The sequence below is a fragment of the Nelumbo lutea genome, chromosome 5 (assembly GCF_056320005.1).
Source record: "Nelumbo lutea isolate HS-2025 chromosome 5, American lotus-T2T, whole genome shotgun sequence".
Lineage (NCBI taxonomy): Eukaryota > Viridiplantae > Streptophyta > Magnoliopsida > Proteales > Nelumbonaceae > Nelumbo > Nelumbo lutea.
Genome location: NC_142688.1, coordinates 61,391,336 through 61,535,514, shown reverse-complemented (window position 1 = coordinate 61,535,514; position 144,179 = coordinate 61,391,336). Strand labels below are relative to the sequence as shown.

Sequence of the window (144,179 nt, the reverse complement as noted above, 5' to 3'; positions counted from 1 at the left end):
CCGTGGGGTGGCCGCCCCGCTGGAAACCTAGGGCATCGCCACATACACCATTTGCGGGCTTCGCCAGCCAAACGCCTTATCGGACCTTACCGGGCTGACCCCTCAACGTCCGGTGAAAGCGGCCGAAGTGTGAGTCAGCCACCGAGAACCCTCCAACCTCCTAGCCAAAGGGAGAACGAATCAATACGGTCTTGCAACCAATGCCAAAGCCAAGGACACACCACTGCCGACAAGAAACACCACCTCCACCTTGCACCTTGGACCTCTGAGACTACCTCAACGACTGACAGGACAAAAGAAATCGAAGAGACTAGGACGAAGCTGAGATACCCATCGGCCAACAGATCGCCAACCTACAAGCATAGCTCAGTGCGGTGAAGGACAAAATTCAGCAAATCAAGGAGAGCCAAGGTGACACATCAGCAAGTTAGTATCCCTCCAACAAGATGGATGCCTTCACCACCGCCATCACCTCAAAGCCTCTTCCGCATCACTTCAAAGCTCCCATATTGGAGACTTATGATGGCACCTCAGACCTAGACGAACATATGGATAGTTTTTGAGCACTCATGCTCCTGTACGGATATTTCGACACATTGATGTGTCGAATTTTCCAAGCGACCTTCAAGTGGGCAGCTCAACATTGGTTCTCTGGACTCCTGTCTTGCTCCATCAACTCCTGGGACCAATTCGCCACTTGCCCACTTTATCAGCAACTGATGATGCCAAAAGAGCATAGCCTCACTCATGGCTGTTCGACAGTGACACGGCGAGAGCCTACGGTCTTACATCAACCGCTTCAAGAAAGAAGAACTTGAGGTTTGCGACCTCAACCCCATGGTCTCCATTCATGCAACAATCCAAGGCCTCATCCCCGAGTCAGCCCTTAAGTGCTTTGTCACCAAGACATTGTCCAAAACCAAGGTGAAATTTTTGAAAAAGGTGCAGAAGTACATCACCGTCGAGGAAGCCTCGGCCGGCAAGCACCGAGATGGAGAGACCGAGCATGACCATGGCAGCCACTAACATGAAGACAATTGCAGTGACGATAGCAACGTGAAGCCGCCAGCCTCATCCTACGACTAGTACACGCCACTCAACGACACCCAAGTGCACATCCTCATGAAAATAGGAAGGAGGGAGTATATGAAGTGGCCTGGGAAGAGAAAGAGGAACCCCAAGAGGGGTGACCCGACAAAATACTACATGTTTCACCGTGGCGCCATCCATGACACCGAGGACTGTTATGACCTCTAGGACGAGATCGAGTCCCTCTTCCCTCGTGGATATCTGAACTAGTATGTTGACACCGATTTCATCACTTCACCTTGGTAGTAGTGGTTGTAATCAGTCACTTATCATCAACACCTCAACCTTGGGCATGCCCGCAGGCCGAACCATGTAACCACAAGAGCTCAGCCTCGGCCAACCATGTAAACATTTTGTAATAAAGCAAGTTTCTCTCACCTCGCTTTAAACTCTCAGCGTGTATATTTTGGTCTCAACCGAGCGACCTTCCGCAGCATACAACCTTTTCCAAGGTTACACGCTCGGAGTAGACCTCGGTCCAAGGTACACGATCCTTGGAGGTCATATACCAAGTCGCCAGGCCCCTCAACTTGGTCGATCGGTTGGTCGTGGCATACAAACTTCACCAAGGTTATATGTCCGGACTGAACGTTGACCCAAGGCATATGACCCTCTAGAGACCACACACCCTTAGACAACCAACAGGCCATGGCATACAACTTTCACCAAGGTTAAACGCCTGGACTAGACATCGGCCCGAGGCATATGGTCCGCTGGAGGTCACATGCCTGCTCACCCCTTTTGATAGGGCATCTAACGGACCTCGGTCGCAGTTGATGGGGTGGCCCTTGATTTTGGCCTTGGCCTTGGAAAGACCCTCCAAGCAAGCGAGTTCTCATCCAGTCTCAAGGGCTAGCATCAGCCCTCAGCTTAGATGGGTAGTCAAAATAGACATAATAAAGGGAACAACGCTATCTCGCTAAGACTAGGGTGGTCAGCGGCGCCGACCAGGCTCCATGCATCCTCAGTCATTAATGGGTTTACGCGCCTGTCCCCCATGGGATGGGTAGCCAGGAGAGCTATGGCGTATGCCTCCCTTTCCTTCTCGCTAAGGAAGGAGGCCCCGTGCTTACGGCGGTGAAGCTCGGCCTCGGCCTTACCCACCTAGGTGCTTGAGAAGATGGTTATTGAGTGATGGAATCTTTGGAACTTGCAACCTCTCGAACGGGGGCACCAACCCCTACACAAAAGAAATGCAACTGCAGCAAAGGCACAAGATACGCAAAAATTCTGCACCTAGCAAATAGAGGCTTCGAACCTTGGCAACCTTTTCAGCTGCCACGGACCCCTCCTGGCCGAGGAAACCTCTCGGCCAACCTAGCCGACAACCCTTTTGGCTGAGGTACCCACCCGACACCTATCCACCAAACGGACCCTCACCCAGTGCCTTCTCCAATAGAAAATCTCTGGTGTTCAGCGACATCCTCCTACCAAGGTGAGTGAAGCCGAAGCCAGCAAACACCAAAGCTTCCTCCACCACTAGGAGCTTAGCTTAGCTCCCCACCAGACTGACCTGAACGACCAGCCCTCTGCATCGAATGCAAGGGAACACCATCGCCATCTTGCGTACGATCACGACCCGATGCCCACCTTGGGCACAGCCCAGGCCTTTAATGCCAAGACCCATAATGCATGCAAACAACACCCAATACCAGAATTCACCTCATGCACGGCCACGACACATCCACTCGTCATCTACACCTCATGCGGTGGTGACCAGCCAGAAACCAACGTCTGGCCCACACACAGACTCATCAGCTCATCTAAAGCACATGACTAGGGGATATGTGCACCTCGTACCCGTAGAAAATACAGTACTAAGTTGTCTGAAACCGTGGCTAGTGCCTCTGTGCTCTTCACCCCTCCACAACCTTCCCAAGGAGTAGGGTCATCACAGTAGCTAGCAAAATCCCCTTGGAGCCGAGGACAACGTTTACACGCTCAGAGGTTAGACTACCTCCACTAAGGTCTCAGTCGTAGCCGACGTCTCCACGCTCCCAAGCCAGACTATCCCTAGTAACTCCGAAATAGGGACAAGCACCTCCATGCCCAAAAACCGCTCTCACCAACCTAGCTATAGCTAGGATCCTTGCCAAAGAAGGCCACTCAGTGCCTCCTACTAAGAACAACATTCTCTTCAGTCGAAGCTGAGGTCCTCAGCTAAGACCTCCACTACGGCCTCGAGAGTGGGGGGCAAATGTTGTAGGCTCTTTAGGCAAGCCTTCAGCGGGTCAACAAGTGGCCAAGGGCTGAGCCAATCAGCATGTCTAGCAGGGCAGATGTTAGCACCTAGCACGGAACGAATGGCGTGACCCCACACGGCAAGCTCGGATCACTGCCCTGTCAGGGCCGATTCACATCCTAACAATTCACATGCGTCCACCTACAGGTGATCTCAAGTATAAATAGGGCATGACTCCCCAAGGTAAGCCCAATTCTCTCATTCTCTCCAAACCCTCTTGCTCTCCACCTTTTTGGAGACATTGTCCGAGCTCCTCGGAGCCCGTCCACCATATTTTCTACGCCTTCACTAACTTGACCATCGGAGTCCTCGCCTTGGGTTATCACCTAGGGACTTTGATGTTCCCTCTCTCACAGGTACTCGGCCTCAACCGACCTCAGAAAACTTTGGCCGACCTCGAGCAAACCTTGCTAGCCTTTGGCCACAACCCACTCCGAGCCCCTCTAAGCCTTGGCCTCAGCACCCCTCAAATCCATCTACCAACCAGCCCATTCATGAAGCAAAATCAATTTATTGTGTTGTCCTCAGCCAATCCGAGCATCAACAGGGGGGTTAAAGCCTAAAGGGAGGGGGATACCTCGTTGCATAACCCTATGAGGCAAAAATTAAATATCTATCTATAGCATATTATATATCGCTAAAAGCCACCTCAACAGCCCTTTCCTTCTCCCGTTCCCTTCTCTCATCTCTCCTTAAATCTCTCTCCTTTTTCCCTTACCCCTTCCTAGCTCTCTCATTTACACACTCTCTCTCTCTCTCTCCTTCCTTCTTTTCCCCTTCTTAGCCCTCTCATATAGCCACATCAGCATCCCTTTCTTTGTAGGTAATTAACCATAACTGACCTCTCCCTAGATAAGGCACCAATCCCTATCTTTTACTTTTATGAGCGTTTTCACACATGTCGTTTCCCTACCGCCCAATCCAAAACCACTAGATATTTTTTTATAGTGGAACTCATTATAATTGTTGGAAGGGAATTTTTTGAAACCAGAGAAGTAGGCAAGGATATCACAATCAATGGCAATGAACTTAATGAGAGTGGGGGAGAAGGTAAAAGGCACCCAAGTAATTAAATGATACCCATCTCCTATATGGGTGAATCACATTCCCCCCTAAGGGGAAAGTTATTGTTGATGCTCAGATTGGCCAAGGTTAACACTGTCAATTCACTCCTTAGCCGAGGTGAGGCTGGGGGGTCCAAAGCCCAAACTCCGAGGTCCAAGGTCCAAGGAATAGAGGTCGAGGTCCATAGGAAGAGGTGCCTGAAGACTTGTGAGCAGATCCTATGAGGAGGAAAGGCTCAGAGGCCTCGTGCAGGAACCCAAGGTGAGGACTCCGATGGTCAAATTAGTAGGGACATGCAAGGTGGATGAGGTCCGAGGTGACAAGCACCCAGACGAGGCCACAGGAGAATAGGAGATCTCAAAGACTAGTGAGAGAGCTTGAGTTCCAAATCCTTTACTTGGAGGGAGTCACCTCCTATTTATACTTGAGGTCGCTTGGGGGCTACAGAGCCCGGATGGTCGAGATGGATTTCATAGGCAGGGAGCGATACCATCCGAGGTCACCTGGGGGCTGCTCGCCGAATTTGAGCACACACGTGCCCTGATTGGTCCCAACCTGAAGCGTGCCCTTGGACACATGTAGGGCCATAGTTGGATGAGCCAAACGTGCTTACATCATTTGCCTCTCACTCCCGAGGCCATGGTGGAGATCTAGGGTGAGGGCCTCGGCTTCAACCGAAGGGAGTGTGTCAATGGTGTTGAGTGGTGTTGTGATGTAGCCTGTGGTGTCGTCATCTTGTCTTCCCCCCCCCCCCCTTAGGGTGTGCCATGGGGGTTTTGGGCCAATGGGTTTTGGTGGGTCAGCAGGTTTCAGCGGGTCAGCAGGTTTCGATGGGTCAGTCGGGTAGTTCGCTTGGTGTCGTTTTGTCTTCTTGAGGTGAGAGACACGTGTTGGTTTACAGACGGGGCCATGGAGGCGATTGAATCGAGTGCGGAATGGGTTGTCCATTCTTCTACAAATAGGGACCTTAGTCGCCACTTTCCCCCACATTTTCTCCTAAGTGCTTTCACTTTCAAGACCCTTGCTTCCCTGAGCCCTCGGCTTTATCTCTCGTCTTTAGAAATCTTCGTCTTCATTTCCATCCTAGGTAAACATCTCACCATGTCTTACTCTGATTCTGGCCCAAAATGCAATGAACTTCTAGACCACTCGGGGGCAAGCTCATTCCGAACCCCTTCGCCTATCAGCTCCAACTGAGACTTATCGATTGCCAAGATCCCAACCCCAAAGAGAGGATTGCCCCTAGTGACTTTGAGTAAGGCTGAAGGAGTGAAGGCTCTCCCCGTGAGAACACCAGATCTGTGACACTAGGGAGGCCTAGGGATCCCCCTGGTGGTTTAGGGGGAACTGATTCCTAAGTGGAGCCCAAGGACATTGGCTGATTATGCCACCCAAGATTTGCATATACAGCGTTTACCGCGCTCGGAGCATGCCAGTATCTTAGACGCCGACCAGGTGAAGTCCCTAGCTAGGAGGTACTACATCCCTCAGTCCTATAAGTTGAGGCTCCCTGACACTGGTGACCGATCGTGGATGCTAGAGGAGGGGATATATGTATCTATTAGCATTTCCTTGAGTTTGTCCTCAGGTTCCCCCTTCATTTATTGATCTCCGAGCTATTGAAGTGGTATGGGATCACTCTTAGCCAGTTAGCCCCAAATGCCCTTAGGACCATTGTCGCCATGGTGGTGGTGGCTCGATTTCAAGACGTGGACCTGACGTCGAAGGTGTTCCAAGCCCTTTTCATGACGAGGGCACATACTACTGAGGATGGCATGTATTACTTCTATCCTCAAAGAGGCCGACCTGTAGGCAACCCATCGTCCATCCACAATTAGAAGAGCAAATTCTTCTTTATCTCCTGTCTTGAGGGTTGGTCTTTCAAGTCAAGCTGGGGGGAGATCTACTTGTCTTCCAAGAAGCTGAAGCCAATGCTTTAGGACGATGAAGCTACTGTGGTAACCCATCTTCTTTTGTTGGGAACGCTTCGGTCCAAGCCCCTAGTGGAGACCAAGCTCCCTTTGGTTTTTGTTGTGCTCATCTCTGCTTTCCTCGATAGGAGAAGTCCGTGCCAGCTATTTGACATGTCAACTTTCACTCTACTTGGTACTGAGTCTTTGCTCCTTCTTGCAGAGATGCCACTGGACGCTAAGCACATGCTACTAGAGAGTGCTCTGGCGAGGAAAAAGACTCCGGGAGAGGGTCCATTAGGGCAGACACCAAGGAGGCTAGCCAAAGGGGTGTCTACATGTGTGGAGAGAGGTGACCCACCGAGAGGATGTCTCAACTACAGGCCCCCACTAGTGGAGGGAGTGACAGAGGGAAGAGACCAATGGATGGAGGTCGGCCAAAGGAGACCGGCAGGAAGAGGCCAGCCGAGGCACCGAGTACGCCCTCAGCGAAGAAACTGGCACATAAGGACCGTCCTTCCAAAGGCGCGAATGAAGGAAGGACATTCCCGTTACTCTGAGGAGGTCTTCGACCAAGGGGCTCACAACCGAGCCTTCATCCAAAGTGGAACGGGTATTTTGACCAAAGTGGAACATTTGCGAGGGCGACTCCATCGATGTCGAGGGGGTTAACCGAGCTCTGGTGAAGGGGATGATCCCTAGGGGAATCATCTTGGCATGATGCAGATAGACCCCCTCCACATCCAGGATCGGGGGCTGGACTTCCTGGCCAAGGTAAGTTTTAGCTAACTCTTAATTTGTTTTTCTACTTGTTTTCATTTGCTTGACTGACAGAGGTTCTCATCGCAGGTCTATTAACATTACATTGGCCTGGGAGATCGTGTCAACCTCCTCCTTGACCGCATGGGCCGGGCTGAGGAGAAGAACGAGCAGCTCGTAGTGCGAGTTGCCTCGGTGGAAATCAGCCGAGATGACACCCTCAAGGCCCTAGCAGACGAAAGGTAGCTCCGGGAGATGCTGGAGGACAATTTGAAGGCGGAGTAGGCTCGCATTACCCAGCTTCGGGAGCACTTGAAGAAAATAGACTTGGAGCGAGTTCATCTTGATGGGGTCGCGTTGGAGGCCAACAAATGTGCTACGGAGGCCAAGGCTTGGGCACCAGAGGCTGAGGCCCGAGCAATGAAAATCGAGGCCAACTTCTAGGACGCCATCCTTGCTTGGAACCAGATGCCAAAATACTAGAAGTGTCTGGCAGACTATGCAGCCAAAGCCTACTTGGAGGGGATCGAGAATACCAAGAAGGCATTGCTAAAGTTGGTCGCAGTGTTCCATGTGGATGACTTGGTGGTGCTCCCCAACACCCTTCCTCCTAAGGGCGCTTACAAGGACCCTACTAATGCTATTGTTGTCGAGGATCTAGCTATCCCTCCAACCGAGGGTGGTGCACAAGCAGTCTGATCTCCTTAAGTGCTTCAACTTTTTTGTTTTTTGCTTGTAAATGGGCTTGGCCTCCCCATCAAAGGCCAAGGCTTTTTGTAACTGTTGAATCATTGAATACTTAATGAAATATACTTTTTGCATACCTTTTGCCTTCATGTATCTCCCTTTCTTTTATCGAGGGGTCTATGCCCCCTTTCAAGAGGTCACAAGTTGCATAAGTTGTAATACGAAGTGGCTCATTACTTAGTTCCTCGCTTTAGGAAGTTAGAGAACGCTGGCCGAGGCCGATCTGAGGAAGTTAGAGAGCATTGGTCTAGGCGGCTGTCGTCAGCTCTCTAGGCTTTTATCCTTCAAGGATGGACTAAGAGAGGCCAAGGTGAACCACCGATGTAGTCATTGTATTCTTGGTTTACCACACTAAGTGTTGTGGAGCTGAGGTGGCCAAATAGCCTCCAAGGTGTTCAGGGCAAAGGGCCGAGCTGGCTCGATGCCACCGAGGTGCTCACGGCGAAGAGTAGGTATTGGTTGATTTAGCCGACTTTTATAAGGGTGCCATGGGGGCGGTCCTTCGGGTGGCCAAAGTTATTGAGGCATAATTAGTCGAGGACATCATGCCCTTCTCGCTTGGCAATGAGCTTTAATGTTTATTTGTTGTGGGTTGAGAATGCTGGTCGGTGTTTGTAGCCGAGGCCCCTATTCATCCCTATCTCAAATGTGAAGGCTAGGTGGACATTTTAGTTCATGAAAAGCCGTGCATCCCGACCACAGTCCAGTCCAAGCGTAGGGCTTCAAAGGAGGTTGTACACGTCAGTCAGGCATGTGGTTGAGGGGTCCTAGCCATTTAACAACTTTTACACCAGAAGATTGAACCAAGGTGAGAAACTTTGTAGTAGTATTCATTGTTCAGCCAATAGGAGTTACATTCATTGATAGTACATTCGGAGATTCTCTGAGTTCCATGTTCGAGGGACAGGTCTACCACCGAGGTGTTCGAGCCAAAAGGTACCAGGGCCAATGACTTCTTTAATTTTGTAGGGACCCTCCCAGTTAGGGACGAGCTTGCATACACCGGGCTCGGGCACCATGACCTTTTTGAGGATGAGGTATCTTTCTCGGTAGTGTCTTTCTTTCACCCTTGAGTTGTAGTAGCGAGCTATTCTCTGTTGGTAGGCTACTACTCTTATTTGCGCCTACTCTCGGATTTCTTCTAGTAGGTCCAAGTTCATTCTAAGCTCTTCGTTGTTCTTGGCTTCATTGTACACTTCATTTGGAGCATCGACTTGTCGATCTCTGCTAGTTGTCTGAGGTGTCACCTGATATGCCCACAGGACACTGTTCAGTTCGTTTGTCCATAGGCCTTTGGCTCTATCAAGTCTTGTCTTCAGCCCTTCTAGGATAGTTCAGTTGGTGACCTCGGCTAAGTTGTTTGTTTGGGGGTAGCCTACCTAGGTGTATAGCTACATAATGTCAAGGGAGGCGCACCATTCTTGGAACCTCGCATCATCGAATTGCTTCATGTTGTCTGTGATTAGCATGTGAGGGAGGCTGAAGCGACAGGTGATGTTTCTCCAAAAGAAACTTTAGATCACCTAAGTTGTAATGGTGGCTAGGGGCTCTTCTTTGACCCACTTGGTGAAGTAGTCGATTGCGACGATGAGGTACTTTTTGTTTCATGTTGCTTGAAGGAAGAGTCCGAGGAGGTCCATGCCCCACTTTGCGAAGGGACAGGGGCTACTGAGGGCTTATAGGGTTGTGGACGGCCGATGGGAGATGTTAAAGTGTCTTTGGCACCTGTCACATTTTCGTACCAGCTCGGTCGTGTCTTTTTGAACTATCGGCCAGAAGTATCCCTACCTTAGTTCTTTTTCATACAAAGCTCTGCCTCTGAGGTGGTTGTCGTAGATGCCTTTGTGGATCTCTTGGAGCACACACTCGCCCTCCTCCTGACGGAGGTATCGGAGGTAGGGTAATGATCTCCAGTACAGCTTCCCTTCGAGCAGGGCGTAGTGCACAGCCTGCCTTCGTACTCGCTTGGCCTTGTTGCTATCTTCTTCCAGCTGCTCTATCATGAGGAACATGATATGGGATCCATCCATGATGGCTCGGCCTGTACTAGAAGCACTTAGGCTTCTTTGATGGACGGCTGGGCTAGCTTCTCTACACAAATTGTGCAGCTGAGGGCCAAGCCCAATGTGCTTGCTAACTTGGATAGGGTGTCGGCTCTCATGTTCTTGACCTTGGTACCTACTATAGGGAAAAGTGCTAGAAGTGGCGGGTTATTTCTTGCACTTTGGCGAGGTACTTAGCCATGCTCTATTCTCTAGCCTTGTACTCGCCGTTCACTTGATTCACCACCAGTTGGGGTTCACTAAAGACATCAATGTGTTATGAGCTGAGGTCCATGGCGAGCAATAGTCCGACGAGGAGAGCTTCGTATTCAGCTTTGTTGTTGGATGCCGAGAAGTCAAACCTCAGCTCGTACTCTACTTTGATGTTGTCTGGGGTGAGGAGTATGAGCCTGGCTCCACTTCCTTTGGAGTTGGATGATCCGTCAACAAAGAGCTTCCAGGTGGGCCAGGCTTCCTTTCGTACTCTACGAAAGGTGCAATCTGTCACGAAGTCCACCAAGGCCTGGGCTGGTACTGAAGGTCAAACTCAGATAGCTTGATATCCCACTTAGTCAATCGTCCCGAGGTCTCAGGCTTAGTTAGGATGGGTTTGAAAGGTTGGTTAGTCAGGATTGTGATTGTGTAGGCTTGGAAATATGGTCTGAGCTTCTTGGCTGAGACCACTAAGGCAAAGGCTAACTTCACCTCAGGATACCGGGTCTCGGCATCGCAGAGGACCTTGCTGGCGTAGTAGATCATTCTTTTCATTCCATCCTCTTTGATTAGTACCGAGTTGACGGCCTCGTCCCTAGCTAATAAGTATAGATACAAGATGTCTCCTGGTAGGGGCCAAGTGAGGAAGGGAGGCGAGGTGAAGTATTGCTTTAATTCTTCGAAGGCGAGCTGAAATTCTTTAGTCCATTCGAAATCTTTTAGCTTCTTAATGGCTCGGAAGAAAGGAAGGCAACAGTCGGCCGACTTCAACATGAAGCGGCTGAGGGTGGCCACTTGGCCAATCAGCCATCGAGTCTCCTTGACCGAAAAGGTGGTGCCATGTCTAGTATGGCTTGGATATTTTCTGGGTTGGCCTCTATGCCTCACTAGGTGACAACGAAGCCTAAAAACTTGTCTGGCGTGACTCTAAAGGCGAACTTGCTGGGGTTAAGCTTCATGTTGTGCCTCTGCAAGGTGCCAAAGGTCTCGGCTAGGTCCGAGGTGTAGTGCTTGGCCTTTGGGCTCTTCACCACCATGTCATCCACATAGGCTTCAAAATTTCTCCCCATCTGGTCCTTGAAGACTTTGTTGACGAGGCACTGGTAGGTGGCCCCAACATTCTTGAGGCTGAAGGGCATGACTCTATAGCAATACGTATCATGCTCGGTGATGAACGAGGTCTTCTCCTCGTCATCGAGGTGCATCTTTATCTAATTGTATCTAGAGAAAGAATCCATGAAACTAAGTATCTTATACCTTGTGATGGAGTCGATGAGGTGATCTATCCTCGGCAAAAGAAAACTATCTTTGGGGCAGGCTCGGCTGAGGTCTATGAAGTCAATACAAATCCGCTACTTCTTGTTAGCTTTCTTTACCATGACCACATTTGACAACTAGTTAAGGTAATGTACCTCTCGGATGAAGCCCGCGTCAAGTAGCTTGTCAACTTCCTCTCCTATGGCCTTCTAACACTCCAATGCAAAGTTCCTCTTTCTCTACCGAACTGGCCTAGAGCTTGGATCTACGTTCAGCCTATGATAATGACCAAAGGGTCAATTCCAGGCATGTTAGTGGCAGACCAAGCAAAGACATCAGTATTGGTTCTGAGGAAACTTACCAGTTTGGATAGGCTTCCCAAGGGAAGGTTGGACCCAATGCGGACTGTCTTCTCGGGCTTGGGTTCAACCTCATCTAGGGGAATCGAGACGAAGTCCTCAGTCGACTGGCCTTGGCTCGTTGGTTCCTCCCTCAGGTCAAGACCCTCTAGTGGCAGGGCTTCTTTGTTCTTGCCTTTTAGTGCTACCACATAGCATTGACGAATTGCTTGTTGATCCCCCTGAATGACTCCGACGCCGTGCCCAATGGGAAATTTGAGGGCGAGGTGGTAGGAAGAAATGGCATCCTTGAGTGCTTGGAGGGTTGGCCTCCCAATGATGGCGTTGTAGGGGGAGTCGATCCTCACGACCAGGAACTCATTCATCCTCGTCACTTGTCGAGGCTTTGTCCCTACTGTTACAGGTAGGGTGATTCTTCCTTTTGGCCTAACCATGTTTCCGGAGAAGCGATGAGTGGAACATCGGCCAGCTGAAGGTGCTCGGGCGCCAGCTTCATCTTCTTGAAAGCTTCATGGAAGAGGATGTCAGCCGAAGAGCCACTATCCACCAGGATCCTCTTCACATGAAGTTTACTATGACGGCCAAGATCACGAGCGCGTCATCATGGGAGACTATGACCCCCTTCAAATCCTCATCCGTGAAGGAGAGGGCTTCTTCCTACTTCGGCTTCTTGGGAGTTGGCCCCTGGATGTTTAGCTGCCTAGGTTGAGGTTGAGGCTTCACTCGAGGCCAAGCCCCTGACTATGACGTCGATGACGCTGATGTTGCTGCGGGTGTTGTTGTTGCTGATGGGAGGACGAGGCCCTGGCCTCTCTAGCAACATACTACTTGAGGTGGCCATGAAGGATGAGGGACTCAATCTCATTTTTCAAATAGTAGCAGACCTCAGTGTCATGGCCAATACCATGGTGGTACTTGGGTTTCCGCTCTTAGGGTTCCTCTTCATCTTCTTTGGCCACTTCACGTACTCCTCCTTTCCAACTTGTTCAGGATCTATGTGCGGGTGGAGTTGAGTGGCGTGTACTGACTGTAAGCCAAGCCCGAGGCTGCTGGCTTCTTGTCCTTGTTGTTGTTATTGTTGCGGTGGTCTCCATTCCTTCTCTTCTTCTTTGGGCCTCCGTGGGGGCAGTCGGCCTCTCCTTACTGACGATCGTCGGGCGAGGCCTCCTCGGCAGCGATGTACTTTTTTGCATTCTTGAGGAATTTTTCCTTAGACTTTGGTGGGGTCTTGGCAACCAAGCACTTGAGAGCCAAACCGAGGAGGAGGTCGTTAATGGCGACGTGCATGGAGACCATAAGATCGAGGTCTCAGACATCGTTCTTCCTTCTTGAAGTGGTTGATATAGGACTACAGACTCTCGCCGTGCTTCTGCTTGATGGACATCAAGGTGACAATGCTCTTCTAAAATCACCTACTACTAATGAAGTGAGCGAGGAAAAGGTTGGCGAATTGTTCCCATGAACTGATGGATCGAGGATGGAGACCGGAAAACTAGCGCCAAGCTGCCCCTTGGAGGTTGCCTGGAATGTTTGGCACATCAGGGCATCAGAGTGCCCATAGATGAGCATGAGCGCCTTGAAACTTTCTAGGTGGTCATAAGGGTCAGTCGTCCCATCATACATTTCCAACATTGAGGCTTTGAAGTGTGGGGGTAGGGGCTCGGAGATGATGTCTAAGGCGAATGCGTCTATCCTTCTAGAAGGGTGGCTCTAACTAGCCAAGGCTTCAACTTGGCTCTCTCTAACTTGGTGGAGTCCGTCCTTGATGGCTCCAAGCTGGGCTTGCAAGTCCGCAATCCATGGATCGAGGGGGGCCTATGCCCTGTTCTGGTCCTCACAGACTCGGTGGGGTTGGCCTAGATCCCAGAATACTCGGATGCAGGGCCGTGTTCATTCCTTTTGGCTCATCAGTTGTTTAGGAGGTCTCAGAGGTCCAAGAACTATGGGGGAGAGGTGCAATGTCGGCCCTTCGCCCTTGAGAGGGGGCTGTAATGGCCCGAGTGCATGCCCTCGTCTTGGGGGTTCTCTTTTTGGTGGCGGTGATGCTAATCAGAGTCTCAACCTTCATCGCGAGACTGTGTTGGTTCCTCCCCCCTTCGACTGGGGGGTCTTGAGGTTCTCTGTTGTTGGCTAGCGCCAACTGCTACCAGATTCAGAAGGGTCGACCCGGGGGAGGTTGGTAGGGCCAAGGGATAGCGGGTCCGCGAACTCGCGCTCACCCTAGTGACCCAAGATCCCGGCGGGGCAGCTGCCCTGGGAGTGGCCTCCTGCCTAGGGGTATGCCTCGTCCACTTGTCAGGCAAGGTGGTCCAGCCTGTCAAGGACTGGTTGGAGTTGTTCTGCTATGACCAGGTTTTGGGCGTTCCTGGTGTTCCTCACCATGTCGGCTGAGGCTTAGGAGTTTATTCTTTTAGTTTTAGGTTAATTGGAGAGAATTCTTAGTGATGCTCCCACAGATGGCACCAATTATTGATGCTCAGATTGGTCGTAGTCAACACTATCAATTCACTCCCTAGCCGAGGTGAGGCTGGGGGGTCCAAAGCCTGAAGTTTGAGGTCCAAGGTCCACGGGGCGAGGTGCCTGAAGATTTGCAAGAAAATCTAGCAATGAGGAAAGGGTCAGAGGCCTTGGGCAGGAACCCGAGGTGAGGACTCTGATGGTCAAGCTAGTAGTGAGGTGTAAGGTGGATGAGGTCCAAGGTGACAAGCACCCAGACGAGGCCACAAGAGAATAAGAGATCTCAAAGACTAGTGTGAGAGCTTGAGTTCCAGATCCTTTACCTGGAGGGAGTCACCTCCTATTTATACTTGAGGTCGCTTGGGGGCTGTAGAGCCCGGGCGGTCGAGATGGAGTCCGTACACGGGGAGTGTGGCCATCCGAGGCTGCGAGGTGACCCCGTACCATTAGTTTCGCAAAGCTCACCGAATTTGGGCACGCGCACCCTGATTGCTCCAAACCTGAAGCGTACCCTTGGACATGTGTAGGGCCGTGGTTGGATGAGCCAAACGTGCCTACATCAGTTACCAACACTTGAATGGGACAAAAATGCCCTTTCTAATATTTGATTTTTATGGCTAAAATGTTCATTACCTTATTTAAATGGGAAATAAAATAACATGGATAAATGCACTTACCCGAATAAGTATTTTCTAGGAAACACTTACCCAGATAAGTCTTTCTTGAGAAACACTCTCCCAGATAAGTGCATTTACCCGAATAAATAACCTACCAAAAAAATAATCTTTTGTATTAAACCAACTAAATTAGGCTTTTTTTTAAGCATCAAAGCATCCATTAATTAGGAAGGTCACGTACATGAACAAATGCTTCAAATGGAGCAAGGTAACTTCACTAGACAGTGAACAACCTTATTAAAATTGCTGCTAACATGCCCGAAGTTGCAGACTAGGGAGGAAGATGTTAAACTCCTGCAATCAACAATGATTTTTCTTTCCTCCAAGGTGGATTACCATCCACTAACAAGAGTTTTAATGAGGGATAATCAATCACTCTCTATAAAGATACTGTGGAGTCCTAATTCAACACTAAAACACAAGGCATAAAGACATGTTAGAGCTAAGGGTGTCAATGGACCAGTTTTGGATTGGACCCCGTCTAGTTCAAAAATCAATTTGAATGGATTGGACGGATCAACAAGACGTATTGGATTAGATCAATCCGGTCCAAAATACTTATTAGATTGGATTAGATCTTGTTCGTCTGTAACAAATTTATATTAGATTGGATTGAATTAAGCCAATATCTGGTCCATTAATATAAGATAAGAATATATTTGTTAATGGGCCGGGTTTGAGTTGAAACCAATTTAAATCAAAATGAATTTGAATAGATTGGACGATCTAAACATTGATATGGACTGATCCAAATTGGTCCAAAACATTCATTGCATTGAATTGGACCTGATCCATTTATAATGGACTAAAAATGGACTGGATCGGATTGGACCAAATCCAGTCCAATTGACACCCCTAGTTAGAGCTTCAGATTCTTTAGCTGTGCAAGGTGGGAGGCGAACTGCTCTTCCATAAACATACCCCTGCTATTCTTGCAATTATTCCCAATGTTTTAAAAAACGACCTAGAACCGGAACTGTTCTGGCCACCAGTTTTTGAGTTGACACTTCGACTGTTTGGTTCAAATGAATGGCCCATTTTGACAAAAAATTAAAATTTTAAAAAATAATAATTAAAATAAAAAACAGAAAAACCACTGAACAAATTGAAAGTTCAACCACCTAGGTCAATGGGTAGTTGACCGATTCAATGGTTTTTGATGAGGAACCAAGTCTGGGATAAAACAGAACTAATTGCTTAGATGATTTCCAGGCCAAATGATTTGACCATCCGGGTCACAACAGTTCAAAACCATGATCTTTTTTCTATGCCAAAATTGAAGCCTGATGTAGCATTGCCAACATTAATTTTCAGCACAGGGTCCGAAAGGGGATATCCAACGAGTGACGGTTTCTTACTTTTAGGAAGAGCGACATGAGAGATAGAGGCATAGAGCTATTAAGGCTTAGTTTGCAAGGGGTACAAATACAAATATGTAGAGTGCAAAACCTTATATTTTGTATTATTTTGTATATATTTATATTGTACATATTTGTATTTGCACTCTATCCAAACTGAGCCTAAGTATTGCAAGGGATTCAACTTCAGAGAAATCAAGTTGCATTTTGTTTTTATATATGCTTTTTAAATCTTAATTCCAACACTTGGATTAATGCTCCTGATATAATACTGAGTTGGCGTGAGGGGAAAAAAAACTAGTCTAATAAAAATTAATAATTTGGTTTGGTAATTTTGGAATTTTAATTTTCGTAATATTGGTTATTATTTTTGGTAATTTTGATTATTAAGTATGGTACATTATTTTTGTTTTTTTGTAAATTTTGTCATTAATTTTGAAGTCGTTGTAATTTATTTTTATTTAATTAATTTATTGATAATTACTAGAAATTATCAATAAGATATCCTAAAAATTAACAAAATTTACTCTAATTTACAATTATTAGAAACTAATGCAAATTATTGTTATTTAATTAATATATACTGTTATCTACTTTGATATTTTCAATTTCATTTATTGTAAATCAAAAGTTAATAATTTACTAAAAAATAATTTAAGTAAATTATTATTGATTTCTTTTTAAATTTAATTAAAAATATATTTTGGGTTTTGGAAAATTATAAATTTAATAGAACTAAATAATTTTCGAAATTTATTAAACAAAAAATTTGACAATTTTGGGATGCAGGTTAATTCTTTTGCTATTTGCGTGGATCCTTCTTTGGCAAGTCCAACAAAAGTAAAAAAAAAAAAAAAAAAGAATTAAAATAATAGAAAAGAAGGGGGATGTAAGAAAAATAAAAAATGAGTAAGGGAAAAAGGTTTTCCTTACTTTTACAATTGCAGTATTTGGTAACACTGTGATAGAATGTTTTTGTCCTTTCTGAGAACAGAAAAGCAATGTTTTAAAAAGTGACCTTTTTTTGGCCATTGGTTTCTGGGTTGATGGTCTGATAATTCGGGTTCGTACGAATGGCTTATTCTAACAAATAAATAAAAAAATAAAAAAATAATAATTAAAAATAAAAAGGTCAAAATTATTAAACAAACAGATTGTTAATTTTTTTAATAGTTTTTTATCAAAATCAAGTTTAGAGTAAAACGAAACCAGTTGACTAGATAATTTTCCAATCAAACGGTCCAAACATTCAGATCAATAACAGTTCGAAAACGTTGCAGAAAAGAGAACCATTTTCATTATGCGTATTTAATTGGTTATTTATCAAATTACCAATCTAAAAGGCTTGTCAAATATAATCAGATCGGACCAATCACTTGACCGTTAGACAGACAATTTCAGTGGTTCCCCTCGCCCTGGTTAAACCAGTTTGATTTGCCTCATCCGGCTTGGTCCAGCTTATGATCCAGTCATCTATATCTAATAAAAAAGTGAATGAATAAAGCAGATTTTTCATTTTTCCACCGGAAACGCCCTATCATTTCACTTTAGAAAGAAAGAAGGTGGGACTATCGGCTGGTGTACGGTCATATCACCTACGTTATCACGTGAAGCTTAAGATTCTCACTCACAGACGTGACATGACTTTTCCACCGCTTGCAGGAGCCGTTAATTTTCTCTCTTCTCTCGTTTTTTTTTTAAAGAAAAATCTAAGGTTTAAAACATAGGTATTGTATCCGATATCTCAAATATGGATACATTTTGAAAAAATATAGATACGAAAATAATATAGAAAAGTACTTGATATGTTAAATAATTGTATATATATATTTGTATTATATATAAAAGTGGATGAAAAATAAAAATTTTAATTTAAAATTATTTTTTATATTTTATTATTTGATAAAGGGTATAAAAGTCATTTTATTATAATATAGGTTTAAAATATCGATACACCTGAACCGATCAAAACTCCAATACACCCTCTATAAGGGCGTATCAGGAAGCTCCCGATACGATACATATCGGTCGATATGTATTGATACTTTGAACCTTGATTACAACTTTAATGGTTACTAAAATGCTCATATTTGTATATTTAGTCCATATTTAATTGTAAGGGTTGAAAATGTAACTTCAATTATTAATTTACACGTCATTTAGTCCCTCTCATTAAGTTTTATACATAAGGTATTAACTCCCATTTTCTCTTATTAAATCCTATATTTAAGTTATTTTTCACTAATAAATGCTACTAATTAGATTTATGCTGATATTTTTAATAATATAAACCCATATATGTTAAAACTGACTCAAAAAACAAAACCACTCTTTATCCAAGTGGTGGCTAAGCAATTCAACCATCCGAATCAAATTGATCAACCTATGAAGTCATAGTTAGATAATAAAATTTTTTAAATAAAAATAAATATAGAAATTTACAATAATATAAAAAATTAGACAAATTTATGATATTTTTATTAATTAAATTAAAAAATAAGTGCAATAAACAAGAATTACTTTTATTGATAATGAAAATGAAATACATAATTTAGAATTAACCAAAAACGAAATTACATTACTGTTCGACAAAGATCATAGTTCAATTTATGAGTCAAATGTGTTAACATTTAATGTCATAAATAAATAAATAAATTAATAAAATATAAAAATACAAAAATTTTGCAAAAAAAAATTCAAGCACATGTATAACATCACATAATTATAATATTAAACAAAAAGTAAGTGTGACATAGTAGAATTATTTTTATACAAAAAAATATATAGAAAAAATTGAACATGTCTATAATTCTATATTTACACTACTATTACAAATATGTGTAAAATTGTGAAATTTTCTTTTGATTAAAATACTCATTTTTCAATTTAGTTTCTAATTAGTTGTAGGATTTACATTGTAAATTGAACTATTATTTTTCACCTCATTTAATTCTCTCTATTTAAAACTTACTGTTTTTGATAAAGAACAAAAAAATGATACACTGAAAAGATAAAACATAACAAAATACTTGAAACTTTACAACTCGATCTGATCATCATCTAGTGAATTTAAAACTTGTATAAATACAAGAGAAATAGACAATTTAATAGGTTATATGAAGAGAAACATTACACTTAACAATGACTCTAGAACATGTGCAAATGATACAATAATTATCATTATATTTCATTTTTTATTAATTTTTTGAAAAAATTATTTTATAATTTTAAGTTTTTATTAATTTTTTTGGGAAAATTAAATGTTAAATTATTCATTTTAGTTTTTATAATTATAATTTTCTATTTTCTATCAATATTTTTGGGGAAATTTATATATTTAGTATTTTTATATAATAACTTTAAATTTCAAATAATAAATATGTTTTCATTTTTAACATATAATTATGTGTAAAATAAAATATATAAATCATTTAAGGTGATAAAATATATTATTTTTATAACATTTAGGGAAAATTAAATCTTAAATATTTATTTCATTTTTTATAATTATAACTTTTAAATTTCATTAAAGTTTAAAAACAATTCAAAAGTAGTCAATATATAGTTTCATCAAGTTAGGCATAGATATGCTTCAACATTAATATGTATTGTGGTATCGAATTGTATATATCCACCAATGCGATGTGATATGGCCCGATATAAAGACGTATCGTGCCAATATGCACAACTTGTGGAATATATATGCAATCATGATGTATCCCATAACCATGACCATGATATGGATACGATACACGGGCAATGAAATATATATTAGCCAATAGCCACTTAACTCTTCATTCTTCAAGTATATATACTATAATAACTAAAACTAGTGAAGTACTATGTACTAAGTATGGGGAAATTCACCCCTTACAGTTTGATTTTCAACTTCTAGTCTTATTAAGTTTTCTAATTAAATGGACTTTTTGAATTTTTTTTTTACTTAAATTGATAGATAAAGTAATAAATAACATCATAAGTTTATGTCTAATGGTTTCAAGTGTTGAAACTTGAAGGAAGGTTAGTGTAAAGGTCGGGGGAGTTTTAAGTAATTATAATTTAGTCATTTTCTCACCACTTTCTCCATTATATTGATATTTTAAGTAACTTATTTAATTAGTCATTTTTATTTTAATCAGATTTTAATTGTTTCCCCTAACTTATGACCACCAAAGTATCTTTTAATTATATAGTAAAATTTGATATGAAGCATATAACATTAAAATAAGCATACATTATATTGGAGAAATAGCATTTTTTGAATTAAACGCTATAAAACATTTTTAACTAAAAAACTAAATTCAGCATAAATGAAAACATGAAATGCATAATATAAAAATTCTAGAATCAAAACATAGGGTTAGAGAAACTTACTTCTTTAGGATTGCAAGCAAAACAAACTCATGCAGTGGTCTATAAAACAAAGAGAATCTGTATAAAAAGATTATTATATAATAAATTAAAATGAAATTTTTACTAATTGCGCAATACTAATGTAATATAACTATCAAATGTTACTAATATGTTTTTATCTTTTATGCAAGTAAAAATCTATTACAGTAAAAAAGGTACCATTATGTTTTGTTATAAAGTAGTCATAAATATAATTTATCATTAACATTTTATTAATAATATAAACCAAGGGATTATTTAGTCATTTACTAATTGTTTAATCTTTTTAATGTGCTTCATTTTTTAATAATTGTTTAATCCCTTTTATTAATTATGTAACCTTTTTATTTCTTTTATCAATTTATTAATTCTTTAACATAATTAATAATTATTTAATAATTCTATTACTTTGCTAATTATTTCATTTGTTCATTTTATTAATTATTTAATCATTTAAACTAATTGTTTAACTAATTTTTTTATTTATTTTAAATTTATTAATATTTACTTATACCAATCAAAGGGTTGGTAAATTTACCCATAGTCAATAATTAGTACATGACTATTAATTCATCATTTGAATTGATATGGACATGTTTACCCCATACTTATTGTAAAACATGTTTGATATTTACCTCTTAACTCATTGTAAGAACATGTCTTCCAAATACCAAACATAATTAATTTAAATCTATAATGGATAGATGATTATGGGTTGGAATATTAGGGGTGCATGTTGGGTGGATTGGGCTGGGTTTATGATCAACCTAGGCCCAACCCTAAAATTTGGGCTTAAGGCTCAATAATCCAGGTCAAGCTCGAGTTTTCCAACCTAAAATGGCTCACATTGTAATTTGATGCACTCGGGTTAGGTTTGGGCTCGGGCTAGGCTCAAGTTAGTCAATGAACCCACTCTAAAACTATACATATATGTATATTTATGCAAATATGTATACATATATTTATGCGTATATGTAAATATGTATGCAAAATTTAAAAAGTACAAATAGCCTCAAGAATGTTTATGTAATATTTTTAGGACAAAATTTACCCCTCTATATTTAAAATTATTGATAAAAAATGAGGGCAAATCGGGTAACTGATTATTGAAAATGGTATAGGTCTCCTGAAGCTAATTAGTAACTACAGTGATTAAGAACTTTTTGTTGGATTTTAATCTTATTAGAGATTAAACCTAATGGATTGGTCAATTATATGAAAAAATACACTTGCATATATATTTTGAAAAATAGCTTTTCTTTTATTAAAATCACTTTTTAACTTGTCCCACATTGGAAAATTACAAGAATAGTTTTGGGTTTTTTAATAGGAGTTGATTTACACATTACACTCCTTAGATATAAAAATGAGAGTATAGAGGCTTGCTACTGCGCAACGCATGTGCATGCGTGTGTGTGGCACAATGAGGCGCTTTAGAGGCTTACTTTGTTCACACTTCGCGTGGCTCGCAAAGGGCGGCTTTGGCTTTTGGTGCAAGGCACATCAACGGTCACGATTTGATAAGGTGTGATCAAGAGGCATCATTCAATGTTAACAGTCATTAACTGTTAAATACCTTTTAACAAAAAATTGTGATTGTTCAAGGAGTCTTTTCTGAACCGGCACCTTCCTCTACTCCATGATTCTTTAGAATTTATTTAAGGAGCGTGAACCAAGCATTTGCACACAAATTTTGAAAATTACTTTCTCTCTCTCTCTCTCTCAATCCGGTTTATTATTGTCTCATAAAATGTTTCTTCGGAGACTTTTCAACTTTGATGGTTGCAAATTCTCGCCCAAGGCTTTGTTGTATCTTGGGAATGGATTTGCCTATAACTCAATAGAAAACTCAATGGAACTGAGTGAGAGAAAATAACGTTCTAAAGATAATGTCTTCAGACACGCCTCAGAACTTCTCCTCTAAGTTAGGAATGGCAACGGGGCGGGGGTCATATTCCCCGTCCTCGACCCCGATTATGAAATTAACCCCCGTTGGGGATAAAGTTTGTCCTCCATCCCTGATCCCTGATGGGGATGGGTTCCCCACGGGGACCTGAATCCCCATTTTTTTTTGAATAACAACATTTATTTGAAAAATAAATTTACTTAAAATAAATAAAAATTTTAAATTATAAATAATTTTTTAAATATGTGATATATATAATATAAATAATATATATAATATAAATAATATAATAATATATATACATAATCTGGGGCGGGGGCAGGGCAGGGACCTCAATCCCCATCCCCGACCTCGACCCTGTTTAGGGATTCCTATTAATTCCCCTCCCTGTCCCCGCCTCGCCAAAACAATCTCCATCCCCGACCCCATTGGGTTGGAGAAGTCGGGTCCCCATCAGGGATAGAGAAAATTGCCATCCCTACTCTAAGTTTTAGTGACCCCATTTACCAACACTTTTAAATGGATAAGGTGTTTGGGAGAAATATTTAGAACAACCATTTGATATAAAAAAATCAGTAAGTTAGAAAAGAGCACTACGTCTAAAGTATATATTTCTGAGTAGAATGCTTCAATGACTAAAAAGTTGCTTGGATTCAACGCCCTAAGGGCGGTTTCACCGGAAGGAAGAAATTCATTAAAAGATGTACGAAAGTTCATACATAACAGAAAAAGAATTTCTTCCTGAAAGAAAAAAAAAATTAAAAACAAACATGAGTTTGTGATCTTTTTATTTTTAAGTTTTAACCATTAAATTAACTTTGGATGAAAACAAACGTGGATGGGTATTTAATTAACTGTATTTAATGGGTTTGTGGTATATTTTAATAGGTCCCACCATTTAAAAATAGATGTGATATAGGTATTTAATTAACTATGAAAAAAACATAAAGTTAAAGAGCTGTCTTTGAGAATGTTTGGAAGTGAAATTACTCACTTCTTAAATATTATTTCATGAAAAAATGGCGTTTCAGCCATTTCTTTGATGGATAGAAATTATAGTCGAAGCAGTGCTTTTAAAATTAGATCAGACCGGATGATTAGACCAGAAAAACTGAAAACTAATCATCCGACTGATTTTGTTTCACTTTAAAATCGTTTTTTTGGCCAAAAACTATTAATTTGGTCAATAAACAGCTAACCCGGGCGATCAAACTGTTAAATTATTGATAAAGACAATAATTTTTGACTGTTTTTTTTATCATTTTATTAGAGCAGACCATTCATTCAAATTGGATGGTCAGACCGTTCACCCGGAACCGGACCAGAACAGTTACCTGTCCGGTCCGATTTTAAAAACCTTGCGTCGAAGAGGTTCTGAATAATAATAATAATCCATATTCCTATGGCATTACTCAGCTCTAATTTCCTAATCATCACATCTAGACAATGTTCTATTTGACCATTCTATAAATCCTTAATTTCCAAGTCCAAGCATCTAGAATCCAGAGTCTAATTCTTATCTTTTCACTCAAACAACAATAACATAAGCACTACCTAAACCCTTGTAGAAGTCAAAGAAAAAGAAAAAAAAAAAAACAGGAAAAACCCTAAACTATTGCCATCTCGATTGACTTTTGGGTTTTGGCCCGTGCAGACCCGAATCTCTCACTCATTGGTGAGGCCCGAAGTGGATGGTTAATCGGGCTCAACTTACAACCCGTGAAGCCCCAGGTCCAGCCCATTTCATTACCTCCCTCAATTACGCCATGTGTAGGCACAGCTAATGGGCATGCTAGGTGTTATTCTCCCATGTTTTTTTGTCCTTTTATTCCATTTCCTTCAAAGTCTAATCCAGCTTACCTGTACTGACCATTTGCACCACTTCTAGCTTGTTTGACTCCGGATTCATACACACTCTGCCTACGTTTATTCACAACACATTACCTCCGTGAATTAGGAACATCTCCCCTTGAAAAGTTTTTTTATATATGGCTGCGATATTATGTGGAAAGACGTGGGCAGAATTTGTGTGAATAAGAGATCTGGACTCAGTTTGTAACGTTGGTCGAGAGAATCGTGGGTCGGCACTACTCGCTTTTGGGCCCCAAACATCCCCTACCAACGGCAACTGCCAGTTCGTTTTATTCCTTTCTTCGTTCCTCGGGGACCACCCAAACTGAACCCACCTAACCTAACGCCGTTAATATTCCGTCAACGATACCACCAACCCTCCCGACCGCAGGCGCAGTTTTCTAATCCCTTCTTGATAACTTGACGGCGACAAAGACGGCAGCGGTTCCAGGTCAAGAAAGCTGACGTGTGCAAGCTCCTGTAATCAGTGGCTGTGATTGATCTAGGATTACGATCTGAATGGATTTAAGTCTCACTTTCACATTTTAAGTAAAATCCTAGCCGTCGAATTTGGGGACTTCCAAGGTGAAACAGTTCACGAAATACGCTATCGAAGTGGCAAAGCTGTGAAGCGTGGTGAACAAATTTCGAACGTTACCTTGGTTGCCACTTGCAAGTAACGACAAAGCTGCGTAATTAATTTAACTAATAAATTTAAAATTTGGATTTTTTGAAAATTTTCTGGAAGGAATACAAAGACGAGACGAGACGAGACACTCAAAAAACATTAGCTTTTTCTTTACTGCAATATAGTGGGACCCACAAACAGAGGAACAAGTGGGGGCCACAGGAAGCAGAGAGAACAGGGAGAGCCGCTCTTACGTGCCGATGCAGTGAACGGGGAGTGCGACCGGCAGCGGTGACGACTGACGACACCGCTGAAACGGCAATGGTTAGAGCCCAGAGGCGTGGGTCCCGCCAGGAGGATTAGTACGAGCTGGCTGACAGACTGGTCCCTTCCATATACAACGCAAATTTGCAACGTCTCCACAAAACCCTTCGTTTTTAAGCCCCTCTCTTTTCCCTTCTCTGACCCCAATATCACAATTCACAAACCTCCCTCTTTCCTCTCTTTCCTCTCTTTCCTCTCTGCTCGGTCGCTCGGTTGCTCGCTCTACAAGTATTTGGTGGTGATGGCTGAAGTAGCTGAAACGAAGGCACACGCGGAGGAGGTGGTGGGGGAGAAGACGACAATAGAGAAGGAGGCACCGCCGGCGCCGGAAGTAGCGGAGGCGGTGAAGACTGCGGCGGTGGTTGAAGAGGTTGTCGAGGCCGAGAAAGCGAAACCTGCTGAGGAGGTGACGGTTACTGAATCGGTTTCGTTCAAGGAGGAGAGCAACGTGGTTGCCGATCTTCCCGAGAATGAAAAGAAAGCTCTGGAGGAGTTCAAGCAACTCATCCAGCAAGCCCTCGAGAAGCACGAGTTTACTTCTCCGCCTCCCCCGCCGGCGCCAGTGAAGGAAGAAGAAAAGAAGGAAGAGCAAAAGAACGAAGAAACTAAAGACGAAGGGAAGCCGGCGGAAGAGAAGGCTGTTTGTGCTGAGGAGGTAGCTCCGGCGGATCCAGCAGAAGAGAAACCGGCTGAAACTACTGAACCTCCGAAGGTGGAAACGGAACCGGAACCAACAAAGGAGGCAAAAGCGGACGAGAAGACTGAAACTGTGTTGGTTGTTGAGGTGGTCGAGACAGTCACGGCTACCGTCGATGATGAAGGCGCTAAGACTGTTGAAGCCATCGAAGAGACCGTCGTGGCGATCTCCTCTTCTTCTGCTCCGGAGGAGCCAGCGGAAGCCGAAAAAGCAGCCGAAGAAGCCCCTGCTGCCCCGGCTGAACCAGAGAAGAAAGAGGAAGAAGTTGCTGCCGCGCCACTTCCACCACCCGAGGAAGCCTTCATCTGGGGGATTCCGCTGCTCAAGGACGAGAGGAGCGATGTGATCCTTCTGAAATTCTTGCGAGCTCGAGATTTCAAGGTCAAGGACGCCTTCACCATGATCAAGAACGCGGTTCGTTGGAGGGAGGAGTTCGGCATCGAAGCCCTCCTGGAAGAAGACCTAGGTAACGATTTCGACAAGGCGGTTTTCATGCACGGAGTCGGCAAGGATGATCACCCAGTCTGCTACAACGTCTACCAGAAGACCTTCTCCGAAGAGGAGAAGCGCAAAAATTTCCTCCGATGGAGGATTCAGTTCCTTGAGAAGAGCATCAGAAAGCTTGATTTCAGTCCCAACGGCATCAACACCATCATTCAAGTTAACGACCTCAAGAACTTGGTCGTGCCCGGACTTCTGGAACTCCGTCACGCCCTCTACCTGCTCCAGGATAACTATCCAGAGTTCCTCGCCAAACAGGTTAATCCTTGTTCTTCTTCTCTTCTCTGACTGTTGATGATGATAATACATGATAAGAGCTCGATTTAGTTGGTTTTGATTATTTTTTTCTGATGGTTTTGATTTGGGGATGTTTTAGATTCTGATCAACGTTCCATGGTGGTACCTCGCAATCAATCGGATGATTAGTCCTTTCCTCACCCAGAGGACCAGGAGCAAGTTCGTATATGCTGGGCCATCGAAATCTACTGAGACTCTCTTCAAGTTAGTCAAGTTTCTGTTTTTATTTCCTCATTGAATTGGGTTTTCTGTGTACATGTTTATGGTCTTTTCTGATGGAATCTGTTAGTGGGATTGGCTTGGATTGACTTGGCTTATGTGTTTGATTGTTCTTTAGATATATAGCTCCTGAGTATGTACCAGTTCAGTATGGAGGCTTGAGCAGGGAGGGTGAAGGTGAGTTTACCACCGCTGATACCGCTAGCGAGATTACCATCAAATCGGCAACTAAGCAAACTGTGGATTTCCCTGTTTCTGAGGTGAGATGGATCTTTTTCAATCTGTGTTTGAGTAGTTTGATTTTTGAATCCTTTATGTTAATTGAGATTATTGATTTGCAGGCATCCCACCTGGTCTGGGAGGTTAGAGTTGTTGGGTGGGATGTTTCCTATGGCGCTGAGTTTGTACCAAGCGCCGAAGATGGATACACTGTGATCGTTCAGAAGTCGAGGAAGGTTGCTGCTTCCGAAGAACCAGTTATCTGTAACAGCTTCAAAATTGGTGAACCAGGCAAGATCGTTCTCACCATTGACAACCAAAGCTCTAAGAAGAAGAAATTGCTATACAGGTCCAAGACCAAGCCGTCCTCAGATTAAATTGTCTCCACAATTAGACGGTTCTACTATGCAATCAATTAAATGAACTCAAAAGGCAACATAAGGAAAAGAACAGTGGAAAAGCCCAAGATACTTGTTTTATCAACATCGATTTACAGTGATTAAAGGTCTGGGTTGGGTTGTTTTTGTTCAGAAATGATACAGTTTCTTTCTTTTATTTTTGGTCCTATTTAATTTAAGATTAATTTTTTTTCGGATTTTTTTTGTTTTTTTTTTTATGATAAGTGGATTTGGTCTTGGTTTGTGTGATTCAACCATTAGGTGTGGGGAAAGAAAGGAGCTCTATTACTTATGTGACTATAAAATTTCTGTGTACATTATGGTCTAAATGAATCTCTGTTTGGTTCTTTATGACTTATTGAATTTATTATTAAAAGCTTGTGTTATGTTTTTTTATATATGCATTATTCATAGACCCATGAACGTGTACTTTCTTATTTTTCATTTGAATTCAAGAATAAATTCGACTACAGAACTACTCCATAACCGTAAAGAAAGGAAATCTGCTGCTATCATTGGACATGATTTTCCATGGCTGCCTTCATTTGTTTTAATGTTCTTCATAATCCTTTTTCGCAGTTAAAAACTCAGTGTTCAAAGGAGGTAAATCCTTAAAATAAGGAATGCCAAATACAGCCCTAGTTGGCTTGCCAACTGAACTCTGAGAAGACTGGGTTTGCCTGTGGGGAATGCCTAGTTGGCTTGGATATGGTGGGTTGACTGAGTTGGCTTATAAGGAATGTTTATTTGGAATTGTGTTGGACGGGGGATGGCGGGTTAATAGGTTTATTAGTAACTGCCTCTGCCCGGCTTAAATTAGGGGGGTGTTAAACAACATGGTTGGTTTTGTTTTTGACAACTGCTTCAACTTCCCCTGAATTTTGATCTCTCAAGAGACTTTCGCTATACATTAGAGAAATATACTCTCAAAAGACTATGCATTAGAGAAATATCTTTGAATAAAACCTCTTTCTCTCCTCTGTCATCAAGTTGATTAATTTTGTTTTTGCATTGATATTATTATGTCTTATGTAAGGGTAGCTTTGTGATTTTACACCCTTTTCTCTACCTAAATTAACTAAGGCTGTGTTTGTTTTGAAAGAAAAAGTAGGGAAAGGAAGGAAAATGTAGGAAAATCTCTAGAAACCTTGTATAGGCTTCTATATATTTCCCTTCCATTCCCTACCTTTTCCTTCAAAGCAAAGATAGCCTAAAGGAATCAGTTTGTGCTTTTCTAAAGTGTCATGCAATCAGTTTAAGGGAGGTTAATGTAGTTATCAAAAGTTCAAATGATTTTGGAGATTAGATCGAACACAATGGTTGTGTAGTGGGCTCTATAACCAATAAGCGCATATGGCTCACAACAACTCAATCTCTCATTAGCAATTATGGTTGGCATGGGGTTTTTGTTGCCCAATATGTTAGACCAAACTAGAGGTGTAAAGTGGGTCATGTGAGCGGCCTGTGCAAAGTGTAGGCTGTGCTGTGCTACCCTATGGACTATTACGGGCCATGCTGCTTTTCCCGGTGAAAATTTTGGGATCGGCCTGGCACAGCCTATGGCCCGTGCTGTCGTGCTATGTCGCGGGCTGGGTTGACACATGGGCCGAGTTTTTTGTTAGGTCAGGCCATACGTTGGGCCAAAGTTATTTATTTAAAAAAATTGACAAAAAACTTAAAATTTTAATTTTATATGAATTGTGTATACAATTGCTTATATATACAATAATTAAATAAATTAGTGTAATAAAATTAAAAAAATTATTTATTTTATTAATATATTATATGTTATATATTATTATATAATTATAATTTATATAATATTATATAAATATATATAAATAATATATATGGGCTGGGCTGTAGGAGATACGACCCGCTCAGTCGTGTCATGTCATGCCAGCTCATGGACCTAAAACCCCAGGCCCAACACGGCCCGTATGATCGTGTCGGGCCTGGCATGGCCTGCGGGCCATCGTGTCGGGTCGGTCCAAGTTCATGTCAAGCCGTGGGCGGCACGATCCGATTTACATCTTTAAGAAGGGGTGAATTGGAAAACCTTGTTCAAATCTTAGAAATATTTAAGCCATCTTGAATGGTTGGAAATAAATGTAGTGGAATGAAGGCTTAGTGTGTGCACTTCATGCCTTGGCAATTAGAAACAGTCAACCATACATTTTAGGGTAATCGACTATATTCAATGTTACATTTTAGGGTAGACTATATTCAATGTGGCATTTTATGCCTTGGCTATAAGAATGCATAGTAGATTAGTAATAGACACAAGTAATTATAGTAAATAGGTATAAGTAACAATATATTACAGCTATCAAAAGCAAGAAAATAAGGTAGCAAAATAATAGCTGCAAAGTGCAAATATATTCTTTGTGCAAATGTAATGTAGTTAGTAGAATGCAAGGAAAAATAATTTCAAAAACTTCAGAGCAAAACTGAAGTAAAGCGCAAAGGAGGAAAATACAATGCTAATAGATTTTTATAGAACTTCTACGGAAACCCCTGCTTAAGTCTTTTATCTTAGACACCTATGAAGATTTTCACTAAAATAACTAGTTGGACTTCACGGGCACCAACAAAGCCTTACAACCAACAAGATTTCGGGTGCTTGCAATACCTGAATAGTTGGACTTATGGGTGCCAAAAAGGCCTAATTAGAAGAATATGGGTGTCTATCAAACTTTGATTGGACTTCTAGGTGCTAATCGAATCTTGAATGCTGTTTTCACTCTTAAACACCTCATTTTTCATTGGATATTATATTGTAAGATCATATACACAGATATACCTCTCAATAAACCGATGAAACAAATATAGCTCAAAACTAACCTAAGTGCAAGATAATACTTTGATGAACCATAGCTTGAGTAGGGCAAACCTTTCTCAAAAGCTCTAGGGTTTTCATCTTTTAACCCAAGGGAAACATAGAAGATCAATATTGTTGATGACACACAAATCTCACTCTTCTTTCTCTTCTTACATATCTTTGTAAGTCAAGGAATATAACCAATTCTTATCATTGTTTGGACATGATAGCTCATTAATCCTCTACTAGTACAATTTGGAAATGTTTTAAAACTTGTTTGAACCATTTTTCAATGAGGATAGAGCCACTGGAATTCAAATGGTCGAGTAGAAATCATGTGAAGTTTTTCTTCATGTTTTAGTCGATTGATATGAGTTGCCAATTGACTACATTTTTATTATGCAAAGTAGTTGATTATGCAGTGATTTTGCTCTCTATTGTCAAGGGTATTCACAACATTTTATCATGCAAAGTAGTTTACTTTCTCATAACAGTCTACTACTTTGATAGCTGCAATCTTAGAATACTTATAGATTATTATTCCAAAGGGTTGGGAATCAATCTCTTAGGCTTCCAAACATGATTTTTCTCATTCTTAATTCAATTGAAGTCTAGGAAAGCCCAAGAACCAAATTTAGTTCTAGCCATTTGGCCTCTAAGGTTGGTTAACTGAGTATGATTTCATTTAAGTCCATGTTATATATCTTGCACCCCAATACATTGAGTCCTAAAAAGATAAATTAAGTACTTTAGAGCTTGATATCTTCTCTTTATTCTTTGGTAAATCTTCTTTTGTAATTGGTGCCTGGTGTTTTCATTTTATCATTTAAATCATCATCTTCTTTGGAGTGATTTGAAGTGTCCTCATTGCATTATGGCAATTAGTTGCTCTTACTTGTCTCATGTAAATAGTTTTTCTTCATTTTTGTTAAGCACAAATGAGGATTGTCAGCTATCCTTTCTTGCCTCATGTGAATAATTTCTTCTTCATTCTTGTTAAGGTCGAATGAGGATATGTTTTATGCAACTACAGACTTACTTTTTAAACCATTAGTACTTCAATGAATTTATCATCAAAACACATGGGGTCAACAATGTGTCATTGGTTTCATAACCATCTTTACAATCATCACGTTCGAATTATCCAATTAGTAGGGAATGATGATGAATGTACACTTTTAGGGAAAAACTTTAGCCGTTAAAAAAAAAACACAACTTCGGCTATTTGGAAGCTTCCTCCTTATGACATATTACCTACTAAATCCATTATTTGTCTTTTTAGATAAAAGATTATTGAAGCTATGGAATGAGAGCATAAGTTGGTTTGTTTGTGTCTCAATACTAGAATGGTCTATAAGAGAACCCCATGAATCTTTTCGAGACTCTAAAAAGCTCCTATTGTTTTGGAAATATATAAGAAGCAAAAGTGATTATCTGTCTCTTTTTCTTCTATTTCATCTTTTCTCTGTCAAGGTATTTGTAGAAGTGTGGAGGAACTTTCTATAAAATTCCCTTAGTCACTTCAATAATCATTGCCTTTTTTTCTTATTATTGATGCTTATCACCTACTATAAGTTTTCAAGCCAAATCCTCTTTTTCAAGTTGTATCACATGTCTTTTCTTTGTGGTGTACAACTTTCTTTTCTTGGGATTACATGCATTCATAATTATTAGACAGTGTATGCCCTTAGCTCCAATCAAATTTGATGTACACACTTTTATATATTAATAACATGAGTACATTATTGTTTTATGTTCAAGTTGGTGTGTTTTTTTGTGAATTACTCCTTAAAATAGACACTCATGAGACTTATGTTAGTTTAGAATGTTCTTAGCCATTGAATAAATTTAAAAAGTTTAGAATATTCTTATACAATACAAAAGTTTATAGAAACCCTAAATACACTATAGATGTAGATCTTGCACCAACAACAAGTAAACAAGAGTTACAAAGATACATGGTACATAACATATAACCAAGTCCAACCTTATGCTATTTCCATGCTCCATGACACCTCTATGACAATACATCACATTACTCAAAGCGCACAAATAGCCTACACAACTAAATAGGTGGCAAGCATCACATTGCACAAAAATGCAAGAGTAACACCACTTAGTTCATTAATGGACCAACTACTACGCATATTGCACAGAAATGCAATAGTTGATCAATACTTAATAAAGACAAGTGAATAAGTTGTAGAAACATCAAATATTCGTGCTAATCTCCATTTCATCATATTTACTAGCAATATAAGTTATACTTAAATGCTTCATGGTATACAAGAGCAACACCATCAAGGGGAATTACATTCAATTGACACTTAGTTCATTTTAACTATTAATATGAGGATTTGATTGAACCAACATAAGCAAGTTGTTTACGAATTGCACAAAAATGATCCCTTGAGAACATTACCTAATTACATTCCCACATGACATTACACCGTTTAAGCAAATGATAATATCATGCTTAGAATACATGAATGTGATTGCCCAATCAAATTCCATCACAAATAGAATGAAAGCGTGAATGTAAAAAATTCATTACATAGTGAAACATTGTTACAAAATTTAAATTTATCACAAGAAGAAGAAAAGAAAACAACAAGAAGATAACGATTGGGGTTGGGTTGTCAAATATTATCCTACAGGGTTCGCCCAACCTTCTTGCAGTGTTCGGCCATCCATATGATAGATCTCACATCCCTTCATGTATTAGCGCCTTGGGTTGTCATATTTTATAGTAATGATTGGGGTTGCCAGAGACTTGTGAAGTAGCGCTTGGGGTTGCTAGGTATTTGTAGTAATGCCTGAGGTTGCCATGGACTTATGAAGTAGTGCCTGGGGTTACCAAGGCTTTGTAGTAATGCCTAAGGTTTGCAAGGGCTTTCGAAGTAGTGCCTGGGTTTGCTAGGTCTTTGTAGTAACACTTGGGATTGCCAGGGATTTATGAATTAGTGCCTGGGGTTGTCAAGGCTTTGCAGTAATGCCTGGGGTTGCCAAGCATTATAGTAATGCCTAGAGTTGTCAGGAACTTATGAAGTAGCACCTAGGGTTGCTAGGGATCCATGAAGATTACATCTAGGGTTTCTAGGGCTTTGTAGCAACACCTGGGGCTGCCAGGACATTATGCAATGAGTGTAATACTCATGGACAACATGCAAATTAGAACAAATTTATATGAGCAACAAATGATAGAGATAATAGTGTAGAGGAAATGATCTATTGTACTCATGTGATGTATTCATGCAAAAAAAATTAAACAATAGACAAAAGAATGTTCAAAGAAAAGAGACACATGGCAATACATGTAATTTTTTTTTTCAATTGTAATTCATTGTACAAATTTAACCAATGCCTATTCATTGTTTCATCCCTTTCATTCACCTGGGATCCCATAATACATAATATCCAATTGAGTGGGATTCCTTCACAATGTAGGGTCCAACCCAAATGGGTGCAAACTTCCTAGCAGATTTCCCTTGTCTGACATACATAGCTGTCTTGATTACCTTATCACCCTCTTTGTACTTCCTTGGCTTTACCATTTTATTGAAATTGGAGGACATGAGCCGGTTGTACTTGACTTGTTTTTCCAAACACTTTTCTCGTACCCCGTCTATTACCTCCAACATATCCTAAATCATTTTATCCATTTCATCCATCTTGAACTATTTTCCCATCACATAGGCTACCCTGGTAGACACTGTTTTTATTTTCACTGGTAGAATGACTTCTTGTCCATATACTAATGAGTAAGGGGTCGCTTGAGTTCCTTTTCTAATTGACATTCAGTACGCCTAGAGTGTACTAGACATTTTCGGCCCAATCCTTTTGGTTTTTGGTCACCATTTTGCTCAACATCTTTAGTAAAGTCTTGTTTGTTGACTTTACCTACCCATTTCCTTGTGGGTAGTAGGTAGTGGAGGTTCCTAGTCATTCTCCATATTGGCCTAACAGATCGTGGACCTCTTGGTTCTTAATGGATAGTCCATTATCTATCAGAATCCTCATAGGGATGCCAAAGCGATGAACGATATACTGCTTGAGGAAGTTTGCCACATTCTCATCGACTACCCTCCGAAGGGAGATCATCTCAACCCACTTGGTGAAATAGTTCGTGGCTACTATGATGAAGTAGTATCCCCTGGATGGAGGATTTATTTTTCCAATGAAATCTACCTCCTATGTGTGGAATGGCCAAGGTGCTATCACTAGGTGGAGTTCATTAGTTGGTTGGTGACTTTGGTGACCATGTATTTGGCAAGTGTGGCACCTACATACATGTTTTTGTGTATCTGCTAGCATGGCTGACTAGTAAAAGCCTAGGTGCAGGATACGATTGTATTGGGCCATCTATCCCTGGTGAACGGTGGGTTCTGAACTATGAGATGCACCTAGTACTTCCTCTATTTCATCCCCTGCGATGCATCACAGAGGTATGTGACATATGCTTCTTTCTCAATATGGATTTTGTGGACACTGTGCAATCTCTTAGGTACGTGACATATGCTTCCCTCCAATCTGCCTCACCTACTACGAGATGCTCTTTCTTGTCTGACTTTGGGGTGTATCTCTCGCAGTCATGTTGTAACTTAGTTGCATCACTTTTCATCTTGAGCCAGTGGTAACCTATGCGCTCCAACCTTCTATAAAGAGAGGTGGTGATGTCTCCATAGTAAGTATTGTGGGTTTCTCTTAACACTATCACCACTTAGGCCCTAAACATCATGCCCTTACTCCGTCTGCCATCTTCGGTTAGTCCATAATTTGGAGCCCATGAAAACCATGCCCATGGTGGTCAGAAGCAGGAAGCAGCCCATGAAACCACTTGTTCAGTTTGTTTACACTAGGAAGCCTTGTGAAGGTTGTTAGAGACAGGGAGGTTCACATGTGTGAGAGAATTGTAATAGGGCCACTACTATATAAGGCCTCAGTGGTTAGTTAGAATCATAGAAAGAATATTTCCATTCTTCCCAATCCCCTTATCTTTCTCTTCTTAGGAGGATAAGCTCCCTCGGTTCCACCTTAAGCCATGAAACTACTTGGTCAGTTTGTTTACACCAGGAAGCCTTGTGAAGGTTGTTAGAGACAGGGAGGTTCACATGTGTGAGAGAATTGTAATAGGGCCACTACTATATAAGGCCTCAGTGGTTAGTTAGAATCATAGAAAGAATATTTCCTTTCTTCCCAATCCCTTTATCTTTCTCTTCTTAGGAGGATAAGCTCCCTCAGCTCCACCTTAATGAACTGAAGCTTGTCAATTGGTATTAGAGCATTGGTCCAGGATGCTTAGCACAAGAGCTAGTTCAATGGAAGATTGAGTGGATCAAACGGAAACTCAGAGGTAGAACGTAGAAGTTCGATGGCGACATGAAGGAAATCAAGGAAGCACTCTCCATGCTGGTTTCTCAGAGGGATCGAACGTCGGCAGTAACAAGTGGTGATGGATATTTAGAGGGATCCGGTGGTGGGAACGAGGGAATCACAAGGTTCATTGCAGGATGGATGATGAAGATCAACTTCCCAATGTGTTTATGTAAGGATCCAACTCCTTGGGTAAATCGAGCAAAACAATACTTCAAATTCCATGGGGTACCAACTTCCCAACACTTCCCATCGCTTCCATACATTTGGATGGGGAGATGAATCACTGGTATCAATGGTTCCGAAGAACACACCCTCAACTTACATGGTTAGACTTCACTAAGGCACTGAACATCAGCTTTGTTCCCTCGGGGTATGAGGATTTCAACAAAACCTTGACTCAACTTAAATAGACCTCTATTGTGCGAGAGTACCAGAGATAGTTTCAACTCTTGGCCTCTAAAGTCAAAGGATGGCCGGAATTAGCCTTAGTAGTATGTTTCATGGGAGGATTCTGTGAGGACATTCGGTTGGAAGTAAAGGCTATGCAACCTACTATGGTTATGGTTGCGGTGGGGTTAGCCTAATTGTATGAGGAGAAAATTGAACAAACCAGAAGACTACCCCAACCTCTAGGACCTATTTTGAAAGCACTTTGAGTCATGTTCCTCGACCCAAATCACACTTGGCCTCAAGGCCACTCCCCGCTAAGACCAAGCTGATTAGCCTTAAGGGAACCAGTCCAACCACCCCTTCAATAAGGAAGTTGTCTTAGAAGGAGAAGCAAGCCTGTAGAGACAAGGGTCTCTGTTACAATTATAGACCATGGAAGATGATAGGGAAGTTGGGTCTAAGGAAGTTGATGCAACAACTTCTGGTCATGTATCAATTTTTTTTGGCTAAGTACCTCGTCATTTGGTCTGCTCCCAAGTGGCCTGTGACTCAGAGGATGAAGTGGAGCTCCTTGGTGGCGAGCTACCTAGTGGTGAACTACCTGGTGGTGAACTACCTTGATGAGCTGCTTGGTGGTGAGCTACCTGGTGGCGAACTGCCTGGTGGTGAGCTACCTTGATGAGCTGCTTGGTGGTGAGCTACCTTGATGAGCTTTGTTGCTCTTTAGAGGTCTGCAAGGAACTAAATGTCAGAGGACCCGCGGTGGCTAACCCGGCGATGTCACTCCGATGCTTAAGTCAATACTCTCATAGTAGGCTGCGAGCTAAAAATCACAAAGTATGAGAGCTAGAATTTGCTTACTTGCTTGCCTCCCCCTTTGCTTCTAGAGTTGGTGCCTTTATATGCGCATTGTTTGGCATGGGATTCATGCACCATATCCGAGATTTCTGTCTAAGTGGTTCGAGATTCCTAGAGGTAACCGCCATATACGTTGACCACCCTCTAGATCATTCGACACGTGGGCCAACTTCCAAGGATCGTGGGAGTGTTTGGATATGCATGCCGAATTCGTCGGCAGGCACCTCTTGTAAGTCGCCAGGCTGCCAGGTCGGTGCCTGTGCCAGGCTTCTAGGTCGCGCCTGGGCCAGGCCACCAGGTCATGCCTCTGCTGCCAGCTTGTGCCAGGGCCTAGTCGCGCTTGGGCTAGGCCGCCAGGTCGTGCCTGTGCTGCCAACTTGCGCTAGGGCCAAGCCACGCCTGTGCCAGGTTGCGCATGTACCAGGCCATGCCTGGGCCGCCAGGTGGGACACCATCAACTTGGCTAAGGCAAGTTATTGCCAAAGTGGTTCTGGGTGTCACTTATTTGTTACGAGGTGCCATGTGTCACAATATCATTGGAGGGCCAAATCCGCCCTCATCATTTGCCCCTCACTCCCGAGATGAAAGTAACTCGGCGAAGGAAGTAGATTTCTTCTTTTGGCCCAGAATGAATAATTCAATGAGCTCGTAAGCGTCGATTCAATTCCTTAGGCTTTGGGAGCGACTCGTAGTCCGCTCCTTGATTTTGCCCATGCCGAAGAGGCGATTGGGTCTTATATGGTGAGGAGGTCTTTGCTAGTTCAATATTTTGGTCCTTAGGCTCTGGGAGCGAATCGTAGTCCCTCTCGTTGATCTTTCCCATGCCGAAGAGGCGACTAGGTCTTATGTTGTATTTGAGCCCTTAGGCTATGGGAGCGACTTGTAGTCCACTCTCCTTGATCTTTGATTTTGCCCATGCCGAAGAGGCGACTAGGTCTTATGTGGAGCAGAAGTCTTTTATTAGCTTGCCAGTTCACGCCTGGGCCAGTCGCCAGGTTGTCGCCTAGGCCAGGCTGTTAAGTCACGCCTGGGCCAAGCCTCCAGGTTGCGTCTGTGCTAGGCCGCCAGGTCGTGCCAGGGCCAGGCTGCCAGGTCACGCCTGGGCCACAGTTGCGCTGCATCAGCCTTGTTAGTGATGTCAGTTACCCACTCCTACAAGAAGCTACTAGGAGCTCGACCTACGGGGGCAACACTACTAACTTTAGGTCACCAGCTCGCACGGGAGCCTTGGAACGCTCGACCGATAGGGGCGTCCATGCAGTCTACTGGCCGCTAACTCCCACGGAAGCCAAGAAGAGCTCATCTTTGTAGAGGGAACCTCGGGAAGAGGACTGATGAGGTTTTATCTGATTGAAAGTCAAGTTGGTAGAGCTACTTAGTCTGTTAGTTATCCACTTCCTACATAGCCATTGAGTTCATAAAAAATGGAAACTATAAAGTGAGAGCTTTAGTTTCTAAAAAGTGAGAACTTAGCTTTCTAGAAGAAGAGGACTTAGCCTTTTAGAGGATGAGAACTTAGCTTTTTGTAGCATTTCCCACAGATGACGCCAAATGATGCAACAACTTCTGGTCACGTATCAATTTTTTTCTGAATAAGTACCTCGTCATTTACTCTGCTAAGTGGCCTGTGACTCAGAGGCTGAAGTGGTGCTCCCTGGTGGCGAGCTGCCTAGTGGCGAGCTACCTAGTGGCGAACTGCCTGGTGGTGAACTATCTTGATGAGTTGCTTGATGGTGAGCTACCTAGTGTCAAACTGCCTGGTGGTGAGCTACCTTGATGAGCTGCCTGGTGGTGAGCTACCTTGATGAGCTGCTTGGTGGTGAGCTACCTTGATGAGCTTTGTTGCTCTTTAGAGGCCTGCAAGGAACTAAATGTCAGAGGACCTGGGGTGGCTAACTCGGCGAGGTCGCTCCGATGCTTAAGTCAGTACTCTCATAGTAGGTTGCGAGCTAAAAATCACAAAGTATGAGATCTAGAATTTGCTTACTTGCTTGCCTCCCCCTTTTCTTCTGGGGTTGGTGCCTTTATATACGCATTGTTTGGCATGGGATTCATGCACCATATCCGAGATTTCTATGAGGTCGTCTAAGTGGTTCGAGATTCTTGGAGGTAACTGCCATGCACGTTGACCACCCTCTAGATCGTTCGACACGTGGGCCAACTTCTAAGGATCGTGGGAGTGTTTGGATATGCATGCCAAATTCGTTGACGAGCATGTCTTGTAAGTTGCCAGGCCGTGCCTGGGCCAGGCTGCCAGGTCGGTGCCTATGCCAGGCCGCCTGGCCGCACCTGTGCCAGGCTGCTAGGTCACGCCTGGGCTAGGCCGCCAGGTCGTGTCAGGGCTAGGCCGCGCTAGGGCCAGGTGGCTAGGCTACACCTGTGCCAAGCTGTGCCTGGGCCGCCAGGTGGGACACCATCAACTTGGCTAAGGCAAGTTATTGCCAAAGTAGTTCCGAGTGTCACCTATTTGTTCTGAGGTGCCATGTGTCACAATATCATTCGAGGGCCAAATCTGCCCTCGTCAGAAATTATCGTAGATGAGTCGAAAGAATCCCTGCCCCAAGAATATTGTGAAATTTCGTTGCAAGCTCTGACCGGGGTGAGGTCGAACCACACCATGCAGGTAGATGGGCTTCTAGCCGGACGACCCGTATTAGTGTTGGACAGTGGAAGTTACTTCAATTTTGTTACCCAAGACCTATCCAAGAAGTTGGGCTTACCGATTCGACCCGTTTATATGTTCTCTATACATGTGGCGAATGGGAGCCAACTTTGTTGTGATGGGATTTGCAAATCTTCAAGCTTGAGGCTACAAGGCCATTCCTTCATCGTAGATTTGTACGTGTTCGAACAACTTGGTTGGTGATGTGTGATTTGGATGCTTAAACCATGGATTTCACTGTGAATGGACAACAATGTAGGTTATAGGGAAGAGGGTCCCAAACCCCTTCCCTAGGGCCCACCAAATTATTTCAGCACACCAGAACTCTAGTGCTCATGAACATTGGCCCTCTCTATTATGCCAACCCTGTCAGGCCCGAAGGGACTGGATGGCTTAGGCTCACATGCTGATAGCCTTCAACAGTTGTTAGTCGAGTTCAGAGATGTTTTCTGCGAGCCCATGGAACTATCCCCAGCTTGTTATCAAGGCCATCATATTCCCATCAGACCCGAGGCCCTTCCAATAGCATAGGACTATCTCATCCTTATACAACAACATAAGTAGCCCAATCCTATGTTCAGCACGTGGCCAAGCTCCATGACACACTAGTCTTGATTATCACTGATCGGGATCCTACTTTCATGAGCCTCTTTTGGGAAGATTATTTTAAGGCACAAGGGGTGAACGTGTGGCCACTAGCTACCACCCACAGTCGGATGGCCAGACGGAGGTTGTTAATCGATGCCTTGAACCTATCTCTGATGTTATGTCAGTGACAAGCCAACACAGTGGATGAAGTGGTTAGCGTGGGGTGAGTACTTGTACAACACCTCTTATCACATGTCAATAGGAAGGACCCCTTTCAAAGTGTTGTACAGGCGCGACCCTTCACCCCTTATCCCCTATGAAAAAGGTTCCACTTTAGTAGCCGAGGTAGAAGCCCAGTTCACAGAGAGATATGAAATCCTCAGGGCTCTAAAAATTTGCCTACAAAAAGTTCAACAACAAATGAAGTAAAACAATGATAAGTACCACAGGGAGACAATTTATAAGGTTGGAGATTGGGTGTTCTTAAAGCTGCAGCCCTATCGATAAACCTTCATTGAAAAAAGGGGCTGGCCTAAGCTCTCCCCATGGTATTTTGGACCCTTCTAGAGGTGGGAGCAGTTGCTTACAAATTGGACTTGCCCTTGTCCTCAAATATCCACCCTGTCTTTCACATTTCCCTACTAAAACCATTTCCGAGTGACATAAGAAACAGTCCAACTCTGCCACCATATAGTGATTAGGGGATGTGGGAAACTAAATCACAGCAGATACAAGATTTTAGATGGGTGAAGCAAGCTCTAGAAGGGTCTCCCGACTGAAGATGCCACTTGGGAAAACTACTCCAAGTTACAACTGCAATATAAACACTTGAATCTTGAGAACAAGGTTCATCTTCATAGGGGAGGAGCTGATAGGGATTCGGTTAGCCCACAATCCGGAGCCCATGAAAACCAGGCCCATGGTGGTCATAGACAGGAAGCATTTTAGGAGAATGGTATCAAAGAGCAGCCCAAAAAAATACCTTCTTCGGTTTTTCTACACCAAGAAGCCACATGAATGTTGTTAGAGATAGTGAGGTTCCTATGTGAAGGAGAATTGTAATGTGTCATGGGGCAAATTTGGGTTTGGATATGGGTATGGAGCACCAAATCTTATAAGAAGATAAGGTATATCTTTAATCATTAGTCCAAATTTTATTTAGATCTGGATTATCTCCTAATCTAATTAGGATATATCTCTATAAAAGATTATAAAAGAGGAGGGGGTGGACCAGTCCAAGACAACTTCATATTTTTACAATTTTTGGTTTTCTCTATACCCTTTTGTCTCCTAATTTTTTCTCAGATCGACATCAACTATCTGTGACTAAATTAGATCAGTTTTCCTCTAATTTTTGCAAGAAAAGTTTAGGGAATATCAGGCTCATCATCCTTATTTTGATCTAAGTAGTTGGATCTCAATTTTGTTGAAAACTATGTTATTGAATCAACTTCACCTATACACTATGCCATGTTCAATGGAGGCTGGTTTTATGACTAATTTGGGTATGAACTTCCACATTGGGATATGCATTTTTGGTATATGTATCAAGTACAAATCTCCCTCTTTGTTTGATTTCAAATCTGGTCCGGTTCAGTGCAAGACTGATCATGAAAATTGCAAATTTTCAAAGCATAGGGAATTTGATTCCTAGAAGGATTAGGAAATTTTTGAAATTTTACCCAACCATCTAACATAATTCGACCATTCATATGATGGATCTTAAACCTTCCAACATAGACCATCCTCATCCCATTGGTGTACAATATAATTATGCATTACCTTGGCTATTAGTTTCTTTTATTACTTGTATTATAGCATGCCATATAAAATTACATTTAGGCATGTAGCTTAGGACTTAGCCTTTTTTAGGGGCCAATGAGGAACCCTTTTTAGTGGGTTTTGAGCAAAGGCTAAGGTATCCCTACTTTATTTCATAAGTTTATAGTTTATTTGCATAGTGACTATTTATAAGCATGGGAAAATGAAATAGTGGTTGGGTTTGGCGGCGCCAACTTTCTATTATATAGTATGACAACACACTAAACAAATAACAAAATGTAAAAACACAACAATACCCCTGTGGCCCATAATACATTAAATATTAACAATTTTAACATTCCCCCCTCAAGTTGGAACATAGATGTCAATCATGCCCAATTTGTCACACAAGTCGTTGTGTCACAGATGAATTTTTTCTTGATGAAATGCTTGTTTACTTCAATATGTTTAGTTCTGTCATAAAGAACCAGGTTGGCTGCAATGTTGATAGCAGCCTTGTTGTTACAATAAAGTGATATGGGACTGCCAACAACAAATCCCAATTCACCTAACAAGCTCTTTATCCACATAATTTCAACAACTCCATGGGACATAGCTCTATACTCTGCTTCTGCATTGGACATAACCACCACACTTTGTATTTTGCTTCTGCATGTGATTGAGTTTCCTCCTACAAAATTATAGTATCCACTAATAGACTTTCTGTCATCTATTACCCCTACCAAGTTAGCATCTATGTACACTTTAACTTTCAAAAGCCCATGTTTCTGGAACAACAAACTAGCACCCGGGAACTTTTATTAGGTATTTAAGAATTCTCTCAATAGCCTCAAGATGTGTAGTGTTGGCATTGTGCATAAATTGACTGATGACACTCATTGCATAAGCAATGTCGGCTTTGGTCATGGACAAATATAAGTGCCTGCCTACAAGTCTCTAAAATTGTTTCAAATTTTCTATAGGTTCTCCTCACTATCACCCAACCTATGATAGGAGCCATAATTGTCCTAATATTGAATTATCATTGGAAAAATCCCAAGTGATTGGAGCTAGAGTTCGGAGGCATTAAGCACCAAGCACAATATCAAATCCCTGTAAGCATAATAATAATAATAATTATAATAATGCTCTGCATCTCAATTTGAACTCTTAAACACTTACTATAACTAGAAATCCTTTAACCATTAGCCACCATCACATTGAAGTAAGCTTCATGAGTAGGTGAGGGGCCACATCTTTTAGTAGTCCTCAGGTCTAGAAAATTATGAGTGGACCCCAAGTGTATTAACATTAGTATAGGTTGACCAACAATTGCAACTCAAAATCTCAAGCCACTATTCATGCTAAAGTTCAAGTTGAGATAATGATCATCTTCATCATCATTTGATCCATCATCCCAAAACATCTTCTGGTTTTTACATGTATGTTTTGAGACATACTACTCATCGCAAACTCATAGTTATGACATATCCCTTCTTCTTCTTCTTCTTCTTCTTCTTCTTCTTAAGACTACCCAACAAAACACTTGAGGAAGAGTTGTAGGCTCAAACTTTTCAGCTCCCACTCAGACATTTGATTTGAGCCCAAAAACAAAACAACCAACAAGATAAGGTTTAGATAGACTTACCACTTGGCTCGAAAGTAGTTGAAACTCCTCCCAGTAGTCGATGACAATGGTGGTATATGTTAACTTAAAGAGGCATTTAGCATTATTCAAGCTCAACAGCCCATTAAACCTTTCATCCATCACAATAATTAGCATCTCCCAACAAGGTTGTGGGTGATACTCACAATGCCACTAGTACCATTCAATGACCCATCCTTCAAACCCCATGGAGGAAATTGTAAGCCATGTTGGGAATTGGGTTTATGGAAACTTGGAGGAGAATCTCTCTAAGGCATGTCTAAAGACATTGTCTTTAGAACGCTATTTTCCCCCACTCAGTTTTATTGAGTTTGTTGTTGGATTATAGGAAAATTCATTCCGAGAATACAACTGAGAGCCTTAGATGAGAATCTGCAATCAACAAAGTTGAAGAATCTCCGAAGAAACCTTCTATAAAACAGTAGTAGATTGAATTGAGAGCGACAAGAGTGATTTTTGAAAACCTGTGTTCAATTACTTGATTTACATTCCTTAGGTAGTTTCTGAAGAGTCATGGAGAAGAGGAAGGCATTGGTTCAAAATATGCTCTCTAAAGAAATTGTGACTATTAAAAAGGTAGTTAATAGTAAATGACTGTTAACTTTGAATAGTACCTCTTGACCACACCTGATCGGATCATGCCTCGCACCAAAAGTCAAAGTTGTCTTATGCGAACAAAGCGCGTCTCATTGCAGCAGTAGCAAGCCTCTATACTCTATTCTTATATTTCTAAGGAGTGTAAATAAACTCCCATTTAAAAACTTAAAACAAGTTTAGTAATTTTCCAATGTGGGACATGTTGAAAACTGGTTTTAGTAAGAGAAAAACTATTTTTCAAGACATGTGTGCAAGTGTGTTTTTTATGTAATTGATCAATCAAACCCATTGGGTTTAATCTCTAATGAGATTAAAATCCAACAAGCCACTGTTCTTCTACAATGTTGTGAAGCTAAAAATAATGACACATGAGAAGTAGCCAACCATCAACGTGGGTTCCTGTTGAACCTTAACAGATCAATCTTAATAGTCCACTGAAAGGTCCCCCATCCTGAGCTCTCTGTAGCCCTTGGTCCAACACCTAGAAGAAAATTTTGCCTGCTTCCTTCATTTGCATAAGTATTTGCTGAAAAACCCTGGCTCAAGGTTCGAAATTTTAATACGTATTGGACGATATCGGCCGATACATATCGTATTAGGGGCTTCTCGATACACCATTCCAGAGGATATTTTGGAATTTCAACCAATTCAGGGGGTGGACGGACTTTAAACCGGCCCCTCTGAACTGAATTTGAAAAAAAAAAACTAAGAAACGAATTAAAAAAAAAAAAAAACACTATCAATACACCTTTACCAACCTATCGGACGTATCGATATTTTGAAACTTGCCCCGACTCATATATATTGGTCGAGTATCTCTATCAACTTGGCATTAAGTTCCTCTAGATTCTTCTTGTTGCTGCTCAAACATTCCTCTAACCCTGATGTCACGAACCTCACCCCCGTTGCCAGGCTGAGAGTGGTGCTTCACCCTGAGCTATAGTGATTTAATTACTGCTCAAAGAGAAGGAAGAATTACAGGGGAAATTGATGGTCATTACCAAATATTAAGTTAGTCATTTGACCGTTACAGGTAATAATTGATAATGATTGGCTGTATGATTGCGAAAAGGACAAAAAAATTATAACAGTAATTTGGGGAACTAGGTGCGTGTTTGACATGGTATAACTGTCATCGACAGTAAGGCTATTCTGGTCATAGTCATGTGATAGAGGCTTTGTTGATAGTTTGTGTATGGGGACTCAAAACGTCTCTAGAGATATTCAGGGTCTGTTTGGTCTGTAGTGAGAATTGAAATCAGAATCGAATTTTTTCATAATCAGATTGAAATGGTATATTCTCATAATCTATTTGATTTAGATGGGAATTGTAATGGAATTGAAACCAATTGAAATAAGATTTTATTCACATGGAAAGGGGAGGGAATGGCCATCCTTCAAATAGGGGAATGCCATTCCACTAGGAATGGCAATGGGATTCCCATTCTGCCCAACCAAACTGATTCCGATTTCAATTCCAGACTTCTATTCCTGCAAACCAAACAAGACCTTAGCGTGACAACAACTCATTGATTTACATTCCACCTCAATTCTAGAAAAGGTAGGTTGTGTCCTCAAGTCCTTATCCTCGTTTTGAAACATGTTCAATATAACAAGTTTAATGGACCTTGGTCCAATCGTAGGTTTTATCAATGTTTGATTCGAGAAAGATTGGATAGAATACTAGCTATCCCAACTTGGTGGCTTATGTTTCCTAAGGCTATGTTTGGTTTGAAGGAAAAGGTAATGAAACCTTTACAAGCCTTGTATAGGTTTTCTTGTTTTTCCCTACTTTTTCCTTCAAATCAAACATAGACTAAAGGTCATGTTAATCATTTCCCCTCCATTGAGAGTAACCATTATCCAATATTTCTAGCTCACCCTAAGAGAAGTAGACACGAGTACATTGATAAGGTTGCTCGCTCTTGTAACAACTCTACTAAGGGTCCGTTTGGTTTGTAGCCAGAATTGAAATTTGAATCAAAATCCTTCGGAATCAGAATCAGAATGGTTTATTCCTATAATCAGTTTGGTTCAGACAGGAATAGAAATGAAAATTGGAATAATCAGGAATGGGATTGAGAATAGCCATTCCCTTAAATGGGGGAATGCTATTCCAGCAAAAATGAGAATGGAATTCCGATTCCGCTCTAGCAACAGTTAGAATCGGAATAGCCCATTCTGATTTCAATTCCAAACCCCTATTTCAACAAACCAAACGAGGCCTAAGAATTACTTCTAGGCAAAATGTAAAGAATGCAAGTTCAATTTTTGAGATTCGAGTAAATCCACATATGACAACTTTAAGGCCAAGCTCGATGAGGTGTGAAAGAAAATTCTTGGGGTCCAAGCCTAACCTATGTCTCATGACAATTTCTTGTTGGGACAACAACTCCTCAAAAGATTATGAAGCTTTATCAGAAAAAAAAAGGAAGAATTGTTCTGGCGCCCAAGAGTAAAAATGGAATTGCTTTAGAGTGGTGACAGAAACAGAAATTTCATCTTTCAATGCCTAGGCAAAGAAAGAGAAATGACATTGAGGCTCTAAGCAATGAGAATGGTGATTGGACGTCCGAGGCATGTGAAACCCAAAATATAATTATCCAATACTTCAAGAAGATCTTTATAAATGAACCCATTTCAGAAGAAATTAATGATTTGAACTCAACCCGTTGAATCCACCCAATCCATCTAATATCTAATTCACCTAATCCACCTATTTACTTGGTGGGTTGTGTAATAACCCATCACCCAATCCATCCATTTAAATGGGTTGGGTTGGATTGGGTTGTGGATAACTGTTGAGTTAATCATTATAGACATAAATATAAGTATTAATTTCTTCATTTGAATTAAATAATTTATAATTAATGTATTAATTTTCTATTAATAATTGACTAAATTTAGTTTTGTCTTCAATAAATACATTTCACCCAACATAAATCCAAATCAATTTGACCCGAGTCTGGACCAGTTCAACACGGTCTGATCCGATCCAGTATATACTAGTTTGGCTTGACCCGAATCCGAAATAAACCCTGGGTGGGATGGTTCGATGCCACTTGCTCTGTCTGATTTGGGCCGTCCGATCCAACCAATATTCACACACTCCAACCCGACCCAGTACAAGTGGGTCCCGGTCAACCCGAATCCGAAATAGACCCTGGGCAAGATGGTTTGGTGCTGCTTGCTCTGTTCGATTTGGGCCATCCGACCCAACCAATATTTACACACTCCGACCCGACCCAGCACAAGTTGATCCGAGTCTACCTGAATACAAAACGGTTTTGGGAGGGATGATTTGGCCTCTACGTGCTTTGCCCGATCTGGACCATCCATCCGACAAATATTCACACGACCCGACTCAAAGCCAGACCGACCCAATTTAGCTACATTGACCCAACTCGGGTCAACCAGTTCGGTCCCATACCCGTGCATAAACTTGATATGGTCCGATCCAAGTCAATCCACCATTGACTGAACCGGTCTGGTCCGGTCTGGTTCGACTGGATTGATCTAGATCTAAACAGTTCAATCACCCTTGAACCTATGTTGTTTAAGTTGGTCTGACTGGTTTGAACCTAAGTGGTTCGGTCAAACCCAAAATCCAAACATAGTCAAATGACTTTGCCACTTGTGTGAAAATAACATGCATGTAATGTGATTTGAATCTTCACCACTTATGTAAACAATAACTACAATAACCACCAAGCTACAACCAACTTGTATGTTAAGAGAGATTTTGTTTTTTAAGTCCATAAATATAAGACTAATGGGTTTGGGTGGATTGCATTGGGTTAAAGCGGTTTTGGTTGAACCCAACCCATTTAATTTTATATAACTGGGTCATTAATGGGTTAGCGGGTTAGATGAATTGAGTTGAAACACAACCCAAACCAAACCCAACCCAACCCGCCCCAATTGTCAACCCTAGATTTGAAATGGACCCACTTAAAGCTCCTAGGCCCAATAGACTCCCTCCCTTTATTCTTTCAACCTATCTAGAGTCACTTGCCCAAAACTGATTGCATTCATACAAAATATCTTCTTAGAGACCTCGTTTCACTACTTTACAATATTATATCCCCAAATCATAATGCCTTTGTATCATCAAATAGGAGGTGATAGGATTCTTTGCCAAGGATACTCAATTTCATCAAGCTTTGTATTGGTACCTCATATATCTCCTGTTTCTCTTTTTCTCCATCACATCTTCCTTTTGCAAACAGTCTATTAATATTTGATAAGGCCGGCACCATTGAGCTACTTGAGAGTAAAATAATTTTGGCACACCTATAATTGGACTAGACAAGGAGTTAATTTCTCCAAGTCAGCTATCTACTTAAGCCCAAATGTTCACTGCTGTTGGTTGATTTAGATTGTATTTGGTACCATTGTACTTCTACTTTTGTGTTGACCAGCACAATTTTTTTTTTTTGAGAAATTGTCTTATTACATCACATTAAATAACCACTTCCACTAAAAGAATATAGGCATTGGGTTAGATATTGGCATTTATAATAGAAACATCAAATGTTTCGTAAAGAAACAACAATGGTACTCAATGTTGTATTGTAACTCAAAGCATTTATGGTAGAAAAAAAAAAAAAAAAATATATATATATATATATATATATATATATATATATATATATATATATATATATATATATATATATTCTCATAAAATTTGTATTGATCAACCTAAAATATAAGTAGAAGTGACAATAATACCAAACACAACCTTAATTGGAATAAATGTCAAATTAGGAATCTTATCTTGGATCCCCTTAAAAAGAAGGCAGAGACCTTATTTATTAAGGAGGTCCATACTCATCAAGTCTATGCTGGCCTCCATACATTTGTACTTCATGTCCACTACTCTCTTCCTTGTGGATACGTCTAAAGAGCTAAACTCATTCATTAGAGATTTTTGGTACGGTTTCTTTGATGGCAAAAAAGCATCTTTGGCTGTGCTTGGTTGCAGTGCAATTTTATTTGCACCAGTACAAATGCATGGGAGTGCAAATGAAAAAATGCAAATTCTTATTTAATTTTGCTTGGGATTTTATTCTATTCTGCTTCATGTCTTAATTTACTTCATTTATAATGCAATCAAACAAAATAAGCTAAAATTTGAAACAAAAATATGTCAGAATTTACACTCAAATCATTTGCATTGCCATAGTTTTGCATCAGTACAAATTTATTTGCATTGCAACCAAACACAACCTTTATGTCAAAGAAATGAGAGTTCTTAAAACTAAAATATTTGGGAGGCCTACGCATCTGAGAAATGAGAAAAACTAACTAGTGCTGATAACAAAACTCGGGTAGTGGCTTCTTGAAAATCCAGACACCTTGTGGGTGACCTTACTTTGGAACAAATACCTCAATGGGTGCTCTTGGACAAAGCCATCTGACTCACCCTGCTAGATAGCTATCCTTAAGAGCCCTATTCATTTCGAGGATTTTGGGGGGAGGGAAAGTCGGTCAATGGGATTTTGATTGTAATTGATCAAGGTACCAATGTTCTTTTTTCAGATTTATGTAGCATCTACGGAAAATTCATTTTCCTTAGTTATCACTTACCTAGGTAACCTATACCAATCTCCCAAGTGGATAAGTAACTTTCCTGCTTGGAGGAAAGTTGTTAACACTTAGATAGGTCAAAATTGTCTTTTTTAATAATGGTTTTTTATAACTAAAACGATTATTGTCTCATTTACCTGAGAAATAAAAGAACATGGGTAAATACAATTACCTGGGTAAGTGTGTCCAGTATTTTCAGGAAACACTTACCCAAGTAAGTGCATTTACTCAGGTAAGTGGCTTTCCAAAAAATGAACGGAGCCTAAATGTCAAGAATTGATAGTTCATGGTTCTTGTTGGCTAATTGGTAATGGGTCTCTTTGGATGCCTGGCATGTTCTTTGGATTCTAGGGGCATTCCTACTAACTTCCGACCTGACCCTACTTCCGTACTAGTCCAACCACTGCCCATCTCATGTTTGGTTGATAGCAATCTCAACCAATGGAACAATGACCTGCTACAGATATACTTCGATCCCTTTATTGTGGATAGAGTTATTATGGGACTAAATTCTAGCCTAGAATTTATCGAAGAAGAGTGCACCCCCAGGATTTCCGTGTTTATTTGGGGGTGCTATATCTACAAAAGTGACCCTATCTAAATATCGTTACAGTCCATTTTGGTTGATACATATTGTATCAGCGCCTTTCTGATACACAGTCAGGCCATGGTTCAGAGAGTAGCTAGCACTTAAATCGGTCTCTCTAAACTGGTTTAAAAAAATAAATAAAACATAAAAAAAGCATTGATATAGGACGATACACCCTACCGGCATATCGGCCTGTATTGATAGAACCTTGGTCCTTGGAACTTTTGATCATTCTTTTTTCTGAAGTGCAAAGTGACTCAACTAATTTGGTTTGGATCCCCACTATCACTCAAGATAGATGATGAAATCCTAACCTTCAACTCATAGCTCAGTTATTGGCTGTTGAGTGAAGACAGCCTCCACAATGTTGATGGATTTCTCAAAGATGCTATTGCCATCCATGTAAAGCAAATTTGGAAGATGCAGAACGAGACTTTTCTTAACAAAGCAACGGTGGACTCATTGAAACCTATAGTGAGAACCCATCACATTATTTCAGTTTACTGCTCATGGGACCCCTCGTAATCAACAATCACTCCTTCCCTGCCTAGAGCCCATTAGTTGGCTTGGACACCTCCCGAGGCAAATGCCTTTAAAGTTAATGTCAATGGGGCCTATTCTCTTTCATCTGCAAAGGACTGTGATCATAACCGGAGACTGCAAGGATGCCCACATAGCAACTCAGACCACCCCTTTTCCAGCCTGTTCTACAGTTGAAGCGAAAACTCGAGCATTCCTTGAAGGACTCTCACTGACGGCCCAACTCAACCTCACGGAAGTTATCATTGAGGCCCGTTTGCTTTTCAATAAGTTATTTACCCAGGTAGGTAAGTTTATTTACCCATGCTCTTTTATTTCTTAGGTAAATAAGGTAATGACCATTTTAGCCATAAAAATCTATTATTAAAAGGGGCATTTTTGTTCCATTCAAGTGTCAGTAACTTTCCCTCTAGGTGGGAAAGTTATTTATCCACCTAGGATATGGGTATCATTTATCCGGGTAAGTGATATCCAAGAAAATAAACTTTCCCTGCTCCCCACATAAATCCGAAAAATGAACATGGGATTCTTGGTCAATGGGAACCAAAATCCCATTGACCAACTTTCCCCCCTCTCAAAATCCAAAAAATGAACACCCCTGAAAGTAATATAATGGACATCGTCCATACCCTATCTGACGAGGATACCACTCCTCACTAGCTCATACTCTCCTTTGTTGCTAGTTGCAGGGACCAGATAGCCACCTTCGACTGAATATTGCTGTTCAATACTCTCTCATGTTCAACTCTACTTTGGACCAAATATTGCTTACCATCTAGAGGGAATCTCCTTGTGACCGAGTTTTATTGTTCAATGAACTTTGGCTTATGCCTTTCAACACTACAAATTGATACTTAATCAAGCACAAAATCAATTATTGCAAGCCGATACTAAACTGTTAAAAATCCCACATATCAAGTGATGCGTATTGGTTTTTCAACACACTAAAACACCATTTAAAGAGATGCAATACCACGATTTGTACAAATCCCATATCATTTATTATTGTTTAAATTTATGTGGCCGTGCCACTGCAAATGTAGTTGTTAATACCTGAAAACAAGTCGCCCGATGAAAGAGATTCCTCCACTAAGCTACAATACCACAATTGCCAAAATGGAATGTACCTTAACTTTTTAAGACTTTAAACTATTTTATAAACTTTTTCTTATTGATTTTATTAATTAAAAAAAATAAAAAAAATTAAATAACTGATCTATTTCTTCTACTGTTCTACCCATGGTTTTCAAAACCGGACCAGACTGGACAGTCGAAACAGAAAAACCGGGAACCAGTCACTTGACCGGTTCCATTTTTCCCCAAAACTGTTGATTTTGGTCAACAAACCGCTGAACCGGCCGGTTAACCATTCGAACAGTTTTGACCATTTTTCCATTATTTTTTTATTTTTTTATTTTTTTATCTTTTTTGTTATAACGGGCCGACTATTCAAGTCCCAATTATCTCCTTATCATATCCCAATAGTTCACAATCCACATAAACAATTATGGCATGTCATGTATACATGTGCATAAACATTATTTGTCATATGATACTTAGGTTCAATTTTATTCATATATTTCAAAAAAAGAAAATATATTTGAGATTCCCTATCCATCATATATTGATTTTTCAACCATACCTATATGTATCCATAGTGTATCCAGATACAGTCTCTTAAAATTGCATATTTTATACTTTTTGCATTTTTAATAATATAAACGTTGTCTCTAATAATATGTAATGTCGCTTAAGCCACCATTTCTTCCTCTACTTGTTTAAATGTTCAGCTATTGAGCTATTGCTCAAATGTAGATAATGGTTACACTTTACCCTATCAACAAATTGATGAATCAACCATATCCTTGTGATGTAGTCTTCAACATTTTAATGACATCAAACAAGAAGTCAACACTAAACAACTGCTTGCGATTAAACATCAGCAGCTCTTAACCACTACATTGCTTGACAAGAATATAATTTGTAGCCTTCTATCATGACAGATTAATCTATTTATATTGTTTCCCTTTTCTTTGAAATTGCTTCTTTCTTTGTCATCGTCCAAAATGCTGCATAGTACCGATTCTGCAATTTATGAATAATTAATTAGTGGCCACGGATCAATTTATAGATGAAATTCATCCCATAATGTAAAAGATTTCTGGAGTCTTGCATTAGGCAACATCTGTAGTGCGTTTTATCTATTGAGCCTACAATTCAAGACCTAAAAGGTCTCATAGTTTTTGATCATCCTCCCTCCAATACAAAATATTTATTTGGGACAAAAGAAAGAAGGAAATGAAGCACAACCAAAGAAGCATGCAAATTTGTACATCGAATGGAATACTTACTTGCATCATGGATCGAGAGTTTGCAGTGTACGTAGTTTCAATAGTCTTTTCCCTCTGATGATAGCAAGAATTGATCAGGCACACATAATCATTAGTCTCACTGATGATTTACAAGAATAAAAGTAAATATGCGTCTTACCTCTAACTGAAATCCATAATGGAATGCAACCCTCTTCACATCTTCCAAACTAATTTCAATGGACATCTCCTAGAAAGAATACAAAAGGAAAAGAACAAGGACATTTAGTGAGTAATGACTTATTGCCTGGAGAGGCAGGGGGAAGGGGATGGAGGGTGTAGCAAGTTACATCATCTGGTCCATATGCATCTGCGAAGTGATAGAGTAGGGGGCCCAAGTTTATCCATACCTATGAATACAAAAATTAACATAAAATATGTTCCAATTATGAAAAAAAGGGACAAGAAAAAGGTTAGCTATGTAGGATGAAAGAGAACTAATTAGCAATAGTAATATAGATCGTGAGAGATCTTATAGATTGAACAGAGCAGGCAGCGACCAAATGATAAATTAAGTCCCAAGGAATTAGAGAGTATAAGATACTGAAGGGCAGCCCCCAGTTATTACTTCTTTACAGCTTAAACTTACTCCACCATCTTTTAGGATCCTTGATATGATCTCGATGTATTCAACAATGTTGTGTGCCGTATCAAGGAAGAAGCAAGTCACTACAGCATCCCAAACTCCTGCAAGCATACCAGAAGGGCCACCATAACAATGTAAGTATTAATTAAAATATCAGAGGCTGACATGAGAAAAAAATCCTGCAACCAACAAATTCCCCATTTTCCTATGACATGAGAAAAAAAAAAATCCTAGGATAGAAATGTTCCGAGGGGGGGGGGGGGAGGGGGTATTTGATAGCCTCACGTAATCTGTAATACATGCTTCAAATACCCAGTTCTTCATGTGAAAAACTTTTCTCCAACAATAATAATAGTAAATCAAAGAGATGGTATGATTACAAGCAAATAGAAAATAGAGAAATAAAAAAGCAAATGAAAGAAACAACATTTATGTGGTTCGGAAAATTGCCTACGTCTATGGATGAAAGAAGCAAGAGAGAAAACCCTAAGAGCCAAAATACCTTGCTCAACAAAATATCCCAACACTGGTTTTCAAAATACCTCTTCATCTCACCCCCAAATCTGTCACTCTCGCAAAAAGAAAACCCTCACCAAAAATCAATATACATACCTAATAGGTAACCCAAAAGATACCCAATAAGAGTTGGTTCCCAAAAAGGACACCACTCCCCAAAAAGGAAGGTATTGACTACATCCAATTGATGTAGATCCCAAGAAAAGTTTGGAATCCAGAGCAAAAGTATCCTTGTAGTCAATACCTTCCTTTTGGGTGAGACACTTTGCAACCAACCTTTGTATGTTTCAATCAAACCATCAACCTTGTGTTTGATTGTGTACACCTACTTGCACCCCACAATGTTCTTCCCATCTAGTAGATCCAATAGCTCCCAAGCTTTTGCTCTCAATAATGCTCTCATTTCTTCATCCATAGTTTTCTTCTATTTGGTATCAATAACAACCTCTAAAAACCTAGGAGTAGAGACAGAGGACAGGGCACAAACAAAAAAGTGATAGACAGGAGACAAATGAGAGTATGAGAAAAATCTATTTATAGGATAAAGAGTGCAGGATCAAACTGGTTTCCACAAAGCAAATAGGAAGATCTGAATCAGAACTAGTGGACGCAGGATGAGAAACCATACCTTGGTTGGTTAGGATGAGAACACCCAATTTATTGCAGTTAGGAACTAACAAATCTCTTTTTCTTTTGCTTCCTAAAACACTACATCACAACGCTTAGGAGCAGTGCCTTCTGTGCAAGGAGTATTACCAACACGGGTCCTATCAATTGGAGGCCCAACTGGACAAGTAGACTCAGTGAGCTCGGTAGGAACCAAATTAGGAGCAGTTGAAAGAGGAGCAGCAATAAGGACAAAAGGATTAGCCCCTAAGGAAGTCTCTTCCACTCCACTAGTCTCTCCCTAAAGTCCCTAAAGAGGATTTTGATAAGGGTGCCATCTTTTGTAATGAACTTCCTACTAGTAATTGGATCAAAAGCACTAATCCCTTTTGAGTAGGAGAATAGTCCAAAAACACCTTACAAATTGCCTTAATTCTAGCCCTCGCCTAGGCGATGGAACTTAAAAATAAGAAGCCGATGGATTTCTACCCCTTCTGTACTAGTTTTTTTGGTTTTATGTATTCTGCACTTTTGTGCTTGTGTTTCATGCAGTGTTGCTTGATGAGAACAATTACTAAAATAAAAGAAGAAAATGAAGAAGAAAAGTAAGGGGTGGAGCCACTGTTCTAGACCCAGAAAAAGAAGGTGAAAAAATATTAAAATAAAAGAAAAAATATGAAGAAAAGAAGGGGCTCTGCCCCTGTTTCAGATATCAATGATGAGAACAAAAGAAGGGCTGAAAAATGCAAGAAGCTAAGAACAAAAGAAGGGGGCGGAGCCCCTGTTCTAGGCCCAGAAAAGCTGGTGAAAAAAATACTAAAATAAAAGAAGACTGAAGAATTTCAGACACCAATATGAGGGAAAAAGTGCTGAAAGCAAACAAGAAATTTCAGAACAAAAAAAGGGGGCGGAGCCCCTGTTTTAGTCCAATAATATGATTCAAACCAGGAAAGAAGAATGGTTTTAGTCCAACAAGGAAGAGGAGAACAATAGGGCGTAACCACTGTTTTAAACCAGTGGAAAAAGAGAACAAAACGAAGGAGAAAACTGATCAACTGACCTTGACTTAGAGGATTGTGTTGGAACGATGGAGGGCTGTTGTTCTCTCTTCCTCATTTGATTCTTTTGTCAAAGTGAAACCCTTGAGATATTTTGTTTTTACTTTCCTCATAACAAAAATATGATAACATGCAACATGTCCTATACATGTGTTTCAGTCCCCTCAGCATGTGCCTAATACATTTTCTCTTGGCGTTTGGGCGAGGCGCTCCTTGAAAAGCACCTAGTTGCCTAGGTGTTGCCTTGACAACTATGTTGCCTTAGGATCCAGCATCATGGTTCACTTAAGATCCTCAATGTGAATGAAACACACAATGAAAAACCTTTGGTGGTAAAGAAAAGCAGTTTGACCTAGACATGGAACATAGAAGGTGGTCTTCATACCGAATAGTCGAGATAATATCCTGTTGGTCAAATAAGATATAGTGAGAACAACATGAGACCAGAACTTCTTTGGAACCTTGCTTTGAAACAAGAGGAGCACATGCAATTTCTAATATGTCTATTTTTTCCTCTCTGCAACTCCATTATACTATGGAGTGTAACTACAAGAAGATTGATGTAATGTTCCCTCATCTTCAAATAACACATTCAGAGGGTTCTTGAAATAATCGCCAGCATTGTCAAAATAGAATTGTTTAATCTTCTTCCCAAATCGATTCTCAATCATCTTGCAAAAGACTATGGAGATCCTAGGTACCTCCTCTCTTTCTTTCTTCAAGTAAATCGAAGTACACCTCGTAAAGTGATCAATAAAACTAATAAAGTAACGATAGCCATCCATTGAAATAATTGGTGAAGGACCCCACACATCAAAATGAACCAAATCAAAAGGAGCACTAACTTCATTACTATAGCTTGGATAGTTTATTATACAATGCTTAGAAAATTCACATACTTTACAAAAAAAGACTCTCAATTGACACTCTTTCAAATAACCTTGGAAACAGAACTCTTAACAACATAAAAGACAAATGAACCAATCTGGCATGCCATAGATAGTCCACTAGACTCCTTGCATTCACCGTTATGACTTGTTGAAGCTTTAAGAGCTGAATTGATATCTTCATTAGTTAGTAGGGACAACCAACCCCCAAAACCACTCCCAACCATTTGATTTGTCAACTGGTCCTACAAGACAATTTGTAGGAAAAGAGTCACAATACAATCCATGGTCCTGGTGATTTGAGAGACTAGAAGCAAATTAGTAGTAAAGTTGGGAACATGCAAAGCAGACTTAAAAGAAAGATCCTTTCAAATTGAATATCCCCTTTTCCATGAATAACGAAAAGAGAGCCATCAACAATTCTCACTTTATCTTGTCCAAAACCAAGATGGTAAATTGAGAAATAGGAAGAATTATTTGTCATGTGTTCGGAGGTCACTGACCCAATGGCCCCTGAGCCATAGGATTAAGGCTGAATGGCACTAAGGCCAAAAGCAATACTTGTCTTGGTAAAGGATGAAGAGGATAGTGGATTGTCTCAATCGAGCCATAGCATGATTGAGGATGTCTACCTCTTTGGCTGTGAATTCAGGGAGGCTATTAGGAGTAGTGGTTTGTCCCAGACAAGAAAAAGCACTAGGGTTGCAGACTTTTGCAGTCCATCCATCATATTCTAACTTGCTATATCCCCATATGTTCCTTGATCCCGAAAATTGAAGGAGCTACAAACTTGAAAGATTTCAGACGATTAGCCTCCTGAACAGCTTCTATAAGATTTTGGCCAAGGTCTTGGCAGAGAGGTTGAAAAAGGTGCTGCCGAGTGTGATCTCTCAAAATCAGTTTGCGTTTGTCCCCGGTCGTCAATTGATGGACAGTGTCTTGGTAGCTAATGAATTAATTGATTCAAGGTTAAGGGAGGGAAATCCAGGCCTGCTTTGCAAACTTGACCTCGGAAAGGCCTATGACAAAGTCAATTGGAGATGTTTGGACTGTCTGTTAGATAAAAAAATTTTGGGTAGACTTGGAGGAACTGGATAAAAGTTTGTGTCACCTCTCCTAAGTTTTCAGTCATCCTAAATGGCCAATCAGTAGGATTTTTTAAGAATTCCAAGGGGCTCAGACAGGGAGACACTCTCTCCCCTCTTTTGTTCATTTGTGTGATGGAAATATTTACAACTTTCATCCAAAAAGCAGGGGAAGGGGTTTAGGTACTGCAATTTGAGGTGGTGCCAGGAGGGGAGAAGGTTTAGGTACTGCAATTTGCATATGACACCTTATGTTTTATGGAAGCCAATGAAGAACACTTGGACCTATTAGTGAGAGTTCTAAGCTGGTTCGAAGTGGTGACAGGACTGAAAGTTAATTGGAGTAAAAGCTGTTTGATCCCACTGGGAAAAGTGGAAAATGCAGAGGACTTGGCAGAGAGATTAGCTTGTCAGGTGGGGTTTCTTCCAACTAGTATCTGGGACTCCCACTAGGAGCAAAACGTACTTCTGATTTGATCTCGGAACCAGTCTTAGAGTGGCTAGAAAAGAAATTGGCAACTTGGAAGGCCAAATACTTGTCCTTGGGGGGCAGAATTACCCTATTAAAAAGCTCCTTATCCAACTTGCCAGCATTTTCTCTCTCCTTATTCCCAATTCCAAGCAAAGTGGCCCAAAGAATTGAGAGGCTCCAAAGGGACTTTTTGTGGAAAGGTTAGGAGGAGGATAGGAAGAAAATCCACTTGGTGAGTTTGAGTTGGGAGGTGTGCTCTCCGAAAAGTAAAAGAGGCTTGGGTATTAGGCGTATGAGGACCTTTAATAAGGCTCTTCTTGGGAAATGGATCTGGAGGTTCGGGTTGGAAAGAAACCACTGGTGGAGGAAGTTAATGATATCAAAATACAATACAAATAGAGGAGATTGGATCACTACTTCTTCTCCCCCATCCTTAGGGTGTTCGGTTTGGAGGAAAATAGTGGACACTCTTCCCATTTTCAGTAGTTTTTTAAGCCCCAACCTTGGGAAGGGTAACAGGCTGTCCTTCTAGAAAGATCCCTGGTGTGGAAACACTCCTCTTTCAGAGTTAAACTCAGTAGCCTGGTGCCCTTCTTTCAGAAGGAATTTTCAGGATTGGTAAATTCCTGTCCTGGCTGACCTACTCGATCTGCTCTCCCTTCAACCCCTAAATCTGCTCAAAGAAGACAGCTGGTCCTGGACTTGGAGTACAGATGGCCTCTTCTCAGTCAGGTCATTTGCCACTCACATGACAATGAGTACTTCAGAAGATATGCCTGCCTCCAGAATCTGGAATCCAACCTCTCCCTCAAAAATCAATGCTCTAGTGTGGGCTGCAGTTCTAGACAGGTGTTTAACTAAAGCCCACCTATGTAAGAGAGGGGTTCATATTCAGGATCAGAGATGTGTGTTATGTGGTCAAGGAGTGGAAGATAGCAGTCATCTATTTCTGCACTCTCAATTTCTGCTAGAATTTGGAATCACTTTCTTGGTCCGGTGGGTCTTGCTTGGTCAATGCCAGCCTCCATGAAGGAGATGATGTGGAGCTAGGGATTATAGGGATTGTCAAAGTTTTCTTCAATAGTGTGGATGTCCATTCTGGCGGCCTTTGTACTAGTTTCTTCTATCCAATCCTGTACTTCATGAGTGTACTAAACACATTGAGGTGGATTGTCATTTCATTCGTGACCTCCACACGGGTCGCATCTCTCTCCCACATGTTTCATCGGGTCTACAGCTTGAGGATCTCTTCACCAAAGCCATGACCAAAGCCCGACATTATTTTCTTGAGAAAATAGTAGAAATCACTGTTTGTAAATCAGGACGAATTCCTTGTGAAGAGAAAGAAAAAGAAGATGAAGAGTTTCAGTAGTAGAGAAGAAAAGAGAGGAAAGGAAGAGTGAGATGCTAACTAGAATTGGATTAGTTCTAGCCACCAAACCCTCATTATATTTTATACTTAACTTAAAAGAATGAAAGATTACAAGAATGCCCTTAGTTGGGCGGCTACTGAAGTAGTTGAACAGTCACAACTTAAAAAACATAAGCTAATGAGCCTAAAGCCCAACAACTTCCTAACTTAACAACTTAAAATAAGAACAAAACAACTGGGCCCAATAACTAGAAATCGACCCAACTCAACACTCCCCCTCAAGTTGGGAGTAAATGTCACACATTCCCAACTTGCGTAGATCATGCTCCAGCTTGTTCCTTGCAACACCTTATGTGAGAACATTAGCAAGCTGAAGATCCGAAGCAATGTATGGGAGACAAACTTCCCCAGAAGTCACCCTTTCTCTGATGAAATGTCTATCCACTTCAATGTGCTTAGTACGGTGAACTAGGTTATGGGCAATGTTAATTGTTGCCTGGTTATCATAGTACAACATCATAGGTTCTTCTACCTGTACACCAATTTCTCCTAATAGGGAATGGATCTAGAGAAGTTCTGAAACCCCATGTGCCATGGCCTTGTATTCAGCTTCCGCACTTGATCTTGCCACGAGACAAGGTTACCCCCAACAAGGGTGCATACTCCTGAAGTAGATCTCCTGTCTTCAAGGCATCTTGCCCAACCTACATCTGTATAAGCCTCTAGTTTCAACTGTCCATGGTCAGCAAACAATATGCCTCTACCCGGGTGTCCCTTTAGATAAGCAAGAAACCTGTCAACAGCCTCCCAATGATGGACTTGTGGAGCATGCATGTATTGACTTACCACACTTACTGCATAGGAAATGTCTGGTCCGGTCATACACAAGTATAGCAGCCGCCCCACAAGTCTCTGATATCTCCCAATGTCCTCTACTGGCTCACCTTCTGATGCATTAATTCAGTGATTCTGATCAATAGGAGTACTGATTGCCTTTGTTCGAAGCTTCCCTGTTTCTTGAAGAAGATCCAAGACATACTTCCTCTAAGAGATACAAATTCCATGTTTTGATCTTGCAACTTCAATGCCTAAGAAGTATCTAAGTTCTCCAAGATCCTTAATTTCAAATTCTGTGTAGATTCTTCTTCAAACAATCAATCTCACTTAGGTCATTCCCTGTGACAACAATACCATCCACATAAACAATTAGGACTGACACCAAGGATCCCCTTCATTTCACAAACAAGGTATGGTCAGATTGAGTTTGAGTGTAACCAAAAGCAACCAAGGCCTTCCTGAACCTATCGAACCATGCTCTGGGAGATTGTTTCAAGCCATAAAGTGACTTCTTAAACCTGCATACCTTTCCCTTTTCAGCATCATTGTAAAAGCCAGCAAGAAGATCCAAATACACTTCCTCTTGCAAATCCCCATTTAGGAAAGCATTCTTCACATCAAGTTGAAACAGGGGCCAAGAGTATGTGGCAACGAGAAAAAAGTATCCAAACAGAGGTCATCTTTGCAACAGGTGCAAAGGTCTCTAAGTAATCAATGCCATAAGTCTGTGTGTACTCTTTTGCAACAAGTCTGGCCTTGTACCTTTCTATACTTCCATCTGCTTTATATTTTACTGTGTAAACCCATCTGCATCCAACAGTCTCCTTGCCCTCTGGTAGGTCTCTAAGTAATCAATGCCATAAGTCCGTGTATACCCTTTTGCAACAAGTCTGGCCTTGTACCTTTCTATACTTCCATCTGCCTTATATTTTACTATGTAAACCCATCTGCATCCAACAGTCTCCTTGCCCTCTGGTAGGTCTCTAAGTAATCAATGCCATAGGTCCGTGTATACCCTTTTGCAACAAGTCTAGCCTTGTACCTTTCTATACTTCCATCTGCCTTATATTTTACTATGTAAACCCATCTGCATCCAACAGTCTCCTTGCCCTCTGGTAGGTCCACAATCTCCCATGTCTGATTCTTAATTAAAACTTCCATCTCTTCCTGCATAGTTGTTTTCCACTCAGGTTTGGAGAGAGACTCACTGACACCCTTGGGTATAGACACAGAGTCAAGAGAGGAAAGAAAAACACGATAGGAAGGAGAAAGTCCACTATATGACAAGTACTGTGAAATACAATGAGCAATACACTTTCTCTCCCCTTTTCTGAGGGCAATAGGAAGGTCCAGGTTATCTATAACGAGATTAGTAGAATCAATGGGAACTAAAACAGTAGAGGGATCAAGAGGAATACCTGAATCCATGTCAGCTGAATTTGGAGTCTCTAAGGAACCAATAGGAAGTGATGTGAGTTCTGCTGCAGTGGAATCAACCTCCCTGTGAAGTCTCTGTCGTGAGTAACGCTAAGAAGCAGAATGCAAGGGAGGTGGTAAGGTAGGTGACACAGGAGGATCAGACACAGGAGTGGACACAGGGACTGGAACTAGGAGAGGGATAGACTGCTCACCTACTTTCCCAAAACATTCCCCCTGAGAAGGCTTCTTCAAGAAGTATGTGAACTCAAAAAAAGTGACGTCCATAGTAACATATCGACTCCTAGAGACTGGATCATAGTAGTAGTACCCTTTCTGATTTTCTACATATCCAAGGAAGACACACTTCTTTGCCTTTGGGTCAAGCTTCGAGCGGTGAGGACCAAGGATATGTGCAAAGTAGACACACCCAAACACCCTGAGAGGAATACGAAACATCTCCCACTCAGGAAAAAGGAGACTGAATAGGGCGTTGAATCCAAGTATACGAGAAGGCACCCTGTTAATCAAATATACTGTTGTGAGAACTGCATCACCCCAAAACCAAACTGGAATTGTAGATGTGATCGTCATGCTTCTTGCAATCTCAACAATGCGCCTGTTATTCCTTTCTGCAACACCATTCTGCTGTGGACTGTAGGAACAACTTCTCTGATGGACAACACCATATTCTGACAGATATGAAGCAATGTGTTTTTCAAAATATTCCCTAGCACTGTCGGATCTTAACACCTTTATTCGTGTTCCAAACTTTGTTAGCACCATCTGATGAAATTGCCTTACCAAGGATGGTACCTCATCAAGGAAACCCAAGAATATTGAGAGAAATCATCCACAAATAAGAGAAAATATCGGTAACCACCCATAGAAGGAACATGATAAGGTCCCCACACATCAGAATTAATAACATCAAAAGAAGAACACATTTTATTACTGGCTTTAAAGGAATGTCTACAATGCTTTCCAAGTTGCCAACCTTCACACTCCAGACTTAACAAACTAACAGACTCAAATAGCTTTGGAAACAAAAGACTCAAAGAAAAAAAAGGCAAATGACCCAAACGATTATGCCAAAGCATAATCTGACGCACAAACCCTGACTCACTATCCCTGCTGACATGATGGCTCTGATGAGGAGGAAGCACATCTAGGAGGTAGATTCCATTCACTTCACGACCACTCCCAATCATCCTCTTTGAATCCAAATCCTACAAGATACAATGACTAGGAGAAAAAAATTACTGAACAGTTAAGGTTCTTAATCAAACTACTAACAGATAACAAATTAGTGCTCAATCTAGGAACATGAAGGACAGAGGAAAGGGAAATGGAATCACTAAGAGGAACATGAAGAACATTAGTGACCATGAGATCCATCAGCTATGGAGACCCTGTCTCTGCCAGAACAGAGATGGTAAGAGGAAAAAATAGTGGAGCTATGGGTCATGTGTTCTGAGGTTCCAAAATCTATAATCCAAGGGGGTCCCTCCTTACCTAAAGTAGAAACATAATTTGCAGTGGCATGTGAACTACCTGTGTGAGCAAAGGAAGTAGAATGAACTCTACCAGCACCACTTGTACCTTGTTGTCTGCTTATTACTGAACTAGAAATGGCTGTATCCCGCTGGTTCAAAAACTGCCCATACCTCTCAAGTTTGGCCCTTACTACAGTAGCTACAATAGACTCCAGAGCAGCTGTAGTAGGAGGGGCCGGAATATCACCAGTGACTGCCATATGAGCATTTCCCTTCTTATTTTTGAGTCTATTCGGCACAAGATGTGGATGAACCTTCCAACAAGTATCTCTTGTGTGTTTAGGCTTCTTATAGTAGTCATAGATCAAATATTTTTTGTCTTCCTTCTTGATTTCACTGCCACCCCGGTCTCCACCTTGTTTAGGTCTCATAGTGCTAACCATGGCTAACTGATCAAACCCAGAATTTTTCATTAGCACATTTCTCCTGCTCTCCTCCCCTGACACAAAGGCATATGCCTGGGAGAGGGTAACACTGTCCCTAGAAAGAATGTGTTGTCTTGCAATATTATACTCGGGATTAAGGCCAGCAAGAAATTCAAACACCCTATACTTCTCTAGGTGTTTCTGGTAGGTAGTTGCATCCTTAGTGGTTTCCCAAGCAAATGTCTCTAAATGGTCAATCTCTTGCCATAGGGTTTTGAGGGCTGAAAAGTAAATTGCAATAGGTCCATCTCCCTGCCTTGTAGCAATAATCTGATTTCTTAATTAATAAGTCCTAGCAACATTCTCCCACTGTGAATAGGTTTCTGCAACCCTATCCCATATTTCCTTAGTTGTATTTGCCCTAATCACCGAAATCTGCACACTGATTTTAGCAATATTAAATGCTGAAAAACTGCAACACCACAGCCCCTACTCACCGAAGTCTACAACCTGATTTCAGCGATATCAAGTGCTGAAAACCACACTTGTAACACCACAAACCCTAATCCACACTATTGCCCTTTGAATCACACACAAACCAGAATAAACCCTAGCATACTGCAATCGAAACCCATCATGCGAACTGTACTACACCTCTCATGTATTCCATAACAGAAAATATGCATAAAAAAAACTTTACCTCATCGCCTGAAGGCAAACCACACGAAGGGCTGAGACACCACTGCACCACACGTACCAGCCCTAACTAGGGCTTAGAAACCACAGCAACCAATCACCAACGACACAATCGGAGGCAATAGGAACCTCCTAGGGAAGAGGGCGATCACTCCTTTTCAGCCCTTTTCCCAATCTCCAACTCACAGCTGAGAAACCCAAGAGAAACCCTAATTCGAATGCACAAAAGACAGAATTCTAGCAAGTCTGACTTGTTGAACCTTGCTCTGATACCATGTTGAAGTTTGACCTGCCCTAGAATTCTGTCTTGTTCGTTGACTGTAAAGTAAAGTAAACAGCAAGTAGGAGAAGAAAGAAGAAGAGAGAAAGGAGAGGAAAGAGAGAAAGGCTGGTTCGAATTAGAGAAAGATAATCTCCCTAGATTCGGCTAGACCTGTTATTATATTATTAACTTGATGGAAAAGACTTAAGTGCCCTTCTTTAAGTAAGAAGCACTCGCACTAACATAACAGTACACATCGACCTTCTCAACAAGTACAAAGACCGAAATACCCCTTCACTAACAACACTAATAGTGCATTTTATGATTTCTTTGAGGGAATGTGCTCTTGCATTGGCTAATAGGATTGGCAAGGTTAGGGGAGTTGTTAGTTGATGCATAGAGTTTAATGTACAGGACTTGTGGTTCGCTTCATACCTTTTATTGTTTTCCTTTGCTTCCTTTTACAACGAATGCCATGGACTTCTTGTATACCTTCTCTATTTTTATTTCAATACATTTTCTTTTACCATAAAAAACAATACCATTAGGGAAAATACAAACCACAAACACAATTGACCAATACAAGAATGTGGTTGACAGCCGTAATCACCAAGGCAATGCCTAGCCAACAAGGCACCCTTTAAGGGTCACCCAGCACCTACATGTTTTTGTATAAGAAACCACAATATTTTTATATTTGTTATTATATGATACTTATATTATTATAATATATTATTATACTAAACTATTCATCTTGTTGAGTTATAATATTTTTATAATTCTTCTACTAGTTTCTTTTTATCGTTTTCTTCAATCAACACACAAGCTGGTGTAGTCTTTAACCCTTCAAGACTTCAAAACCTGAACCACTAAGTAATGAAGAACTTGAAGATTTTATCCAATCAACACATAAGAGCAACCGAGGAATGTAGTCTACTTGTTGCTCAGCCCCTATGTTTTCTATTTTTTCTTTTCTTTCTTCTTTATCTGATCATAATTATATTGATTTTCTATGTTTCAGTAACAAGTTCATACATATGGCATGAGGAATAATGGTAACTATTAGTTAAAGATTATTGTTTATTACTGTGAAACCTAGGGAACTACCCTAGTATTATTTTTTTATTAAAAACAAACAAACAAACCCATTGCCTAGGTGACTAAGTGACGAGGCACCCCCCCCAGTTGCCTTAGCTTTGCCATGGCACCTCAAAAACTATGTCTACTGCCTAAATTTCAGCTGTAGTTTTGTTTTAATAATGAACAAATCTATTTTATATATTAAGGTATAATAATGACTAAATATTTATCTTAAAACAATTATAAAAAGATCAGAAACATAGAACATCTACCTTCTTGGCTAGAATCACTATAAACTTCAACAAAATCACCACCACACATAGAAAATCCTTCAGTTATTCCTGCACTGTTTGCAAAACAAACTTGACAATTATTATTTGGCTAAAAGAGAAACATAGTGTAGTACATACTTATTGAACACTTACACTAGAATTAAGATAAGCAATGGGTAATTAGCATAATTCAAATATTATAAAGTAACCTTTCATTTATAAATAGAAAAAACAAAAGTGTCAAAGTGAAACATTAGAAAAACAATATACATCATCATCATCACACTGTTATCATCCAATTTAACTCGATTTTGTGGGATCAGTTCCACAGATTCTGTTATTTGACTCCACTTTGTAAGACAATAATTTCTTTTAAGAATGATTGTATTTTATCTTTACCCCCCCCCCCCCCCCCCCACTCTGTCTAGAGTCAATCATTCTGTTAGTTGATTCCATTTTGTAGGACCACAATTTCTTTTACGAATGATTGTGTTTTATCTTTATCCCACCTACATGCATTCAGTTCAATGAATCCCCACCCCCCCTCTTCCACTCTGTCTAGAGCCAATATTTGTTAAATGAAGTTGGGTTCCCAGGAATTCAGCACCAAGTAACTTAGATGGGGCCCTGCAGGGCCTCCACATGATTCAGCATACCACTGTTTTCACAACTCAAAATTTTATCCTGGCTGAAAGAATTTTCTTCTAAGGAGTGAATCTACCTTAGGGGTGTTTTCTCTAGAACAAGAGTGTTTCTAGCAGCAGAAGCCCCAATAAGGCAATAACTTCAACCAATTTGGCCAAGTACCTTTCACAAACTAATAATGCAGTAGCTCTCAATGGTGTTGTCGCCCAATCTAGCCTCAGATAATTGGCCACAGACCTTAGTTGTTGATCTACACAGCTCACAAGGTCACCGTATGTCCTCTCTTACTTCCCCAAGCTTGAGAAGAAGATATAAACGCATTGAATGTTTCTCCTTTTACTCTTCCTCTCTGCTCAATAGAAAAATGCAAATTTTGCCTCAAATTATTCTCAACTATGATATTGCAATATCAACAAGATTTAGTGAAATCTCCCTGTTTTTTTCTCTCATAGAGCCAACATATTGCGGATATATCAGCAATATTTCACTTTTCATTCATAAATTATCCTTCTATGATTCAAAATTTTAGAATATCAATGAAACTTTTTGATATTTCATTAAAATTATTGAAATTGTTTTAAATGTCTTATTGAAAAAACAAATGGGGATTTTGTAATTTGATGATTGAGAGAAGGCATGAATCAATCTGTGGAATCATGCCAATTTAATCAGAATTAAAAATAGTACAAAATACAATAAAGCCCTTGGTTGCATGAATTTTGCAATGACATAAATACCACTCTTATATAAACAGTCCTCAAGTTGAGCATGGATAATAAACATGCCCAGCTTGCGTAGATTCTTTTCAAGCTTGCCCTTTCGGAAGCCCTTTCGTCAAGCAATCAACTAATTGATTAGCTGAGAGTATAAATGGTAATGCACACCTCCCTACTATCTATTAATGCTTGAACAAAATGTTTGTGCATATCAATACATTTGGCCCCATCATGTCAAACTGGATTTTGAGCGGCGTTTATGGAAGCTTGATTGCAACAAGAGTTTCATTGGTTTCTCATATGGAATACCTATCTTTACTGTCAGATTCCTCGGCCATTCCTTGAATATTAAGTTTCTGCACTAGAACAAGCTACCAAGAACTACTTTATGAAATAAAATTACCTCTTACAGAAGTACAATAACCAGAACATACCAAGTCACTAAAATTCAAAAAGAAAGAGAAAATTCCATATAATAACAAAAGAGTATTTTCAATCTAACCAAAACATATAGTAACAAACAAGACAAAAGTCAAGATGACAAGTGACATTTAATGAAGAGAAGATACCTATTAAAGTCTCTTAATTTTCTCCTATTTGATTTATACGGTTCTTTGCCATGGTTTTTGGAGCCTTAAGGCTATCTTTGGTTTGAAAGAAAAGAAAGGAAATTTTGAAATATTCCAAAAGATTCCAAATCTTCCTTTGTTTGGTTCGACCTCAGGTGAAGAAAAGAAAACAAAATAAGAATATTTAAAATCACAAAAATAAGGAAATGGTATCCCCCCATTTTGGTGGGAAACCTTTTTCCCTCGAGAAAGAGGAAGCTCCAAGGCAAAAAAAAATCAGGTCATCTCTTCTCTCACTTCAGGTTACCGCTAAATGGCCCCCTACGACCATCTTCAGTCAAGTTCGATAGAAAAAATTGCAAAGCAGTCACCTGTGCTCTAGCAACTAGAGAATTGACAAAGATTCTCAAGTGAAATCCTCATTGCAAGGTTCTTTCTTCGTCAAGTTAATTATCTTCTCTGCTACAAATATTCTTCCTTCGTCTAAGGCTGTAGATCAGGCATCTTCTCAAGTAGGAAGATCGCTGTCTGATCTCTTTTTCTCTCTCTTCTCTCTCCTCACCCTCTTTTTCTCTATTCTCTCCTCTTCTCTGCAAGTCGGGTTGATCTCCATGTGTTGATAAATATCTTCATTAAAGAAAAAAAAGTTTGACAGTACTCTGCGAGAAACAGAAAAAGAGAAACATGTTGCATTGTACAAGACTTAACTCTCTCGTGTCACTGTTAATAAACAAATGGAACTTACCATTTCTGAATGCAAGTTTACATAAGGTTTTTCTTGTTTCGAATTACATGTTCTTTTTTATCGTGGCCATTTTTTAGGTCAGTAGATCTAGAGTCATTTATAAGAAGTTTTATGCTTTTGATTGCAAATGAACTGCCATATTCTTCTTTACTTCTGATTTTGCAACCCAACTGTTCATTTATTTGCTTGTGTGAATTTTATTCCCGGAATTGCAAACTATATGAATTAGAATTGGGTATCTGTGACTATTTATGATAGACTGCTTTTTTAGCTTGTTTAGACACAAGGCATTTTTAGTTGTATTGGTTTTTCTAATATGAAATTGCAACTCTTCCAGTCACTGGAAACCAGTCAAGCAAACTTGGATAATTTAGTTTTGGATGTCTGATCCATGCAAAACACTAGAAACTTGCACATTGTAAAACAGTTTAAGTTGGAGAATGTAAATTCTAATTAACACTCATGCTAGAAGGATGTTTAGGGGTTAAAACAAATTTGACTTTTGTTTATGGGCAATTTGAGCAGGGGAGGTTTCACCAATCACAGTGGAGAAGATGCAGGAGTTGATTTCCCTGATAAAGATGAAAGCCTAGAAATACAGCATCTTCTCAACTGCAAAGATAAGCTGCCAGGACTGTCAGTTGATGTAAAACCTTGCTGTCAACTTCATTGCCCAATTATCCCATTGAAATCAATCCACCAACCACAGGCCTCAAGCATCTTAACAATATAATAAAAAGAGAGATCAGGCAAGAAGTACATATCACATTCCAAAGGCAATAGGTCACCTTTTGTTTTATACCCTCTTCCCATATTGTTAGAAAACTTGTCTTTCCCATTAAATAAATAAAAATAAAAGAATCTCAATACAGCAAATAGAGGGGAAGAAAGAATCAATTTATATCTCCTTCATCTCCCCTCAAAATCACCATTATTATCCAACCTAATTAATATGGTGTTAATAGTACCCATGTGTGTAAGCTGAAACTTGAGATGTATCCTACAAATGGTAGAATGGAAAGCCATTCTTCATCTAATGGAATTAATATTTTACAGATTCTTTTAACATTCAGTGGATCTAAATTTTTTTATTCTTAACAAAAGAAAATTTATTGAGAAAATATAAAAAGGTACAAAGATTAAACATGGTAATGATTTGTCACCTGAACACATAGTATTGAAACGCATTCAAAGGTACATCATTTTAACAATCAAAAGTCTCTAAAACCTTGCCCCAAAATCTGATCCATTGGCTTATGAACATTCAAGCAGTAAAATCAGCACCCAATCTCATGGACCATTTCCCCATTCTCAGATTCTGTCTACTTGCATTTACCAAATCAATGGCTAGTCAGGAAATACAAAGTTGCTTCCCCATGGAGGTTCCAATGAGTACACTCAGCTCAGTTTCTATGGAATCATTATCATATATGAGGCTCAAAGAAAGATCCCACGAAACCTTGATAAAACTCCACCTATCCATATTGGACCAGGATTCCCAATTTACCTACTATAAAAAATAGAGTTTTGTGACTCATTCAATAGGAGGTGTATCCATTACTTGTTTCTGACTCAGTTTTATGCATCTATGTAAACATTTAGGCATCTACATGTTTTAGTGTGCTGAACGAAAAAAAAAATACTATAAGCTTGAAGGAAGTTTATGGCATCAGAAAAATATTAACAAATGATAACCACAACAAGAGAGGTTGGTGCTGGACAATTCTGTGTATTATGGTCAGCACACCCACAAACAGTTGATCATTTGTTTCTACACTGTTATGGAGCTAGAAATCTGTGGGCAAGATATCTTGGCCTTTTTGGGCAGAAAATTTGTTTCCTAAGTTGTGGAAGAATTACAAATCGGGAAAAAAGTTATATGGAAGATTCTTCGGTAGATAGTATCTGTGGTATTTGTGCAAAAGTTCTATGGAAGATGCGTGACTAGAGAAGATGTATTTTGGTGCTTGAATGACGTTGGCATCAATTTTTTATGCCTTAGAACCAGTGGTATAGCCCCTTATTTTGGTGCATAAATGTCACTCTTGCATTTTCAGTTTCAGCATATCCTGATTTTAGATTTAAATAGATGACCCAAGAGTTTAGTTTGCACTTACATTGTTAATTTAGGGGTTTGAACTTGACGGTCTTTAAACCCTAGCTTGGAGTGTTTCAATTTCAGCATATCATGTTTGTGCTTTAATCCAAACAATGGCAACAGGTTTAAGAGAAACAGGTTTGCTCTGTTACTCTGTGATATTTTACCTGAATTCCTACTGGTTATCAGGAAAAAAAATCATTTCCATTGTTTTATATGAATGGAAATGAAACTATTGTATCGATTTTCTATTTCTATAAACAGAGTTAGGTTCAATTGATGGACTGCAACTCTAGTTGGAACTTAAATGAAAAAACAACCCACCCCCACCCCCCAATTGGCCAAGGGAATGATAACTGAGGTTGATTTTGTTGATGTGGTAGTTGTTTCAACTTTCATGAGTTATTGTTGTGGGACCGATATTATTAATTTTGGCTTTGTTGGTATGGACTCAACATGTTTTTATCATGTATATACATGTCTTATTATTTATCACCAAAGTTTTATTAGTAAATGTTGTGGGACCCACATTGAAAATTTGAATGCAGAGCCCACATGCAAGAGTTTGAAATATGCTATAGATGCCTCTCTCGCAAGAATGTAGCTCCCATGTAACAATATGCTTTCATTAGTGTTCTTGGGGTTAGGGTTTTGCATCTGGTTTGTTTCTACTTTCTAGAGTATTAGGGTTTTGGGTTTTTGTTGAAGTTTCCGCCCGTACGTCAATAGATTGATCGATCCATGGCTCAGGGGAGTGCGAGAATGACTGGAGTTGTGACATGGTTCAGCATGACCAAGGGCTTTGGATTCATTACCCCGGACGATGGTGGCGAAGATCTCTTTGTCCACCAGTCATCTATTAAGTCTGAGGGTTATAGGAGCCTTCCTGAGGGAGAAAGGGTTGGATTCGTGATTGATACTGCCGAAGATGGGAGGACAAAAACTGTGGATGTGACCAGCCCTGGTGGATCTTACGTTCAAGGAAGTAGGAGCGTTTGCTACGGTAGTGGTGGTGGTGGTGGTAGAGGTGGATGTGGTGATGGGTACGGCTTTGGAAGTGGTTACAGTGGTGCAAGCAGCAGTGGTTATGGTGGTGGAGGGTATGGTCTTAACAGGGGTGATGGTAGAGGCGGAAGAGGTGGTAGTGGAAGAAATAGTGGTGGTGGCAGTGGTGGTGGAGCTTGTTACAATTGTGGTGAGACTGGGCACTTTTTGAGGGAGTGTTATCAGGCAAGTGGAGGCGGATTTGGTGGTGGGAACTGCTACAATTATGGGGAGGAAGGCCATTTCACCAGAGAATGTCCTAGTGGTTCAAGAAACTGACTGAATTAAGTAGTGAATATGCTCTGCCTTTTTGTGGCTTTTTGTTCCTTCTGTTCTACATATTGGTGGTATTTTTTTAGTTTTTTTTTTTTCTTTTTTTTGGTCCTTCAAAGGGTTCTCTCAGGTTTCGTCTAAAATGATGATACTACAGTAATTGGATGGGGTTTCCTGGTATCTTTTCATTCTTTTGTTTCGCGTACTTGAAACCTTTTGATGAGAGCTAAAGGTTTGGATTATATCATGTAGTGTTTGTTTGGATTAATAGAATAGGCTTATTTTCTTGTTATTAAAAAAAAAAACAAGAACAAGAACAAAAGAAATAGAAGAAACAAATATTTAATAGGATGGAAAGAACAAATCATAAGAAACATAATAAGATATAGAACAAGTTACACATGCAAAAGAAGGCTTAGTGCATTGCCTTTCCTGTTGGCTATGTTTGGTATGGTATTTCCCAAAACTAGGGTCAAAACATACGTAGTCCTTCTGGGTAAAGGAAAATAGTATCAAATCAAGTCGAAACACCATATAATTTTTTCTAAATTCAAACCTTATCAGGAGATTTGATCCAATCAGTACACCTGCAGAAGTTCTGAAAAATAAACCAAAAAAGGGAAGAAGAAGAAGAAGATAGAAGAAAGAGAGTTCAGAAGAGGAAATAGAAGAGAAGGGAAGAAAGGAGATAACAAGAAGAGTTGACAAAACCATCATTTAGTCCCCTAATTACTTTTATTAATCTGATTTGTAAAATTCAAGTACAATGACAAGAGTGCCCTCTATACGGTGGCTACTAAATAGACAATAAAAGAAAGAGAGCTGGCCCACTAACAGAAAACATAACATATTAATGACTGCACCCATAAAATAAAAGGACCAAGGCCCATTCTGCCCATCATCTCTACACCCCCCTCAAGTTGAGCATAGATATCAATCATGCCAAGTTTGCTTACATACTTTTATTAATTGTTGCTCTAAGGCAATGAAAGGAAGGCAGACTTCTCTTGATGCCACTCCTCTTATGAAGTGTTTGTCTATTTCAATGTGTTTTGTTCTATTATGTTGTACTGGGTTGTGAGGAATGTTTAGCAGCCTGATTATCATAGTACAACATGAGGGGCTTATCATAAGTGATGCCCATTTCTTCCAGAAATGACCTAAGCCATAACAACTCTGAAACTCCATGTGCAAATGCCCTATATTCTGCCTAAGTTGAGGATCTAGCTACCACAAATTGCTTTTCACTTCTTAAAGACACAATATTTCCTACCTCCACAACATACTAAACAGATGTGGATCTCCCATCATCTATACTGCCAACCCAATTGACACCTATATACTCTAGCTTCATATGTCCATGTTTAGCAAAGATGATACCCTTAACTGGAGTCCCCTTTAAATAGCACAAAACCCTCTCTACAGCTTCAATATGTGTGCTTTTGGGAGAATGCATAAACTAACTGATTACACTCATAGCATATGAGTCTAGCCAAGTCATACAAAGATAAATAGCAGCTTCTATACAAGTCTCTAAAACACTCCTTTGTCGGCCAAGGGCTCACCATCATTAAGAAAGAGCCTATAATTTGCATCAATAGGAGTAGAAGCCAGCTTGGCACCAAGTTTCCCTATCTTCGTAAGAAAATCCAACACATACTTCCTCTAGGAGATAAAGATGCCCTATTTGGATTGAGCAACTTCAATCCCCAAGAAATATCTCTTTCCCAAACCCTTAATCTCAAACTCAAAGTTAAGGAACCTCTTAAGGGCATGAACTTCTTGTGTGTCACTTCCAGTCACAACAATATCATCAACATACACAATGAGGAAGGGAACCCAGACTCTCCTCCTCAGAAAGAGGTTATGATCTAACCATGTCTAAATATAACCAAACTGTACAAGGGCAGCCCGAAATCTATCAAACCATGATCGTGAAGACTGTTTAAGGTCATAGAGTGATTTTTTCAATTTAGTGATTTACACACCTTGTCTTTCATCTCCTCCCCATACACCTCTTCAGTCAAATCACCACCATCCAAGATGGCATTCTTTACATCAAACCGATAAGGCCCAATCATAATCCCCTACCAAAGAAAATAGAACCTGCACAAGAGTCATCTTTGTCATTGGAGAGAGTCTCCATATAATGTATCCCATATATCTTTGTATATCCCTTGGCAGCCAGGTGAACCTTATACCTCTTAATTATCCCATCAACATGATACTCAATGGTATATATCAACTTAACCCTACAAACTCCTTCCGAATAAGTAAATCTACAATATCCCAAGTATTGTTCTTTTGAAGTGCCTCTATCTCAGCCCTCATAGCATGCTTGCAATCTGGTTTAGATAAGGCTTTAGTTACAGACATGGTTATGGTTTGAGATGAAACAAAGGCTAGGAAGGAATAATAGCAAGGGGACAATAGGCTGTAAGAAAGATATTTAGATATGTAATGAGATATGCATTCCCTCTTACCCAGTGTTTTAAAAGCTCAAGGCACAAAAAAAGCGTAGGAGCCAATTTGCGCCCGAGGTACAAGGCGAGGCGCACACCTTTTTAAGCAAGGCGCAAAATTACAAAAACAAAAAGCTAACAAATAAAAAAAAAAAGTCAGAGAATTCAAAAAAAATGCCAAAAAATTAAAAAAAAACGCAAAAAATTCAAAAAATATTAAACATAGTTAATAAAAAATATAAACTTAAAATTTAAAATAAATGTTTTAAAAAATCTATTATCTAAAATTAAAATACATAAACATAGCATGTAAAGTGTATTCAAATGAAATTTTTTAAAATAAAAGCAAGCATATAAAGCATTTTCAAGCATGTAAAACCCACAATCTCTTTCTTCTCCTTAATTGCATTGCATTGAGTAGCTAATGTGATGTAAAACATATTGTATTCTTGATTCTACGAGTCACCTTTGTACCACGCCCCTCGAGGCAAGCTCCGAGAACCCCCTATTTACTAATGTTGTTCGTTCATTCATTGCAATAAAATATCTTCTTAAAAGGCAATGAAAGTTATAAAATCATTATTTTTATGTGAGAAATAAGAATTCCAGACCCTAACATAGACTTGTTCGGGCTTGCCTCGAGGGGCGTGGTTGGGGGTCCAGGGGTGGGGCCCTCGGCCCAACCGTTAGATTTGTTACTAAACCTGCTGAAATTGGGGCTAAAGCATTTCAGCAATGGAAGCTTGATAATGGTAGGTGAGTCTCTTGGGTTCTTAGTACAATTGAGTCTCATATTGTTGTACCTATGAGAAGAACTCAAACAGCTTATGAGATGTATTCTTATCTGGAGAAGGAGAAGGAGAAGGTTTACCATCAATCCAACATGTCTAAACAATTATCAAATTGAATCAGAAATTTTTGCTTATTGCCAAGGAGATAGGAAGATACAATAGTATTATGCTGGCTTTCTTGACTTGTGGGCAGAATATAAATTAGTTCATATTGATCGCTCTGATTCTTCAAAGCCCATTAAATACCTTCAGAAACACTTAGAAAAGAGGAAGGTGAATCAATTTCTAATTAGGCTTAGACCTGAACAAAGGAACTCTTCTAGATTTGGATTCAATGTTAAGAGGTAAATCTACATCTTTGGATGAAGAAAGAATTTGTCAACCGGTATCATCTTCTGCTATTGGCTTATCTGCTAAGTTTTATGCTTATCGTTCTTCCCCCTCTCATGTTTGGATTATTGATTCATAGAGTGACTTGTGTGGCCTGGAATATTGTTCATCAAGAAACACAATAACATTCTACTTACTAATGTAAATAAATGGAAAATGGAAAGAGAAACCCTACTAAAGTAGAGAAACAAGATGTTATGGCCCAGACCCACATCAATCCAAGTCCCAAAAGTCTTCCCCATGCCAATCATAACCTGTTTGTTGGCCTTCTTATGAGAATAAGTCTTACAAGGCTTAGACTGATCCCCATCACTAAGGCATCTATGGATAGCCATTGAACCTGATTGATTTTGACCTTTAGATGTAAGAAGGTGGTGACTTCTCATGTTCAAGTAACATACTAAATCATACATACAACTATAGGGTACAACTATATGACAAATCGCACTAGTGTATGATAGTGTTAAGAATCCTTGAACAGGGAATTGATCGGTTCACTTGGATTTGATCCTAGTTTAAACAATTGAAAAGTAGGTACGCAATAAGCTTAGGAAATATAGTACAGAGGACAAGGTTAACACATCATTAATTTTAACATTATCCTATAAGAGCAAGGGACCCACTGTCTATGGAAACCTAATTCCTACCCAAGAACAGAAGATAAGAATGAAACAATGAAAAGATGCTCGTGAAATGGTCCAATGTCTCAGAATCAATAAGGAATGGACTTACTTGGGGCAGTGGCCCAACTACCTGTATGGGCAAACACAATAGATGGAGCAAATGTGGATGTAAAAGATGTAGTACCAGGAGAGCCAGCAATTACACTCTCTAACTAGGAAAAATACCAACTATACCTCCCCATTTTGGACTGGGCAGCCACTATAGTCTCCATTGATGGGAGACACCAAGAGCAAAATGAATATTAAGCTTCACTGAAAAAATGCCCACATTTGCACTATTTTATTTGGTTTGGTATTATTCTCGTACAACCAGGAAAGGACAATATGTGGAAGTAGCTTCCAGGCAGTGTTGCATAGACTCAGACACAGGAATCAGAATTCAATACATGTATGAGAATCTCACTCAGCAAGACTAAAACAGGACTCGTTGACTCACTTCATAAAAATAATATATTGCCATAACCCATAACCCATGTGAAGACTATATATTCCATATTCCCCTCTATACATGCTTTGTTAAAAATTAGAAGATAACCAATTTTGCATAAACATAGCCTTGTTTAGAATACAGGCGATCATCTCATCCATGGGATGGTATGACTAAACATGTCTCTTTCATTGTTTCATTTCTTAATAACAGGCTGTGTGATTTAGATGCTAGACATCAAAAGTAGGCGTCATCATTGCTACCCTTTTGTTGAAAACTGTAGATATACTTTATTTTATTTAAGAGGCTATCAGACTGTCATAATTACCATCAGCCAACTCTCGTTTACTTATTCCATTTTATTTAAGAGGATGTCAGTGTATTGCTCACCCTAAAGATCTGAATGGAATACCTATTAAATAACTCTCCTCACTGTGAACAAGAGAGTATACCTATGATTGAGATACATCATCCTGAGTAAGGATGTCTGATGTGCAATATCATACTCAGGATTCAGCCCTCCCAAGAATTCTAATGCCCAGTCTCTTTCTACAAGCACCTTCCCTACATCTTTGGAGCAATTCCACTAAACTGTCTCTAAGTAATTAGTTTATTGCCACAATGATTTTAACATGGCGTAGTAATACACAGACTTATCTCTCTATTCAATGTTATTCATCTTAATCCAGTAATGACTTAGCAACCATAAGGGCCTGGGAGTAAGTTCCAAAAAATTTGAGGCATCCACATCTCAATGGAGATGTAGGACCATTTGAACAAACAAAGGAATTATCCATTACTTCCAAGGTTAACTCATTACATGGACCACCTACGAATTAATTTCAAGAAGAAGAATCCCTAAGTGAATTATCATCTTAATCTCCGAAAATTTTGATTGTCTTCAAATGAAGACAATGAATCCAATTCTATTAGTCATGGTAACCCGTGCAGCAAGCATGAAAAAACAGTCTTATTAGGAATATTGCTACCAACACATCTCCAATAACGATGTATTTTGGAGATTGTTCTGAAGGCTGGAGATCACTTAAAATCATCAATAAATAACCCAAGGTTTCTAGCTTAAACAAAGAGAGACCAAGAACAATTTATGGCTTGTCATATCATATTTTGAGGAATAATAGGAGCTTCCTCTTTAACAAGAAACCAGTAACCAAACCAAGATCATCACCTTCTCATTATTCCTGCTAAATACATCCACACAAGGACCAAAGTATCGATATTGGGTATCATACCGAACAACTCGGATACGGATACGGATACAGATATGGATACACTTTGGAAATGCATGGATACGGACAACAAATATGGAAACACTAGGAAACATCATACAATAATATCGCCTAATGCATAGACGTCATACAATTTTATTGATAATGCATCAATCAAGAGTCCAAGACACAAAACATATGTAGCCACTATATTTTAATTATTATATCAACTATTTTCTATTTTAATATTTTTACTATTTATATTAACAAAAAATGTCTACCAAATATTAAATTCTCAAATGTAAATTAAAATATCAATTAATAATTTATAAAAATTTATAATCTCACCTTAAAATATATCAAATCTGTTAAAATTTTTAAGATACATATCATATATAAATTCGTAATTTTTAATTACTAAAGTAATTATTCCATTATTAATATTTTGATTTTTTTAAAATTTCTGAAATTAAAAAGCATTTTTTATATAAATGTAGATTAGTAGATTTGATAGATTCAATTTAATATTATATTCTCAAATCTTTTTAAACAATATTACTATTTTCATAAATAAAAAATATGCTGTTATTTAATGTAATTAAAAATATTCATTAATACTTCAAATATATATACATATATACATTTATTTTAAGATACATACTCATGTGCAAATTTGTAAGTTTTAACTATGAAAATAATTATTCCATTATTATTTATTAATATTTTATTTGTATAAATTTCTTGAGATTAAAGTCATTTTTTATTTTAATGTGAATTTGATAGTTACTTACTCCATTAGTTTATAAAATACTAATTTAGAATAATATACTTTCTATTTTTAATTGGAGTTGTTAAACATAAATATATATTAATTATTTGGATTGCATGTAGATACAAAAAGTTTATAAAAGTTCTTTTATTTCACTTAATCAAAACAACTAAGATCGCTTGGTGGTTTAAGGGTGTATTTAGGACTTAGGTGTGTTGCATGTTAAGTGACATGGGTTCGAATCACACTATCATCATTTTTTAGTAGAATGGTGAGGCATATCACAATGTATCGGTCTATATACGTGGCCTGATACCATAGTTTTCAAGGCGCCAAGGTGAGGCTAGGTGACAAGGGGGTATTTAGGACTTAGGTGTGCTGTGTGTTAAGCGACATGGGTTTGAATCACACTATCATCATTTTTTAGTAGAATGGTTAGGCATATCACAACCGGTCTGTATAAGTGGCCTAATACCATAATTTTCAAGACGCCAAGTCGAGGCTAGGCGACAAGGGGGTGCCTTGTCACCTAGGCGGGTGCCTAGGCATCACCTAGGCGATGGATTTTTTAAAGTAAAATCATGTATCCTAGGGTAGTTCCCTAGGTTCCAAAATCACATTTCCTTAAAAAATATCCATAATTTTCATAAGAGAAGTATAAACTTCATGTTAAAGTATAGAAAATCAACATATTCCAACATATTCATGAGAAGAAAAAGAAGAAAGAAAAGAAAATTAAAAAAATATAGAACCCCAATTTCTGTTATAGGAAAAGAAGAAAAGAAAAGGTGGAAGAAGAAGAAGAAGAAGAAGAAGAAGAAGAAAAAGAAATTAGTATAACACACAAAAAATTAGTAAAGAAAAAGAAGAAAATGTGTTGATTGGACAACATTTTATGTTCTTCCTTATCAGTTCAGGTTTTGAAGTCTTTGAGGGTTCAATACAGCATTTAGCAATGTTTGTGTTGATTAAACCCTAACAAGTAAGAAAATAATAAAAAGAAATTAGTATATAAACACACAAAATGAATATTTTAGTTTAAAAATGTCTATTTTATAATTATAACATCAAAAAATTAAGAATTTAAAGGGTTTTTATAACACACTATAGAAAACTGCTTGGTGATAAGGCAAGGCGAGCCTCCAAGGGTGCCTTGTCACCTCGGCGTCGCCTTGACAACTGAAGCATAGAAGGACAAGGCTTAGTTGAGTATGTAGAGATTACAAAAGAATAGAAACAGAAAATGATTTACAGGCAATCAGGTCATTTCTCATTCAGTAACACTGTCAAAGGGTATGACAATACATAGAAGTATAGAGGGCTGTCACACCCCCAAAGTACAGAGGGGTATGACAACAACAACAACAACAATAATAATAATAATAATAATAATAATAATAATAATAATAGAATGGCAACAATACCTAGCCGGATGTATATCAGGGAATGAAACAGGATGAAGTTGATCATTATCCGAAAGAGAATTGCAGTTGCTGTGTATCCAAGGATAAATTGTCCATTCCCCAGCATTTTGTGTACTATCAGAAACATAAAGAACCCAGAAAGAAAAAGTAGCAACAATTATCATCATAAAAGAAGGTGAATAAATATTCATAAAGAGAACAAATTCTGAAAGAGATCATCAAAGGTCCATACTGGTTAAGTATAAAACTTGAGCAGATCATCATGTAGTATGAAAACTCATTTCCCTGGCTTATGAAACCTGTTGCATGGCAACCTCAGGCACTGCAATGTCCAGAAGTAAATCCAATATAAGGCACAACACAATCAACTCCGTATACATACCCATACATGAAATCTCCAAAGCTAGCCTTCCAAGTCCAGCACCAGGAACTAAACAGCTAGGAGGCCTGTCAAGATGTTTTACATGTTTCAGACAATCTAAGGGTAATTGAGGAAAGCAAAATAATGCACACATGATAGGGAAAGAAACAATTTCACTTTCACTTTTCGTTTCATAGGACAAGCCTTCAAGGAACAGAATAAGCACTAAAGACGCCTTTCTTTTGGAGTTCTGAGTAATGACAACAATGAAAATAACAAACCTGTCCTTAAACCGAGAAGGGAATAGTCTATCAAGTTCTTCAAGAATAGGCTTATAGCACTGATCACGCTCTCTCCGTCCCTATAATAAACATAATGAAAAGAAAATGCAAGGGCATTTCCCAACATGGTCAGAGGTAATAAGAAGAAAGAACTTAGAAGACCCAAATTAGTTGAATCAATACCTCTGGTGCCCAATCTCTAACAATATTCCTTACAATACATCGGACCTGACACAAGCAATAGAAAAGATATAAGGGTTTCATTTCTGCTTGCACAGGAATTTTACTTAGTAGCAATTGCCATTTATTGCCAAAGTGGCACCCAGAACTCAACTAGGAATAAGAAAATTGACCACATAGGCAACTTCATATACAACATTAAGTCAATAATTTTAGTAAACATAAATAATAGAACAACTTTGTTTTGTTAATAAAAAGCATGCTTTCCAATATCATATCATTCCCCAAATAATACACAACTCAACCTTGTCCCAACTACATGGGATTGGATGCACAAATCCTTCTCAATCATTCTGCATTATTCATTAGATACATGCATAAACATTAGAAACTTGTAAAATAAATAATATAATCCATATGCACATGGCAACAAAAGGACCAAGTAGTCCCTTAGTCTGTTGCCAAGGTACCTAGGCTTGCATAGGCAATATGACAATGCTATATCATAGCATATCCATCTTTCAATAAGATAAGCATCAAAGTGCAGTCATTCTTCAAAAGCGAAGACACAAATAATGGTACCCATTTAATGCCATGCATGATGTTCATACCCTAATTGCATTTAGTCTTTTCACATTTTCCAACATAATAACTTCAGATAACTTTGGCAAAGGCTCTAAAAATTAGATTTTATTCCGTTGATAAAAGAAACAAAGTTTTATTAAGAAACACCATTATAACTAAACATAGATAAGAAAAACACGATCTCCTAGAACCGGATAAGAAAATAAAATAAAACCATGTCAATGAGTATACATCAAAATACAAATACTCCCTATCCCGGTTACCCTGCATCCCATAAGAAGCCAATGGAACCAGATGTTCAAATCGGATGCCATGTTTAAGATCTAGAAAAGTCCCCATTCACCATGGGCTAGAGAGGAATAAAATTAACCCATTAAAAGAAATAAAGATTAATATTGCCACCAGAATCTCTCAAAGAACACAACATACTAAGTGATTTAGATTCTGATCAAACAAACAAAAACAATTTAGCCTTACACAATATGCAATCCATTTCCTGGGAAGGGAACAGGATGTACAGATCTCAAAAAACAAGGTTTAAAGGTGATCACACCTAAACTTTATCAATAATAAATAAAATGACTTGGCTCTAAGAATACCCCATAGCCTAGTCAACACAGACAGCATTATCACAACTGTTCACCATTTTCTACATGGAAGCATGATGTCAACCCCATGTATTATCTTTTTGCACAAATTAGTTTTGTTTTTTTTTTTTTTTTGCCCTTTTTTTGGGTGGGTGGAGGAGAGGAGCCAAATGCAATATGCAGAAAAGCAAGGAAGAAGAATGCACACCAGATTCAAGAGACCAAAACTATTCAATATGCAGAAAAGTATCTAGGTAAACCAAAATTTAACTTCTAAGAGATGGTGGATTACAAATCAAGCAAATATTTGACATGAGAATATTTTGAAGTACACAGCAAAGAAAAGGAGATTCCACATATGAAACTTCCACCCCATTGAATACGCACATGCAACTTACAGTTGCAAAATTGTAGAATACGCACATGCAACTTTCTTTATGTGCCAGGTATCCTTGACAGCAGTACACAAAATCTCACTCTAGAGTTCGCTCAAGATGATATAGTTTGAAGGTTAATTATTGTGAAACTAAGAGGCATGAACCTAGTGGACTTACAGTTGAATAAGAAAAGAATTAGATACCTTGTCAACATCCACCAATGGAACATTTAATTGTAATGATGGATTCAGCCAATCACGTGGGGGTGCACTTGCCTGGATACAGAGAGAAGGTAACAAAATTTAATTGCAGTTTGAATGTACATCTTTGAAAGAAAAGAGTTAAAGATAAGACGTGGAACTTTGATGAAAAGAAAATAAATTTCACTTCAAAATCCATGTACAAAAACTTAAGCCTATGATATTACAGTCATATTTCATGAATCTGTCTCCTTGATCATGATTCATGGTTAAGTAAACAAGAAAAGTAACTGCACAAAATATTAATCCTTGTCAACAAAAATGCTTTTCCTGATATCTCTGAAATGTTGGTAACAGATGTTCTTCTAGCCAACCAGTTAAGATTCATTCCCATCCTCCAATCTCATCAAGTTAATTTCTTATAAAAGGAAAACAAAACATTAAAGGCTACATATCAAGTTTAGATCCTGAGTAAGTGCTAAATATAGAAGGGTTCTTATGTGTCATTAGCACTTGAACCTTTTATAGGGAGAAAATAATTACAAAAATAAGCATGCCAATCAATTGCAACCATCTGTATTATAAAAAAAATGAAAATGAGATTCTTCAAAAAGCAAAAAAGAAAAAAAAATATCTAGAAACCATAAAGAAACCAGCAGGAGACCAGTAATCAGATCACAGATAATGTACTATGAAGAGTAGAAAAGCATCTAAGGAATGACTGACAAACAACAAAAGCAAAGAGAGAAACACATATCCTAATACCAAAAGAATCCAAACCCACATTATCAAGAAACAAGAAACAAAAGCCTATCAACTGCACCACAATAACAAACAACCCTATAATTGTTACTTGTCTACACATGTTTATTTTCTAAATTCAAGTAGAGAAACTACTAAGCATCTACTAATCTTCTATGTGTTTATCTCTAGCATTTGGGCTTGGTTCCTTTTTATTTCTAGTTGCAAGTGGATTCCTTTAGTAGATTATGTGGAGATGAAAAAGGGAAGCAATCCTTTCACTAATATGGAAAGAAAGAAATGCAATAACTTTTAATGAAAAAACACAGTCAAAGGAGGCTATAGTTGAAAACAAATTAGTGAAAGCGGTGCATTGTGTCAAAAGACAAAATATTTGTGCACCCTTCCTAAAAAATGATGTTCTCAACATTTGGCAGTATGTGGCATCCTGAACAACAGCCAAATCTCTATGTAGAGGAATAGCATCCACCAGCTCACAACCAAATCAATCTGAACTGTGATGGTTGCAGCTTGGGCAATCTTGGATCATTAGGCATTGGTAGGGTTACCATGGTACCATATTAGCCATCTAGACCTATAGGTAAGGGATTCCACAAGAGCTAATGTCTTGCCAACAGTTCTATAGTGATTGGAGACCAGGCAGATCTCTTTAATAACACAGTGGTGGTAGTGGGGGGACTGCAAGGAATATAGCAACAACAACACACTAAGGGAAATGTGATACCTGACTAATGGAGTGGTATCCTCCTTTTCCTGAGCATGAAGATCAGTGAAGAAACTGGCTGACAATGGAAAATCAAGGGATGAATAATGTTCAAACTTTTGAGCATAAATTATAAACATACACTACTTCTAATGAGGTGGGATGGATCATGGACTATCCTTATGTGAATAGCACAGTTGTACTTTCACTCATTTATTTTGATTAATATAATAATCCTTTCAGGGTGTGTGAACAGTACCCACCCAATTCGAACCTAGGTCTCTCAAACTGCTTGGCAATGTAGAAGAGCAGATTTGATTCCTCTTCCTATGAACACAGCTCTTGTTCTTGTTCAATAGGACTGTGAATAGGGATTTCAGGTCGAGCATTTGGACCTGCTACAAGTTCCTCTTTATGGCAGTCTCAATCAGGACACTGTTTTTTCTGAGAAAGAAACCATTCAGATTGGTTTTCTTTCTCTTTCTCTCAATCGACTATCTTGTTAGGGCTGAAACTTAACTTGTGTTGCCCTAACCTGTTTGACATAACTACAAATTTTGTGGCATTTGAACTAGTTTTCATAGGGTTTTGATCCCTTTCTTTGGTGCAGCAGACTTGTTTCCTGCATTTTCTTGGCTCTAGAACTGCCAGGAGTCATACATATCGGTGGTTTCTGATCTTCTGCAACTCTTATTCATTCTTCCTTCAACCTTTGAGATGGAGAAGTCTGATATTTTGTCTGTCAAGTTCAATGAAACTAACTATGCACTATGGAAGTTCCATTTCCAGCTCTATGTTGAAGGAAAAGGTTTGGGACATCAATGGTACAACTGAAAAGCCAGACGGGACTGATACTTAGAAACTACAGAAATGGAGGATTAGCAATGCAAAGGTCATCTCTTGGATTCTCAGTTCCATTACTATAGATATTGCAATCCCGATGTGTAGCTTCCGAACGGCCAAGGAGATGTTTTAATTTTTTTTAACAGTAACATAAAAATGATTTATTATTATTAAAAGGAATACAACAAGGAGTTGTGGGCAAGGAGCAAGCCCAAAATCACTTCCAATATTTACAAAACAGCCCAAAATATGGATTGTCTCTGAACTCCTTGTTTAGCTAACCCATCCGCCTTGCTATTTGCAGATCTCCTAATCTACTTTATTTCGATAATAATGTCTTTAGAAACCTGCTTGAAGAGCCTAAATTCATTCTTTCACTGCCAAACTACCCCTTCCCCCATTTTCAGCCAGCCCAGAACAATTTTGGAATCACCTTCAACAATCAATCTGTCAATCCCCAATTCTTTAGCCTTCTCCACCCCATACAGCTGAACGTCCAGGATTCCCCAGGCAGCAGATATCAAAATTTAATTTCTTCCATCCAACACATGGAGGTGACAGACCTCAATTATTTTTTGTCTTCTAAAGGATGAGCGAGCTATTGATCCCCATGAGCTGAAAAACCATCTCTTGGATTCTCAGTTCCCCAGGCTCTAAATTTTCACCCAGTGTGCCACCCTTAAGGTTATAATCTCTAACACAGCTTCCTTACTCCTTTCTTTGTTTTCAAAGATTCATAAGTTCCTTTCTTCGCAAATTGTCCATATCACTGCTGCTCTAGTGCATCTCCCCAAAATCCTTCCTCTTCTTTTAGACCAACTAAAAAGGTGAGAGTTGAATAATCTTTCCAAGTTAACAGGAGAGAGCCACCTGCAACCAAAAAGAGACGAAAAAACTCCCAAATAGATTAAGCAAAAGGACATGAAATTAGAAGATGAAAAGCAGTCTCACCATGCAACTTACGTAAAGAGCACTAGTTTGGGGACAAGCACCAATGTGGTCTTTTTCTCTGGAGCTGATAACAGGTGTTAATAGAACCATGATACACTTTCCAACAGAGAGCATTGACTTTTGGAGGAATAGGCCAAGACCAAATTTCCTTAACAGGGAAAGAATGAGAAGGGGAGGTGGCTACAAGAGAATTTAAGAAGGATTTGCATGAATAAACCCTTGAGTGATTAAGTAGTGCCCACACTCTGGAAACTGAACCACCATCCCCCGATACCACTGAATTCAACATGCTAAGCAAAGAAGAAACACTGGGAATTTCCGACTAAGATTTCTAGTAAAGCCTAGATTCCAATTCAAGCCTGACTAGGAAGAGGACAAGATAAAATGACACACTGGCTTTCCTTTAAAACTAGAGATAGAGAGCCCAAAAAGAGAGGGAAAAACCTCAAACAAGGGGGATTCCCAACCCAGATATCCTCCCAGAACCTTATTCTCTGACCCAAAGCTAAATCATACCTTATATGAATGAGGAACACATGAAGAATGTCATGGATACTTGAGATAACTATATTCCATAACCTCTCATTTTTAGGGAATCTCCAAAGCCATTTACTCAACAAAACCAAATTTTTTAACCTAACATCTCCAATGCCCAATCCCCCTTCCTGCTTCAACTTTACCACCTTATCCCAGCTAATCAAGTGATCATTCTTCCCCTCCCCAGGCTCTCAAAGGAAATCTCTCATAATCTTTTCAATCCTTTTCACCACTACTTGGGGCACCCTAAAAGCTGACATGAAGTACACTGGGAGATTTTCTGAAGTGGATTTGATCAATGTTATTCTCCCTCCCAACAAAATATAATTCCTTTTCCAGCTTGCTAGCCTTTTCTCAAACCTCTCCACTACCGGGGTCCAAAATCTAACTGATCTAGGGTTGCCACCAAAGGGTAATCCTAAGTAATACAGAGGCCAATTCCCTTTCTCACAACCCAACGAGTCTGCCATTTCTCTCAAATCATCATCCCCCAAGTTGATTCCAGCCAATACACTTTTAGAGCAATTGATTTTCAAATTGGAGATCCTTTCAAAGAGCTTTACTACCAGCTTCAAATTTTCTACCCCTTCTCTACCTCCCCCATCACAAAAAACCAGGATATCATCTGTAAATTGCAAATGATATCTTGATATTCGTACAAAGAGAAGGTATATCAGCAGTCCAATCTTTCTCGCTAGTACCAAATTGAGAATAAAATATTTTCATATAGTTAGGGAGCATGTTGCCTCTCATTGCAAGTAGAGGAACTTGTGCACCTATTGCAAACAACAAGGACATATAATCAGTGAAAGTCCAACAAGACCACCTAAGGGCCAGAATCAGGGGACTAAAAAGACCCAGATGAAAGCTTATCAGACTATTGTTGAGGGACCAGATGATGTCTCTGTAACTTCTTCCTTTGGATCGAAAGGTGATATGTATGGTGCCTTTACTGAAGAAAAAATGCAACAGCTTGTCTCCTCGGCCATCTCCTCTGCATTCTTAGTCATTGGCTTGTCTAATATGTCTTCATCTTACTGTTCCTCACCTAGTCATGTCTAGATTATCGACTCCGGTGCCTCCAATTCCAATCACATAACTGGAGCATACTCCGGTTACAGTCAGTCTCTTAAAACACCTTACTTGATTTATGCTTTCTATATCCGCTACTGCCCAGATTCTTCTGCATAAAACCCTTTTTGTTCCAAAACTCACTACCAATCTGATTTCTATTGGTTAATTAGTCAATGATGGTAATGTTCTCTTTTCCCCATGATGGTTGTTTGATACAGGCCCAACACACTGAAGTGGTGAAGGGGAAGGGGCATAGGCTAAGAAAATTGTTTGCCTTGGAATTTGTACAGCCACATGATTCTTCTTCTTCTCCTTTGTTATCTTATCTAGTTATCTACTACTCTGAATTCAAAAGTTGTTTGCAGAAACAATTTGTGACACTTTAGCATGGACATTTGGGCCACCCTTTTGCTAATAAACTAGAGTTCTTATTTCAGTCTGGATGTTTGTCACTAATAGACACTTTGTTCCGGAAAGAATAGTTTTTGTGAACCTCTATATTCCTTATATGCCATCTACAATGCAACCGGCTGATGTTTTTACCAAGGGGCTCACCAAGGCAAGATTTATGGAGCTGTTATGCAAGGTAGGAATGAAAGATATCTATGCTCAGCTTGAGGGGGAGTGTGTGAGGCCTAGCATTGTGGACTTGGGTCTTCTTTTATTTTCTTTTTTTTTTTTGATAGGTAAATAGAAAAAAAAATCATTAAAAAAGAAAAAGAATACAATCAAGACAAGTGTTAAGGCAACACCTAACCACAACAAAGCATTAATATCACCATATCAAAACAAAATAAAAGAAAACCACATCAAATCATATCATCCAAGTTACAAATTTGTAACCCCAAAACCAAGGTTCAAAGTATCCATATGTATGTATCGCATTGTATTGTATCTATCGTATAAGCATCGAGGGTCACTGAAATGATTAGTACCGAGTGTTGGGACTTTAATATACCTATTTGTGAAGTATTAAACCAAAACATAGAAAAAAAGAAAGAAAAGAAAAACGAAAGAGTTTCACTTTTTGAAAACTTATGATATGCAATTTTTGGGTATTGTATCAATATTTTAACCTTGCCCAGAATTTTCCCATGACTATCCCCCAGGTCTTCTCTGTTGACTTGATCAAGTTCTAGCAAAACCAGGACCCAATCTGATACAGATTTTCCATTAGCCACCACAAGCCTATCCAACTTCCAAGCTTTATCCTCGAACAAACTTCTATGTCTTTCTTTCCATATATTTCCTCAAAGTTTTGGCCATAGTGAAAAAAACTTCTGAAGGACACCTTGGCTGAAAGTTTCTCATCCCGACCATAGCTGTGAACAAGCTCCAAATGAAGCCAATAGTGATCTGCTGTCAATTCACCATCCTTCCTCTACCCTAGGAAGGACCAGATTGCCCTAAACACCTTCAATCTGATTTGAGGCCAATTGGTCCCTAACAAATGCAAGGTAAAATTATTTCATAGTAAATTTTCCATTCGAACATTCCTTCCACCATGGCTCATCAGCCTCATCTCTTGAATGGACTACAATTTTCACACTTTCAAACTTCTCCAACAGTGCAATGCATTCTTCTATCTCCCTTTCAAGCAATGGCCTCCTGAACCTTCGACACCAAAATAGCTGCTCCCCTCACCTTTCGAAGGAAGAATGGTTTATGGATGTGGATGATAACTAGGTTTGAAAAGGTAAGAAGGTTTCAGTGGTTGGAGGAGGGAAGGAGAAGGTCTATGAGAACGAATTCCATCAAAGAGAAGATGTGTGGCTAGTGGGAGATATAGCAATAGAAAAGGGTCTGGAATCACAGGTGATTTGCAAGGAGAACCAGAATCAGGGAATGAACACACCACATCAAGGTTGCTCACTGGTGGAAGTCCAATTGGTAACAATTGGTAAGTAATTAATTTGATGCTGAGAGGAGGAGAAGTTGGAACCATACAGGGTTGTAAGACAAGTACATAGATGAAACTGGCTTAATGACATCAGTCAAAATTTGGTTGTCACATTTCTCCATGAAGGATCTGGATGAAACATCCAACATCTTAGGAATCAAGGTATAGAGATGGATCTAGGAGGTTGTGTGGGCTGTCCCAATCAATGTACATAGAAAAGATTTTGAAATTGTTCAATATGGAGAATTTCAAAAGAGGTTTACTGCCCTTTAGACACAGAACTCACCTCTCCAAGGAGATGTGAGAAGAATCCCACATGCTTCTGCACTGAGAGCCTCATGTATGCGATGCCATGTACAAGGCCCAATACCGCACATGTTACAAGTGTTACCAACAAACTAAAATAATCATTTTGTGTGTTTATATACTAATTTGTTTTTATTATTCTTATTTATTAGGGTTTAATCAACACAAACACTGCTAAATGCTGTATTGAACCATCAAAGACTTAAAAACCTGAACCAATCAGTAAGGAAGAACTTAAAATTTTATCTAATCAGCACATTTTCCTACTACTACTACTACTACTACCACCACCAATACTTTTTCTTTTCTTCTTTTCCTATAACAAAAATAAGGGTTCAGCCCCTATATTTTTTGAGTTTTATTTTCCTTCTTTTTCTTCTCATGAATATGTTGATCTTCTATACTTTAATATGAACTTTATACTTTTCTTATGAAAATTATGAATAATTATTAAGGAAATATGGGTATGGTACCTAGGGAACCACCCTAGGATCTATGTTTTTAACATAAAAAAATCCATCGCCTATCCTCGCCTTGGCACCTTGAAAACTATGTCTCTGACATTGATTCAGCCTTTTTTTTTATCAATAACATTGATTTAGCCTTTGCCATTGTACTGCAACAACAACAAGGCAATAGCCCAAGCAAGGGTTCCAAGGTCTCATCAAAAGTCCAAACGCTTAGAGAGGTGTCACCACATCATCAAATAAATCATTGGCAGAGGCAATGTGGCTATGCAGAAAATAGCATATGCAAATAAAGTAATAACCTTGCAAATCCACTAAGGCCTTAACATAACAACAATTGGAGAATCATCTTGAGAAGATGGGTATGAGATACATGGCAGATTGGATTTAGTGCAAATGGGTGATTGTTAGTCGTATGCCTTAAAACAAATTTAGTGATAAAGTAAAAGGGCAATCTTGTACTATTCATATTTTACTTTAATAGAAATTAGGCAATTTTCATTCATTTCTTTTTGCTTATAATTATATGAGTAGTCCATAGTATCGCCGTCAAGTTGGTATATTCTTAAGTGCGTCAGAAATTTGAGATATATTTGTCCTTGATACAAGATCCTAAAATAGCTCCCAATCATAGGATTATCAAGAGGGTTTTGGTAATCCAGATAATGGCACATATTATTCTTGCCTTACGTGGGTGCTTGTTAGAGAACAATTTCTCTAAAATTGACCCATTAATAGAACAATTACATGGAATCCATTGTCAATAACCAATTCTATCATCGCAATCATGTAAATGATCCTCAGACCTGAGGCATCATGGATATCTAATGTATGAGGTGCTACAGTTTGATGATGCACACACTTTTGCCCTAATCAAGGGATTTAAGCATGCACACATTGGCTATAGTGTCTTATGCATGGAGGTATGAGAAAGCACAAAATGAAACCTATCACTCTCCAAGAAGAGGAGAATGTCCTATGCAACTGAGATCAATGTGACTCAAGAAGTCTTTGGCCAAGGCAGTATAATTCATAGAAAGAGTTCCAAGTGTCAGCATATGAGTCATCATCAATTGAGTAGGACATATGATTGAGTCAATAGGGTTGGACATTTGCACTTTTGGGACATTGTATGATAGAAGGATCCAATTGCATGGTGACTGTACAGTGTAGATGGAAAGGTTCAATCTGTCGAGTTCAAACTATTAGGATGGTCATGACATGCTACTAGGTGTCACTCATGATCTATGGAACCCCTATTAATAATGATCAATTATTCACATTCAAGGGAGAATTAAAGGAGTCTTAACTCAATTCAAAAGGAAGGAGTTCCATGTAGGATGTTGAAGGGGTTTCGCATCATTTGCAACTACCTGATAATATTGAACCTAAGAGGTCACACACATTAAGGGACAAAACGCAGGCATAGTATAATGGAAGGGTGTAATCACTAAGAGGGGTCTTAGTGGAGGGACCTAATTACAATTATGGGAAACTTAGGAGATAAGCTCTCCTAACTGCAATAGGAGCCAACCTCTATAAAAGGAGTGCATGGGATGGCCCTAGGTTTTTTGGGACACTTTTTCTGCCTATCTAAAACCCTAATCACTAATAGGATCATTAGCATAATTCCAGGAGCTGCCCAACCCCTTCTCCCCAAGGTTCAAAATTTCACAACTTATTGGACCGTATCGGTCAATACGTATCGTTCCAGCACAAGTCTGATACACAGAACATATAGAAATCATCTATAGCATTCCTTTTCGTATGTATCAAACAGATACAAGCCTGCATCGGACTGTTTTGGGTCTGTATCGGCCGATACAAGCCCGAAACAGTCCAGTACAGGTTGATACAATTAAGTCCCCTCCTCTCTCATTAATTTCATTAAACTATATTTAAGGCTGAATTATCTCTCATTAATTTCGTATTTACTCATATTTAAGTATAATTTCTCTCTCTCTCATTAACTAATTAATTACTCCTATAATTAATGCATAATTTTAAATTTCAATTTCAATTTTAGCGCTAATTTGAATTCTCTCATTAATTTCGTTAATTAATAATCATCTCTCTCATTAAGTTCGTTTTGTTGGTAGAAAACTATAAACCTTAGCAATAGCAAGATTTGAACCTTGGCCATTAGGTTTTAATGACCAGAGGTTCACCACTAAGCCACGTTCATTTGCTTGCTATAGGTTTATGCATTTTTCTTTTTAAGTAAATTTTCTCTTTTTCATAGTGTATGCTTCTCAATAAATGTTAGAATTAATTATTAAAATTCATATATCAATAAATATTAAGATAAGTTGTGTTGATTATTTTAAAACTAATGTATATCCATATACATTTTAGTTTTTTTTTTGTTTTTTCACATTTTATTTATTCCATCATTTGTCAATAATTGCTAAGTGTGTCTTGATATCTCAAACTTTATATAAACCATCAAAATTATAGTTTATTTGTTACTTTTAAATAACTTATTTACAATCATATAAAACTAGTAACTATTGCTATTAATATATTTTTTAGGATTTATTTGAGTTTTCTAGCGACTAGCATATTTATGCATATCTTGATTTTTCATCTGTATCCATGCATATCCAAAGTGTACCGATACGTCTCTTAAAATTGTCTTTCTGATAGACCTTGCATTTCCAATGCTTTAAACCTTGCTTCTCCCTCTTCCTTTTCTCTTTGATTGAATTCTACTAGGAGAACTGGAGCTTTGATTTGCTATTGCTTTGTGTGGACTATCTTGGAAGCCAAACATTTGCAAGATTGCAAAAGAGAACCAAAGAAGTTTTCTTGACAGTGTATTGTGCAAATCAATCTTCACAAGGTATATAGTTTAAATTAATTTTTAAACTAGGGTTTTGTACACCACCACGGGTGTGATCTTGGTTATCATGATTCTACATATTTTTATTTTCTGCTGCAAAATAATTAAAAAACCACTAGAATATCTCAACAAATACAGAATGCATATTATACAAGGGTAAATATATTATAGGTCAACCCATCTCAAGTTGGTTTTTAATTCTATCTCAGGCTACTTGAGGCCTCAACCCAAGCCCAAACTAATTGAGGTTAAATCTGAATTTTCTAGCCAAGGCCCAGCCAACAGTGAAAATTCAAAGCCAACCCATGCAAAAGTTGCAATTTCAGTTGGGTCATGGCCTGAGTGCAAACCTACATAAAAGGCAATTGATCAATGTTGATCCCAGCTATATGGGATCTTGGGAGGATTGAACCGGATTTTTTTTTTTTGATAAATGATAAAATTTTATTAATAAAGAGAGATTACATCAAGATTTACAAGACAAGCCATCCCAATAGGGATGCGAGGTACGACCCCATTCTACAACAACCCAAATTACAACTGAGCCAAAAATAGTTCAGACTTAAACACCCCCATCTTCGTAAAATAATCAGTCGTCCCATTTGCAGACTGCCTTTCCCATTTCGCAAGAACTGTCATGTCTCTAAGTAGCCATTTGAACTTTTTCATAGATTCATTGTACTTCCAACTCACTGTTTCTGGTTCCTTCAGCCACCCTATTATCAATTTAGAGTCACCTTCAATGAACAGTCTGTCAAAATTTAGCTGTCTACCAATCTGTACTGCTTGCAAGACTTCTTGGAACTCTGCAAAAACTGAGTCCCCTATTCCAACCGGGCCTGAGAATACAGCAACAATAAGTCCTTCATTATTCCTAAAAACCCCTCCTGTACCAGCTGGACCTGGGTTCCCTAGGCTGCCACCATCAAAGCTCAACTTGATAGAGCCTTTGTCAGGAGGTTCCCAAGCTACCACTGGTCTGTTCCTTGTGGTAATACTTCTAGCTACAGCTCCCCAGTTTCTCCACAAGTCATCACAGAGAAATCTGAGAACAAGTTTGAGGCTTTAACCCAATGTATAGCTCTATTAAGAATACACTCCCACATGCTTTCACACTCCTTTCTCTGTCACTGAAGAAGACTCTAACTGAAGGTTGTGGAGTCAAAGAGATTTCCAATCTGCAGAGACACAATCCACCTATGACCAAAAAGATCAAAGACCTATTGGCATTTTTTTTGCACAAAGTGGCCTCTCTCAGACTTCAAACCACATTCTTATGCTTAACTGCCTGAGATCTTACCATTACTCCCAGTAATGGCCCTGAATGCAAACCTACATAATCCCATTGAATATGCAGTCTGACCAAACTTCTGCCAAAAACCAGCCGCAACAATATGTTGTAGCTATAACTGACTTTAGTTCTTACTGTTACCTTTTGGTTATGCATACCATGCCTCTGATAATCTTGATAACAACAATAATGCCTTTTTGTTCAGTAAACAACAATGGTTTAACGAGTAATGACACAACAACAATAACAAAATATTCTTACATTTCCATTGGAATCAGAAGTTGGATAAAGTTCCATTTGATTGTTTACAATTCTGGCATCATCATGAACTCTACTCGATACTTTGCTATCTTCTGAGTTCACAGGCTGGCTTTCATTCACAGGTTCAGAGACACTTTCCATCCGTACCTCCTGTTGTTATCTACATAAGTCAAATTTCTAAATGAAAAAAGCCAATATATTTTACATTCTAAATATAAATATAAATAAATGGTCACTTGATCTTGTTACTGATCAAAACAAAATAAATATTTGTTCAGAAGTTGTGATAGGCACCTCATTGTTAATCTTCCCTTTTAGTGAGATGCAAGTCAGATCTCTGCCACAATCAGGACTAGTGAGATCAGTTTTGGAAGAAGACATTCTTCCACTAGTAGAGACTGATTGACAAGAACAAAAATTTCTCTCCCCAGAGTGGAGTTGATATTCAGGGGCACTTTCTGGATCTTCATGTTCACAAATGTCTATGTCCTGACTCATGTCAAGTGGAGGCTCAAATGCCTGCCAAGTGCAAATAAAAACAAAGATAGAATAATTAACAATACTTTCCAAACAGATGCTTATAGATTTTAGAGTAAGCCATTTCCCAATACAAAGCCATGTCATCAGAGAATACACCAGACGAATAAAAACATGAAAAAGCAAAATCATCTGAGCATCAAAGAGGGAAGAAAGTACAATAAAAAAAATATAATATAAAAAAAAAAAGAAATGATAGAGATTCAGATCACCTGAAGCATGTTCAAGATGAAAAATGAATTTATAGATATACACCTGCAATGTAAAGATCCAACTGGTCATAATCCTCCAAGTTATATATTGCAAATCATATGATCAATTCTTTTTGATTGTCAGAAATCATAAAATCAGTTAGGTATGATTAAATTAGATAATTTTATAAAACGGGAAAACTACGAGGGGCTTCTTAGTTCAGAAAATTTTCCCCTCTTGTCAATCAGTTTAAAAATGACCACAAGCTCCCTCCCTTCTGAATTTATACATGAATATGCTAATCAAGAGAAAAAAAATAGTTTCCCTTAGACAATATCATGTTTCAAATTGCAACATTAACATCAATTATATTATTCCCCAGAAACCATAGTTGTCAAGGCCACACCTAGGTGATAAGGCGCTCTTGGAGGGTCACCTCGCCCAAACACCTAAAGATTTATATGCAAGACACCATATAATGTTTTTTATATTTTTATTTTATGTTATTAATAGTAGTACAATAAATATTATTAGACTAAATTATTAATTTTGTAGTTTTATGGTACTAATATTATTAATCTTGTACTAGATTCTTTTTATTATTTTCTTATTTAGGTTCAATTGACACACATAGGGAACGTTTGATAATGACTGAAGTAGCTGAACTAAAAGAATTACTGCTGTCTTTTAATTGACAAAATATATAAATAAATAATAAAACTTGCAAGGGTACAGTGATCAATACAATTCCGGTTTCAGCCACTAACGAACCCACAACCTCCTTAAAAACTTGTTCACTAAAAGACAAAGCAATAAGGATTCCAGTTCAGCATCTTCAGCTGTTTTTTTTTTCTGATCAGTAGAAAGTAATTTTATTAATGCAAACTTAAAGGTTACAAGAAGGTGGATGTAAGGTCCACCACAAACAACAAAAGTGCACAGATTTGCCCAAAATAAATGCCGTCTTAAAGACCCTTGTTTGGCTAGAGTGTTTTTCATTCCCTTTGCTGTTCTTCTCACCCATTTAAAAGAAACATTTAGCTCCTTCATTAAGTTCTCAATCCCTAAATGTGTCAGAAAATCCAATGGATTTGGGTAGGCATCTTGCCCAAGAGATGACCATCTAAGAGTCCACTTCCACCTCTAGATTATGGAAACTGAATTGTTTAGCAAACTTTAACCCTGCAATAAGCTGACCATTTCTGCTGTCAGTGCATCACCATGCTCCAAGGGTCCTGAATACAAAGCCACAACTCTTCCTTCTGAATTTCTGAAGACCCAACCAGTCCCATTATTGCCTATACCCCAGCCAGCCCTATATTGCCTATAAAACTTCCATCAAAGTGGAGCTTTAGGAAGTTAGAAGCCAGGGGTTTCCATACCATAACTTGCCTTCCTTTTATTGAGCCGAGAGTGCTACCTCTTTCCAAGATCTCAAAATATCATTCAGTGAGAAGCCTCCAATGTTTTCACCCAGTGTGCAGCTTTTATTTTAATTGAATCAATAACTTCCACCTCAGTGCAGCTCTTATCATTGAAAATTCTTTAATTCCTTTCTTCCCAAATAGTCCAAACCGCAGCTGTCCTCATTGCTTTCCAAAGTAATCTTCTCTTTTCTTTGGTTGTCTCAAGAAATTTGGATCAAAGAGGCCCAGCACATCCTGAGGAGTCCACCTACACCCGGATGGAGAACAAAGATGCTTCCAACCAAACAAGCTTCAAGCATGGCTAATGTACTTTTGATCTTTCCCACATCCTTCACAAACACCCCATAAATCACCATCAACTCCTGTCACAAACATTTGCCATCAGTGCTGGAATGTTGGATGCCATCGACTCCTTCAACTATGGCCTTTGATCAAATAGGTAGGAGATGATGAAACACGTGTGATACCTCCAGGACTCTAACCGCAGCAGCCTTTCATTGTGCAGAAAGAAGTTTATTCTGTTAATGCTATTGTTACAAAAGACAGAATGCTAAAACTGCATTGAATAACAAATTTATCAGCTTAGCAAAAAGTATATTAATGGGGGCACTTGAGGTAGCACATTCTTTTTCTTGCTTCACCTATTGAAAAGAAGATTTAAGTGTTTGCCTATATTTCAATTCTTTTTTCTTTTATCACCTCGATGTATATATTTTTTCTTTAATAAACTTTTTTATTTATTATCAAAAAAGTATTTCCGTATTACTAGATATCTCCTCAAAAAGTTCCATGTTAAATTCACATAAGTTTCAGCTCTCCTTTTTCTGACCAAAAAAAAAATGCTTTGATAACATCTACTCCATTAAATGCATGAAAAAAATATGTTTAAAGAACATACCGTCTGAGTCTTTGAAATTTTAGAGGAAGATGGGACAAAAGAGTCTGCACAGGCATAAGAAATAATCCAACAATTTTAATAAATTATGGCAAATAAATGCAAGCAATCTTCATGTTAATAAAGTAGTGGTTCATCCATCCAATATACCCCATAATTAGAAAGCATTAATATATGTAATGCCAACATTTTCTATATTCAGCAAGAAAGGATTATAATTTAAGAAATACTGCATTCTTTCAAAATAAATAAAAATAATATTACACACACCAATGAGAAAATAATCCTAATCAGATAAAAGAAAGCATCCTTTTAATCTGTAGTTTCCAAATCTGTTGTTAGTTCTATTGCTTTGAACTGATGGTAATGCCTTTTGGTGGATTTAATATTAACAGAAAGAAAAGGGTATGATCCGCCCTATCTCACACATTGTGTCTTCTTCTTAGTTTTTGCTCTTTCTGTTGGGCAATGCATGCCCTCAGAGTCCAATACTGTTGCATATGACTTTTATTATGAATAAAAAGATTTCTTGTTATAATCACGTTTGTCATGGATATTGATTTCTAAATACATCCTTGATCTATATTTTAGGATTATTCCCGACCTTGAAAGGAACAAGTCCAGAAATGCTTACTGAAAACTCATAATTCCCTCCCAAACACACACCCCATAGGATGATTTCACCTCCTTCGAATCCCACTCGAAATCCAACACTCCATACAAGCCACAACCTTCCTCCACAAAGAATTCCTTTCCACCCCAAACCTCCAAAAAACATTTTCCTAATATTGCACTGTTACTCTCCTTATCCCAAAACTACCATCCTCTCTTTGCATCTTCTCAATTGCCTCTGCTACTAATGCTGGAATTTTGAGCAACAAAGATAAAACACCAAAAGATTTAGAAAGAGACACTCTTTTATCAAAATGATTCTACCACACAAGGATAAATATTTCCCCTTCCACCCCACAAGTCTTTGGTCAATTCTATCCAACACAGGCTGCCATGTTGCAAGGAGAGAAACTTTGGCCCCAATCAGTAAACCCAAATTGTTAAAGAAAACCCTCCCACCAAACATCCCAATGCAGCTGCACAATCTTCCAACAATGATTGAGAAATCCCTCCAACTCCAATCATAACACTGTTTTTTAAGTTGATTTTCTGACCAGCCAGCACCTCAAAGTATTTAAGAATAGCCCTCAAATGAAGAACCTGATCAATTGAAACATCCAAGAAAATTAATGGGTCGTCTGCAAACTGAAGGTGAATAATGGGAAGTCCTTCCCTACCCACTTTAAATCTTCAATCATACTTGAATCCACTCCCTTAACCACCAATCCACTCAACACCTCTGCCACAATCACAAATGGAAAAGGAGAGAGGAATCTCCTTGTCTCAGGCCCCTAGAGGCCTGAAATAATTTTGTTGAGATGCCATTTACTAGAATGGAAAAAAGATGCTGAAGCAATACACGCAAATCATAGTTTTCAAGGCGTTTAGGCAATAGGCAAAACTAAAGTGCCTAGTCGCTAGGCGACAATAATTTTATAATATAGAAGACTAACTTTTGCCTAGTTCCCTAGTTTTATATACCATTTAGCATGTATATTAATTGAAAAAAAATAGCAATTCTCTTTATTAAGAACATTAAATTTCTTCTAAAAATGTGGCAAATCATCACATCTAAAGGATAAAAATCTTTTACATATATTAATTTCATTATTTTCAAAAATAATACCACTATAATAAGTATTTAATAGAGCAATTTCATATCAATTAGCTGCTAAAGAAGGTCATTAACTTTATATGATAAATATTCAAGATGGAAAGTAAAATAGAAAAAACATGAATGGAATTTCTGTTTTATTAAGTGAACCTCTTTATATTTCTATTCTTTCTTTCTTTTTGTCTCCATAAAAACCTTTGATCTTTTAAATTTCAATAGTAAAACATTAAAACAAAGTAAATGATATATATAGCATATAATAAAATGCATAACACATATATTAATAAGATACAGCAATACAAATGATATTATATAAGGTGCCCATTTTTTCCGCCTAGGCAAGCACCTAGCTAAATATAAGATACAGCAATATAAATGATAAATGGGTTGGTGGTTGATTTTTTCAAGCCATTAGAGGTCTAAGACAAGGTGACCTCCTTTCCCCTTTCTTTTTCACTTTGGTGGCAGAGGTTCTTAGTAGACTGATATCTAGATCTAGTCAATTGTACTTGTTTAAAGGATGGGTGGCGGGGAGAGAAAGAGTGTTGGTCACTCATCTTCAGTTTGTGGATGACATATTGATTTTTTGTGATGGGAAGAGCAGAGATGGGGTTGAAAACTTGAAATTGGCAGTGTATCTCTTTGAAAGAATGTTTAATCTAAAGGTCAACTAGAGCAAGAGTTTGGTGGTTGGTATAAATGTTGAAGAAGAGGAACTAGGCTCCTTGGCTGAGACTCTAGGGTGTGAGAGAAGGGAGTGGCCATTAAAATATTTAGGATTACCTAAATCGGCAACCCAAGGTCTATTAGCTTTTGGAATGGTGTGGAGAGGATAGAGAAAAAGATTAGCTAGTGGAAAAGGACCTATATTTCATTAGCTGGGAAAATCCCTTTGATAAAATCATCCTTCCTTTTTACCACTTTTTCCCATTTAACCAAGTTATCTTTTTTCCCTTCCCCCCCAATTCCTAGAGAAAATCTCTCATAATCTTTTTAAATTTTTTTCACAATTACCTGAGGCATCCTAAAGACAGACAAATGGTATGTTAGAAGGTTAGCCAGAGTAGATTTGATCATAGTAATTCTCCCTCCCAAAGAAATACGATTTCTTTTCCACACAGTAAGTCTTTTCTCAAACCTTTCCACCACTAGATTCTAGAAGCTTCAAAGTAAATCTCCCTCCCAGAGAAATATAATTTCTTTTCCACGCAACAAGTCTTTTCTCAAACCTTTCCACCACTGGATTCTAGAAGCTAGCTGATATAGGGTTATCACCTAAAGGTAATCCTTAAGTATCACAAAGGCCATTCCCCTCTCTCAAACCCTAAGGATTCTACCATAGTCCTTAACTCCCCTTCCTCAACGTTGACACCAACCACTAAGCTTTTATTCCAATCATAGTTGTCAAGGCGACGCCTAGGCGACAAGGTGCCCTTGGAGGCTCGCCTCGCCCAGTTGTTAGGATCTAATCAACACAAACGTTGCTAATTGCTGATTGAATCCTCAATGACTTCAAAATCTTAACCAATAAGGGAAGAACTTAAAATTTTGTCTAATCAGCACATTTCTTCTTCTTCTTATTCCACCTTTTCTTTTCTTCTTTTCCTCTAACAAAAATAGGGGTCCAACCCCTATATTTTTTGAATTTTCTTTCCTTTCTTCTTTTACTTCTCATAAATATGTTGACTTTCTAGACTTAAACATTTAGTTTATAATTTTCTTGTGAAAATTATGGATAGTTATTAAAGAAAGTTGGTTATGGAACCTAGGGAACTACCCTAGGATATGTGATTTTTACTTAAAAAAATCCATCGCCTAAGCGACTAGGCGACAAGGTACCCCTCTGTCACCTAGCCTCGCCTTGATGCCTTGAAAACTATGATTCCAATTTATCCTTACTTTGGACACTCTCTCAAAAAGATCCACTACCAGTTTCAACTCAAGTTTTCAACCCCACTTCTATGCTCCCCATCACAAAAATTTAAGATATTATCAGCAAACTGAAGATGAGTCACTAAGATTCTATCTTCCCCCACTAACCAATCATTTAATAGTTACAAGTAATTAGCTCTAGAAATCAACTCTTGGGACCTCAACCACCAAGATAAAGACAAAAGGAGACAGAAGATCACCTTGTCTCAGGCCTCTAATCCTCTCAAAAAAATCAACCACCAAGCCATTAACAATTATTGAGAAATGACTTGTTTGCAAACAACTTCTGTTCCACTTACACCACAATTCCCCAAATCCATAGCTCTTCATAATATTGTGAACAGTCACATTGATATATTATATTACTGTAGTTCATGTTGTATTGTATCACTTATTTTTTTCTTGTTATTTTCTTCTTTAGCCCTGGGGTGGGGTCGGTTAATTCAATTTTCACCCCAGAATTCTGTCTTCTCTTCTCTTCTGTGGTAGAACAGCTTGTTTGACATGGTATCAGAGCAGGCTGTTCTATAATCTGTACATGCTCCATGCTCACTCACTAGTCTCTCAAGGGCTGCTGATTCCTGGGTGCTTAAACTGAAGATAGGGCTCTACTGATCAACCCTAACCCTAGCTCTCTGTTCTGCGATTTCAGCAAGAAAAGTCTTCCTAGAACTCTCTTGGAAAGCATCTGTTTGGAGAGAAGCTTGACTGGTTGTGTCGCCCAGCCCAGTTTTACTCAGAAAATCTCTTTGGGATTGGACAAGTTTTGGAGGCGTTTTGATCTTCTCTCCAGGGCAGCAGCAGCAGCTTTCTTCTTCTTTTTGTGGACTAGTTCATTCCCAAATAGCCATACAAACTTCGAACATTAAACTTTTGGTTGTTTTTGCTTCAGACTGAGTTTCAATAGATTTACTACATTCGTCTTCAAGCTGCTTATCTGAAATCTCTTGGTGGCCGACTTGAACTGCACAAAGTAATTCCCTCTCTGGAAAACTTCTCATATCAGGTTGGTGAATCTCCCTGTTTTATCGACCAACTATTATTTATCCTTGGAACCCTAGTTTTTGTGCTGCCCCAGGGTATCTTCATCATTCAGTTACTGGATAGGAGTTTGTAATCTGTTCTGGAGGGTATTTAATCCTCTCCCCAGTTCAGCAGTCCTGAAACACTCGGGTTTGAACCCTCAACACAGCACACAATCTAGTTGGCATTGTTCCGGGTTGTTTCTTGGAAGATTTTGATTCCTATATAGAGTGGCATTTCTCTGCAGAAGTTGTTGGACCATATATTTCTCCTGGACCAGATTTCATTGCTGTTTGTCTGCATTACTTACTTCAGCCTTGATATTAAAACCTTTTTTTCTGAGAAAGTTCTGTGTTTGGTTGTTGTGATACTGCTTTCAATACCTAAATTATTGCTGATTTAAGTGAAGTGGTTAACAACCTTGAAATACAAATATCAGTGCTGCTACTTTACTCCCTGGGTTGCTTTTATTTATTTATGATGGCTGAAAAAATAGATACTGTTCCTGTGAAATTTGATGGAACTAACTACAATATGTGGAACTAACTACAATAGATACTGTTGAGGCTTTACTGAAGTAGACAGTAAAGCCTTAACACAATGGAAGCTGGACAATGGAAAATTAGTCTCCTGGATTCTAAGCTCCATTGTGCCTCACATTGGTGTTCCCATGAAGAGACTAGGAATCAGAAATCTTTAACTACTGCCAGGGGGATAAAAAGATACAAGAATACTATGCAGGTTTTATTGATCTTTGGGCAGAATATGAATTGGTTCACACTGATTCATCTGATCCCACAATGTGTCAAGTATCTGCAGAAGCATTTTGAGAATAGAAATGTGAACCAGCTCCTCATGAGGTTGAGACCTGAATATGAAATAATCCGATCAAATATTTTGATAGAGGCACTCCACCAGATTTAGACTCTGTGATGGGAGACTTGTTGAAGGAAGAAACTAGACTCATAACTACTACAAACATAGAGGGAAAGCAACTTGATTCAGGGACTGATATTGTTTCCATTGCACGTGGGAGTGAGAAATCTGATGGAAAGGATCCCTCTAAAATTCAATGTCATGAATGTAAGGGGTTTGGACATATAGCTTCATATTGCAAGAAAAAGAACGCATGCACCTATTGCAAACAACATGGTCATATCATTCTAGACTGCCCAATTTGTCCATCCAAGGGTCCCATGAAGAAGAATCACCCACGAGCTTATCAAGTGTCTGAGGGACAAATGTCCAATGCCTCTAATGCCAAAGGTGAATCTTCTGCTTCCATGAATAAGGAAGAAATACGACAACTGGTATCCTCTTCTTTCTGTTATTCATCAATCTGGTGAGTTCTCTGGTTACTGTACGTCTCCCTCTTAAATTTGGATAACTTATTCTGGTGCTACGAATCATATGACTAGAGCCTACCCTGAACCATCAAACGAACTTTCTAAGACCCACCATAAACATATTGTCACTACCAGTCTTGAAAAACTTGACATCATTGGAAATGATAATTTGTGTCTCAAGCTCTCACCCTCAAACTCCTTTTCCCTTACCATGACCTTCTTTGTTCCTAAACATACTACTAACCTTATTTCAATTGACCAGTTGGTTGATGAAGGCCACACTCTTAACCTTTTCATCTAATGGTTGTTTGATTCAAGACCGATACACTCGGAAGGTGAAAGGGAAGGGGCATAGGACGGGCCGCTTGTTTGCATTGGAGTTTGGGAAATCACATTCAGCACCATCCTCTGCTTATTTGAACTCTTCGACATTGAGTCCTGTTTTGGGTCAAAGAAACTATGTCTAGGATTTGTGGCATAAACGTTTGGGTCACCCAAACTCTGAAAAACTTAAATATTTGTTTGAGTCTGGTTTAGTTAGAACTAAAATTCCCTCTATGAAAACTTTTGATACATCTTGTGTTTCTTGTTGTTTAAATAAGAGTCGTATTTTGCCATTCACTCACAAAGCTGAACATGCTACTTCACCTTTTGAAATTATACATAGTGATGTTTAGACTTCATTTGTTGTTTCTCAGTTAGGATACAAATATTTTGTATTGTTCATTGATGATTGTACCAGGTACACTTGGATCTACTTTCTCAAACACAAGTCAAAAGTTTTTCCAACCTTTTGGTTGTTTCATACTATGGTTCGAGTATGGTTTCAATCAAGTGTGCAGATCTTATGTTCCAACTCAGGGGGAGAATACAGTGATGAAGAATTTCTAGTTTATTTAAACATCATGGCGTACAAGTCCAATGGTGTTGTCCAGACACTCCTCAACAAAATGGTGTGGCAAAGACCAAAGAATGGCCACGTTCTTAGTGTTGTTAGGACTCTTCTAGAAGAGTCACATGCGCCTCCCACATTCTGGGTAGAGGCAGCTTGTATGGCTGTGTATTTGATTAATTGTATCCCTTCATCGATTTTGGCTAACATGTCTCCTCATCGGAAGATGTTTGGCTCCCCCTGATCTTTACCATCTTCACGTTTTTGGATGTCTATGTTTTGTACATCTCCCCCCTCGTGAACATTCAAAGTTTTCATCTCAATCTATCACATGTACTTTCGTGGGATATAGCCCTAACCACAAGGGATTTCTTTGTTATGATCCCTCTGCACGCCATATTCATATTTCTCAGAATATGGTTTTTCATGAGCATATTTCTTTCTTCTTAAGAGTTGCCAAGTTATTTGCACCCTCCGTTTCTGTTTTGTATGATTTTGACTCACAGGATACTCCATCATCGAATGCTATGAAAAATCTTCTCGTCTTCTCTCGCAAGCAAGTTCATGGTCCAATGCCTACGTCAATGACCCCCCTTCCTCCTAGTCTAGATCCTTCAACCATCTCAAACAACCCTATAAGCATAGTTCAAAGTATCGATACGATACGCCCAATACAGGGCGTATCGTATCGTATCTTTTGAAAAAGATACGGTCCAGGGTTTCAGACCCCCAATTTTTTTAATAATAAAAAGCATGCTAAAAGCTTCCCAAAAAACCAAAATTTAAAAAAAAAAAAAAAAAAACTGAAAAAAAAAATAGTTTCGACCGTTTCTAAGTACTGATATGATACGACCGAAACTCATATCGTATCGATACTTTGAACCTTGCCTATAAGTGACACTCTAGTTTCAGATTTGTTGAAGATTAATCAATTTTATGATGTTTTTCTAAGTAGATGTTTTATGTTAATTGTTAGATAGGAGGTGGGGACCACAGTAGTTATGTGAGTCCAAATTTTATTATGTTTTTGAGTGTTATATATGTTGTTTTATGTTCTTCTGCCCTATAAGGGCATAGTTGTCTTTGTATTGTTCTATTATTTTTAGTATAAATAATAAGTGAGGCGGCCAGATTATCGCTCTCTTTTTTTTTCAACTTCTCTTCTTCTCCTTCTCTCTTCCTTTTCAAGAAACTACTTTTCTTTCATATTTTTTTAATTCAGAAGATTTCTACTTGGTATCAGAGCATCGGCTAGGGTTTCTTGAAGCATTCTCATGCAGCCCTAGATCAGCCAACTGCATGAAGTAGTAAAGAACTGATCGATTTACTATAGATTGCCCAGTTCTTGGATTTTTTGGTGGGATCTAGTCATCAGGATGGTGACCTACTATTCGGCATCAAAATCAGGAAGAACCGGAGTACGAGGAAGAGTCCCAGAAAAGTTGGACTCTTTGTTTTTTATCTGATCTTGGGCGCCTAGGTATTGTTAGTTATCTTTTGATTTTCTGAAGAGGGCGGTTTGGTTTCTGGAATTTTTTGAACCTCTCGAAGTGATCGATTCACTTTTCTCTCTGTTGGAAGGCGTGGGGAGGAGAGAGATTTCTCTCCAGTTAGGGTTTTCTTCTTCCGGAAGGGTTGGTTTCTGTGTGTGTGATATTAAATTATTTTTTGAAGGTCTCCAAACTATTTTTTTCTTCCTGTTGAACTATTTGAAGTAAGATGGAGAGTTGGAATACCGAGATGAAATCTACCGGTACTGTGGGACTGGGTGTTGGAGATAGTAGTGATATTTTTGGGTCTGGGATCATTACTACAGTGAAACTTGATGGTACAAATTATTTGGAGTGGGCACAATCAGCTAAGATGGCTACTGGTGCCTATGGAAATTAGGGTATCTCATTGGGGAGGAGAAGAAACCTGATATAGACTTTTCCCGATGGGTGCAGGAGAATTACATGCTAATGTCCTAGCTGTGTAATTTTATGTTACCTCATATTGCAAAAAATTTCCTATGGGCTATACTGCTAAGGAGATTTGGGATGGAGTGACTGAAACCTACTCTCAGAAGCAAAATGAAGCTAGAGCCTATCAGTTAAGAAATTAGGTGAAAAGTATGAAACAGGGAGAAAAACTTCTTGCTATGTATTTCTCCATGCTGAAAACCCTATGACAGGAAATAGATCACTTAGAAACTGTGGTATGGGAAAGTGTAAATGATGCAGCAACTTATCACAAACTAGTAGAGAGACAAATAGGGTTTTTGAGTTCTTGGCAGGGCTGAACCCTGAATTTGACATTGCCAGGCAGCATATTCTTTCTGAGACAACCTGGGATTGACCAATCGGCTATGGTTGGTACGACAAAACCCAAGTCAAATGGAGACAGGGGGAGTAGTGAGACTAGAAGGGAAGATAAGGACTTGGTGTGTGATTATTGCAAGAAGCCTAAGCATACCAGGGACACTTGTTGGAAGCTTCGTCCAAATCTTATGCCTGCTCGGATAAGAAACAAGAAGGGAAATGCAAATGTAGTCGCTATAGGAGACTCTCCAGCCCCTCTTTCCCAAACTGATTGGGAATCCATTGCAATAGCAACAGTGAGAACATAATTGAAGAGGTTTGGACAGCTTATGAGCAAGAAAGATTCACCTAGCTCTAGCCTTCCAGATGGACAGCAGAATGCAGGAACCAACTACACCACTTCCTTTACACATACAGGTAGTTCATATGCAACTGCAAATCATGCATCCGCTTCAGGTAAGGAGGGACCTCCCTGGATTATAAATTCAAGAGCATCTGAGCATATGACTAATGCCCCTACCCTTTTCAGTTCCTATCAGTTTTGCTCTAGTAAAGACAAAGTCTCTACTGCAGATGGTTCACATATGCCCATTGCTGGGAAGGGGACAGTTAGAGTGACCAATGATATAACTCTGTCTTCTGTTTTACATGTCCCTAGACTTCATACCAACCTACTGTCTACTAGTTCTTTGACAAAAAATTTGAATTGTTCTGTGGCCTTTCTTCTTAGTAATTGTGTTTTGCAGGATTTGGAGTCAAAGAAGATGATTGGGAGTTGTCGTGAGGTGAATGGAGTCTACCTTCTGGATGAGATTCCGAGACATCAGAACCGTCATGTTACTAGCAGCATTAGTAGTGGATTAGAGTCAGTGAACCAAATTATGCTTTGGCACAATCTCTTGGGACATCTTTCTTTTAGTTCTTTGAAATGTCTTTTCCCAAAGTTGTTTAAGTTTGTTCAGTTATCTACTTTGGAGTGTGAGAGTTGTCAGTTAGGAAAGCATTGTAGACAGTCTTTTAAACCAAGTAATAAAAGAAGTACTTCTGCTTTTAATATTGTTCACACTGATGTACGTGGGCCATATCATATACCTTCATTGGGAGGATTTTGTTACTTTCTCTTGTTTGTGAATGATTATACACGATATTCTTGGATATATTTGATGAGATCACGTGATGAGGTTCCTAACTTGGTACGACAGTTCCACTAGATGGTTCTCACACAATTTGGAGCGGGAACTAAGGCTTTTAGACCAGATAATGCCAGGGAGTACTTTGAGAAGGACCTGACCATGCATCTCTTAGAACATGGTGTAATTCATCAGAGCAGTTGTGCATATACACCGCAATAGAATGGAGTTGCTTAGAGGAAAAACAGACACATTGTGCAGGTGACAAGAAGTCTTATGGTGTGTGCTTCAATTCCTGTGCAGTTCTAGGGAGATGTAGTTCTTCGTGCATTTGATTAACCGTGTTCCTTCATGAACTTTGGGGTTTAAGGTGCCATTTAGCCTTCTTTTTCCATATGGAGGGATATTTCATATACCTCTGAGGGTTTTTAGTTGTGTTTCTTTTGTTCACATTCTTGGCCCTCATCGCAAGAAATTGGATCCTAAGGACAAGAAATGTGTTTTTCTTGGGTATTCTCAGAACCAAAAGGGGTATTGCTGTTATGACCTAGTGTCGAGGAGCAGATTTGTCACTATGGATGTTACCTTCTTTGAATCCACATTCTTCTTCTCGAGTGGTTCTCCTCAGGGGAAGAGTTTTGGGGAGGAGAACTCACAATCTGTTCCTCTTGTTTCTGTGGTGCCTCCATCAGTTCAACCAGCATCTACATCAGTTCAACCAACACATGCACCTCCAGTTTCATTACCTGAGCCATTACGAGCAACCTCACAGAAATATCAGCACCAGCAGATGATGGTTGACTCCACACCACTCTCTGTCAGTCCTTCTAAAACTTCAGATTTGGCAGATACAGTTCCAGGTATTCCTCTTGAGCCTGAGCCGTTATGTTTTCTGATGATAATGTTTCTGCCCTAACACCATTGTTGCAGCTGATCCCACTGACCTTGATCTTTCCCATTGCACTTCGTAAGGGGAAGAGAAAGTGCACAGCCCACTGCATTTCACACCATCTTTCCTACAGTGCCTTATCACCCTCCTACCGTACTTTTCTTTCTTCCTTGGATATTGTGTCTATACCCAGGAGTGTCACTAAGGCTCTCTCCAAACTTGAGTGGAAAACAGTCATGCAACATGAGATGGATGCTTTGGTCAAAAACCAAACTTGGGAAATAGTTGATCTCCCCCCAAACAAGGAGACACTCGGATGTAGATGGGTATTCATAGTGAAGTATAAGGTCGATGGCAAGATAGAGAGGTACAAGGCAAGGTTGGTAGCAAAAGGGTATACTCAGACCTATGATGTTGGTTATCTGGAAACCTTTGCACCAGTAGCTAAGATGAGTTCAGTTCGTATCCTTTTATCTCTAGCAGCCACCTATTCATGGCCCTTGTTCCAGCTTGATGTGAAAAATGCCTTCCTCAATGGTGATTTACAGGAGAAGGTATATATGGACATTCCAGCAGGCTTTTATGAAAATGTTGGTAAAGGAAAGGTGTGCAGACTCAGAAAATCTCTATGTGGACTAAAACAGTCATCTAGGGCTTAGTTTGACAGGTTTAGAGGGGCACTCATCCATTTTGGATACACACGAACACAATCTGATCACACCCTCTTTGTGAAGAGGAGAGATGCTCTAGTGTCAATTCTGATTGTGTATGTGGATGATATAGTGGTGACAGGAAATGATCTCAAAAAATCATTAAAGCAAGAATTTGAGATCAAAGATCTTGGTGAGCTCAAATACTTCTTGAGGATTGAAGTTGCAAGATCCAAGCATGGGATCTTCATTTCACAGAGAAAGTATGTACTTGACCCACTGCGGGAGACTGGGAAGCTGGGGACCAAACCAGCAAACACTCCTATTGATCCAAATCACAGAATTAATGGTGTGGATGGTGAGTTGGTAAAGGATGTGGGGAGATATCAAAGAATGGTGAGCCGACTGTTGTATTTGTGTATGACACGACCAGATATTTCTTATGTTGTCAGTGTTGTGAGCCAATACATGCATGCACCTCGGGTTCAACACTAGGAAGCTATTGAGAGAATACTTGCATATTTGAAAAAGCACCCTAGCAGAGGCACTCTTTTATCAAATCATGAGAATCTGAAGCTAGAATCCTATACAGATGCAGACTAGGCAAGATGCTTAGATGACAGGAGGTCTACATCAGGAGTGTGTACCTTTGTAGGTGGAAACTTGATCTCCTAGAAGAGTAAGAAGCATGCGGTTGTGAGAAGGTCAAGTGCAGAGGCTGAGTATAGATCCATGGCTCATGGTGTCTCAGAACTTCTTTGAATTAGATCTCTTTTGAGTGAGATTGGAGTGAAAGCAGAGGAACCTATGATGTTATACTGTGACAATCAGGCTGCAATCAATATTGCCCACAATCCAATTCAGCATGATAGGGCAAAACACAATGAAGTTGATAGACACTTTATAAGAGAAAGGGTAACAACCAGAGAGGTTTGTTTGCCTTGTCTCTTCGGAGTTGCAGCTGGCTGATGTTCTCACTAAAGGGGTGGCAAATAACAAGCTTGAACATGACCTACGCAAGTTGGGAATGTGTGACATTTACTCCCAACTTGAGGGGGAGTGTTGAAGATTAATCAGTTTTATGATGTTTTTTTGAGTAGATGTTTTATGTTAGTTGTTAGATAGGAGGTGGGGACCACAGTAGTTATGTGAGTCCAAATTTTATTATGTTTTTGAGTGTTATATATGCTGTTTCATGTTTTGCCGCCCTATAAGGGCATAGTTGTCTTTGTACTATTCTATTATTTTTAGTATAAATAATATGTGAAGGGGGCGACCAGATTATCGCTCTCTTTTCAACTTCTCTTCTTCTCTTCTTCTCCTTCTCACTTCCTTCTCTCTTCAAGAAACTACTTTTCTTTCATATTTTTTCAGCAAATTTCTACTAGATTCTTCAATTGTTCCTCATGTTCCTTTGCGTCATTCTACTCGCATCTCTAGACCACCTGACCTTGCTATGGTTTTCCTTCATACCATAGCTCCTTTTCTATTGTTTTGTCCTCTATAGATATCCCCTGCTCTTACCAACAAGCCAGTAGCAAACCTTAGTAGAGAGATACCATGGATGCAAAGATTCAAGCACAAGAACAACACCTAGGGCCTAGTTCCAACTCCTTCAAATGACTATAATTGGGAGCAAATGGGTCAACTCCATCAAGTTGAAATCTGATGGGTCTCTAGACTAATACAAAGCTCAGCTTGTGGTTCAAAGTAGGGGTGGCAACGAGCCGAGCTTTTCACGAGTTGCTCGAGCTCGGCTCGTGAGGCTCGCAAGCCGACTCGAATATATATATATAATATATAATAAAAATATTATAGAATAAAATTATAGAAAATAATATATATAATAAAAATATTATAATTCTTATTTTTTAAATATAAAAAAAATTATATATAATTTTTATTTTTATAAAATATTTTTTCTAAATATTTTTATAATAAAATATTTACAAAATAATTTTATAACATATAAAACGAGCCAAGCTCGAGCTTATGAACTCTTTACTTGAGCCAAGCTCGAGCTCAAGGTTCTGGTTGGAACTAAGCTCGAGCTCGAGCTCGAGCCTTGTAGAATAGTCTCGAGCCGAGCTCGAGCCTAGTACTATTCGGCTCGGCTCGGCTCAAATCCACCCCTAGTTCAAGGCTATATGCAAAAGTATAGCATTGATTATGAGGAGACATTTGTTCTAGTGGCCAAGACCCAAAATCACTACAGTGTGTGTTCTTTTAGCCCTCTCTGCAGCACACTCTTGGACTATCTTTCAACTAGATGTGAAAAATGCTTTTCTACATGGGCATCTAAAGGAAATAGTATAAATGAAACCTCCTCCAGGGTACTATAGTGACCCTTCCCTCGTCTGTTGGCTAAAGAAATCTCTCTATGGGGTGAAGCAAGCTCCTCGAGCTTGGTTTGAAAAATTCAAAAATGTTGTGCAAGTCTGGTATAGCCAGAGTGCTTCTAATTATTCTCTTTATTAGGAAAAGAGCCTAGTGTCTTACAATTCTCCTCTTGCATAAAGATGACATGTTGACTAGAGATGATATGGAAGGATTTCAGGACCTCAAGTCTCTTCTCCACAGTTCCTTTCACATGAAGGATTTGGGCCCTCTTAACTATTTCTTGGGACTTGACGTTCAACGAAGTTCTCGGGGATATTTCATTTGCCAACACAAGTATGCCTCTAATCTTGTCAAGTTGGTTGGCCTTACTGATGATAAACGGATTGATACTCCCTTGGAGCTGAATGTTAAATTGTCCAAGTCAAAAGGTTCCTTGCTTATTGATGCCTCCCTCTATCAGCAGCTTGTGGGATCTCTCATCTATCTCACCATGACTCGTTCTGACATCTCAATTGCAATACAGGTTGTAAGTCAATTTGTCTCTGCTCCTCGTCAACCCCATTTGATTGTTGTACATCGGATCATCCGCTATATTCAGGGCACTTTATCGCAGGGTCTATTCTTCTCATCATCCTCTCTTATCCAACTGAGGGCCTATGCTGATGCAGATTGGGTTGGTTGCCCCCGACACACGTCATTCCAATACTGTATGGTGTGCCTTCATGGGTGACTCTCTCATCTCATGGAAATGCAAGAAACAACAATTTGTCTCCAAATCCTCTACAAAAGTAGAATACAGGAGAATGTCTAAGGGTGAGCACTATTCTATTAAAACTGAAAAATTGAACCGGAAATTTCGGTTTCGGTTTTTGGTTAAATCAGTTCAGTTAATTCAGTTTTCAGTTTTGGTTTTTAGAATTTGAAATTCGGTTAACCTAACTTTCTATTATTATATGTAATATATAATATATAATATGTAAGATATAATATATAATATGTAATATATAGTATATAATATATAATATATTTACATATTGTTAGTGGTGTTAGTGAAGGGGTATTTCAGTCTTTGTACTTGTTGAGAATGTTGATGTGTACGGTTATGTTAGTTCGAGTGCCTCTTACTTAAAGAAGGGCACTCAAGTCTTTTCCAATAAGTTAATAATATGATAACAGGTCTGGTCGAATCTAGGGATAACTTTTCTCTAATTTGAACCAACCTTTCTCTCTTTCCTCTCTTTTCTCTCTTCTTCTTTCCTCTCCTACTTCTTGCTGTTTACTTTACTTTACAGTCAACGAACAAGACAGAATTCTAGGGTAGGTCAAACTTCAACATGGTATCAGAGCGAGGTTCACCAAATCAGACTTGCTAGAATTCTGTCTTCTGCGCATTCGAATTAGGGTTTCTCTTGGGTTTCTCAGCTGTGAGTTGGAGACTGGGAAAAGGGCTGAAAAGGAGTGATCGCCCTCTTCCCTAGGAGGTTCCTATGCCTCTGATTGTATCGTTGGTGATTGGTTGTTGTGGTTTCTAAGCCCTAGTTAGGGCTGGTACGTGTGGTGCAGTGGTGTCTCAGCCCTTCATGTGGTTGGCCTTCAAGCGATGAGGTAAAGTTTTTTTTATGCATATTTTTCTGTTATGGAATACATGAGAGGTGTAGTACAGTTCGCATGATGAGTTTTCAGATTGCAGTATGCTAGGATTTATGCTAGGGTTTATTCTTGTTTGTGTGTGATTCGAAGGGCAACAGTGTCTACTTAATGGTGAAACTTCCTGTAGTTGTGGATTAGGGTCAGTGGTGTTACAAGTGTGGTTTTCAGCATTCGATATCGCTAAAATCAGTGTGTAGACTTCGGTGAGTAGGGGTTGTGGTGTTGCAGTTCTCAGCATTTAATACTGCTAAAATCAGTGTGCAGATTTCGATGAGTAGGGTTTGTGGTGTTGCAGTTCTCAGCATTTATTACTGTTGAAATTAGTGTGCAGATTTCGGTGAAGTGTCTGTGTGTAGTGTGTAGTGTGCAGTGTGTAGTTCTCATAATTCAGTGCTCAGAATTCAGTGATAAGGGAGTTCGGCAATGGCAGATAACAGTGATAGTAAACCTAGTGTCATGATATCTACTGACTACCTGAATGTCCAAATGACCTCCATTAAACTGAATGGAGAGAATTATGTCCCTTGGGCCAAGTCTGTAGAGGTTTTTCTGAAGGTGAAGAAGAAAGTGAAGCATATAAGAGAGAAGAAACCCCCCGCTAATTCTCACGAGTATGAAGACTGGGAACAGGAAGATGCACAGACCATTACATGGTTGTGGAACAATATGGAACCCAAAATCAGTGTGAACTTCATGTTTCTTGACACAGCCAAAGAGGTGTGGCATCATGCTAAGAAACTGTATTCAGGTCAGGATAATACCACTAGCGTATATCAACTGTATCAAGAATACTTCAATCTGCAACAGGGAAATCAGAGCCTTGAGGAGTACTATGCCAGTGTGAGGAATATCTGTAATGAGTTAAATGTCTATCATCCTCTCACCTCAGATGTCAAAGTTCAACAGCAACAGCGAGAGCAGTTTGATGTGACACGGTTTCTGGTGGGGCTGAAATCTGAGTATGAACCAATACGAGCCCAGATACTAGGGGGATCTACTATTCCATCTTTAGAGGAGGTGTTTGCTCGTCTTCGAAGGGCTTCCATTGGATCTATGGACTCTAATGTCTCCGATAAATCAGCATTTGTAGTGTCGAGAGGTCGAGGTGGCAGAAGTGGGGCTCGAGGAGCCCCGCCTGGCAGGAGTGGTAGTGGTGGATCTACACATATCCGTGGTGGTGGTCGTATTGGAGGTAGAGATTCAAGGGGAGCTCGTGGTAGAGGACGTGGCTCAGGTCCACGGAAGTGTACTCATTGAGGTTTAGATGGACATACCATTAACTACTGCTATGACTTATATGGTCCTCCCTCGACGTGGGCCAACCATGCCATGACTAGTGACACCAGTTTCAGCTCTAGACAGGAGAACCGGTCAGCTGACCCGATGCCTTCTACTCCCTCAGATGGTCCAGGCAAGGAGATGGTGAGTGTTCCTTGGGATGAGTATGGGAGGTTTGTTCAATCCAAGTCGCAATAGAACACAGCTTCCTTTGCACACTCAGGTATGGCTTGTTTGGCATCCACACCCAACCCCTGGATAATTGACTCTGGAGCCTCCGATCACATGACGGGAACTCCAGGTGTATTTTCATCTCTCACTCATTGCCAACATCACAATCTGTTACCCTTGTAATGGCTCCACATCATCTATCTGTGGTGTTGGTAATGTTGACCTAGACCCTGTATCCCTATCCTCTGTTTTATATGTACCTAAGCTTCCACTTAATCTTATGTCTGTTAGTAATCTGACCAAGTCCCTTAAGTGCTCCATCACATTTTACCCTTCTATGTGTGTTTTTCAGGATCTCAAGACGGGGATGAAGATTGGTGGAGGGCATGAAGCCGGTGGACTGTATTATCTTGATGGTGGTGGACGAACGTCAACGGCCCTTCAGTCATCCATTTCTCCTCTCCAGTGGCATTGTAGATTTGGTCATCCTTCGTTGAAAGTGTTGCAGTCCTTAGTCCCTTCATTGAGTCAACTTTCTGTTTTAGATTGTGAGTCATGTCAATTTGGGAAACACAAGCGTGTTCCCTTTCGTTCTAGGGTCGATAACCGTGTGTCAAGTCTTTTTTCTTTAATTCATTCAAATGTTTGGGGTCCTTATAAAGTGATGTCATATAATGGATACCGATATTTTGTTATTTTTATTGATGATTGTTCAAGAATGACGTGGCTCTATTTAATGAAAGAAAGAAGTGAATTATTTGCCATCTTCTAGAAATTTTATGCTAAGATCCGCAATCAATTTGGCGTTCACATCAAAATTTTCCATTTTGATAATGATCATGAATACTTGTCTTCATCTTTTCAAGAATATTTGGACCAACATGGCATTATACACCAAACTTCATGTACCTACGCTCCGCAACAAAATGGGGTTGCTGAGAGAAAGAACCGCCATGAATGTTCCCAAAACCTTTTGGAGCGATGCAATGCTCACCTCTTGTTTCTTAATTAATCGGATGCCCACGTCTACCCTTGATGGTCGTTCTCCTTTTAGTGTCTTATTCCCCAACATGTATCCGTTTCCGCTTTCTCCTCGGGTATTTGGGTGTGTTTGCTTCGTTCATAATCTGGGTCCCGGGACTGACAAGTTAGATGCACGTTCCCTGAAGTGTATCTTCCTTGGCTATTCCCGAACTCAGAAAGGGTACAAGTGTTATCATCCCAGTTCTCGTCGTTCCTTGGTATGTGGTGATGTTACATTCTTCGAGTCTACTCCGTTCTTCGTGGGGTCCGGTGCTGCTGCTTCCTCCACATCACCACCTCCTCTTCCTCTTCCTGTGGCTGATCCACCTCCTCTGGTTCCATTCATGCCTACGTCCTTGCCTCCGGTGCCACCGTCGATTGACCGTCCACTCATCCGTCACGTGTATACACATCGCCCACGTGTACCAGCTGCAGCTCCTCCAGCTTCATCACCGTCGACAGATCCAGCTCCAGCTCCGACACCAGCCTCCGACCTAGATCTTCCTATTGCCTTCCGGAAAGGTAAACGTACTTGCACCCTTCACCCTATTTCCAATTTTGTTTCACTTACCCACCTATCTGCCTCCCATCGCCAGTTCATATCTTTGTTATCCTCCATGGTTGTTCCTAAGGATGTCCAGGAAGCCCTTACCTCTCCAGAGTGGGGACGTGCTATGGAAGAAGAGCTCTCTGCTCTGCATCATAATCACATTTGGGATCTCGCCGCTCTTCCTCCTAGGAAGCAGCCTGTCGGTTGTAAGTGGGTGTATAGTGTTAAGTACTTGCCAGATGGTCGTGTTGAGCGCCTAAAGGCGCGGCTGGTTGCCAAAGGGTACTCCCAAACCTATGGCATTGACTACACAGAGACATTCTCCCCGGTTGCTAAGATAGTGTCAGTTTGTGTCGTCATCTCCCTTGTAGCTATGTATGATTGGCCTCTCCATCAGCTAGATATCAAAAATGCCTTTTTGCATGGTGATTTGCTCGAGGAGGTCTACATGGAGCAACTACCCGGGTTTGTTGCTTAGGGGGAGGATGGTAAGGTATGCAGAATTAAGAAGGCTATTTATGGACTTAAACAGTCCCCTCAAGCATGGTTTGGTAGGTTCAGTGAGGTGGTCAAGAAGTTTGGTATGAAACAGTGCCAAGTTGATCACTCTATCTTCAGTTTTGACTCTTCGGCAGGCAAAATAATATTGGTGGTGTATGTGGATGATATCGTTGTGACTGGGAATGATAAAATAGGCATTGACAGATTGAAGGCATTCCTACAGGAACACTTTCAGACAAAGGACCTTGGCAAGTTGAAATACTTTTTGGGCATAGAGGTAGCAAGATCTAAGCATGGCATTAATTTGTGTCAGAGGAAATATGTGCTTGATTTACTGGAAGAAACAGGGTTGTTGGGTACTAAACTGGTTGAGACATCTATGGAAACAAATACGAGGCTGAGCAGTGATATAGGTGAAGTATTTGAAGACCCTGGCAAATACTGACGACTTGTAGGCAAAGTAAACTATCTAACCATTACTCGGCCAGATATTTCATTTGCGGTTAGTGTAGTGAGTCAATTCATGCAGAAACCTTTGGTCCCACATTGGAATGCAGTGTTAAGGATTGTGAGGTATCTAAAAGGAGCTCCTGGTCGTGGTTTGCTATACAGGAGTGGTGGAAAACTGGTGGTAGAAGGATACACCGATGCTGATTGGGCAGGTTCTATGTCTGATAGATGATCTACCACAGGCTATTGCACCTTTCTGGGGGGTAACCTGGTAACATGGAAAAGTAAGAAGTAAACAGTTGTGGCAAGAAGCAATGCAGAAGCATAATATAGGGCCATGGCACATACTGCTTGTGAATTAGTGTGGCTGAGGAACCTTCTACAGGAGATAGGATATGACATCAGTACTCCAATGAAGCTCTATTGTGACAATCAGGCAGCGGTTCATATCTCTTCCAATCTAGTGTTTCATGAAAGAACCAAGCACATCAAAGTGAACTGCCATTTTGTGAGAGAGAAGGTGCTGAATGGGGTGATAGAAACTGCATATGTTAGTACGGGAAACCAGTGGGCAGACTTGTTTACAAAAGGTTTGAGTCAAGGGAGAGTGGACTATATATGTAACAAGCTGGGATTATATGATATATACTCACCAGCTTGAGGGGGAGTGTTAGTGGTGTTAGTGAAGGGGTATTTCAGTCTTTGTACTTGTTGAGAATGTTGATGTGTACGGTTATGTTAGTTCGAGCGCCTCTTACTTAAAGAAGGGCACTCAAGTCCTTTCCAATAAGTTAATAATATAATAACAGGTTTGGTCGAATCTAGGGATAACTTTTCTCTAATTCGAACCAGCCTTTCTCTCTTTCCTCTCTTTTCTCTCTTCTTCTTTCCTCTCCTACTTCTTGTTGTTTACTTTATTTTACAGTCAACGAACAAGACAGAATTCTAGGGCAGGTCAAACTTCAACACATATTAATATATAATAAAATGAAATTTGATTTCATAATATATATTTTATAATATATAATATATATAGAGTATATATTATTAAAATTTGATTTAACTGAAAATTTCGGTTTCGATTATTTCGGTTTTTCTATAATTTGGTTTTGGTTCAGTTTTTAACTGAATAAACCGAATGCTTACCCCTGGCAATGTCCTCTGTTTGTAGTGAAGTTGTTTGGCTTCAATCTCTATTTAAGAAATTGGATCATTCCTCTCCTACACCTATCCCTCTGTATGCAAACACTAGTGCTAAGTGCTATAAAGATTGCCTCTAACCTAATCTTTCATGAAAAGACGAAGCATATTGAGGTGGACTGCCGCTTTATCTACGACTTGTTTCTTGCAAGCTCTCTCACTCTCCCTCATGTCACCTCCGATGTGTAAGTTTCTTGCATTCTCATGCCTTTGCACCAGTTTGAGGGGGAGTGTGAAGAGTCACATTGATGTATTATATTGCTGTAGTTCATGTTGTATTGTATCACTTATTTTATTTCTTGTTATTTTCTTCTTTAGCCTACAAGGGCTTTTTTGTAAATACCCTTATTTCATTTATATATATTATGGCTCTTGGGGTGGGATCGATTCATTCAGTTTTCACCCCCAGAATTCTTTCTTCTCTTCTCTGGTATGAACAGCTTGTTTGACAAATATGAATTAAGAGCTCCCAATCCACAAGATGATAAGATTTCTCCAAGTCCAGCTTGATAGCAACTCTCTTTTTCTTAGACCTTTTCTCAGCCTCCATACACTCATTTGTAATTAAAATCTGGCCAATCCTTTCTCTCCTGAATGAAGGCCCCTTGAAATCGTGAGATAAGTCAGGGAAGCACCTTTTTAATCCTAAGTGAGGACACCTTTGCAATTATCTTGTAGATATTTGGTAGTAGACTGAATGGTCTGAAATCTTCCGGATGACAGACCATTATTATGCTTCCTGAAGTACCCCAAGATGGGGTGTAACTCCAATTAATGTCTCTCTCCCCAAAAACTCCTACACCTGAATTTTTACTCCTGAATTAGCACCATATCAGGCCTTTCCTTTTTCAAAACTTCCTAGATTGCTCTTATTTTTGTGGCACTCCCTAAACCCCTAACATTTCAGCTGATAATCTTCATGTTCGGCACTAGACTATAGCCTAACCCTCTACCACACTAGAGCCCCCCCTTCTTCTCCCTCCCTAGATCTGATCATCTGAAATCTTTATCCCCTCCTCATCATTAATGAGCTTCTCAACGCTGTTCAATGTTTTCCTCCTCTTGTCTTACCCCTCTGCCTTTCTTAGTGATTGACCCTAGATCCTTAGAATTTTCAACCTTGAGACCCATTCTGACAGATAGATCCACCAATGAGTCCTTGCCAGAAGAATCATCCTTTTTCTCCTTTGGGATCATGTTGCACATCTTCACTCTTTCCACTATTTCCATTTTTAACTCCCTTTCCTTTTTCCTTTTCTTTCTTCTGTTTTAACAGAGAGCTGACCACCTAACAATTCAACACACCCTCTCCCTCCCTCGAATTCCTCTAGCTGTTCCTTGGTGTGCTCTAGTACATTAATCCCTTCCCCTTCTGTTTTCTCTCCTATGATACCCTTCCCAACTTCAGACACTAACATGGGCAAAGCAGAACCAAGGATGGGATCTGGGGAATCTGTAGAAACACTAGAAGAAGAGTTTGTCCCAAAAACTAAACCAGCAGGGTTACAGGGGTTACCAGAAGGGGATGAAGACAATGTTTCTTTGTTTCCCTGTTCCAGATTGTGGTTGTTCCCCACGACTCTAAGAACAGTTTGGATGTTTTGAGAAGGATCTACATTTGCATTGGATCCAAAACTATAAACTTTCAAACAATGATCTTCACAAACAGCATCCAGCTTTTAAGTTGTAGACAATGATAAAATGGGCTTTCAAAGCCATGAGCCCATGATGACTTCACAGCACTCTCTTAAACTATTACTAACTGTTGGTGTGAAAATTTTAATAAATTCTCATGCAACATAATTCACTCAATCAAGTGATTGAGTTTTTATTATTTTGGGTAAGGCCCATTCAGGGAATCATCCGGATTGTTCCCCTTAACTACATCTCCACAAGAAAGTAGAGAACACCTTTTGATTCTGACTTGGAGAAATGAATGCATAGAACAAAAGAAAAGAACAATAGGGTACTGAAGAAGAACTTTTCATTTGCTTTTCTTTTACATCAAGTGTACAAAAATGAGAAGAAAGAAAAAGAAAACACAATTGAAAAACTATACAGCAATACATCTCTCTTTTCTTTTTAACACAAAGAAAACTTCCTTCTCACCCCTTTCTTCACAATAAGCTGTAGTCAATCAGATGAAATTCTGATTGTAGACGACCTTAAACTTTGGAATTTTGCATACAAAAAGGGAACCGTAGTCAATCAAACTGAATATTTGATTGTAGACGATTTTCATCCCTCTACTCTTCATTTTTAATTGAAGGGACCATAATCAACCAAGTAGAGGCACCTGGTTGTAGATGGTTTATTCCCCTTTACTCTTCATTTTTCCTTTGAAGGGAACCATAATCAGTCTTCAAGAATTAAACTGTAGATGCTTTAATCCCTAACTTTGTCTTGAAAGAGGGACCATAATCAACCAAGTAAAGGCACCTGGTTGTAGATGATTTATTTCCCTCTTTTTCCTTTCTCAAAAGTAGTAACAAAAGAGAGAGAAAGAAGGATACATAGAAAAAGACATAAATAGGAAGTATTCACAGAGAGGACTTTCCTTTTCTCTACCTTCCTTCCTTGCCTTCCCTTGAGCACTTCTCCTTTCTTCTCTCCTTATCTTTGCTTTTCTTAAGAATCTCTTGTGAAAATTTTCTCCAAAGAGTCTCTCTGTCTGTCTTTCTAGCTTCCCCTTAAGGAGCTTAAATAGGGAGTGGGATAGTTATGTAACTACCTCCTCCTCCTAGGTGAAGGACACCTGTCCCTCCCACTTAAAGAGAGGGAACTCCCCACTTAAAGAGAGGGGACTCCCATATGGGATACTTTTTTATAGTTTTAATGATTTGGCTAGCAGACTAGCCAACCCACTTATTTAAGTTCTAATTTATTTAAATATTATTTGGATTAAAAAAATGCCTTCAACACTAACATTATGTCATTATTTGCAAACAAAAACTGAAGTTAGACAACAAAATCCAGCATAGAGTAGTATATATTCAAATTTATAATATTTCAAACGGTTTACAAGTCCAAATCTAACAAAATATTGTAATCCGGTATAGAAGAAGTGTACCTTGTGGGCAGGTGGAAGCTTCTTAAAGGATCTTTCATACCTTTTAACATCCTCTTCTGCAGCATCCGAATAGCTGCATAATTGGCCGATAACCAAAACAAGAAAACAGAAAAGAAAACAGTTATAATATATAGAGTGAAAATTCTAAATTAGGTCAAGTAGTGAGCTTCCCTACAAGAACTTTCTGCCACATTTAGGGACCCTGTGCCCAAATACAAACCTTCCATCAGATAGGGGACCCACAGCATTGACCTCATGTTCAATCCCATAGTCCATATAAACCATATAGCTCACCTTGTATTGGTGGTTTTCACAATTATAGTCTCCGTTGAAAGTTTTAACTTTTCAATATAAAACTTAACCTAGAAAACAGATTTATTTTGCATGCCTAGCAAGGTCTTTGAACTAGAAGAAAAGACCAATTGTTTTAGCAAAGTCTTTGGAATGAGGAAAATATATTGATGGAAATGTCAATTAAATTTCACAGTTTGGGTTAGAATGGATAGTTGTAGAGGGAAAGAATATTTTGTTAGGTGCAAAGTATGTCTCGCACAATCATCATCCAAGCCTTATCCCAACTATATGGGGTCGGCTACATGAATCCTCTTTTGCCGTTCTGTTCAGTTTAATTCCATATCCATTGTTAAATCATTTCCTACTACTTCTACCCATGTCCTTTTCGGTCTACCACTAGACCTTCTAGCCCTTCAACTTGCAATGAATCACCTCTTCTTATGGGTACTGTTGGTGGTCTTCTATGCATGTGACCAAACCATCTTAGTCTACTTTCCCTCATTTTATCTCCTATTGCACAAAAGGACAAAAAAATTGCTTTTGAAGAAAACCCAAAATCTATGATATCTAGGGTTCTAGCTGAAATTTTGAGATGATATTCAAAGGGGTGAAACAAGGTTCAAAATTTTGCAATTCCTTTCTTGAGCTTGGGGATATTCCATTGTGGGAGGAGTTTGGGGATATTAGGGGACTCTGGGGAGGACCTTGGTGTTTAGGGGGAGATTTCAATGTAGTAAGGTTTGTGAGTGAGACAACCAAGAGTAGGCAAAGAACTACATCGAGTATGAGAAAGGTCAATTCATTTATTGAAGCTTTTGAGCTAAGAGATATTCCTCTAGGGCAATCTTGCTATACTTGGTCAAACCTTCAAACATCCCCTATCATATCCAAGCTTGATAGGTTTTTAGTTTCACCCAATTGAGAAGAGCATTGGCCAGGGTTAGTTGGGAGAAATCTACCTAAAATCACCTCAGACCATTGGCCCATCTGTTTGTTTGAGAGAATCAGTGATGGTGGCCCAACTCCATTCAGATTTGAAAATACGTGGCTCACTCACCCGGATTTTAAAAAGAAAGTCAAGGTTTGGTGGAATAGTTTGGTTGCGCCCACGACGTGGGAAGGCCAAAAGTTCCTAAAGAATCTCCAATTGTTGAAAAATGAGATCAAGGAGTGGAATAGGTAGAAGTTTGGGAGATTGGAGGAGAAGAAAGCTGATTTGATTTCTCATATTGAGGCAATAGATGGCAAAGAGGTAGAAGGAACTTTAGGTGAAGATGAGAAGGAATTGAGATTGAATTTGAAGAAAGAGCTAGGGGAGACATTATTGAGAGAGGAAATATGTTGTAAGAAAAAGTCAAGAGAGAGATGGATCAAAGAAGGTAAAGGAAATACAAAATTTTTCCATGCCAATGCAAATGGAAGGAGAAGGAAGTGCATGATTACTTCTTTAGTGGTGGGGGAAGTGAGATCACGGACCAAGGTGAGATTGCTAAAGCATGCTCAGAGCATTTTAGGTCAATTTATAGAAGACCCCTAATTGAGAGGTGGAGGATTGAAGGCATCGATTGGGAGACATTGGGAGAGACTCAAGTCCAATTTATAGAAAAAAGGTTTGAAGAAGGAGAGATTAAGGAAGCAGTCTTTTCTATGAATAGATCAAAATCACTAAGACCCGATGGTTTCACAATGGCATTCTATCAAGATTGTTGGGACATAATTAAAGGAGATCTAATCAAAGTGTTTAATGAATTCTATAGAAGAGGGGTGATAAGTCCAGGAATGAACTCTACTTTTTTAGCACTAATCCCAAAGAAGAACAATGCCAACCAACCAGGGGATTTCGGGCCAATAAGTCTAATCACCAGTATTTACAAGGTGATAGCAAAGGTGCTGTCTCTGAAGATTAAGAAGGTGATCCCCCCCCCCCACTTGTCTCTCAAGCTCAAGGGGCCTTTGTGCATGATAGACAAATTATTGATCAAATCTTAATTGCCAATGAATGTGTGGAGGCTGAAAAGAGATTAAAGAGGAAGGGAATGGCTATCAAACTGGATTTGGAACAAGCCTATGACTTAGTGGATTGGAACTTCTTGATTGATATTATGAGGGGATGTGGCTTTGGAAATTTGTGGTGTAAATGGATCATGGGATGCCTACAAACTAGTCACTTTTCAGTAATAGTTAATGGAACAGTGTATGATTTCTTTCAAGGGGATCAGGCAGGGTGACCCCCTTTCTCCCTTTCTATTTACTTTGACTGTTTAAGCCCTAAGTAAATTGATTTCAAGAGCAAATTGTGTGCAACTATTCAAGGGTTGGCCAGTTGGGAGGGATAATGTTTTAGTCACTCATTTACAGTTCGCAAATGATATTCTTATTTTTTGTGATGGAGAAAGTAGGGAGGGAGTGGAAAATCTGAGGCTGGTTGTGAAACTCTTTGAGATGATGTCTAATTTGAGGATTAATTGGTCAAAGATCTTATTGGCTGGAACCAACATTGAAGAGGATGAAGTGAGATTTCTGACAAACTCCCTAGGTTGTGAGAAAAGTGAGTGACCAATGAAATACTTGGGTTTACCCCTTGGAGACAACCCTAGATCTGCTAGTTTTTGGTCTCCAGTGGTGGAAAGGATCGAGAAATGCTTGGCGGCGTGGAAAAGGAACTATATGGAAAGGATCGAGAAATGCTTGGCGGCGTGGAAAAGGAACTATATCTTACTAGGGGGGAGAATAACCCTAATTAAGTCTACTTTAGCAAATCTTCCAGTGTACTTACTACATGAAAATGTTTAGGATGCCACAAGGGATAGTGAGGAAAATTGAAAAAATAATGAGGGATTTTCTCTGGGAACCAAGGGAAAAAAAAAAGAATGATCATTTGGTTAGATGGGAAAAGGTGAGGAAGTTGAAGGTGGAAGGGGAATCAGAAATAGGTAATGTTATACTGAAGAATCAGACTTCGCTTTGCAAATGGCTTTGGAGGCTTCCAAATGAAAATGAGAAATTGTGGCACAAAGTGGTTGCAAGCATTCGTGGCATGTCGAGCAATGGATGGGATGTTGGATGTCTCCGTAGGGCTACCTTGGCTGCTCCCTAGAAGGCCATCCATGATGTTCTCCCTACATTCCTAAATCATATCAAGTATGACTTGTCCTCTGGTAGCAAAATCAGATTTTGGGAGGATGTGTGGATTGAGGATACTCCTTTGGGTGAGAAAATTCCTTCTCTTTGTGATCTGTCCAAGTTCAAGTGTAAGCTTATTTTAGATTTCCTAAGCCAACCATCTCACCTTCCAGGGTTGAATTGGAACTTTGGATTTAACAGGAACCTTAGAGAGTCTGAACTTCTTGCAGTGTCCGAGCTGTTAGGATTGCTGAATTCAGTACTTCTGGGGGAAGGTGGGTCAGATTCTAGGATTTGAGGTCCTAATTCTGACGGGTCGTTTTCTTGTAAATCCCTTCTACATTCGTTGGTTGCCACACAATCTTCTCTTCCCTTCCCAATCAAAGAAATTTGGTGCCCTCCTACTCCCCTTAAAATCAGTGCTTTTTGTGAAGTATTTCATGGTTGTATTAATACCTATGATGTACACCAAAGGAAAAGACCAAATTGGTGCTTGTCCCCTAACTGGTGTGTCCTGTGTAAGCTAAGTGGTGAGACTGCTTTCCACCTTCTAATATCTTGCCCTTTTGTCAGTTTTATTTGGAATTGGTTTACTTCCCTTTTTGGGTGCAGGTGGTCCTCTCCTGACAGGGTGGAAGGTTTATTCAACCCTAATGGTATCAATGGCATGACAAGGAGGACTAGGATTCTATGGAGTTGTATTAGAGCAGCAATACTTTAGACCGTTTGGGAGGAAAGAAATGATAGAATATTTGAAGGTAAAGAAAAATGCAAGGAAGCTTTAGTTGAAACAATAACATTGAGGGTGGCACATTGGGTAAAAAGCTTGAAGTTGTTTTCAGCTTTTAAGGTCGAAGACTTTTTCAGGGTTTGGGTCTTATTGCTGCCTCATCATGTACGAGACAACAGTTTTTTGAGGCTTGGTCTCCTCCAACAGATGGTTGGAAGAAGCTGAACTTTGATGGGAGTTGTGTGGGTAACCCAAGCCCTTCAAGCATTGGGGGGCCATTAGAGATGAAAATGGACTCATTATTGCTCTATACTCCAGTCCTATGGAGGAGGGTGATGTGGCAAAGGCAGAGTTTCTAGCTGCAGCATATGGGGTTGAGAAGGCTAAAGAGTTAGGTATTAATAGACTGATCATCGAGGGAGACTCAAAAACTGTGATAAAATGGCTGCAAAAAGGGGAAGGGGTGACATGGCAGTTGAAGAATGATTTTCAAAGATTTAAATGGATGTCAAGGACCATGTCAATCCAGGTGGGATGAGTTAGGAGATCTGCCAACAGTTTGGCAGATAGCTTAGCAAAGCAAGGAGTTCAAAGAACAAATGTTTTGGGCACATTTGTAATTCTGTCCTGGGTCAAAGCTGACTTCTTTCACAACTTCTTGTTGTATCCTAAAGTTTTCAAATTAATGAAATTCTTTCAAAGTTATTGATCAAAAAAATATATATATCAGTCCACCATCAGCACAACACAACCAACTCCTTCCAACCCAACCTCAAGGTCTACCATCAAGTTAGCTTACCCAGGTATCCTCATAGATGATGTTGTTCATTCTGGACATAAAATCATAGCCCTCCCTAACATGATGATATGAGATCCAAGGACCATCAGATTGTGCAGTAACCACCTAATGACACTGAGAATCATCATCAACCTAAATATGATCAGAATCCAAAGAGAACAAATCTCAAATTTATGAGAGTCCCAAAACCAACCTCACTGGAAAGAACGGTGATGGTTTCATCCCATGGCCTTTAAAAACTCCTCCATGCATGTATTATGTGGCATATAACATATTGAATGGGGAGCCAGGGCAGGGTTGTATTTTGTAACAGATCTGTAGCTATGTCTTTGTGCTCCATGTCTTTTGGAGCTTGTTTTGTACTCTTTTGGCCTGCTCCTGCTGCCACGGGGAGGCAGAGAGCCAATTAATCATGCATGCAATTGTGCAAATTGTTATATATTCATAGTTTAACAAGGCACTTGACCATGACAAAGATCTTGTTAGCAAACTCATTGCTTAGACCTTTCTAAACATTGTTGTGGGAAGTGGTCTGCATGAGTTCTGTCATTCAGTCTTCAGAGAATCTAGAATTGAATCCTATCGAGAAAGACAAGAATATGATTATGACCTTCTGTGTTCCTAAATACACCACCCCCCCAACTCCAGACAGCCCAGGATTTCCTTAACTGCTGTCATCAAAATTTAATTTTATAAAGCCTTCCTCGGGGGCCCTCCACACAGCATAGGGCTTCTCCTTCAGAGTAGAGCTTTTTGCTACCATTTCCTAACTTCAACATTAAAGGAGAATTTCGAAAATAAGTCCAAGCTTGTATTTATTATTATGCTCTCCTTTCTATTTTACATTTTCATTGTCCATTATCTGCTTTACATACTTTCCATAAATTACTTCCAGGCTTTGGTGACCCTGGATTACTAGAACTTTCAAGATTTGTTCCTACCACTCAGTTTGGAAAGAGTACAAATACAAATATGCATAGTACAAATACATACAAAATAATACAACAAACAAGGTTTTGCACTCTACATATTTGTATTTGTACACCTTCCAAACTGAGCTCAATAGAGTTCTCTTAGTTACATAAGACAAGCAGAGATTATTTATTTATTCTTTTACATAACATGATAAAAGAAGGCTAATTATTTCAACAGAAAAACCATCTTACTAATAACAAAAATGACAAACAACGGTAATGGAATTACTTAACAAGAGAAAGGAATGCCATTTCGAAAATCAACGAAGAAGAAAAAGAAACAACACAGGCCTAATTCAATATAAAGTAAGACAAACAAATAAGGATAAAATCTAAAGTAACCTTGCTTAATTAAAGCAATAAATAATTATAATTAATTAACCAGATGAATGGGAACTTGAAAAAAAAAATCTCAAAAACTTTGCTCTCTCCTAAGGTAAATAAATAAATAAATAGACTTAACCATAGAAATGGGGAAAAATGATATTTACACAACAATAGCCAAAAGAAAACAAGGTAACCAAGTTCATCATATAAATAAAAAGGAAATATGGGAATGTAAACGAAAGAATAGTACTGTCAACCTCATAACCAAAATAAAACAGACTGAGAATAAAATCAAAATTCAATCACCCAAGTTCACCTATCAATGCTAAAGCAGTAATGGAGAAACAAGAAAAGCCCAACTGAAAATTCCAGTCAGAAGCAAAAGAATAAGAAACCCTATTCAGAAAACGAGAATATGGAAGGAGCGGTTAAGCTTACTTGAGATAGGCGCTGATGATTCGCCTCAACGACTTCACTTCGAGTGCCTCTTCAAGCTTGCTGTTACGTCTTTCTTCGTTCCACATTTTCATTTTGGACATCCACCTAGAACAGATGAAGCTTGCTGCAACTTGAGTATCGAGATTTTTATTTGCACGTTGATTTCACCTCTTGCGCCGATGGGAGGGGTGCGATTTATTCTTCCTCTCAGAACTTGATAGAAACACCAGACACATGTGGGACTAGGGAGCTAATGTGGGTCCTGTATGAATGTTTTAGGAGGTGTTTGGACTGCGGTGTTGTGGTCCTATAAGCGCCATGTAGGCATACTATCATTCCATTTAGATTAATAAACTATCAATTCATTGTTGGATTCATTTATCAAATATTCTATATCAGCCCATCTAAAAAAACAGTTTGGCCCATATAGCGGTCACTAACCAAATGGGCTATTTTTGCTTTAATCAGAACAAAATAGGTTTTTAAAATGTGGGCTGAATTGGTTCGTGTAATGGCCCATCAATCCGTTGACTTATTTTTGTAAATGATCACTTAATCAGTGATCTTAACCAGTGATGTAAGGAGTTGTTGTTAGTCCCCAAAAAACCCTAAGTTTGACTGATATAGGCCAGACCAAAACTATGTCAAATCGGCATGGGGTTTGATTTCCACAACATGCACTAAATTCAAAGCTTATCATCTGAATATTTTCAACCATGATTCACAATCAAATCAGCAAATATGATCAACAATAAAACTACTTGAGTTGAGAGTGTGATGGTTTGAATTTAATCCGAACTAAAACCGTATAACTACGTTGATCTCTTCTCTGCACATCGAACTTATTCTCTTCATGCATTGTGATCTGCCGTTGTTTCTCCAATATAAATCAGTTGAGAAAATCCTAATTTTCTATTAGAAAAATCCTAGTACAATATGTCTAAGAAAAATAAAGAAAAAAATAATTACAAATTGTATATGAATATTGAAATCACATGGTGTGCATCAACCTTGCAACCCATTAAAGAATTCAATCTCTACCCCACTCCAAACCAGAAATTCAACATTTTATCACAAAATTAGTCTAAATAATGGCAAAAAAAAATATAAAGAATGAATATCCAGATCATTAGCCCAAACTAAGAACTGAATTCTCAGTTTGCATATACAAATCTGATCAAGTTTTGTGTAAGAACTGAACCTATTACTTTGATACCACTGCCGGAAGAGTTGGAAACTTGATTAATCATGGTTGAACCTCTTACAGTTGCTGGCTGAATTTTAAAAAAAAAAATCCAACCCAAGTCAAGAATCAGTTTCTCGGTATTTTGAAATCTGAATTTCTGAATCAACCTTGCACTGAACCAAACCAAATTTAAACCAAAAATTTAGAACTGAACATACCCGATAACAAGTCCACAGAATGTAGCTCTTAGAGCGGTAGTTCACACCCAATATCAAATCCAAATCAACTTCCAACTAAAAATGGCATAGTTGTACGTGTGAAGCTAATTCAACAACACAATTTCTACAAAACAGAGGCCCAACCTTTTTGAAATTGATGTAGCTATGTGAACCTTAACTTCTTTGATGTTTTTTTCCCAAAAACACAACAGAGGACTGATCAGAATCAACCCTTACTCTGGCTGGTTCAAACTAGGGTTTTAGGATGTAAAGGGAGGAGAAAAGGAGCAAAAAAATGAGGAGAATAGGATAGTTTGCCCCCTCCATCTTACTCCCTTATATAGAACACTTTCATAATCCTATTAAGAGTTAATCCAAATCAAATATAGATCAAGACTTATCCATATTAGTTGCATTTGGCATTCCTTATTTTAAGGACTTGTCTCATTTTTGTAATTAAAATGCTCTTATGAACATCGAGTTTTTAATTGTAGAAAGGAAATAAGTCCTTAAAATAAGGAATACCAAATGTAGCCTAAGCACATTAAACTAATGGGTGCTCCATTCTCATATCCTACCCATATTCGATGCATGTGACTACTTAAACTAATCATATTAATAATGGGCCTAAGACCCATATTCTTTAATGATTCACATATTTAGACATTGCTTGGCCACTTAGGCATGAATATTCTATGGCATTGGACCCATAAAGTCTTACATAAGTCCACATGGGTTCGACCCTACGCTTGGAAAGGGGCAAGTCGAATTCACTTCCCAAGGGTAGTGAACCCTTGACCCAACAGCTTGGTCTCGGTTGGGCCCAACACTAAAATACAAGAAATCATTGGATTTAGTTACCCTATGAAAATCTAAGGATAATGAACTTACATAAGATGAATCCCATCAAGTTATCAGCCTTCTAATGGTCTTTTGCCCTTAACCTCTCATCCCATAATAATCAAAACATTACTCACAAGGAAGGACCTCTTCCCTGACTACAAAATGCATTGTCACACTTTCTACTCAAATGGATCCCAAGATTAAAACCTTTTGCAAATCCTTTTCAAAAAAATAATAAAATATATGTATAAATACATTTTGAAAATCTAATTTCAAGTATAGCTAAAATCCATTGCTAGTGGTTTAGGTTTCCATTGAAGAGAAAATAAAGCGCTTATATTCATTTTGTATAACAAGGGGTCGATCCTATAAATATGATCACCACTCAGGTAATTTTCTAAATTGTCCTAACATGTCTAAGTATTTGACTCTTTATGAATCTCATTGATTGGCATATCAAAAGTAGCTCAATCCAATACCTAGTATAGTATCATAATCAAGTTTGGAATTGAGTGCAACTTTTCAATTTTGCTCATCTATTTCTAAGGTCCAAGGTATAATTGGAAATTGATATAGGTTCATTTTTTTTTCCAAATCCCTACTGGTTGTGCTTAGGGTTTAACCCTAATAGCTAAGACAAGTTGCTCTACCAATTTGGCAACATATCATTGTCAGCCTTGTAAAGATAAATCCCACAAGTCTATCCAATGGCTGAGAACAATTTAAATTTAAATTAACGCAATCTCATAAATGTCAAGTTTAAGGAGTAATTCACAGAAACAACCCAATTTGAACATAAAACATTTATGTACTTATATTATTTATATCAAAATGTTTATGTACATCAATTTGCATCACTACTTGGATTTAATCTCTATTAGCCTCTCTAATATCCATGATGCCAGGTTTAAAGCTTATTCCACTTAAGTAGATGAGAGATTGATAGCTCTAGAAGGCTATATGGAATATATGTTCACATTGTTGATAATTTCATGGATCAATACTATTCTAGACTTCCTCTTAGGATGGTCTTTGCATTTCTTGATTCTTCTGTCCATCATCCATGAACTTTAATATGATTTTAAACTTATCTTTGTTTGATCTATGTTCTTTAAGGATAATATGTGTTTTGGTGATCTATGCACTCTAGCTCTTAATTGATACTCTTGATATAATGCTTAGATCTATGAGACTTGGTGCTTTTGATGCCTATATTATGTTATCGATTTGATTTTTCCTGGCTTTCTTTCCTTTTTGCTAATGCCAAAAGGAGGAGAAATGTGTAATTGATGTTAAAAATGATAATATATGAGATGATATTATCAAGTCAAAAGGGGGGAAAATATGTGAACTGATAATGTTACCATGCTTAAACACGGTATCTATCTAGCATATTCTATTTTGGCGTGTAGGATAATCTTGACAAATGATGGAAGTGTTTGAGAATGCTTACTTATGGGAAATGCATAATTAAGCAACTTCTGTCTTTTCCAATACAAGCAAGGTAAGATAACTTCCTTAAGAAGTAAATGTATAAAGGAGGAGATTTAAGAATCAAACTCCCTTAAACCTAAGTCGAGTAAAGATGCATATGATCCATAAAGTAGGTAGAAATCTAAAAAAGATCTTAATGGGATATGCACAATTAAGCAACTTTTGTCTTTTCCAATACAAACAAGGTAAGATATCCTCCTTAAGAAGTATGTGTACAAAGGGGGAGATTTAAGAATCAAACTCCCACCTAAATCTAAGTCAAGTAAAGATGCATAAGCTCCATAAAATAGGCAAAGATCTAAAAAAGATCTTAAAATCAAATGATGCATTACCTACATGAAACTAGGAGAAATAACAAGATAGTATTGTCTATATTTTCATTGTGTTAATTATTTTTTCCATTATTATATTTGTGTGCTTACATATGTTTGGTAGCGTAACGACAAGGGAGTTAAGTGTGTACTCTCTCTATATAAGCTTATTATTGTAATCATTTTACCATCAATAGTTTATCTCATTAGAAGGGAGGGGATTATTGACTGATGTGAATAAAAGTTACCATATTTTTATTCCTAAATATTCACTCTTTTACACTTAATTAACACTTAAATGGATTCATTACTCTTATATTTCGATTTAGGGCAAGCAAAAAGGCGTCAGGAGAAAAACAAGGTTAATCGGATGATTTTGCACAGTTTCAGCACTATTCAGTAATCTAGGCATAACTCTCACGTCCGGACTCCGATTGGGATGATTTAAGATGCACCGGAGGGAGAACTCCACAACTTTCATATTTTTGGTTTTGACAGATTCGGTCTACATCGAGGTCAAAATTGGGCTCAAAGTCGAAGCAAATTCGTAGAGAAGCCCACCTCACAGTTGAAGCCCAATTCACAGAAAAGCCTTGTAGCAGCCCAATTTATTAAAGAAGCCCAACTCGAATTCAAAAATAAAGAGTCTTATCAAATTTAAATTTCAAATGTAATCCTAGAAAGATAAAGAAGGTTGAGATTACTAGACAAGAAATAGGATATGATTATATCAAAACTAATTAGAACTTTCTATTTTTGGGAATGAACTCCTAAAAAGAGTTGGAAACAGCCCCTCCTCCTAAAGCTATATAAAGGGGGGGGGGGACTAGCTTTGGGCATCAATCAATCAATCCATCTTGGAAGCAAAGCAAGAAGGAGAAAAAGAGGAAAGCGGCGGCAAGGAGAAGACAAGCTCATAGATCTCAACTTCAAGGGCAACATCATGAGTTCTTTCTTACCCCTTGTTTGTTTTATTTCCTTTATCATGAATTAATTTATTTGTAGCTAGGGCTGTGGAAAGCCTGACCACGGCAATGGATTGATTTTTATTTTGATTTATCCAAGATTGTTATTTTCCTATTGTCTATGCATAATGCGATTAGGAGCTTGATCACCTCTTAATTGATTTGGTTTATATGAATGAATCGAGAGAGGAATTCATATAGTGGACTAAATAATTCACAGTGTGAATTGAATGGTATATACATGATTCATCTAATGACACGAGTTTTTCATAGAACTTACTACATCTCTATCACGAGAACTCTAGTTGAGAGATCGAAGGGTTACTTGATAGAGGTAGATTTGATATATCCTGAGAGGGAATATTAAATAAATTTGGAAAAATTTCAGCTTATAAAAATAATAACTTATCTTGGTTAATCTAATAAATTGGTATCCATTGGAAGGGTTAGGTGGACCAATAGTCCTAGCGCTTCCAACTAGATCGTTGCAAATTTTGTCATTAATTGCCTTTGTTTTTATTCTTTCTTTTTCTATCTTTTCAGTAATTCCTATTGTTAGAATTCGGTTGTTCAAATAATTGAGGGAAAATATAGTTATAATACTTATTTTGTTAAATCCTCGTGGGAATGATATCTTTATACTACTTGATAACTAGTGCACTTGCTAGGGTTATATAATTATAGCTATTATTGACCCTATGTGTTGTGATGATAACAAACTCATTGAGAGTACTAAAAATTTGAACTTACGTATACAGTTGTGTTAAGTGATTTTCATCAATTGACTTAAAATGTTGGTAAATTATTTAGAATAACTACAATAGTTTGAAATACAAAGTGCATAACTATTTGATTATTACTATATTGAGCTAGCCAATGAAGGAGAGACGAGGATAACCAAGGTAGAGTGTAGTTGCCGAGCCTTGTGAGTGAACTTTCGATCGTGCCGGAGAGAAAGAAAAGGACTAAGTGCGTACGGGTGACCAGTGATGATAGGAAAAGCTACCACACAATTGTTGTAGACTACGAGGATGACGAGCTGCTAGCAACCAAAAAGGCCACCCCTTAGGTATGACTTTATATTTGATCACAAGTTATAATCCATCTTCTGGTAATTACATTGTATTTATCTGAATGAAATATGACTTATGATTGGCTTTGCTGTCAAAAGAAAAATATATTTACCATGTGCATATCTGAGATCGTACTCAAGTTGCATATGTTGCACTCATACTTCTCTAAGATCATGCACCCTAAGTGGGATGCTTGTGATTTCTTCTTAATAAAAACATGTATGCGAACAATGTTTCAACCAGAACTATTTCATTGGGTTAACTCTACAAAAGGACATCGCGATGGTCTCATTGCAAAAGGACATCTTACAACTTGAAAAAATACCACAAGCATCAAAGGTACAACACTAAAAAATATTAATTCATAATTAATAAAAAAATTAGATATACTAAAACTCACTTGCGATAACAGGAACAAAAAGAAGAAATCGTGGAATACTATGATGAGGTTTAAACACCTCCTAAGAATATGCAAGATTCCATCAATGCGATGGAAGAGCCATTAGAAGAAATTAACATGGCCACAGAAGGAAAAAGCCATTGTACATATCAGCCAAGTTAGGACCCAAAGGCAAAGAATGGTTAATTGTACTGTTGAAAGGTAAAAACCTTTCTTCATTACAAAATGCCAAGATTTGTTTAGGATTAGACTGATCTGTGTCTTCTTTCATAGAGTTCCAAGATTCTTCGCTTGGTCATATGACCAGATGTTGGGCCTAGATTTAACACCTGTCAGACACTCCTTGTGCATAGATCCAAAGGTCAAAATAGTAAATCAATCTCAGAGAATCTTCAAGCCGAAGGTAGCCTTGAAAATCAAGGAAGAGGTCGAATGACTTCTAAAAGTAGGGTTATCAAACCTATAGCTCACCCACAGTGGCTAGCCAATATAGTCCTAGTAAAAAAGAAGAATGGGCAACTCAGGTTAGTATCTACACTCTAGTCACCTAGTTAGCTTCTTAAAACAATACTGTGAACTAAGTCCTTTCACCCCTGTCGTAGGTGCTGTGTTGACTTAAAAAACTTGAACAGAGCCTGCCCCAAGTATGAATTCCCCTTGCCGAACATGGATATTTTGATAGATTCGACAGCAAGGAACCAACTACTCTCCTTCCTAAATACCTACATAACCAGATCTTTATGAACCCTGTAGATGCACCCCACACGGCATTTAGGATACCGATTGGAAACTTTTACTATAAGATGATGCCTTTTGGCCTGAAGAATGTGGGAGCTACATATCAAAGAGCAATGATGAGTGTCTTCCACGATATGATGCATAAGGAGATCGAGTGCTATGTGGATGACATAGTAGTCAAGGCAAAGAAGAAGGAGGATCACTCTGAGGTATTGAGAAAAGTGTCAATAGGTGTAGAACCTTCAACCTAAGACTCAACCCTCTGAAGTGCACGTTCAAGGTATGGTCCAAAAAGTTTTTGGGTACACAGTAAACCATACAAGAATCCATTCGGACGAAGACAAAGTGAAGGCAGTCCTAGTCTTACCACCTCCAAGCAATGAGTCCCAACTGAAAACCTTCCTAGGAAAAGTATCATATCTCAAAAGGTTTATCCCTAGCCTCGCACATGTTAGATAGTGTATGCCCTTAGCTCCAATCAGGTTGATGTACTTTTGACATTTATTATAAATGAACAATAATACATAATTGATTTATGTTATATCTGGTGTGTTTCTATGATGAAGGTGTTGAATTCCCAATCTATTACGCTAGTAGAATTCTGAAGCCGGTTGAGAGAAATTATTCCCACATGGAACAACAATGTCTGGCACTGGTATTCGTTGCACAAAAGTTTAGACATTACATCTTAGGCCAGAAGGTGAAGTTGATCTTATAGCGTGACCCTATCAGATTCTTCATGAGTAGACCTCCTCTTTCTAGAAGGTTGTTTAAATGAATGATGCAGCTCAGTGATTGACTAGGGACTTGGAGGTGATTTATGAGCACTAGAACAGGGCCAAGAATAGATACATTGACACGCTAACCACCTTCGGATAAAAAATCCAACCAAACAAGAACCTAATCAACATTACCATTCAAATGCATTGTGAACCCTCGACTGATAGGTTGGGGCACTAGGTAGAAAAGAAGGATGAAATCACAGCAGATGATTGGAGGCATAGTGTAATATAGAAGTTGAACAATCCTACGGTGGCAATGCAAGATAGCAAAGTAATTTTAAGTTTTCAGCTGGTGAACAAAGTGCTATACCATAGGTTGGCAGATGGGGTTCGAACGAGGTGCTTAGGACCTGAAGAAGCAAAAGTGGTCCTAGAAGAAACTCACAAGGCTTATTGCCAAGATGTAACAGGCACACTGTATAGGAGACTATTGAGGTTGAGGTATTATTGGCCTACGATGGAGTCAGACGCAACCAAGATATAGAAAGGCTGTGATAAATGTATCCTGGAGGTGGACAGAAATGAGTGCCTCACAGTGGGTGGAGAAGACTGGAGAAGCATGTACATAGACTACATAGAAAATATGACCATACTAGCTGACCCAGTTCTGAAAAGAAAACTTCTAGCAAAGGCAAAAAGATTTTACCTTCACGTTGGAGTGACCTACAGAAAATCCCATACTAGAAAACCTCTATGATGCCTAGTTGATGAGGAGATAGTGGAGGCCCTAGATGCAGCCCATGGTTCCAAACTCACCCCACACCAAGAAAAAATGGCCCTACATAACCACATTCTGTACTTAGGATTCTACTAGCCTACAATGGCAGAGGATACCCAAAAGCATGTGCGAAAGTGTCACAAGTTCCAAGTGCATGCTGAGAAGAAACACCGACCTACCAATGACCTTCACCCCATCATTACACCAGGGCCTTTCCATACATGGGGGGTAGATCTAATAGGCAAGATACATCCACCTTCTTGGGGGTATTGTTTCATCATAGTGGCCACAGATTATTTCACAAAGTGGGCAGTGGCCATACCCTTATGAAGAATTTGTGCAAAAAACATTGCAAACTTTCTTAGGTAGCACATAGTCCACTGGTTTGGGGTCCCAATGAGGATTTTGATAGATAACGGCTTATCCATAAAGAAAACATTGTTCAGGATGCTGAGCAAGATGGTGGTAGATAACCAAAAAGACTAGTCGGAAAAGTTGTTTGAGACTCTCTAGGCTTATCACATGATGATTAGAAAAATCACACAACCAACACCTTATTCCTTGGTGTATGGATGGGAAGCAGTATTACTAATTGAAATACAGACGGTCTCTGCCCGCGTAGCCTTTGTGATGGGAAAATGGTTTCGAACGGAGGATACAGATCAGATGCTCAATGACAGATTAGAGTTCATCGATGAAGAAAGGGAGAAGTCACTACAGAAACAGATTAAATACAAACGAACCATGGCTTCTAACTTTAACAAATTGGTAAATCCTAGGAAATTTAAAGAAGGAGACAAAGTCCTCAAAATAGCACTCCATGTTAGATAAGGAAAATCTACCAGAAAGTTCACACCTAATTGGGTTGGACCATATGTAATCCAAGAAGCTCACTCTTCGGGGCACTATGTACTAAAAACTGTAGACATAGGAGAGGAAGACAAAACTTTGAATGGTCATTGGTTGAAAACGTATTATGAATAGTGTCATGTATATTTGTGTTGAAAATAAGCATGATGTGATCATTTTACGCATTCTTGAAAGAGTATTTGTCATATGTTTTGTATATGAAATATGTGTTGTATTTAAAACATAGTGCATTTTGATTCTTCCTGAAACAAGAATGCGATTAATTTTGAATGCATATTACTGACTTTGGACTTTTGCGATGATCTTATGATACATCGGGATATATTCCAAGTTTAACATATAATTATGAGAAAAAAAATATGATACCTTATGATGCATTTTGAATTCTGCAATGAAGATATGATATATATTCTGAACTGTGCGATGTACGTATGATCTATTATGAGTAAATATATCATTGACTCCAATTTGTGTGATGAATCCTGATTATGCTTACTATATATGTATACACACATACCTTGACCGGTTCTAGGATGCCATGACCAGTTCAGCGATGCCATGGTCAATTACACAATGCCACATGTTCCATGCGAAGGCCTTGGCAATCCCAGCCGCACTCATACATATCCTAGCCGGTTCCGCGGTACCATGGCCGGTTCCACAATGCTGCATGCTCCATGCGAAGGCCTTGGCAACCCCAGGCGCACTCACACATACCCTAGCTGGTTCCGTGATGTCGTGGCCGGTTTCATGATGCCGCATGCTCCACGCGAAGGCCCTAGCAACCCCAGGCGCACTCATACTTACCTTGGCCGGTTCCAAGTTGCCACAATTGGTTCCATGATGCTATATGCTCCATGCGAAGGCCCTGGAAACCCTAAGCACACACCTATGTACTCTAGCAACCCAAGAAACAATGGCAAATCAAGAAAAGTACATTTAAGCTTGCGATGGGTCAACCTAGAAATTACGGGAAAAGCGCATCGGGCACAAGTATGATGACGAACGCTGAGCATTTTGCCTTTGCGAGTAAGTACAATAATTACTCTAAAAGCGGGGAAAATCTAATTGCATCGAACATGACAAGGCATCTTGAAGCAAGACTTATGTGCAACAAAATACCCTGGGAAATCCAAGAAAGACTTGATCTATTCCTTACACATGTGGAAAGTAATATGTGGTTAAACCTTTTCTATTCTCATTGTTATGCGCAATTGTGCTCTCATTGAGAGTGTGATAGAACACAGTGGTTAACTATTGCATGTGAGATAATATTTTGGTTGCCTCAAATGCAACAGTATCCGACTTGTGCTGATGCATAAAGACCTAATTTTCTAAACCATGATGGAACCCAATTGCCTTAGTGGTGATGAGACTTTGTTTTGTAAGAATACAATGTTAGTCAGGTCCCGTATACACGACAAGGCTTCGTTTCCTTAAAATGCAAGGAGACTCCACCTTTTTCTTTAACCAATGCAATGGCTCTTCCATACATGGTGATGCTAGACGCTTACATAATGACACTTAATCCCTTTGATATAACAAACTATACCTCTCACACATTTATACAAGGGTACTTGCCCTTCTTATATGATTGAATTGTCTTTTGTTTGCCTAAGAGCCCGACCTTGGCATTTGCGATAACATTTGTCGTACTTCGTAAAAGTTACTCGACTTTAGCATTTCCATTGAACCTTACCATTTACTTAACTTTGACACATATGATGGTACTTACACGATTCTCTTTATTTTTATATATCGGAGCTTATATTCATCGCAACCCTTGCATAGGGTAATTTTTAACTTCACCTTCGAAGATGCGATAAGATTTAACCTTTCTCACATACAGTCCTTTTTGTCACATAGACATTTAATGATGACAATTGTGTTGCAATCTCAACCATAATAAGGGACTTTGTATGCAATGACGCCAAAGTAAAAGCTCTATAAATTGCAACTAAGGAGCACACAGGGCCTGAATAGCCTACTAACACCACGATCAGCCCACTAGGGCATATTAGCAATGCGCACAATCAAGCAGGCCTACTAAACACTCCTATGTTGTTTGATTTACACAACATCATAATCCATAACACAATTTGAGATACACAACAGTCTCTCATTACAAAATTTGAGTGATTTATAGAACATCAAGTACACATGCATTTCACATGGCATACCCCTAATCCTCATATTTTCTATCCTTTCCAGACCCTGCTTTTGCGCTTCAAAATCTAGCAGTTCCTTCTATTCTGCCTCGTACCACCAGAGAGAGATTGCGACTCCTGGAGACCAGCCTTCCAAAATGCATGGGACAACAAAATAACCCGCTCCTCAATCCAGTCCATTTGAAAGCCGAGAGCAAAAAAGGACCCGCAAGTCCTCAGCCATTGGGCAGACACAAACCACAAAAGCTCATCAGTAGATTGATCCATGATGCAATTCATCATCGTCGCGATTGTGTTTAGAGATGTCCCTATGACCATTGGAGAAATGTCAGCAATTGACAACTAGCCCTTCTGAATAGTGATTGAAGCAGGCTTCACTACAGAGCTTGATATGCAGTACTTGTCGTTTCTACAAGGACCGTGGATAGAGATAGGGTCCACGACCACATAGCCTAGGGGAGCGATATTGTGCTTCTCACATTACTCCTTAAGCTCTTGTCGTACTAGCGTAAGTTCCTCATAATATGATAGCCTCGAGTGGTGATGCTAGGCTGCCCCAACCCAAATACCGATCCTTCAGAAGTCTCAATGGCTAGCAGGCTTTCCTAGGCAACCTCAGTTTGTCCCACCGGATCACCAGGGGTCTCCCCCTGCAAACCCGTGAGGCTTCTTCTCTTTGTGCAATGGATGCTTGGGTAATGTCATCGACAACGACATCCTCAATTACTCTAGGACCCACAAGGTCACTAGGGGGTCTTCAGTCGCTTCCTGACCCTGAGTGGGGGCTGCGATGATTGCAACTCATGCACCAGCTGCCAGATGATTGGCAAAACTGGTATGGTGGAAGGACCTACACCGAAAGGCACCTACGTTGAGGTAAACCATAAATGATTAGCACAATAAGTTAATTGCAATACGAAAGCCATGCAAACATCTAAGTTATACATACATTCCCACCTACAATGCCTTCGAAAGGGACTTGTGGGGCCTTTACATTAGGTTGAGTGTCTTCAGCCTCCACCCGCTTCAAAATAAAAGACTGTAGACAGATTAGTAACAACAACAACATGATGGTAATTGCGACAATAGTAAGACAAATACATCAAAGTATAAATCATTACCAGATCAACTTTCTCAAGCTCCCTCTTACGGGCACGAGGAGCCATCTTCTTCACACGTCCACTTGAGAGTGAAAGTATCTTTCTTAAGAGGAATTGACACTATCGACTACGCTGATTCTGTATTGGCTAAGTCCCTTACTTCAGGTATTGGGGTTGGAGGCTCTTACCTGACCACCTCAGGGTCTCCTTGTGGCGAGCACCTGTCTTGAACATCCCTATCCCAAGATGATGTCACATATGATTCTGGAGGGCATTGAATAGTAGCAGTAGGTGGAATAATGGTGCGAGGTCCCCTCACCGACCAAGCCTTCTTCGTTGCAGGAGGAAAACTGCCCTCACCTCTCTCCAAGATGGGGCGTTTACCGTTTTGAATGACACCCAAGAATCCCCACTCTTATGAAATTAGAGGGCTCGGTTGAGGCGGATGCTCCTGGTCTGCTGCATGACCCTGAGGGGGAGCCATAACTTGACGTAGGGGCTCGTCTACATGAACATTTGTAAGCCTTCGAACAATAAGCACATATGAGCAAAATGGAGGGACTTATAAGCTTGTACCCTCCTATACCCTCCAATGGGGAACCACGAGCTTCTCGGGAATGCTAGGTCATGCCACCGGGTCCAAAAGACGTCTTCCCCTTAAGGCTGCAGAAACTGGGCACCAAGGTCGTCGAACCCAAACTGGCGTAGGACCTTATTGGGGTGATAAGATATGACTTTGGGCTTCACTAGTGCGGTCCAAATACGCGAGTACACCAGGACATAAAATGAGACGTGCTATGCCCACAAGAGGACTCAACACTTCCACAATGCACTGTTGGTCTCCATCCTCGAGAACAACAGTGCCAACACAGAACGACATCAAATGTCTCCACATGAAGCCTTCAAGAGATGTCAACTTCAGCTCAATATCATTCACCCCAAATTGCTTTTGCCTACTGGCATGAAGCCAACACTTTCCTCAACAGGCTTCCACTAATTGATCCTCTGTCTTGTCCCCTTCCAAGGTCGCTATTGTGGTGCACATAAGAGAGAGGGAACGGGGTGTGACACTAAGGCCAAAACACTCACACATGTACATGTATGAAAAGGGGGCAAAAACGTAACTGATCCATCTCTTACAACTTGGATCCATCATTTGTTAGACGGTGTCATCCATCTATTCTTATAAATATCCTAGAAATATTGATGCCAATGGGAGTTAATGACCTATAGCGGCAAGAACGGCAAGTTGAACCAGTACCATGCGCAGACCATAGTATGGAAGCCCAGGGAAGAGGTAACAGGATGCAATGTAGAGAATAAACATGGCAAGAGGGCACTGGCTCTCTGCACCATGTACCATAACATCTCCCCTACCTTTGGTTTTGAACCAATACACAATCCATGCCTCAAGCAACATTTTGCCCCGGGCGGTTGATTGATCCACCTGAGACTTGAATGCAACAAACTTACCCAAAAGGTCCTCACAGAGCTTTGCAAGTTTGTAGGAGCAGACTCAGGGATCTGCATATGGTGGGTAGACACTGACCCACCAATGGGTAATGCCAACAAGGTAGCAACATCTTCTACAGTGATAGAGAATTCATTGAATGCCCCCAAAAATGTGTGGGTGCGGTAGCACCAATGTTCCAAAAGGGCCTTCACATACTTTACACCCTCTTTACCAGGAAGATTCATGGAGCAATCCACAGAATGGAGTAGCCCGACATCCTGCAACAGATGGCATTACATTGGATTTTCTAGGACATATTGTGCCCAACCCGAATAACTAAGGACTTTGAGGTATCGGTCCTTGGTTCCTGACACTTGAATGGCATCGACCGATCCAAGTGCCCATAAGACACATTAGTTCACTACAATCAATGGCATCAAAACCCCCACCCTCACCCCTTGGTACTGGCATAGGGGGCCAAAAACCTTTCCCACTATTAGCCACCTTGGCCGCTTCTCGTTCAGACAACATTTCTGTTACAACAACTCTAACGAACTCAACAAATGGGCATTAAGTTTTCTTCTAGTGAGGAGCCATGGTCGGTAGACAGAGTTCAAGTAAGAGGACAAGGAAGAAATGGAATGGGAACAGTTGGAGGAAAGGAAAAGATGGAACAGAGAGAGTAAACCAACTGAGAATAGCAAGAGAACACAGAAGAGAATGAAAGCAGGCATACTACCCTTTTATA

General features: G+C 39.4%; 3 protein-coding genes across 6 annotated transcripts; 2 read left to right on the top strand and 1 right to left on the bottom strand.

The window, feature by feature from the left end:
• Nucleotides 1–25,354: 25,354 nt before the first annotated feature.
• On the top strand, nucleotides 25,355–27,958 carry LOC148852686 (patellin-3-like). The gene is made up of 4 exons (XM_088943968.1): nucleotides 25,355–26,732; nucleotides 26,851–26,975; nucleotides 27,109–27,250; nucleotides 27,332–27,958. The coding sequence occupies exons 1-4, from the start codon at nucleotides 25,518–25,520 to the stop codon at nucleotides 27,584–27,586; spliced, it is 1,737 nt and encodes a 578-aa protein (XP_088800094.1). The 5' UTR covers nucleotides 25,355–25,517; the 3' UTR covers nucleotides 27,587–27,958.
• Nucleotides 27,959–52,724: 24,766 nt separating this feature from the next.
• On the bottom strand, nucleotides 52,725–129,389 carry LOC148852684 (uncharacterized). Of its 4 annotated transcripts, none has more exons than XM_088945171.1 (19): nucleotides 129,113–129,341; nucleotides 122,428–122,500; nucleotides 98,310–98,353; nucleotides 96,005–96,047; nucleotides 95,550–95,774; nucleotides 95,256–95,405; nucleotides 83,322–83,393; nucleotides 81,573–81,617; nucleotides 81,390–81,469; nucleotides 81,130–81,194; nucleotides 80,980–81,046; nucleotides 80,748–80,861; nucleotides 73,129–73,170; nucleotides 66,483–66,556; nucleotides 53,985–54,103; nucleotides 53,707–53,766; nucleotides 53,538–53,606; nucleotides 53,399–53,452; nucleotides 52,725–53,132 (listed from the first exon to the last, which is right to left on the bottom strand). In XM_088945171.1, the coding sequence occupies exons 1-19, from the start codon at nucleotides 129,211–129,213 to the stop codon at nucleotides 53,061–53,063; spliced, it is 1,569 nt and encodes a 522-aa protein (XP_088801297.1). In that variant the 5' UTR covers nucleotides 129,214–129,341; the 3' UTR covers nucleotides 52,725–53,060. The 4 variants fall into 4 exon arrangements, with proteins under 4 accessions (XP_088801297.1, XP_088801298.1, XP_088801300.1 ...); XM_088945172.1 differs by having other exon boundaries at nucleotides 54,006–54,103; XM_088945174.1 differs by lacking the exon at nucleotides 73,129–73,170 and having other exon boundaries at nucleotides 54,006–54,103; nucleotides 129,113–129,389.
• LOC148852685 (uncharacterized) lies at nucleotides 71,997–72,578 on the top strand. The gene has a single exon (XM_088945175.1). The coding sequence runs from the start codon at nucleotides 71,997–71,999 to the stop codon at nucleotides 72,576–72,578; it is 582 nt and encodes a 193-aa protein (XP_088801301.1).
• Nucleotides 129,390–144,179: the final 14,790 nt, after the last annotated feature.

Bases quoted from the DNA above. Each gene is read 5' to 3' on its own strand.
- LOC148852684 (XM_088945171.1), bottom strand. From the start codon at position 129,213: ATGTCCAAAATGAAAATGTGGAACGAAGAAAGACGTAACAGCAAGCTT. The intron at 122,501-129,112 runs GTAAGCTTAACC...CCAATTATGCAG, and splicing joins ATCATCAGCGCCTATCTCAA to CTATTCGGATGCTGCAGAAG. The intron at 53,453-53,537 runs GTAAGACGCATA...TGCTATCATCAG, and splicing joins ATTATGGATTTCAGTTAGAG to AGGGAAAAGACTATTGAAAC.
- LOC148852686 (XM_088943968.1), top strand. From the start codon at position 25,518: ATGGCTGAAGTAGCTGAAACGAAGGCACACGCGGAGGAGGTGGTGGGG. The intron at 26,976-27,108 runs GTTAGTCAAGTT...ATTGTTCTTTAG, and splicing joins TCTACTGAGACTCTCTTCAA to ATATATAGCTCCTGAGTATG. The intron at 27,251-27,331 runs GTGAGATGGATC...ATTGATTTGCAG, and splicing joins TGGATTTCCCTGTTTCTGAG to GCATCCCACCTGGTCTGGGA.
- LOC148852685 (XM_088945175.1), top strand. From the start codon at position 71,997: ATGGCTCAGGGGAGTGCGAGAATGACTGGAGTTGTGACATGGTTCAGC.